A 118,358-nucleotide genomic window follows, 5' to 3' on the forward strand; every position below is an offset into this window, starting at 1 on the left:
TTTTCTCCAACATTTTCCACCGTGCACAGACGTAACAGTCCCGGATTTGTTTGCTTTTAGTTTAGCAGGTTTCGACGTCCATCTGTCGCCAGCTATTTTGACAGGCATGTTTGCTGCTGTGCAGTGGCAATGACACATAACACAGATGTGGATAATTACGACCTTGGTTTATCACCAGGTGACCCTGACCCATCCCCTCTGCCTCTCCACTGCTCTTACCGTTCATGAGCATACTGCATATTGCGACTGCGTAGCGTTAGTTTTTGAGGATGTGCACAGCCGACGCTCCAAACAATCGCAGGGGAGGCGGGGCAGCCATCATGACACGCAAATGTGTAGTTAAAAGCAAGAATATGTCCGGCCTTTGTTATTATAAAGCTCTTCTTCCTGTCTTTTTAGTTTTAGTTGTTTGCAGGGCATTGTCTTTCTTAAAAGTAGATGACCTCATTCGAATCCCAGCATAGCTTTGTACTTTAATCAATCCATAAATCAACCAAATGTTATTTATATAATGGCAACAACAACAACAAAAGGGATCTCATGATACTTTGCAAGGCTAGCCTTTAGAGCTCCAACATTAATCCACCATGAGCGAGCAAATAGCAACAGCCATACGCAGAAACTTCAGAAGAAACCTCAAGCAGAAGCAGACTCATGAGTGGACAGCCATCTGCCTGGACCAGTTGGAGCCAATCCCATCTGTCATTGGGCGAGAGGCCGGGTACGCCCTGGTATGATCGCCAGAGTACCCGGCGTAGTCCCCACACAGAGAGGCCCACTTTGTCCGTACCGGGATTCGAACCAGGAACCTTATAGCTACAAGGAGACAGTGCTATTTTAGTACAGCACTTAAAGCAATAATCTTGAAGATTTACATTTAAATAAATGTCTGTTAAGTCACTATCTGTCGCTGAATGAGGTAACACAATGGTGATTGAGCCTATGGCCCACTGATGAAAGCCTTTGCATTTGCTGTATTGCAGACTGGGTGTCCGTGGCGAGTTTTGTGGAAAGAATCACAAGCGGCGTCCAGTTAGTGACGCGTTTTCCATCAGCCAGCAGTGGTTGGTCTGCCAGAGAGGGTAGGCGGAGCTAAGCGGCTGCTTATTAAACAGTAATCTACTATGGCTGAACAAACAAAGAAAAGATCGATGACTACAGATACTTGATGCTATGTCCAAGGTTGAAACCTTTCTGTCACCCAGTGTATGCTGGGATATACTCCAACCCTGCAGAAGATAAGCAGGTGTAGAAAATTGTGGATGGATGTTTGCTGTTGTTTCTGTCGACATGGAGCATTACTCACCGGTCAACCATTGGGACTGGGACCGGCAGCTTAGAGGGGGAGAGTCTATTTCCTCAGTTTTCCTGAGCCTGCCACATTTCATTTACTGTTCTTTTTTTTTTATCAGGTCGCACACCCTCTCCTCCTCAATCAAAAAACAAAACTTGTTCTCATTTTCTTTGAACAATACAAAGTTTTAAACAAATGTTTGCAGTTCAGCAAAAAGAATCATGCAAATGCTGCAAGACTTATGTAAATGTTTCATCACAGCCGGACCAGACAACAAAGCAAAAAGAGATAAGATGCATCTAAATAAAACAAGAGTGCTGATTGACTGAGGGAGGTTTAGATATGAATAAAGAAAATGGTGTTGAATTGTTTATATAATGTCCAACTGTTCCACCACGAAAAGTGGAGAAGCAGTGAGGGATATGGTGTGGAATATAGAAATAGCCGATTTGCAGCGCTGTCTTTGAATTGATCTGCATTCTTTGTTCTTTGTTTCCATTAAATCAGGCAAAAAAGGTAATTTATGAGGCTGCTGGTTGCATCCACGTCAGCTCAGCCTTCACCGTCTACAACAGAAAACTAACTCAGTCATTTTCCTCTCATCAGTTCCCCCGGGAGACTAATTACCTGAGATGATTAGTGGAAAAAAATCCGGCTGCTGCTGTCAGCTCTCTGACTGAGGAGGAGCACGGAGTTGGCAGAGGGAGTGACAGTGATGTGACAGAGGAGTCTGAAGAGGGTGGATGAGGAGTATTTAAGAGCTGATGCACCGTGATGCAGAGATCTGCAGCCGAGGCAGCCTGATTGTATTAAAATTCATAAAACTCATCAAACATTCAACTCTTACATGAACCTGCAGCTCAATCACTGAGGGACACACCCACATCAGGCCTGATTACCCCGCTCCAAATATACATTTCACAATAAGAGCCTTTTTTTTTTTGTTGAAACTGTTTTGTAGCTGTTTCTGATTGAGACCATGCGTCACACCATCAAAGAGCAGCTTCATGAGTGGTTGAGGTTCTCCCATCATAGTGTGAAGGGTTTGTAATTATCTCCAGAGGAAAGATAAGGCTGTTAAATGCAGCAGCATCTGGAGGCCGTCAGGCAAGTGGCTGAAAGGTCACACTGAAGGTGATGCACCTACTTGAATTTACACGTGAGGTCAGAGGCTTTCTCACCAGTTTAAGAGTGAGTCATATCGTGCATTTTTCAGATGGTATATTGTATAGCTGGCAATTACAGCCAAGCGCCAACCTCCAGGGCTGGGAAACAAAGCCAATGTGGAGGTGCCAAAAACTGCAGTTCCTCAGGTTTCCACTTGAGGCTGGCTCCAAAGATGAGTCAGTCCCCATTAGACCCCATGTTAAACTGCTGTTAAACTGACAAAATGTTTTTTTCTTTTCTCTATTCATGACAAAAGTATGGTGGTGATTTTTTATAAAACTAACCCATTTAAATTTGATCAAGTTCTGGATAACTTGAGGGATGGTTGCTTTGAGTGACAAGTAGGTAGTGCTGGCAGTCAGCTAGGTGTCACCTCAGCTAATTTGAGACACTGGACTTGACAATCACAGCTGTGCTTGAGTTGTTTGTGACATTTCTTGATTTTTCATGCAAATTAATTCAATTTCATGCAGTTTATTGTAATAATAGACCATTTTTTGGTACATGGCTTGTTAGCTTTTAGCTTTTAATTCATTTTGAGCAGATAGGACAACCTGGAAGTCAGGAGTGTTGCTGGCTTTTCAACGCAGTGAAGACGGACCGTGTTGAAGAGAAGACCAGTTCTTTTAAGTTTACGGTTATTTGTCGTACGTGTCGTTCACCAGGCGCTCTCTCTATGGAGGTGTTGGCTAGTTAGCAGCAATTCCGCTACACTTCACAATCTCTCTTAGCATCTTCTATCTTAAAAATAAACCACTCCGTTCAGCTACCACCACACATAGAAACTTATTAACACAATGGTTTACTAGCTAATGAATTAGCCACGAGCACAGACTGTATAGCTTTGCCAACTCCTCCCTCTTCTCCAGCACCACCGCCCTCTCCAAATAAAACCAACATGGCGGCAGCTAAGATGCCGAACTCAAGGCTTCAAAAAGGCCGTCTAAAAACCCAATAGATGATCACCATGGCTGCATACATTATTTATACAATTTATGATCAAAACCAGGTGGGGCAACCAAAGATTAAGGGGCTTCTTCATTTGTTTTGTGATTGCACACATGAGCTGCTGTGTGCGGAGCTGTAATACATTTACAGATCACATAAATGAATCCTGTGGCAGACAGAGGACCTTACTGTGCCTGTATAAACCATATTTATCTGCATAGAATAGCTGTGTATGTGGATGTTTGTTGTTGCTCTCACACAGGAGACTTGTTCAAAATGAAACGGGAGGAACTGTGAACTCCCTCGGAGGCAATACAGCGACTTGCCAGAGTTACATAACACAGTGATTGCTCCTTTTAAAAGACACTGGAACCTCGGTGCTTTTCTCTGCTCCTGGCTCACATTTTTCTACACTGGCAGGGAGTGGATCCATTACTTAAATAACAGCAATCATAAAGCGCTGTAACAATGGAATGAATGGGCGAATTGAATCAGAAATTGTCTCCGGTTTTAAGGAAAGAAGGACATTTGCTTTTAATCTGTAAGAGGCTTAACCCCCGACTGTGAGAGGAGCTCATGTTTATAATCCCTGAAGACACAAGTTTATCAAAGTTGTGGATTTAGTGATGAAACATCCTCCCAGCGCTGCCAGTCATCACAATCAAATAAGGCCAGTTTGCCTCTTCTTCCAGCATAAAGCACTGAGACTGAGCACTGTTGTGTGCATCCTATACAGGCCAAGAGTACATGGCTAACCCCATCCATCTTAGTTAATAAATAATTATCATTAACTTACTTAGATAGGGGGCGCAGGTTTAGCGTGATCATGTCATCCCCCACTCTCTACTCCGCATATTTCCTGTCTATCTTCAGGTATCATATCTAAAAACAGGCTTACTTATGTATGCTTTTATTTTGTAATCTTATGACCTAAACTAGCAGCCTGTTATTTCTGCCGCTGGACGTCGGCCAATAAATAAAATAGCAGGATTTAGTTTGATAAGAATGATGAGGTCACATTTATTCAAGAGGCATAATTTTAAAGCTAAGGTCGACACTTTCTGGCGTATTATGAAAGTAAGTCAGAATGGAAACATTATCATTTATTGCTTACTGCATATTTTCTGTATGAATATTCCTGCCTTTGTTAGTATATGTCCGTTAACATAAGGTCAGCGTCTCTATTTATGTTATCTCCCCTGTCAGATGGTAATCGGACTTTAGACTGCTTATATGAACTGTCTGAGTCTCCTTGTCTTCTTAACCGGGCAGTCAATGTAAATGTACCTGAAGGCTGAATTCCACTAAGGACAAACATGTTGTATTATAACTGCACTGGGGCATACTGGTAAGGGCTTGACCTAAGGGGTAGAACTTGTCCTATAGTAAGACATAAAAAACATGATGTTATAATCGATGACATACCTCAGAGGTGGACTTATTTGTCATGTTCTCGTCGGCTAAAGCTTGTCCTGTGTGTTCTATAAGAAGCCAGTGTAACCTCCTCTCTGGGAGAGAAGGGCGACGTCTGTCCTCAGGTAATCTCTCTCCATATTGTACACAGCGTATTGCTCTTCAAATCCATCAAATGGTTTGTGTGTTTATTTCACAACTTCAGTTTTGCAGAACAGTATCCTGGCGTTTCCCATGTTTCCCCATAAGACAGTTATTCATCTTTCTCTGGGTTTGTTGGAAAAGTTTGGAATAATGTATGTATGTAAGTATGTAAAACCCACAACACAGAACCTCAACACACTTTGTATTTCCTTAGACCCATTGTTTATCCTGGAATCATGTATCATGGAGGTGGTGATGTTGTACTGAATATCACCACGACTGTGATTTGGTCGTAGGCACGAGGCCGAAGATAATCACAGCTGTGACGACATTCAGTACAACATCACAACGTCGCTTTAAACAGCAGTTATACAAGCAGCAAATAGTAATAATCAACAACCAATTACTTTATGCTCCACCAACTCAACTAGATCCACAGCTTAACTGAAACTGGACATTTGTTGCCAAGCAACCCAAACATTCTCCTGCACTCTATCCACACGTTACCACAGAACAGCTGTTTGTAATCATGTACATTTATCTGTTTAATTTATCATCAACCAGTGAAATAAGAGTCTTCTGTGTGATTCAGAGGTACCAGCTTCATTAATGTAGACATACACAATGTACTTTAATGTTAATTAACAGTACTCAGAACACCTGGCTGAGGCAGAGTGATACACAGAGTGAAAAGTCCCAGTGATGTTGTCCTCTGTATCAGCACTCATGGAATGCCTCTTATCCAATCAGATGACTTGGTCGAACCAACTGTTGTATAATACAGCATTTTACAGCAGAATACATTTTTGGAGTAAAAACACAGATTGTTTTCACAAATATGTTCCTGTAATCATGGCTGATTATCCCTGAGCTGTGTGGTGACTTTTATTATGTTTTATTTTACCCCCCCCGGGGATTCCCACCCATAGTATGGTTCAGGACCCCCGTAACTAAAAACATTCAACTTAACCAAGCAGAAGAAGTGAATGCTCAGGATTTTCCTCAACAAACAATTGTATATAAACCAACACAGCCTGATTCATTGTCACCGGCTACATCACCTAAAGGAAATAAATAAACTAAAGCCCCTTTTACACTGCCAGTTCAAGGCGGGATTATTATGCGTCTTCTATGTAAAACGCAAGGAGGCGGAATGGTGTGGCGAAGTCGTTCCGCCTCTGAGCCAGCATCGGAGGTGGAAATGGAGGCGTAACTGGGGCGAAACGACGTCTGTGTAAACTGCAGAGCCGGTAGGGCGGAACAGCACTGTGTGTGTATTTGAAGCACGCGCTGTTTGTTTACACCTCAGGCCCGTTTTGCTTCTGCAACGCCAGAACACTAAGTAAAAACAACTGGGGCGGCTTAACGCCGGCGTTGCTTGGTCCAATGTAAAATGGCAAAGGCTGCATGACGGCGGAGGTTCGTTACGGCGCTGAGGCGGAACCGCGGTGTAAAAAGGGCTTAAGTTAATACTTTAAATAGTCAACATATCCCCAATACTTATTCCCTAATTGCCTTTTGCATCAGCTTTCTGCACCACTTCAGCTGTATCTTTGCCACATTGTTATGCAACCGTCACTTTGCCAAAAAAAAAGGACAAATTCAAAATTTCTACCTCACGAACTAGAAAATGAATACAGACTGAAGCCACACCGACGCCTGTCTGCTCTTAAATAAAGCAGTCAGTTTGGTGAATGTGACTTAAAAGACTTAAAGCTGCACCGACAGATGATGGTTAGACCTCCACATAATCTCCTAAAGCCTTAGTTCATTGCACGAAACAAAGGGCAATCTCTGCCTACCACAGAGCAGCGCAATGTCAAGTTCAGAGGTCACTAAAGGTCACCAGTAATTGGTCACTGATGAATGAGGCGTTTGAGACGAGTAGAGGCGCGTCTAATCAGCTTGTAATTCGTGCCTGTTTACTGAAGGAAGCAATCTAATTTTCTGACTGTGCAGTCGTGGAAAGGGATGTTGTTCCCTACTTAGGTGGCATATAAATTAGCACCTGCAATGCTGAGTCACCTGGCGAGCTGACAAAACAACGTACAATGACTCATTTAAATATTGTGGAGCTCTTTTCAAACAGTGAAGCAGCTAAAGGCAATTTGTGCTTCTAATTGAAACAGAGAGAGAGAAGTTAAATCTGTATTCAATCTGTGGTCTGTCCAGCAGATCATACATGATAAAGGAAGCGTCCACGTGGGAGGAAAGTTTGAGTTTGTGATGAGAGGGACTCACATGGCTGAGTTTGAGCGAAAAAAATAGAGAAAGCAAAATCAAAGCGACGACGAGAGAGAGAGAGAGAGAGAGGAAACTAAATCTGTCCCTTCCCCGTCACACTGGCATCTCATATGTTTTCTAAAAGCAGTGAGCTCAAAAAAATATCTTTACCTTCTGCGTTTCCTTCTGCTCACCTGTCAGGATGGTGACAACGCCGGGCTCGGAGAGAAGGAGACAGACAGACAGAGATAGAGGGAGACTAATAGAGAGAGGCGCTCTGTGCTCCATTGCTGGGCTCGCCCTCCATCATCCCTCCATCTCATTTCATTTATCAGATGTAGCCTGGCAGAATCAGCCAACCTTGGCAGTGATTATGTTCACCTTGTCAGTCATTCTCTTAGGATGTGTTGAGGGAATCACGGAGTGAGAGTCACAGCAATACTGGGACTGGGTTAATTTGCAGCTGAAATCTGCTAGTTAATATGTTTCTTATAAAGATGCTTGTCAATAATCTGCTTTATCACATTAGGTTTATGAATAAGCTTGTTTTTTGTTAGCTTCAATATAAGGTTGGGGACAACGGTGAACAAGTTAGGGCATGTCTGGTTAAGCCAGTGGTTAGCAATGAATAACTTCCAGCCAAGTCTTCCTTTTCTGTGCACTGCATCGTTTACAGTCCAGTTAGCAACTTGAGATGCAAGCGTGTGTTTAGATCAAGTGAAGCAAATTTGGCGCCTTTAGATATGTCAGCAAATTAAACGTAATTTCATGGTCGTGTCATTTCGCGCCCGTTCATCTGTTTTTGGTGACTCTCAGTTTCACTGTATATAATGTTACACAGAGGCTTCACTCTGGCTAACTACAGCGGTATGAAACTGAAAAAGAAACACATACTCAGATTAACAAAAAGTAAAAATGAAGCTTTGTCAGGTCTGTCCTCGAGGAGAAGAAAAACACTTTTAAAATACTCGTTTGTTGAACGTCAGATCGATCATTTCCGATGCAATCGAGGAAGTCGGGAAGTTGGGAAATCTGAACGCTGAACGGCGTTTGTGACACAGCGAATTTATCTCAAGTTGAATTTTTGAGCAGATTGTTAGCTGTTAGCATGCAGATGCCTGTTTATAGAGATTAATAAGAAGCTAAGCATTGTAAGTTGACCGCTGATGGGAGCCGGGATGGCAATACAGCGGATTACGTTCCAACTGCTTTTGCTCTCCACACAAACAGTTTTTCCTGCCTACGCCACAGCCTGTTGATATGTGAGTGGTCAGTATTACTCGGACTACAAGCGTAGTACAAACAGAAACCTGTACTAAAACTACACGTCCCTGCCTACAGATTCTACGCTTTTATGTAGAAATGTAGAAGAATCTGAAGAAACCTGAGCACCAATTAGAACAGCACCCAGAGTTTTCCATCGACACTACTGTCTTACTGTTAGAAATAACTTTTTAGATCATGGTTGTTTTTAACCATCGTCTGGATCGCCTGGTTATCAGAGAAACATGCCAGGCTAAAGTTAGCGGCAGCTTAACCTCTATTCGGCGTGGGACCGGATTTAAGTACAGGAAGTGTTCTGGTGCTTGTTGATGTTTGTAGTCTGAGTAGTACTGGCCAATCACTTATCAGCAGGCTTTGGTGTATGCAGGAAAAACAAGTGGAGAGCAAAAGGGGTGGAACACAATGTCGTAACTCCCATTGGCAGTCATATGAGCGTCGGAGTATCACAGATTTCTAAAAGTTTGAACAAATAGATCTCTTGTTTTAGAGAGCAGACCTCTGTGAATAATTCAGTTCCTAGTACATATCTCAGGAACGACCAACATCGAAGGGCTACTGACTGAAAAAGGACTATGAAGAAACAAGCTGAGCTAACGTCTTACGCAGGAGATCGTTTCTGCTTTATTGACTGGTTTGCCTTGTTGCCAACCTGAGACGGTTAACAGCACTGGAAGTTTCACCAGTCACTTTGTCCTGAGGAGGAACCCTTGACACCGTCTCCACACCGTTACCTCGGCCTCTGAACACTCGTTCCATCAGTCTAATATTGACGAATGATGTGTGGTGTTGGGTCTGCTGAGTTTTGTTCTTAACTCTGAAGGGAACAGTGCACTGAGGTCTGAACGGAGCCAGGATTATGAGGCCTTTGATGGTGAATTTTATGATGAGAGTTCAGGCTGGGTTGGTGACATTGAAGCGTGAGCAGGAGACGACAACATCTCAAGAAACTGAAGCAGCAGAAAAGATTTCACAGGACCGCCCACTCTCTTTGATTGACAGGTGACTGCCAGACTTGAATAACAAGGCATGATGGGAGGGATGTTTCAAACAGCAGCTACCGTAGCGTGTGGATGTGGAATGGTTTTCAAAACCTTGTATCTTACAAGTACTTTACTTCCCATTAAATATTGATCTAGCGTGCATCAAAGCTACCGCTGTAAGTGGATTTAAGATTGGGTAAGTTAGCAAAGACGACATGTGTGATAAGCATCTTAAAACATTATCACACAAGCTTATAATAATACAGCAGGAGAGAGATAATACAGGGAGAATGGGACTATTAATTAAACTTTGTCTGTACTTTCACCAATCCATCGCAGCAAAGCAATCCATCTTTTAAAGTCGTTCCAAATGATTGAGGAGCACAAGCTTTAATAATCCAACAACTGAGGAAGGGTGGGGAGATGTGACCCTATTTCTGGAGTTTAATGTGTGTGTGTGTGTGTGTTTCAGAGAGAGAGAGAGAGAGAGAGAGAGAGAGAGAGAGAGAGAGAGAGAGAGAGAGTGTGTGTGCGTGTGAGGAATGAGGAAATTAATTAGGCTTACCATGGATGGACATGGGATGGTTGGAGGGTTTGTGTGCTTCTATACCTCCATACATCTACATGTGTCCTCTGACAAGGTGACTCGACAGACAGCTGACAACATGTTAGACAGTGTTTCTCTACATTTTATCTTTCACACAAATTACAATTAAAAGCTGGGCGATTCTTGCCACAGAGGACGTCAGTGCAAAGACACAAAGACAGAAAAAGGCTTTTAAATTAATTTAGCCAATAATTTAGTTACAAATCCGCTTAAATAATAGTGCTAATCCAATTGGAATAGCAAGGACTTGAGCTAAATTTTGATATGGTCATAGTCTTAATTCACTCACATGATTAGACCTGCAGTTGTACTGCAGTGTACATTGAGTGTATATTAAGTATAGTTTGTTTGTGTGGGGCCAGAAGCTTCACATTCCACAATAAACACATTTTCCATCATGGAGCTGCTCAGTGCAGCAACAGTATTCTGAAGTTAGCTAATGAGCTTTGACTTTGCTTTGAGCTTTAAGTGTTAACTATTATTTATGGCTGACTGAGTGACTGACTGAGTGACGGTACTTTCACAGCTGTAGAGAGAGTTGCGACATCGCAATGGCGGATCATGGAGCATATTGGACCTCCACTGACGCCACTCCTCCACTGCTCGTCTGGTGTCCTCATCTATGTCCGCAGCGCGCACCTGCTTTCAAACACGTCGTCATCGGCCTCATAAGGACAGTACATGTAACACATTGCCTACAAAAGCGAACATTGACCTGATGCGGTCAGCCACATACTAGGCTTTGACATACTGTAGTCTTGTTAAAACTTTGGTGGAGTTAGGTTTTTTATTTTGTGTCAAATTACTTTTTAATTGTTAATGTTCCAGCACATACCTGGGATTGTGTAAAGTTCCTGTCGTGAGCTTAGATAGTAAATGTATTAGAGTAAAGAGTAGTGAAGATTTTAGAAATTGAAAGGAATTGTGAAACTGTCACACCTGTCATGACACAACTGTTAAACAACAACTTAAGGCCCGGCCCATACTAAAAGATCTTTAGAATGTCTCAGGTTGGCAACAAGGAAAATGTGAGAGACCTCACACATGACCACAAATAACAATAGATTTAACAAATTTAGTTTGTAGTGTGTGGAGAGCAACAATGTGACCAAAACACACCACGGCTTCTTAAAACTGGAAATCCCACAAAATCTCTCGTGGTCAAACGTGACTTTAGAGTAAATGACAGAAAACATGGCAGACGACATGCAGGAAAACTTGGTGATGATAGTTTTTAGACTAATATTTAGAGAAGGGTCCAAACGCAGACCTCTTTCCTCCGGCACCAAGTTCTGTGAGCCAATGGGGTTTGAGCTTGGGCTCACGTGACCTCCATGCTCAGCAGCTAGCTTTCCAATGCTGTTTAATATACTAAATAAACAATGTGTCATCCGCAAGTAACTTTATAACTGAAATGCAGTAGTTGTTTTGTCAGTTTCCCGATCCATGAAAATACAATCGTCGTCCCGCATGAGGTACCTGAGGAGAGAGGTCTCTGGGTGCGTGAGTAGAGAGGTCTGAGCTACTGCATTTGGACCCTTATGAATTTTTCCTGAAAATTAACAGAGATGGAGTGAACATGGCTGCTGTTGTTGTGTTTCCTTCTTCAGTCAGCTTGATTCCCAACTGGCTGTCATTTGTTCCACGTGACAATCCACAGAGTGCGTGCTGGGCTGTACTCAGGGTTCCCCCCCCACAACAGGATATTGTAAACATTGAATAGTATAATGCGTACGAAAACATTCTTCCGAGCAGATCGGGGGAAGTTAGATCATTCTTTCCATACCTCACAGCACAGGAAAATCTGGCGAGATAATCCATCAAAAGCATCAAATATCAGGACTTTACTTATCTTTGCTGTAAGGGGGGAATCAGGCCCAGAATAGGTTTGATTCTCTTGTAGTGTGTACTCCGCGTTAACCATAATAATAAGTGCATAAGAAAATGTATGTCTGTCCCATCTGGACTAAATCAATCCATAATCTTTCATCTGTTATAGTTACGGTTAAATATCCCCATGCAGTGCACAAGCAACAAACAGAAGCAATGCGTTCATGCTGGAGAAAACTATTCTCAATTGTTCCACAAGAGTTTCTATGTCTACTCTCTGTTGTAACCACGACAGTACATTGTAATTGGCAAGTATTCAAGCACTTATTTTTGAAGGAGGAAATTACCCACTTTTATCAATCAGCTTTCGACACAGGTGAGTGTTGATTCCATAATGATAGTATCACAACAGAAGGCTCCAAATGCTCTCACTGATGCTAGACAGGCTAATCAGGCACATCTATAAGTACTGAAATGCCTTGCTGGTATTTATGTGCATTACATTTAGAGATGGCATATATATGGCGCAGTATAAAGGACAAAATTAAGAAAATTGAGAGCCAGAGGGAGGCTATATTGGATTGGCTACTGGCTAGACTGGTCATTAGCTTCTGAGGCTGGCAACTATCACGCCGAAGCTAGCAGCCCACTGGACTGGCTACTGGCTATGATGGTCATTAGCTTCCGAGGCTGGCGACTATAACGCTGAAGCTAGCAGCCCACTGGATCGGCTACTGGCTAGGCTGGTCATTAGCTTCCGAGGCTGGCGACTATAACGCCGAAGCTAGCAGCCCACTTGATTGGCTACTGGCTAGGCTGGTCATTAGCTTCCGAGGCTAGCGCCTATAACGCTGAAGCTAGCAGCCCACTGGATCGGCTACTGACTATGGTCATTAGCTTCCGAGGCTAGCGACTATCACGCTCAAGCTAGCAGCCCACTGGATCAGCTACTGACTAGGCTGGTCATCAGCTTCCGAGGCTAGTGACTAGCACGGCGGAGCTAGCAACCTAACACAACCTAGCCAGTAGCCGATCCAATGGGTTGCTATGTCAGATGCATCACTTGCCGCCCTGGTCAAATGAATAGGCGACTTCTCATTCACCACCACCGGCCTCTCAGTTACCTGCGCTGGCTAATCATTGGCCAGATCAGTAGCTGGCTTCGGCAAGGATACAGCCTCCCTCGGCCTCTCAATTGTCTTAATTTTGTCCTTTTCCCTGCGTGATAAGATTATGTTAGTCATAACACCTGATATTTGCTGCATTTCTACAATTTTGGAAACTTGTTATCGCAACTCTCACAGGAGAAGAACAGAGCCTGGAAAGGCCCGATCACTTGGCCTTACATGCTGATATTCCAGATAACATCTTCCACTTCCTGGTTGAATGTTATTCACAGTGAGCCTCATGCCACAAGCACAGGAAGCAATGCTAGAGTAAGAAAACAATCACACACGAAAAAACAACTTCAGTGTTGGTCTGTAAACTGGAAAAGTAAATACTAGTTGGAAGCATAATCCTCAAACCATTGTTCCTTTAGTGGCAGTCGACCTTTCAACAAAATCACATGATCCTAATCAGCAGGAATGAGTTGTCATGGAAACAAAGATGTACTTTAAGGACTTGTCTTGCACAAAGGCTGACGTGAAGCTGAGCGAGCTCGTGTGAAATGGTCGAAGGCTGAAAAACAACTGATAATTCACCTTGAGATGGGATCGTTTTGTCAGACACATCAAACATGTTTTGTTTTGTTTTTTACAACTTTTCAGTTACTTAAAGTTTTTTACTTTTCAGGGTCAAAGAAGAAGCTGCATTTTCTTTACTGCGGACACCACGTATGACTTCTTCTTAAGTGCTTAAGTGAAAACATGAAAAATGGACGTGTGTGTGCGTGTGTGTGCGTGTGTGTGTGTGTGTGTGTGTGTGTGTGTGTGTGTGTGCGTGTGTTTGTCACTGTAAGTCTATCCAGCTAATTATCCCATTGTGCTGTTGTGTGTTGTGGGGTCACAGAAGTGTTAGCGGCTGACAGGCGGCTCTGTGAGATGATCACACCATCTCTGTGTCGGCCTGAAAGCCTGAACACACTGCACCTGCTCACACACACACACACACACACACACACACACACACACACACACACACACACACACACACACACACACACACACACACACACACACACACACACACACACACACACACGCATACATACACACACAGCGGGCAGGTTTCCAGCTCTGACAGGATTTACACAGGAGGAGAACAAACAGCGATCTCTGATCCTGTGTGAGCGGAATGTAACCATTTTTGATCCTGCAGGTTGAATATGAAAATGTTTGTGTCACACCTGGCAAAATTTTACGCTACTTGTTTTTTAGTTCAAATATATATCCAGCTCAAATGTGAAATGTTTGCTTTTCGGCATCGGAGGTAGTAACAGAGGCGTAACAGAGGCGTAACAGAGGCGAAACATTGGTGAAACGGTGTCAGTGTAATTGACGGGGAAGCAGGGCGGCATGTGTGTGTAGGTGAAGCAGGCGCTTTTTGTTAACACCTCGCGCACGTTATGCTTCTGCAGATGCCAGACCACTATGTAAAGACACACACTGGGGCGGCTTTAGGCCGGTGTGGCGTGGTCCAATGTAAAATGGCAAAGGCTGCATGACAGCGGAGCTTCATGACAGCGCTGTGGCAGAACCGCAGTGTAAAATGGTCTACTGATACTTTCTAATCGAAGCATTTATATTAGGGCTTAGCACCCTTGATGAGTAAGTAGCTTTTAATTTGCGCCCATCCGTCTACCCAGGGGCAGGTGATTCTGAAAAAGAGCCTTGGTCAGGAGCATTGGTGGCACATTGCTATCCTGAGGCAGCAGCAAGTTCATGATTCGGATACATAGCTATCCAATTCACATGTAGGTAAATATCAGTTTCTCTGTCAACCAATCCTGAATTCATATTGTGTTTTTCAACCTGTAAACAGGGTAACTTCTACACCCACGGCTCACAGCATACTCACTTCAGGAGCTCTACCCCCCAGATTAGGCTGCTGTATGTGGGAGTCTCAGCGCTAACAGGGAGTCCAATTAGCATCTGTGTGAAACTTACGTAGTTATCAACCTACCGCGACAATTAACTGCCCCCAGGCTGCACACTCAGGATTCCTCCGTCTGTCTCATATCGCCTCTCATTTTATCTCCATCTCTTTGTTCTGAGGGTGTCAGGTTTCCATTCATCGCTGTGAACAAGCAGATGAGGCTGGGACAGAGAGAGAGAGAGAGAGAGAGAGAGAGAGAGAGAGAGAGAGAGAGAGAGAGAGAGAGAGAGAGATCAGACACAGGGATGACAAAGTGCTCATTGTTCTGTATGGGGAGCTGTTAACATGTTAGCCAACCTGATGGACACAGTATCAGTTACCACGACAATGTAAAAGTATAAATGTGCAGGATTTATGGTGCAGCCTTCTGGGTGAATGTTTCATTCAGTTGAACGAAGGAGGTCATCAATCAAATCATTGTATTTGTTTTGAGGGATGCACGAGAACATGCTCCTCTGAATGAGTGGTCAACTGGGGGCTTATATTAAGGATGGAAACACAAGGATGGTTTGATACCAACAATGGAGCGACATCCTAGTCTCTCCCTCTGCTCTGTCAATGCCACCGCTGCCCTGCACAAGTACTGCCCTCATACTCTCAGCCCCTCCACCTCCCCAGCATCCACCTGCAGGCTCCGGCTAGAGGGTTTAAGACATTATCTCATCACCCCTGAAATGTCCATGTAAAATAAACCAGCAGGGAGCGATGCGGTCGGAGCAACATAGACGACAAACTATTACAAAGGTGAGTCTGACTGAGCTCGACATTGTTCTGAGTAACTTCAAGTAGACGATGATGAAAATGTATGCAGAGGTACAGTAGCTCTGATGACCTACACAGTGTCCTTAATAAAATACAATCTCTATTGCTGCTGTAACTGACCTTGCCACGAACACTGAAGTGCAGAGATGAAAGGTGAGGTGCTGAGGGGTCAACCTTGTTTGAAGGCTTTCGCAGCTCAGCTGGCTGCTGAATGCAACCTGCTTTTATCGTACCACCAAACAACGCAGCACGAGCGGGCAGCTGTATTTGCATTCTGAACAATCAGCGGGTGGAGATATCAAAGCACCGCAGACCCCTTGATCCACTTTTTATTCATCAAGAAAATCCTGCATTTACTGATAAATATGAATACTTCTGCGCATGAATATTCCCGGTTTGGCTAATGTGGAGCAGTTCAGCTGGCGTACGAGTGTGTGTTTGCATTGGGGATGAATGGGATTTCTGTGTACGCCTCTACTCATCAGAGGGAATATCTGAGAAACATGAATTATGAATCCTGTGCCGTGCACAGATAACCGTGGTAATGAAGCCGGCAGAACAACTGGATAGGCTACATATTTAAAGAGGCTACTTCCATTGTGGACATGTCATGTGGGCATTAAAGATTCAGACGTTGTGATAGCCCGACATTAGAGGGGAGAGCGGGGTGAGTGGGTTGGAGATGAGAGCATTATCTGGTCGGCATTATGGGCCCGATGCTTGCGAGTAACCAGAGCTGGAAGGCCCAGGCTGATGTAACAAGCAGCACATGTAAGCTGTACTGTGAAGTGACCATAATACTTCTGCAAACACCTCAAAATTAAATGTTAATGTTGCACATTAAGGATGCTAATTCACATGCAATATGCATTAAGCTTGAGGAAATATACAGAGGCATATATGTGGGGATTATGTACTGCTTCAAACTGCAGAGAGTCTACAAACAACCTTTAATTACATTAGGACTGAAACGCTCCCTCACTAACCACAGACTCTGGCTCAGGTAGCATTAACCCACAAAATACGGAGCCAGTTTCACTGAGACAGCTGCCAAATGTTTCCGTCTCCAAATGAGTTTCTCTGTAATTAGGCGCTCCTGCTATAATGGGGCGCATCTTTATCCACACCAACCAGTCTTTCTGCAACATTAGCCTGAGACTCTTATCCCTCCTGTGATACCAGGCTATCAGCATGAACAGTGGGAAGAACATGCTGTTTAATCCTTCATGATTCATGGTTGATCAAGACTGTTTGTTTAATCAAACTTTTAAGTGGAGTCAGATCACTGCAGACGCTGATACAGAAACACTAAACCACTGAGAGAACATGTCCACCTTCTGCCAGGCCTAATGTCCGAGAAGGCCTTGTCTGGACATTAATCTGAGGAGCACCAAGTGAAATGGACTTTATCCTGTTAGCCTCCAGTACAAAGTCTGTGAAGTCTGATTGAGCGGATTTGTGGACAGAGCAGGAAATTGTCCGGAGCATTCAAAGCAAGCGAGGGGATGTGTTGATCACATTGTTGATGGTTCACAGCTTCTTTGTAAAGTTTCATGCTTTCTTATATTGGTTTCCACTCTTCTGCTGATATTGCGGAGATGTCTTAATACCAATGACTGTATACATAGATGGACAACGCGTCTCCATCTGCTCCCATTTTACGTAATTGATGCCAAAATAGCCCCTGTGATAGGCGCTTTCATCTTGTGCTGGTGACGTCATATGGAGCCAGAGATTGCGCAGTAGAGATCGGCGAGTGAAGCGGCCGTAGCCACTTCCACTAACCCAAACACACACTTAACTTACCAAAAAAACAGCAAGGATCCCGCACTCCGGCATGTTTAACAGCAGAATAGCTTCTCTGTGTTGGTCTGGGGTTAACGTTCACAGGTATGGAAACTTCAATGACTGTAGTGATTGTTTTAGTTACGTTTCTACTCGCGGGTCGTCCTCCACTCTGCTCACCCGGAACTGACTGGCTGCAGGAGCCGAATTTGTCAACAGAGCTGTCAATCATCATTTTGACAGCATCAAATAACAAAGTAAAAATAAACTTGTCAGAAAAATGAACACTTGGACGTAAATCAGCATGATAATAACTAGCTATAATGACAGAAACCATGTTTGAGAAACATTTATCGGGCATGTATTTTGATTTTATAGTTTGACCCATGTCCCCCCTGTTAACATGGAGGAGGCGGGCTTTAAGACCTATACTGCAGCCAGTCAGCAGGGGGCGCTAGAGATGTTTTGGCTTCACTTTTAAGGAGCTGTCATGTCGTCCATCTTTTTATACAGTCTATGCTTAATGCATGTTGTATTGATATACAAGCTTAACCAGTCATTATTAAAGACTTCTCCTTATCTTGAATACGCTCCCCAGGCACAGACACCTTGCCTTAACCAAATAAAGTAATAAAGCATCTTCAAACATTTCTATTCACTAATACGTGTAATAAACTCACAATTGAACAAAAAGCTGGTGTTGACCCGAGGCGCATCAGAGGCTCAAAGGGAAACATGTCTGTTGGGGTGTAGAGTGGTACAAAGTGTCTGACACTCTGGATCATTTGACATCATTTGTTTGCTCTATTAACTTTTTGTCATTCTCGTCTTCAGCTGTGCGTTTTGTTGGCTCGCCGCTAACGACTTGTCCTCCAAACAGCAGATTAGATGTTAGCGTGGTACTTACACTGTGTGCTAAATCAAAATAAATCACAGTTTGTCTGAGGTGACCCGATGGAGCGTGGAGTTCTCTAGGACCGGGCGTTAAAAAAAATCAGCTCTCTGTGGTTACACACAATGAGTACAGGACAAACAAACAACACACACCTCCTCTAATAGCTTGGTTTGTGAAAATAAACACACTTTCAGATTGCTGGGTGACACAGACTGAAGGTCAGAGTCGTCTCAAGCAAACACAGCACGATGATGACGTCATTGCGCTCTATCGCAGCACAGAAACAAACACACAACACCTAGACTGACAAATGGTCAGGACATGAGACAGCCATTTCCATCTGATCATAAATAGAGGCACAGAAATGTGTTGGCTGACAGGCTGTGACCTGTCGCTGTAGGTTGCGCAACAACTGGCTCTCTGAAAATCACCTCTCTTCAGAGATGTGCGATTGACTGTATTTGAGAAGCTCCTTTGAAGGTACAATCGGCCTTTCCTTTCTGACATGCTTGTAGCTCGTGGTGTTTGTGACAGGAACAGGAGTAGAAAGCATGCAGCAACACCTTTGGGACTATTTTGCATCGAACATGAACCGTAAGGTAAAACAAAACTTCCCTTTGTGCTTTGACAGCGGTGCATTGAAGGCTGAAGCTGCAGTACATTTTTGGTAGAGGTCTCTGTAGCCTTACCTCAACTTGAATGAAACCAGCCGTGACATTTTGTGATAAACTCATCAGCCGATACATGATACATGAGATAAAATGGAGATTTAAATTTTTAATCAGCAAATTTGTCAAGTGAATTTCCTAGCAGAATTCAGTCTGCTAAAACGGGCTCACCATATGTGCCGGCATCTATTTTTACACTCATTGGAATGAATTCGTTTGAAATACCGTGCAGCACGAGATTACGGAAGCCCTAAGAGGACATGCATCCATACCTTTTCCCGTGATAACGAGCAACTTCTGGTGGTTTTCTTGAGATCACCCTAACGTCAGATGATCACAACAAAAGCACAAAACAAACAGGAATAGGCTCGACTTACCTCGTGAGTGTGGGCAATGGCAGCATGGCATGTCACGGTTTGTAGAAATAACAGCGACCGGCCTATTGTTTAGTTTTCTAGATCGCCAGAAAATGGACTCGTTATCACGAGAAAACCAGTGTTGCTATCTCCAGATAACGAGAAAAATAAGTCAAGATCTCGAGAACGCAGAATGGAATGACTCGTTATCATAGGAAAAATGACTCCTTCATGAAGTTGCCATGATTATAATAAACACTCATCTGAAGTGGCACTATGCGCGCTTCTTGAGGTGTGATTCTCTCTTCCCCAAACTTGTGACTTCATGGCTGCTGGATGAAAACCTCTTATTCCCAGGTTTGCTGATTCTCATGTTTTTAGACAAGTTAACAGAAAGCAGTGGTGATGAAAAAGCCTTAAAATATTCAGCTATAACATTATGACCGCTGACAGGTGACGTGAATAACATTGATTATCTAGTTGCAACAGAGAAGCGACTGTAGCTCAAACCGCTGAACAAGTTGATACTGGTTCTGATAGAAAGGTGTCAGAACACACAGAGCATCACAGCGTATGGGGCTGCTTAGCCGCCGACCGGTCAGGGAGCCTATGCTGTTACCTGTCCATCGACGAAAGCGCCTACCATGGCTGCATGAGCATCAGAACCGGACCACGGAGCGTTGAAAGAAAGTGGCCTGATGAATCACGTTGTCTCATATTTCATATGGATGGCCGGGTGCGTGTGTGTCGCTTATCTGGGGAAGACATGGCACCAGGATGCACTATGGGAAGAAGGCAGTGTGATGCTTTGGGCAATGTTCTGCTGGGAACACTTGGGTCCTCCCTTTAATGTGGATGTTACTTTGGCACGTACCACCTACCTAAACTTCACGCAGACCAAGGACACCCCTTCATGGACACAGTATTCCTGAAAGTCCCAAGATCTCAATCCAGTCGAGCATCTGTGGGATGTGCTGGACAAACAAGTCCGATCCATGGAGGCCCCACCTTGTACTTAGAGGACTTAAAGGATCAGCTTGGTGCCAGATACCTCAGCACACCTTCAGAGGTCGAGTGGAGTCCATGCCTGAATTTGTCAGGGCTGTTTTTGTGGCAAAAGTGGGACAATATTAGGCAGGTGGTCATAATGTTAATGGCTGACTGGTATGTGTAGGTTAACTAGGTGAAGGTAGGTTCTTCAAGGGTGCAAGGACAGGTGGCCAACATGCGATATGTGATATTGGGCCATTTAAACACAAGGCTTTGGAAAGTCACAAAAATCAGAATAGGATCATTTTAGGTTTCAAAGTCGGATACATTCTGTACTGTACGCATATTTTACCTTTGGTAGAACACATTGAAGCATGGAGCCTCCTCTGAGTGGAGTGATGCCTGAAAATAACAGCAGATTGCTGCTGTGTAGGCAAACTGCAATTTCTATGGATGATTCAGTGTTGGTCCTGCATTAGATGGATTTCTGTACATCTGACACACCACGACAGAATTCATGTTGTTTTAACATTGCTATTAGTGTGAAAAATCTGTCATTCATGTTCCACGCTTGATTTTATTATTCCAGCTAAATTGCAACTTTGTCTATTGCTGAGGTAAACAGGCCTTTACATCTTTACTGAAAACAACCAAAAATAGACCCCAGCCTGTTTTCTAAAGGTTACAGCGCCCATGTGACCCGATATAAACATGCTACATCTGACCAGTGACTCCAATCATGGTTTTTTTTCACTCAATTTCCTGCTCAGCATTGATGAAATTCAGCGGCTCTCTTTCAGCCGGAACATTTCAGAGGCAGATAAAACATTTCAATTTGACTGAAATAATTTGCCTGTCAGACGGTGCAGGCTGCTTGTCTGTGGCGTGGCAAGTAATTCCCCTCGTCTTAACATTAATTATGTTCTCATGTGTCCGTCAACACACGAGATTGATGGCTGAGAGGGTTAAAAAAAAAAAAAGTATTATTCATATGAAACTGTGACAGGGAATATTAAAGGATGAGAATCCATTGATATACAGGAAGGGAAATTCATGTCTGTGTATTTCTGGTAAACAATACACGCAGGGCCTAATAATCAATCTGACTTTCTCGCCCGGGGGCTGGATTTGTTTTCATCTGGTGGGGCATGAACAACATCAAAACACTGCAGATGGACAGGAGCGCTGTGCTGCGGTTAGTGTTCAATACATAATACTGAGAGTTAGAGGTTTGCTACATAGGAACAGAAAGCATTGACAAATTAGGGTGTTATATTTATTTCCACAGTCAAGGAAAACTGTTAAAGAGGGGGTATTATGCTGTTTCACACTCTAAGACATATATATAATTTTACAATGTTGGATGTCCAGACTAAATGCGGGTGAAGTTTCAAATCTGTAGGTAAAAGTATGATGGAGTAATCCCCAGGCTTCTCAACTCAGTCTGCAGGCTGCTGTGAACGCCAGCTTTCACACAGTTTTATCTACATGCGGCACTTTGTGACGTCACAAAGTGCAGCCTCAGCAGACTTCGCACAGCTGGCCAATTAAAAGAGAGTGGGCTTGTAGGGGTGGGGTTTCTTAAAGAGACAGAGCTGACTGAGGTTTTTAAACTGTAAATTATGCTACTCTACAGGTATCACAGATCCAAATATGAAGCTTGAAATGAGTATAATACCCCCCCTTTAAGGCTTCACTCACCCATACTCTGTTCCCATAAATGGAGTCCGGTGTGGACACAGATAAAGAGACAGATCATAGAAGAAAGAGTAAAATAAAAGTCTTTAACTGATCAGGAGTTTGCAACACTTAACACAGAAATGTCTCAGGAGGTCCTGCCTTGACCTTTCACTCGTGTAGCACACAGATGGACATAAGCTGTGTGAGACACATTCTCCAACACAGGAAGTAGTCTGCTTCAGTTGAGGGGTGGTGACTGAGATGAGCATGCAGGAGATTGTGATGCATTTAAATCCCTCAAACAGGGGTCTCCAACAGGTAGCCTCTTCCCACTTCAATTCAATCAAATGCACAGATGTCCCATCCCCTCCAATACAGAATAATATGATAGGCCTATCAGCTGTCAATAAAAAACGGGGATGCTCCTGGCAAGTTTGTCAATGTCTGAACCTAACCAATCACAGCAGTGTTGCAGCAACCTCCATCGACACGACAGGTCAGTTATGCTGAACGCTGGTTCAGCTTAAGTGAGGAGTTCAGTGAAGGACAAGTGTGTGTGTGCCTCATCTGTGGTGCCAACGTTTCAGTCCACAAAATAACCAACATGGGGTGCCATTAGCAATTACAGTGATGTAATGCAAGTAGCTCTCCGGTGAAAAAAGGTTGGAGACTCCTGCTCTAAAACATGTACAAGGACGTATCTACATGTATAAGGAGCTTGCCCATTAAAGTCTGTTTGAAGTCTGGCTCAACTTTGGACATTTGCATGTGTGTAAGCGCCGACTAAAGTCTATCAGAGCCTCTGCCTCTTGACAGGAAACAGACACGAGAGCGCCGTGTGCAGTTACATCACTCTACAAGACTGCTGGGCAATGATGTTCACACTGTCAGGTAAACTCCTCATTGCCATCTGGAGCTGCTGGTGTGAGGAGTCGCCTTGTGCAGCTTTAATTCACACACTAGTAGTAACATGTGACCTGAGAACGGTGTATACTAGCAGCTGTCCAGATGGTGATCCTCTGCTGCTCATCTCTAATTAAAAAGCAGCTGTAAGGTAAGAGGAGGGTTCACATGCTAACATCTGGTGAACTGGTTAAATCATTCACTGTCTTTATGTGGACGGGACAAAAGAAAGAAGTGTGAATGAATCACGACAGATTGTTATTCAGTGAGAATTAGAAGATCACAGGAGCGACTACTACGGTGAAAGGATGTGCTCTTAGCGATGAACCTACAGAGAATATCACACCAATATCTGCATTACAGGGTTATAGTGAACTTTAGCTCATTGTTTAGCTGTCTGGCCTTCACTGTCACAGCTCTCATCGCAATGTTTTCTGCCACAGCAGGGAAAAAGAACACTGTACACTGCAGAGATCTTTACAGAAGCTGGTGAACATAGTGGAGCATTTAGCTTCTGAAAAGCCACATATCACAGTGAGTGTGTAAAAACTACATGGAATTTAATACACAGCTAACATTCGACAGCTGGCCACCCAGGTACTCCGGCTTCCTCCCACAGTCCAAAGACATGCTTGTTAGGTTCACTGGTGACTCTAAAAATTGCCTGTAGGTGTGAATGTGTGTCAGCCCTGTGATGGACTGGCGATCAGTCCAGGTTGTACCCCGCCCAATGACAGCTGGGATAGATTCCAGCCCCCTATGACCCTGAACAGGATAAGCATCATGGATGGATAGATCTGCAAAAGTAAAAAATAAATTGAGAAAGTTAATCATTTATTTGGAGCAATAACTCCGTGATACAGAAAGTTATTAAGGGTTAAAGTATAAACATCATACAAGGACATTTCATTTGATCAATAGCTTGTACTTCTTATGAGATGTTGAACTTTTTCTGTATGCTTTTGCACAAAACTGTGAAAGGACAACACAGATTGAAATACACATGTCTACCTGGCACAAAGGCAGCTTGAACAAGATTTATTGCAGAACTTAAGTAGTGAATTTTGGTTTCAGTGCGAGAAAAAGAAAGAAACCACCAGAGCCTGGTTTATGTAGGCTTTATACAGAGCGGGCAGCAGTCTATAGGTCAGCCTGCTGAAATTAGGGAAGACATTTTTACTTAAGTCATTTAGATAACTACAAACTCGAGTTCACATGTCCATCTCTTTGATAGTTGTGAAGACTCAATGTGTAATACACAATGTCAAACTGACAAAAGGTCAGTTTATGGTGGACTGATATGCCCAACCTCTTGGTTAGCAATGCCAAATGTTGATGACATCCTGGTCTGATGTGGTTATCTGCCTGTGCAAGATTTCCAACTAAAGTTCACCACAATGTAATTCTTGCATCTCCATATACAAGTGTATCTGCTGCCACGGTCGCCCATGCTGAGGTGTACAGAGGTGTAGGTTGTAGTGGCTCTTTATGCTGCGTCGGCTTGTTTTCCAGGCAGAAGTGGCAGTTTTCCACTCCGCGTTCAGCGCTGGCAGATATTTTAGGCCACCACACACTTTCCTTTGCCCGTTCCCTGCATTTCGACAGGCTTTGATGTCTGACAGTTTGAACATTTCCTGTCTCACTGACAGCAGAATGATAAATCTGCTGCCTAGTATGATAATACCCTCATATGTTGACAATATTTCCCCCCACTGTGTTAGAGAGTGTGATGCTACTTTCCCGTTCAGGACGTTTATCTTTGATTAGCTTCAGGACACTTCTCGTGCCTCAGCATAGCAGACTATATTATCTTAGGTTGGTGCTGTGAAACTGGCTTCTTTGATTCGATTTACACGACAAGCAACGTCTGCCCATGTGTCATCTCTGCTGTGGCCTTTAATAGACTTTGTGACAATGCGCTAGCAATGATCCGTCCTTGGCCTCATGCAAAGTCTGCTTCTTCAAGAGGCTTTAGAGAAGTGATAAGCTGAAATCCGTGCACACCTACAAGGTGCATTGGGAACCTCTCAGCAATGACCAAACATTCCCTGTACCTGTTTTCCCTGTCTGTCTGTATCCTAAAACAATATGCCACCACTGGTTTCTAGCTTTCTCCGTGCATCTGTAAAAGGATGCCCTCCTCTTTTATAAGTGTCTGTGAGGGAAGGTCTTCTTTCATTTGCTGGTATGCTTGTTGCAGTTGCTGTGGTAGATCCCACCTGCAGGGGATCTGCTACTGTTGACAAGTCTGGTGCTTTATTACAAAGCAACTCCCGACATGCAGTGGTACATGCCAGAAACCTGAAGCTGCATCCAGAGATGCATAGATTGCTTAACCTTTCAACCTGACCATCCTCACCTCTTGTCTTTTTGGAAGCTGATATGCCTTTCAAGTTCTTGTTAGGCTTTTGGCAATTGCGGAACCCATCAGCTATTGTCTGACGACGATGTAGCCTCTCGAAGCGACGGCCAATTTGTCGGGGCTTCTAGTGTAGCCAGTGATTACTCAGATAAGCTATCAACGGTTTCTGGGCCAGGACTCCCCTTGCGCTTGTCAGACTAGCAACATGAGCCCCAAGCATTGAGTTGGAGTTGGGAGCCAATGGGCATCAAGGGCCAGATGTGCAGTGGGAATCTGTTTATAGAGATCAATAAAAAACTAAATCATAATCAGATGAAAGCCAAAGGGTTCGAGGCTTGCATTACGGCCTCTTTAACACTCTAAACAGACAGTTTTCCCGCAAAAAGCAAATGCCAGCAGAAACGCTAGTGGTCAATACTCGGACTACAAACGGAAACCAGGACGCTTCCGACGTCCCTCTCCTGCAGTTTCTATATTAACATCTGTTCATAGACAGGAGGCTCATGGACACCTCCTCCTCAGTATGTCTGTTGGTTTCATGACTGACACCATGATGTCCAAAACTCTGCAGGCCTCGCTATCAGACTCTGTAACTCCATTCAGTGCAGCTCGGTTACGACTTTAGGAAGCAGTGACGGAGGAACTCTTCTGGACTTTGACGTGGTCTTTGTCAAGAGTTCCCCGCAAGCTACTAGCTGCTCTGCTCTTTTAAGCAACCTCATCACAACCTCTTTATACCTAACAGTTTGCTGATAGCAGACCCTCTTGCTAGATACATCATAAACAAAAAAACTACTTAATTTATGGAGAGTACTAACAGGCTGTCTACGGGTCTGCTACATCTCTGTCCAGTCTTTTGTGCTGCTCTGATTTTCCTACTGACTTGGAGAAACATTTTATCTCCCAGTGTCCCTCTTCTGCACTCAAACTCTTAAGCTGGCCTTTATGCTTCTCATCGTTCTGTCTAAATGCTGTTTGTTGCCCCTGCAGGCGTATCTCCTACGCTACACGCTCTGCTCGTCTAAAGGCAGCTCACTTTCCGAGGTAAGGTCGGACATGACCTGTTGTTGCCTGGAGAGCTTTTTGTACCGGATGCTCACAACCAGTTTGTCTCTGATATGTGTTTTTTATAATATTTTAAAGGCCAGAGCCGTTACTAACCTCTGCTCTGATGAAGAGCTCTGCTTTTCCCCCTTAATCCTGCTCTCAAGGGGCCCGGAGTCTGCGGGGCATTCAAAGTTTTACAGCAAGATGAACTTCACCTCATTGCTGTCAGAGAAACTGAAGACACCAAAACTTCTTGGACTAAAAAATGATTTTATTCAGTTTTCAAACTTTATGAAACAACTTATTTTAGATCTCTGATTTGTTCTATTCATTAAAAACTAATCAACGCTATATCGGTAATAATTGTCCATCTGGGCTTTATTTAATTCCTTGACATGTGACATGATGTTGGTGCGAGTAAGAGGAAACAAAATGAACTTAATGTCACTGTTTTTAATACATTTTCATTAATTAACCTCATTTAGTCCCCTGTTGTTTGCCCCTACAGTTTTTGCCAGTGTATCTGATTAGCAGACTTGTCATATCTTAAGTATTAATGTGTCAAACCGCTCGAGTCTCGCGCTGATTAACAGATAATTGCAGCCCAATCATGCTTGACTCTGGACAGGAAGTCTGTAACATATTATTTTACAGCAGTTCTTATTTATTTAGCTGCATAACAGCTGTGTGTGTAAACATGTGACTGATGATGATTTAACAGCACCCGTAGTGTTATGCGCACTGATACGGGGGGATTTGTTCTAGTTCTACATAATTACAACTGTTAGGAGTTGCATCGTTTTGGTTATATAATTGTTTCCCTGCTAATTGGACAGCTGGGAACATCTCATTTGTTCATGGCATGCAGATATCACACTTTTTCAGACCTATCATGTGATTTACACAATTTGCTTTTAGCATTTAATTAGGAAATTGCACAATAGGCTTCGTTGCATAATGATAAGAGGGACTCGAGGGAGGAACAAAGACATGTATCTAAAATAAAAAAAATACAAATATTGGGCAAAATATAGGAATATGAAAAAAAATAATAATTAAAGATACTGAGAAACATTTAAATAAACCTGCTTTTGTTTACAGGACAGAAAGTTAAACCGTGTCCCTTCAGACGGATAGATTAAATACCTTTGGAATAAGTGTCGTGTGTGTGTTTTGCTGAACACGCTCTGAAGTATGACTGAAATGTTCCCGTGTGCCTCCTTGTGGAGTACGTCAGCACCAGAGGAGGCACCAGAGGGCTGGGTCAGAGGGAGTAGTTAGCAAACAGGAAAGAGGAGCGCACTATAAGAGGAGACTGAAGAGCGTCAAAACATTTAAACCACAGCGGAGAGAGGTGGAGAGGAGAGAGGGAGACAGAGGCGAGCTGAGAGATATGATGCATTCAGGATGAAGACTTAAATCACGGTGATATTTTTCCAACAGGACTGCAAGGCTGCCTTTTAAAAACTAAAAACACACCCTTGCGTCTGCACACTGTAAGGGGAAAAGTAAAAGTGAGGTCCGACGTCGCACTCCTCCTGCGCCCGGCGCGCCTCGGTGTCACGGCGCAGAGAATTCCTTGGATGAGCGCAAAGTGTGAGCTTCAGCACCTGAGGAGAGGACAGCTCCCCTCTGCGTGCAGCTCCTCCGGACCTCCTGTCCCGAAAAAGTCCTCTGCAGCTTTAAAGCCAACACTTCCAGTCTGACAGTCTGCCTCACAAGTCTGGAAGAAGTCTGAACAAGATCCACCGACGGAGAGATCCGCTACTGACTGTATGCTCAATATGTACCAGGGGCATTTACAGGTAAGACGGAGGCTTTTATTTTGGTAATTCATTGTCCATGAGAGCTAAATGTTTAAGCTGAGGTGGAACACATGAGGTGATGTGAACACGGCGCACTTCTACACGCAACGTAGTTCATGTCAAGGGCATTTTTTTAACAGAAGGGATGTGATGTAATCGAGCTTAGTCCAGGCAAGTAGAGATTTATGCGCTGACACCAGAAACATGCTGGTGTTTTTAAGAATGGGCAACAAATATGTTCATTTCACTAAAGCGACATTTGTTCCGATGAATCACAGCTGAAAGGACAGCGAGGCTTTCATGTGTTCAAAATTGCATACAGTCATGCGAGGAGAGAAACCACATTTAAATGCTTACAATAACATATCGTGCATTATTAAAAACATTCATTGAGAAAAAATAGAGCCTAACTGTAGCGCGCCTATCGCACGTGCAGGTGCGTGACGGATGTAAACAGGAGGTAAGCAGGGCAGCCTTGACACTGGAAACCACAAATCATTAGTTTCTTTACATGCACGTGACGTCATGCCCTCTGACGTCAGTTTCCCTACATTAAACTAAAGACACACTTTGTGCTATAACACCAGAGGAGGCTGAAACTCAACTGAGACACCAACTAATTGGGACGATGAGGCGGAAGATGATCAAAACATGGTGGAGAGAGAGAGAAGAAAAAAAAGAGCAGCTTCATTATGCCTCTTTCTCTTCCCTCAGTCTGATAACAGTAACTGCTCTCTAACGCTGCACGTTTGATGCACAATATAACGAAGCACAAGAAGCCCACAGTGCAGAAAGCAGCCCTCCCTCTGCGGTTAATGACATCCTCTGCTCTATATTACAGCCATGGATTGTTTGACAGAGATCCGTCAGCTCCCAGACAGTAGATTATGTAATAAAAGAGCAGTCCTGAGTCAGGACTCTGGAGCATTAAAGACTAAAATTTAATATTTCATGATTTATAACTCAAGCAGCAGTATTCATTGAAAATGCATGAAGAAGCGGTCGGCGCTTCTTGTCTGGATTCCCCCGGTTGTGTTTGTTCAGGGTCAATGAAAAGGCTGTGGAACGTGACATATAGAATCAAACATCGAACACGTGTTACCTTTTAATCACACTTTTCTATGTCTCATCTCATGATGTTCCAATGATCCCACACTTGTATATGTTTCCCATTGACATGCATGCGAGTCATTACACTGTGCCGTGTTTAGGTCAGGCCTGAAACGTGATACAGCAGGTTGCTCTATGTGAAGGTATCTTTTGCACTTGCATAAGTGATGCGTTTATGTTGACAACACTTTCTCCTTGAAGTCTAGTGTGTGTGGTTTTGTGTGTACGAAATCAGAGCTGTACCTACATTTGTGAGTCAGGTCTTTGGGGAAATAATGTATCACCTATTCAGGGAATGGGTGGGGTTTGTTACGTCACTGCAGCCACAGACAGACACACAACTTCCTGGTTGTGTTTGATCAACATGGAACTATTTCTTTACAAGGAAAACAGTCCATTTTTTTGCAAGAAGATAAACTTAGAACGCAGAATGTTCTCAAGCATCTTTTACTGACATAATGCATGCTTTATATTTAAGTCACAGTCTAAATTGCTTATGAGATGCTTTAACAATGCATGAACCTTTTGTATGGCCACTTTAATCTATACTTCAACATTAGTCCATGCAGATTTGGGGCATAAATGATTAAGCTGTCAGTCTCCATAGCTAAGTTCAAAATGTACACACTTCTCGACGTAACGGCACGCAGCATCAGTCGGCGGCTCATCATCACAGCTATCACATTTCCTTCCTTTAAAGCGGAAACACGTGTAAGTCCCTCTTTATGACTCGACTGTCAGTCAGGAAGATTTGTCAGCTTATGGTTTTTGGGGCTCAGGAGGCAGCAGGCTGTGAGGACAAGATAAGGACGTCCCATCTCTCCCTCGTTTTTATTGTATTTTTTATTTTGTTGACCTTCTCGTATCTCTGTGACCCGATGCATCTATTCATGTGGCCGTATAATCCATGGAGCGTATTGTATTTCCATAAACACACCAGCATGTTTGCATAATTCTCTGTGGATCTGCAGAGAATGATACAATATTGGACGAATCAAAAGTCTTGGCACGAGTTTCGCGAACGATGCCAGATGTTTTCCTGATGGTTGGCCCGGGCAGACCGGGCTCCGTTTTCTCCAATGATGCATCATAAACATGTGAATACAGGTCGGCGCCATACGTTAGTTAGATGTGTGCTGTGCGTGAAAACAAAGTGCGTGCGCTCCTTGTTTGTGGGCAGAGGATCACTGAAGTGTTGGGGGAGATGGATGCTGTTTCAGAGGTGTGGATGTCAGCTTCATTGCTCTTCCTGCGAAGGTGCAACTGGAGATGCTGCGTGGCGGGCTGACTCAGCACCGCTGCTCATCTCTATCAAACAAAAAGCCAGAAGAGACACTTTCAGTCTATGTATACTCCTGCTTTGATGTGCTCCATATAGGAAAGACCTTGAGATTCACCCATACTCCTTCTGATGGCACTTTCCCATAATATTATGACTCTATAGATTACAGTGTAATCGCTGTTATGGTTTGCCTTCATGTTTACAGTCAACGTAATTACAGGGCTGCTTGTTCTGTGTGTGTAAAATACATCCTGGTGTGATGCAAGTGATGCTCCAAGGCCTTTGGATATTTGCTCAGTTAAGCACAACATGATTACATAATTTGATTACCATATTTCAAACCCCCTCGGGGGAAACTTGGATGGATGCTACCGTTGATCAGAAGTAGATCACGTCTCTGAAGATCTCAGTCGTTCACACCATCTTTTCATTAAGCGCCTGGCTTGTTTTTTATTTGTTTGGTTTGTTGGCAGGAGAGTTATTTGTTTAAAGGTTGTCCTCCGCAATCGAGAGGAAATTAGCCCCCGATACAAGTTTAAAAAAGAATCATAAGCTGTTTTCTCCTCATTCTAACCAAAACTTTATTTAAAACGACAAAGGAACCTTCATAGTCTCGTTGCTCGACTCCCACTCCCTTCCTTGTTCAATAACACAGACAGGCCTGATTCTGACACATTAAAATGCAGTAAATCAGCATGATCAGATGTGTTTTGTGAAACATTGTAAGTCGTGATGATTTAAAAAATTCCGATCGATGCTGAAAGAAAATGTTACGTTGATTAATGAAGGGAAAACCTCTTGAAGCGCTGATGCAGAATAATCACAAACAGACACGAAGCCAAGCCGAGCGATCAACAAGCAGGTCGACAGGTCGTCACAACACCAGCAGGAGTCTCTGACAGCTTCGCCCGTTTAAACACAACACAAGCATCCATCAGTCAGTCATAGCCGCACAGTCCATCGCTCTGGGACGCTGACCTCTAAGAGGCTTTCATTCAGACCTCTCTCCCAGCCGTGGTGGTCAGCTGCAAGGCATGACAAAGGGGTCCTGACACTTTTTCTGCAGAGACTGTTTTAAAGTCTCCGTGATTTAATGAACCATGGTCTTGATTAAGAGGGATTTAATAGGCCAGACTATTTCAGGAGCCAGGATAATGAGGGAAATCAGGTGGTATCCGGCTGGAAGCAAAGCTCCACAGACAGAGCTGCTCTCATTGATGGTGAGGTAGGGAAGGAAAGCAAACGTCTACAGGAGACATAGAAGAGCCCGAGGCGGATCAGGGACTGGATTTTAGGGCCTTGTGTGAGGATACAGAGAGAAAGTTAACTGCTAAATACAGATGGAGATATACTGTACGTCCACAACAGAAACAAGCCATTGTTTGACAGTGAAACTTCCCTGACAGGTATGTTTATGAGGTTGACTGTAGAGCATGTGCACATTCTTGTCTTTAACTTGAGTTTAAATCCCAATGAAATTCCCTTTTAAATCACATGCCCATTTCAACTTTATACAATCCCATTTATGTCTCTGATCAAAAGAGTCGTGCACTTTGACCCCATACTCACAGCGTGCAGCCAGGGGGATTCTGGTATTGAGGAGGCGACAGGAAGACACAAAAGTTCCTCTTTGAGTTAAAGGCATAATAAGTAGGATTTTTCCTTGCATTTTGTCAAAACTGGGCCCCTCCTCCTGGGCTCTTCATCACCAGAGGCTCTCACGCCCACCCCCCGCAGCATCACGGTTACCTTTGCACTAGCATGCTAACTGCCGGTTACCTTTGTGCTAAGATGCTAACAGCGGGTTAGCTTGTCCTACCTGGTTTGAGGCACCTACCTGTCCAACAGAAAGAAGGGCCAGCTCTGAACCACTCCCACACTCACCTATACGCTGTGATTGGCTCAGGGAACCACAACAGCGCCCCTCCTGAAAACGTCCCGTGCAAAGCAGAACAACAAAATAGATGCAGAGGGAAGGGTCTCACAAGGGTCTGAACACACACTCACCAACACACATGTATAGAGGCCCGTAAGTGATGATTTAAATTACATTATATTTGTAAAAATCTATATTTTATTTTTCTAGGAAAATCCTACTTATTATACCTAGAAGTTAAGTTATGTGCAACTTTACTGTTGGTTCCCGCCAACTATAGCAGAAAAGGAGGATGTCATGTTGGAAGATAGATGCAGGAGAAATGCAGAACATCAGTCTTGTGTTCTTGTCCGTCTCTTTGCTTACAATGAACGTAAAAAGACACAGTGAAGTTTACTGAAGACATCAGATAAACACCCTGATGGATTTGCGCTGCGTCATTGTGCCAACCAAAGCAGCTGGCCACCAGTCCTCAGTCTCTGGTGACAGTGGGGGAGTGTAATGGTGTGGTGTTTAAGGCTCTGTGGAGGCTCCGAGCAGCTTGTGGCGCTCGTAAAGCGACTAAGAGGGATTCGAGCAAACATCAGCAGCAGTTCTCCTGTAGGCTCACTGAGGAGGCCGGGGGTGTTTTTGCCAACATAACGGGGTCATTTTGCCTTCTGTACTCGCCCCTAACACCAACCAAAACTATCATCGGAGTAATTGTCAATGAGATAATGTAAATATCAGGGACAGATGTGGGTGTGAATGATGAAAGAGGATGTGAGGGGAGTGAGAGGGAGGAGAAAACGGCATACAGTGTTGTCAACACAGTCTCACTCACAGATTATTCATGTCTCATCATCGTGCACCTGAGAAGTGTTTACGTGTCAGGAACGACTGAAGCCGTGTTTCCTGACTGATTACGTCTTCAGAGAACATTCAACAGTCTTACCTTCACAGGTTATTAATGAAATCATTGTTCAGTATATTAAAACATAACTGTCTATCAATAACCTGGCACTGGTGATTGACTGATCACTGATAGATGCCGCGTTAAAGGTGACCACAGTTCAATGAAAAGTATTTACATACTTGACAGAGCAGCTCCACTCTGACATCGATTATTATGGCTTTGAGTCAGATTATAGATTTTCTTTTACTGCGATGCATCCCTTGAAATGGCTCAGGTGATTTTTATTCATGTTTTCATGTGTAACACAACATGCAGCTGGAGCAGGAGGGAGCTGTTTTTGTACATACATGTATAAATCCGACTGAAGCATCTCGTGTGTGGCACTGTGGGAAATGGTATTAGCATTTTTGAGCCTAACAAGCCAGCTCACACCTCCGGCACCTCACCGGTGGTAATAATGTGCTAATTAGCTTAAGCATGCAGCGGAGACATGAACAGGATCTTGATGAAAACAAACACAGGAGTTCATTTTACAACATTTCCATCCAGCTGTTATCTATACCGCTTATCTTGTTCAGGGTTATTTGGGGGCTGGAGCCTATCCCAGCTGTCATTGGGCGAGAGGCGGGGTTACACCCTGGACCCATCGCCTGTCAATCACAGGGCTGACACATAGAGACACCCTTTCACGCTCACACACACAGGCATTTTAGAGTCACCAATGAACCTAACAAGCGTGTCTTTGGACTGTGGGAGGAAGCTGCACACGCATGCACGAGGAGAACATGCAAACCACTGTGCCGCCTTTCACAACATTTTAACCTCCACATTTTTGCACAATTAATGAACTCTATACGTCTTATTTTGAAATTAAACAGCCACGCCTGCAACAAGATCTCCGTAACAGGGCGTACATTTGAAAGGATGCAGCCACTCCAACCACAAAGTACTTTTCAGTGTTCAAACCCCGAATAACATTCTTCTTACATGCTTTGCGTTTAGGTTTTTTATATTCATAAATATCTGATAAGTGGACTTTTTGCAGGAACAGATCTTCCACCGCAGCTGTGTGCCGACTCGTGTTGCTTATTTTATGCTCAAATAAACTCGTGCTTTTGGGTTTTGACAGAAAGGGTTCACAGAGGATAAGTGCTGTCTACAACACGGCACAGCAGCAGATCACAAGCCTCGCACAACATCATGGGACTGAATGTCATGGGCCCGCCTCGGTGCACGCGCACGCACACACCTAATGTCAGCACAGCGCAGCAGACTCTCCAACCTGTATCTGAGGAGGGATATAATCAATGTGCAGCACCAAACTCCTCAGCGTCACCGCTCCACATCCTTCCCTCTGTGTGTAGATTTCCTCTGGGTTATCTTTCCGCTCCAAGTCTGTTAACACGGCAACCCCGCCAGACCCGCAGCCAGAGTCCCCCGAGCTACTGTACAAAGCCACATTTTTCCTCTCACAAAAGTAGGACAAGCTGCAGCATCTTTGTTCCCGGGAGCAGAGGGCTGTGCAGGAGAATAGGAGGACCATCCATCTCTCTCCGCCCAACCCATTCATAACAGTCATCCTCCAACTGGGAATTAATTTGCTCCAGAAACCAGGCGTCTCAGCGGCGGAGGGGAGAGAGCCTGTGTTCGGTCCTCCGGGGAGATGTGAGCTATCATGGATGAGAGCTGTTGGTAAACAAATGTGCACTTCACTGTGCCAGATGTGAGCTGGAGTCTGGAGTCTGAGCTCAAGTCTTTCTAGTGATGAGTTAGAACCACCTCTTTTATATATTACAGAACATGTAGTTTTTTTCAATGCTCACATATTGAATTTACATTTTATCTTTTAGCTTGTAAGTAAAATGACAAATGTGGTCAATGACATGAAAAAAGAAGATAAAAAAGAGCCCATCAAAATTTCCAAGAGCCCAGGGCAAAGTCTTCAAATATCCAATCCCTAAAGACACTGAATTTACACCGATATAAATCAAAGAAAAGCAGCAAATCTTCACATTTAATAAGAGGATTTTTCTTCATCTTTAGCCACACTACACAGTTGGTTGCCGCTAGGGCTGGCAATGTTGGTCTGTTGGTCAGCCCACCTCTTTAATCCACATGATTGGCACTCCGTCCAAATGTAGTCCCAAGTGGACGACTCACTGACATGGTGGGCTGAGTTTTTACTCAGGATGGAGGTTTTCAGAGCCCCAATTAGACGGATCAACTGGTAAAGCCATACAGTTCATCATATGTTTAAAGTATTGATTTAACTTCAGCTCCTCCCCTAAAGAACAGTAAAGGTGAAGATCATCGTCATCGTTTACCTTACGGCTGCACTAAAAGGTTTTTAACATCTTAACAGATGTTGAAAATGTGACAGACTCCACACATGTCAACAAACAATGATCGATTTAAGAGTTTTGTCCCTGTAGTGTGTGGAGAGCAACAATATGACAGAACAGAACAGAGTCGCTCAAATCTGGCAAATCTCGCAAAATCCCTCACGATCAAACGAGACTTCAGAGTAAACAAGCATAGCCAACTACTGGCAAACGTTTGGTGCCACTTGACAATCCGTAGAGTGCGTGCTCGGCTGTCCTCGGCTGTCCTCGGGTTCCCCCCACACAACAGGATATCAGATGGTAAACATTGAGCCTGTTTAATATTTCGATTTTAAATCGGTGCGGCCATGACGTTCTTCCGAGCAGATCGGGGGAAGTTAAATCACTCTTAACATCCCTCTCACCACAGAAACGTCTGGCAAGATCATCTTTACATCAGTGGTTCTCTCTGGTCTAACCTCAGGGCCCACCAACACCTCCTTAATGACAAATCGCAACCCAAATTTGTGAAATGTTTCAACCGCTCAAATGTAATTAAACCCATCAAAATAAAAGCGCATCCACTTTTTGCCACAGCTTTTTTTTCAAGCACACATCCATGACCTACTGAAATCAGCTCCGCGACCCATTTTTGGGTCCCGACCCACCAGTTGAGAACCACGGCTTTTGAACCATCCAATTCAGGACTTTGCTTACTTTTGTTGGAAGGGGGAATCGGGCCAAAAGTCGGCTTGATTCTCTTGTGGTGTGTTTCCTGCCTTATGCAGATACTGTACCTCTCTCTGCCTTTCGTTTGCAGCCGCTCCTCCAGTCCACGCGCTCATGCAGTGAAAGAAATCAGGTAGCAAGGTATCCAATCATTTTATTTTACCGAAGCAAAATGATTGCCATTCATTTTTCACTTGTCAGAGCATTTAATTTATTAAATAGTGTCGAGATGTAAAGAGACTTAAATTGCCTTCCCTAGCTCTAACTTCCTCTGTGTGTTACAGCATCTCTGCTTGTCAAACCAAGTTGATGAGCACCCAAAATCAGCGGGCCAATTCCGAAAACAACTTGTTTGTGCTGACACAGACAGTACAGTAAACTGAGGCTGGATAGCGGGGACAGATTCACACATTATAAGTGAGGTATATCCCACGGCTGCCGCTGCTACATTGGGAACACTTAAGACACTCCCCTCCTCTTCCTCGCGGCTCGTTCTCATCACTGTTTTGCTGGTAGAATCTGTTTTTCCCGCCTCCAGCGCGAGATACTCATCTTTTGATTTACCGACTCCCGACATCCTGCCTCTGGACGTCGACCTCGCAACTGACTCCCCCCCCCCGCCCCCCCCCTTTCAACCCTCCAACACAACAGCTCTCCTTCTTCGCAGCGCTTTTGTCGGATAATTGCAGGCGAACGCTCGGCAAGAAAACCAAGGTCTGCATATTATCACAGCAATTAGTGCGTTCTCACAAATACCAATTACCTCCCTCTCATGATCACCAGCCTCCCCGCACTCTCCATCACAGCCCTGTACTTACAGCTGAGCACTACCCGGCAGTTTACATCAGGGAGAAGCACGCTGTTTGCACAGAAGTCAGAGTGATGAAACGTAAACTTAGGCTGCTTTAATTTCCCTTAAATTAATTTCAAGAGCTTTTTTTTTTGCTGCATGAACCTATAATTTGTCTCCTTTGTGTGAGGAATGGGATTCTTTAATATTATTTGTGGACGCTAAATGTAGGATGAAGCGTGGGGGATAATGATACTGGAGCTGAGAAATGTGGCAGTTGTTGCAAAGAAGAAAATAAGAATGTGTTTAGTGTTTTGAGATGGATGCATTTGCAGCAGTGATCTTTCCTCACTTCCTCTCGGTGCATCTCAAATTCACTCTGCTTGTACTTCAGTGTTTGCGCGCCAGAACTTTCCGTATGAGTTTGTCTGTTGGAAGGTGGTGAGAGGGGAACTGCCTCGCGTTGCTATAAATACCTACGAGACGTGCAGCTAATGAATTCTTGGGCAGGAGTTGAAGGCTGGGCTGCAGAGCGGAGCACAGAGAGGAAGCCGGGCTGTACAGATGGGGATGTATGCTGAGTTCAAGGGTACACCAGCTGAGAGGTCTCCTCACCCGGGGCACTCCCACAGGCCTCCATCTGACTCCCACTGCATGTGCATCCAGGTTCGTGCAGGTAGAAGCTTACAGCATGTGTTGCGTTTCTAAGATGGACATAAAGTACCTGCATGCTTCTGTGTGCATCTGTATGGCGTGAGCATACGGGCATGTTCACACAAGTGTAGGTAATGAGGAAAGGCACGGCTGCGTGATTCATATTTCTGCACATGACAGAGGCTGCAGCAGCGTGCCAGAGGAGAGGTCAGAGGGCCTGCTCTCCCCCGACTCCGCTCCACACATGCAGGGAATGAACAATGCTTCTTGGCAGCCGAGTGAATGATGATACATGCGTGTTCACATGATGAGGCAAGCATCAGATCTGGCAGGGGTCATCCCCTGGGGCCACAAACCAACGCAAACACAGACTGGAAAAGATTGAAGTACGCTTCTTGCACTTTCCACATCGTGTCGGATTTGTTCACTGTAAAGTTTTCTGTGAGTGCAGAAGCTTGTTTTGCAGATGTGAAAGCAACTCAGCTGATCCTTTCGGTGTTGTATGTTGCACTAGATAGTTTAAAATACATTCTGCGAGCAGAAATACAAAGATGACCTGAAAATAATAATCACAACAAGAAAGTTTAGTAGGCAAAGTGTTCATTCGCTCACACAAACAGACACTTAATTTAAAAAGTAACAAATATTTTAAAAAAGAATAGAAAAATCACATATTTAGGTCATTTCAGCAAGGAAATAGAAATGTAAGGTTACATGTTGCTCCTGGGCCGACCTCTGAACCCATGCGTTATAGCCCCTGGGAGCAACGGTGAACACGTCGGGCATGTCCCGTTTAGGCAGCGGTTAGGGATGAAGACCTACAGCCAAGACTTCCTTTTCTGTGCGTTGCATTGTTTACAGTCCAATTAGCGACTTGATAGTGTGTTTAGATCAAAGTTGAAGCTAATTTCATCCCTCCAGGCTCATTACATCCCCCAGACTCTCAGTGTATATAATCACACTGTAACTCGTAAGTCACACAGAGGCTGCACTCTGGCTTACTTACTGAAATAAACCGCTTTTCTTGTGATTAAATTTACGGGTCTTAAAGTAATAATCTCGAAGATTTTTATGTAAATAAATGTCTGTTAAGTCTCTACCTATTGCTGAAAGAGGTAACACAATGGTGATTGAGTCTATGGCCCACTGATGAAAGCCTTTGCATTTGCAGTATATAGTATCATTATGGATTGGAAATCACAAGCAGCGCCCAGTTAGTTTTCCATCAGCCAGCAGTGGTTGGTCTGCTAGAGAGGGTAGGCGGAGCTAAGCGGCTGCTTTTCCGGTCTCTACAAGTGTTGCGAGTAAACAGTAATCTACTATGGCTGAACAAAACAAAGAAAAGGTTGATGACTACAGATACAACTTCAAAAATAAGTGAAAATCCAAAGAAAAAGAAACAAATTTGACGCTCAGATGAAGGCAAACAGTTTAAAAAGGAAAGCAGCAGTCAGCGAGGAAAATCAAGAGTTACAACCGTAAAAGGGAGCCGACCGTGGACATCTGGTTAAATTGGGAAGTGTGCTCCCGCAATTACCGTACATTGCCAGTAGGTGGCGCCCAAGAGAACGAAACTGAAATCTTCGAGATTGTTAGTTTAAGTTTGCCGAAATAACAACATCCCGATGAAGATTTGTAAAAAGTAAAGAGACAAAACAAAAGTGTGAACAATCCTGTGTAAGTCATTAAAGGATAGAAAGTATTTAATTTTAGAGATTAACTTGAGCTGATAAAAAAACATGTCTAAACAATTTTCTAAACAACAAGGCCAGAATCAAAAAGATTCTTGCAGTTGGCTTGACATTCTGTTACAGGGGTCCAAGATTGCAGATTATATCGCTTAAAGAATCAGGTGTGGCAAACAAGATCATTTCTGTTTTGTTTTTAAGCTGTCTAGCAATTGATATCGGAAAAGACAGGTGGTAAACTGAGTTAGGGATTCTTTTTTGGTGGAATCCAAAGGGACATATAACTGGGTGTCATCGGCGTAACAGTGAACATTATGATTACTGATGATTTGACCCAGGGGAAGCATATAAATAGAGAACAGTAAGGGGCCTAAAACTGACCCTTGAGGAACGCCTTGGAATGATTTATAACTAAAACATAGATAACTTTAAAGGCAAAGTTTATTTCTCCATTTGAATGATTCCCACCCACGTAGAGAGAGAGCTATAAGACAGGAACAAGAGAAGGAAAAAAGAAACAATGGGACTGCATTTTCCGTGGCTACATCTACCTCGAACAAGACAAACAAATGTTTCAATATGATGTGACATTTTAGTTACTTAGGAACAAGACAGAGTGTGTATGCAGCAGATACTAAAGACAGGACGACAGCGAGGAGACGTAACAGCAATCTCACTTTATGTCCCTGTTTCAAAAGTTACCTATTCCTTTCTACAACCGTCCCCTCTCGTGGCAAGATGAATGTTGTTCCATTGTGTTTTCCAATTCATTCCTCCCTCAGCGTAATCCATCACTGACGGAGGCAGTGTGAGGGGGTGTGTGTGTTTCAGTGCGGCTGTTTCTGAGAACAGAGGTCTGTGCTGTTTAGGGCTTGCTGGCGATGGGAGTGTCTAATTCAAGCAGTATAGATACCAGAGTTTGTTGCTATTTTGGGATGTTCATGCCGTCTATCTGTGTGTGTTGGATCATCACACACTCACAAGAGAAAGTGGTTGGTCTGATGCATGCCTATATCCCATATGCGACTGTTGAAATACAGACTGTCAAACCTGGTTACCTCAGTATTCCCAGATGTTTTCACAATGCACCTTTTTCCCGTAAGGGACTATTTTGTCTACAATGATCTGAGATTTTGAGAAGTGAGCAAGTTGTTTTACGATCATTGAAAACAAGGAGGACTACGTTTCCCTGAGGTGCTACTTAAAGAAAGAGGCAGTCCATCAGTGGAGTCATGCAGTTGTTGTTGTGGCGTTAAATAATAAGTGTCTCACGTTGCAGAAGTTGTTGCTGTTACACAACAGCTTCAGCGTCTAATGTGACGTATAACATATGCGGGCAACCAGATTGCTTCTTTTCTGTGCCTGTTAAATGGCAGAAAGCTGAAAAGCGGCTGTGTAAAAGGTCTAACAGAGATACCACATTAGGACAACAGGAACTTCAGCTGCTCTGCTCGGGATGTTTTTCCCATCCCAAATTAGCACAGCCATCGTCCTCTTCTGTTGGTCACAGTTCAGCTGAACCCAAGAAGAGTTAAGAGCCTCTTTCAGCTTCAGCTTGACGCGAGTGCTTCTGAGAGGTGACGAGAACTTCACTTTTGAACTTCAAAACTTTTCCCAGAAGTGGAGAGGAACCAGTTAACCAGTAAAAATGGCTTCATCCTCGCAAAGAGAGAAAGTCAAAGTACCAAGAATCTCCATTAAGAGTTTGGTGCATGCAAAGGTGTGTTGTTGTGTGTGTGTGCTCTCATTTCAGTGGCAGCATATACAGAGGGGGAGATTTACTCAGACTGTACCTCATTACACAGTCAGACTGATGCTGCGACTGAGCCTGCAGAGGCACGCTTACACTGAAAGAAGGATTCTTGTGACAAAATGAGGAGCTAAAAAAAGACACAATAATATTGCTTACATAATATGTACTTCTGCCAAGTCAGCCTGAGAAAAAGTTACTATTACTGAAACTATAACACATGAACTATTGATGGTGAGAGACAAATTCAGGTTTGCAATTTCACGTCTGCTATTCGTTAGGCCTCCTTTTAAGAAGCGCTGAAACCGACCGTTACAAAAAGCATGACAAACCCAGCAGACGACAGTTAATAACCTCTGCTGCATGTCTTTGCATGTGCACTTAATCCTCCTTTATATGCACATGCAATAATGAGAGAGGCACCTCTCAGACACGCTTACAAATCTCATGTAAAACTGCTTTTCCAGCCTGCTGAATTAATAAACTGCATCTGTTTGGGGTTAATAGAAAAAATGCCTTCCAGCCCAGAGTGTTTAATCTTGTTAACTTTCATATTTAAACACACACACGCACACACACACACACACACACAAACCTCCTCTATTTTACTGACAAGTTAATTTGTCGTTTCATTCTTCAATTCAGAGCAGGAGGATGTTCCAGCTAATGCAAAAGTTAAATAACACATTTCCATGAATGTCATACAGTTACTAAATAAACAAGGTGATTATTTATTGAACTTTTTCTACACGTCTTTGTTTTTTTGAGTTAGTTTCTAGTTTCCCAAAAAGATTTAAAGAAGATTTGGTTAGATGCCCCAATTTTTTGTTTTTTAAGATTATTTTTGTTATTATTTTTTGCCTTTATTGGATGAGACAGCAGAATAAAGACAGGAAACGTGGGGAGTAGAAAGTGGGGGATGACATGCACCAAATGATCGGTACACCAGGAGTCGAACCTGCGATCAGTGCGTCGAGGACTGTAGCCCCTGAGCATGGGGCGCCTGCTCGACCAACTGAGCTAAACCAGCGCCCCACAAGCCCGAAATTTTAATGGATAGATCACGTAAAAGATAACAAGCATAAGAGAGGCATTTTGATATATATATGCTATGCTTTCAAATAAAAAAAGGAAAGATGGAGGATTCTAATGCAGCCAATGACAGACGTCACAACCTCCACTTTCAAAGTGGCTATAGATGCTAATTAAGCAAGATGGGATCTGCACCTAGAAACCAGCTGCCTGCCGTTTCAGCTCTCATTAATGCCCTATAGAAGGAGGAAGTGACGTGATCCATCATGTAGGCCGGGGAAAAGACAGGATGAATGCATGGATCCAGTAAAGACGATGAGTCACGATCCAGTTCTATCTACGCATTATGATTTCTGGTCTGCTTAAAACTCTGCTGTGATTCATCTCGCTGCACCTTTGACAATCAAAATTGTACAGACATTGAAATACTGTGTATGGAATGGAGATTCATGTAAGTTCACTGAGAGTTGAATCCTTACTATAAAAGAGTTATGTTCCAGTTCATGAAAGATACGCGAGCTGTTGAGATAAGAGTTGTATGTGCGTGGTACTTAAAGCAGCACCAAGTGGAGTGCTGTCTCAGGCTTGGCTCTGGTGTTTCGTCTCCAGCTCAACTAGAATCCATACGGGTCGATGAAAAGGTGGCAGAAGAGGTTTGTGTGCAGTCAGGCAGTGAACACATGGTTCTGCTATAGGTTTGAAACGACTGTCCTAACACTGCAGCTCATGGAGAAAGATTTGAAAGGTTTTTGTATCTAAATTTAGAAAGAGAGAAATCTGACTGTTTCCTATCAAATCATTGTCATCTAAGCTCATGAAGAGACATTTCCAACCTTGAGCAAAGACTAAAGAGCGTAACCTTTCTACTCTCAACATTTACCTGCTCCTCTCCTTCACCTCACCAAACCTCAAGAATGCTCACACATCAATTAAAGCCTGTCCTCAGGCTATCATATCCCCCGGGGTAGTTAGACAGGCTGCCACAGAAAAGGTCATCCTCAGCTCTAACAATGAGAGAAATGAAGATAGAAGACGGAGGAGGGTTGTTGTTGGGAATGACAAGACTGATGCAAAACAACAGCAGGGCAGACTAGAAGTTTGTGTCCTATTAAAAAGTTTGGGAAATGCTTGCAAAGGATGTTTCCACCTGGTTTTGTCTAACTTTGACCTTTACAGTAGCTCAAATTAAACAAACCCTTTTCAATCAGCTTCAACTTAACTAAAGTTAAAGCAAGTTGAACCTAATTAAGCTCAGGCAGTTTGAGAAAAAAACTGCCCCCGAATAAAAATAATCCCTTTAAAGTCACTTTAAGGCTTCTTTTGTCTGACCAAGAGCTTAAAAAAGCCAAAGATATTAAGTTTACTATAAAAGAGGACAGAGAAGAACTGCAAATATTCACATTAGAGTGATTTTTACACACAAAATCAGAAGATGTGTCCTAATTCAGGGGCTGCATCTGCCGAAGGCCATATTTCAAGACAGACTGTGTCGAAGGCTGTCCGGTTTCGAAGGCTCCTTCAGATGCGGCCTCCTTTTCCCGGGCCACGAGTGATCCATCGGGTGCAACCTTCACGGCCCAACGTATCCTAAGATTAATTGCGCGCCAAGTCAAGTGAGTTTGTGGACTCTTACTGCGGCCGAGGAATACACTTTAAAATGTAAACTCAGTCGAACAGCCAGCGATACAAACACGAAAGGGGCCTTGATACTTTGAGTTACCTCTAAAATAATAAAGTTGCGTGACATTAGTTATGTTAGCTAGTTAACCAGCTAGCTACCTGTTGCTTAAGTTAAGTGTCGTTAGTTATGTTAGCTAATTAGCCAGCTAGCTACCTGTTGCTTAAGTTAAGTGTCGTTAGTTATGTTAGCTAATTAGCCAGCCAGCTACCTGTTGCTAGACGACCGGAGCAGCACTTTGTGACGCAAGGGTAAGGGCGGGAACAGCTGGTGACGCAAACAAGGAAGTCCTGCATAGACATCAGACAGTCTCATTTCAGTTTCAGGCTTTAGCGGTCTACACAGCCTTTGTAGACCGCGTCTTGGAAGGCTGCAGCCCCTGAATTGAGACACAGCTAGAGTCTACAGCCATGCTAGTGACTCTGTGACAATGTACTTTGACCTATAGGTGGCACAAGAAGAAAAATTGGGGTATTTCAAAAGTGATTTAAGTGTACCTTTTATGGAAGACAAATATCTGTAGCTAAAATTCACACTAATGCATTAAAAAGTTCAAAACAGATCTTTGGGTAAATGCATCTGTTGTATTTACTTCTCAAAATGTTTGAAAATCCGGCAAATGTATTAACTCCAGTCCGTCCTTCTAACAACATAATCCATGCTCAGATATTGCTCCCCGGCAGACAGCAGTGGATGGAAATTTTTGAATTCAATCCAGCAGCTCAGAGGTATCAAACAGACATGCATGAAATAAATTAAAAAGCACCAGCAAGTTCCAGCAAAACCAATCCTGTTAGAGCATTGATACATATCACTGTCTTTTTGTTAATGTAAATCAGCTTGTTGTGCACTACAGAGGATGTGCTCGTGCTTTGAAGAGCCAGATAATGCAGCGGATTTTCACCACGCTGCTGACAGCCTCTAATAACAGATCGAGACTGGAAGGGTAAAGTCATATACTGGACCTATCAGAGGGTTGATGGCTGCCTCTTCACAGCATGTTTATTATTACAGTCGGTTCCTCTCTGTGTTCATTTGCTGCACAAAGTTATAAAAGAGCAGCCAGAGGGACAGACGGACGGACAGACAGACAGGAGATGGAAACTCTCCAGTCTGGCAGCGCTACAAACTAAGCTGTATGACGTGATTACGTGAATCTCACAGCCCCTTGTGTAATCAGCACCGCTGCCCACATCTAATCTTGTGTGAAGAGCACACTCCCCGTATAACCTCTACACATACACACACACACGCACGCACACCAGACCATTCTACATGGCGAGACTTTGTCCTCTGATGATGAACTCGTCAGCCGGATGATTTGCGGTGGAAATCTGACATTTACATGAATAAAGCTACAACAGCAGCAGCAGCAGCAGACACTCATCAGAAACAACAGCTCGAGTCTCCTTGAGTTTCCCCACATGAGAAAATAATCAAACTACATTTCTTTCTGCATTGATGAATGCAGCTCTCCACTCTGATTGGTAGGTCACACGATGTTTCCAGTCTGTTATTATCCAGAGTGTTTGGCTCATGTTGGAGGGTCCAAAGCCAGATCAAGCAGGCCTCATGATTGTGGTTGATGAAGTAATGGCACAAACGACTCGCTGACAGAAATAAAACACTGAAAAGAGCTGCTTTGGTCTACAGTGTTAAAAATAGGAGCCTTAATTGGCGACGAAGATGGAGGCTATTGTGAAATCTGAGATCTCCCGATCGATGGTCGGGGAAAGCAGCCAGGCTCCGCTGCAAACTTGTGGATGTCGTGCCGAGGAATCCCTGCCTTGTGTCCTTGGTGAGTGTGTGTTTCCATGCAGAAAACATCCTTTGCACTGGGACATCATTCATACAACCACAGATTACCATTTGACAGGCTACTGGTTCAACCGTATAACCTCAGCCTTTTGGTGCATGTCATGCCCACTCTCTCCTCCCCACATGTCCTTGTCTATGTTCACAGTCTGATCAATAAATGCCAAAAAACATTTTAATAAAAGAACTCTTTGTATTTTACTGTACTAGCGCGTCACTTCAGCACAGTCTGGCACGGAAGGGGCATACGTTTTACTGAGACTGTATGTGCGTTCGCCAAAGGGAGCGATCATAATAGATTAGCCTAATTCCATGCGATGCTAATGGGCTGCCTTGCACTAACTCATTGTTGGATGATGAATGAAACTCGTGCTATCTTGGCTCGGTGGTGTGACTGGCTGCTGCTTAGTTTTATGAGGAGTGAGTGCCAGAGAGGAAACATCACAAGGGAACAGAGGAGAAGTCACAGAGTGTCTAAATCTGCTTTAAAAGCTGTCAAGGAAACGGCAAATGAAACCCAGTGAGCCGCTGTGCAGAGAATTAGAAATAACAGGCAATAAAGCCGCTGTCAGTGTCTCACCTTGTGCAGTTACTCTGCATGAATGGGCATGATGTCCTGGAAATGTGTTATTTTAGGGTGGGGGTGTTCAGCTTAGTGCTCCCAGTCGTATCGGAGCATCAGTTTGCCTCTGATAAAAGGCTCAGGGGGAAAATCCATCCTGGTCTGACTTTCGCCAAAGATCAGCCTCGGTGACCCTCGATCAGAGGTTGATTTAGTGTCACAAATCTCTAAAGTAAAGACCCTTTGAACATTTCATCTAAAAATTGTTACACCAAGACTGAACGGTGACACATCACCTCTACCAATTGGCTACGTATTACACGAGTGGCACCCTGCGTGTGAGTCAGTGATGTCCTGCCATCTTGAGTTCGATGGCCTCCTGCCTCCACCGAGATCAATGCTACTTTATCTTCTGATGGGTTCCTTGTGATTGTGGTGGAGCGGTAATGAGCTGCCTGTGGGCGTCGCTCTCTCTTTCCGTCTCTGTCACAACTTCTCTTTATCACACACACAGGTGCATCAATCAGTACACCTTAAAACACACACACACACACACACACACACACACACAGGATAACATCCGCTCATACTAGAAGAGAAGACGTGTGCCTGTTTAAAGCATTCTCACAATAGAGAAGCATCTATAACAGCTGGCAGCTCCCATTTAAGGCTCTCTCCCCTCTATGGGTCACACTTCAGTTTGATAGATCTGTACTATTACACTGTGATGATCACAATGCAGCCATTAGTTGGTTGGCTGCACCCTTTCTTGAAATGAGATGACTTTGCATGCCCTGCAGGTACGGTGTCATTGTGAGAAAGTTCACCAATTCATTCCCGTCATTGGTGACCTTTCATTCAAAATCGTGAAATGTTTTACTACAAACAGGATGTGAGGTCATCCATAGGAATGCACGATATTGGATTTTTTGCTGATATCCGATATGCCGATATTTTCCAACAACATCAAGTCTTCCCTGTAGTGGAATTGATATCATGCCTACTCTTATTGTAGTGGCCATAAACCGCCATACCGCAGACATCTTGCACCCTTCTTCACGCTTGACGGAAGAGGCGTTGAACGAAAGGTCACGTGCCTGATCACTCATGTTTCTGAGCACACCTGAATGCAGCATCTCCCCGAAACACGGCAGTGAGGGAGGCATGCCCGGACTTGTTTACTGCACCTACCACAGAGACATTAGTGATCACTGACAGACTCTTTTTATCGTGTGTGCGTCCGTGAATATGTCAGTTAGTTTTGCACTGATGTTTATGTTAAACGTTGTCAGCGTCGGCTTTAGCTGCGAGTGTATTTCTGGCGTGTTTGATGTTGTTAAGTTCGGTAAAATGATGAGAATGTGAACTGTTAGCTAGTTAAGAGTTGTGAAAGTTGTTTAACTTCTATTCATTGGCTCCAGTTATTGCGCCTTTTTAGTCTTTATTTTTATATTGTTGAGAACTTTGTGCAGGCAGTGCTCGCACCGAGTTCATGTCGTAGCATTACGTCAAGCTTTTTTAGGGAATCATCGAGCATTTAGGCAGAATTAAAGCGTTGTTTTATCGGCAGAAAAATGTCATTTTTCGATAACGTGCCGCTCCGACAACATGAGTATAGTGCCATCCACTATATTCAGTTGAACAGCTTGCATTGGCTGGACTCACTGAACTCGTCCAGTAAATGCTTTTAAAACATCAGCAACCAATAGTGATATCCTAAGTGGACGATGGCGGCTTAATGCTCGCTCTGGACATAAAGATTGCATGATGTTTAAGGCTCCATCTTCCTCTTGAAACCTAATTATGATAATCTTAGTAACTACTTACGTAGTCTACGCTGTCGGACAGCAGCATTGTTCCTTACTATAAATATCAGCAGATTTTAAGTCATCTCCTTATTGAAGTTAAAATAGATTTTATTCTATTCTTATTGAGCTTGTGTGTTTTAAAAAGGACAATGTGCTCGTGTCTGAGGAGAGACGCTGTGAGAAAGAAGGTAGACAGCAGCAGTATTTTAAAAAGAGAGGAAGGAGAGATTGCTGGCAGTCTGAGGTGTAACTCTGCTTTGTGACTCTGTCGTATATCTAAAAGCTTCTTTTAAATGTTTGCTTAATCACTTGGATCCGTCTACGAACTGGAAGTCCAAAAAGCTTCCTGGCTCAGTTTGACGGATAACAGTATCGTCCCAAACAGGCGCTGCTCCAGATTGTGTTCTTTGGACAAAATGCCCGAGTGGAACAAACTGTCACTACGGAGTACAATTACTTAAAATGCAAAGAAAAAATTTTGTGTTTCATCAGTTTGAGATATTCTGCAAGAACTCTACCATCTTTATAAAAGCACACATAATGGAACAAATCCTCCATGAACGTCTGATGAACTATTACCTGCTGTCATCTCCTCGAGTAGTCAGATCTTTCCCTGATATGTAAATGGCTGCATCTAAAGAGCATTCATTTCCTCTCACAGCATGAGCGAGCATCCTCAAACAATAAGCCGTTACTGGCAGCCTATCTTGTATGCGCAGCAGGACTTCAATCCATTCCAGTGAAGGAGCGGTGAACGAGAGGCAGGCCGGGTGACAGCAGGGAGGGTGGGGGTCGGCGTCAGGGCCTTCAGAGAGGCATCGTTACAATCAAGATGAGGGTGGGAAGGTGCAACATTATTTCAGGGGACCTACACTTGGCCTACACTGAAAGCATAACCTTTTATTTTTGTTCACACTTTCACACATTTATCTTAAAACTTCTGCAGCTCTAACAGAAGCATTGCATTCTGCCTGAAATAACCAGCCTAATGATGAGGATATCATTGTCCCTTTGCTTACTGCTGAGTGGCATGCAAGACAATGTGTTAAAAAGAGCATCTAGTTAGAAATTGGTAATAATCAGCAGGCCGGGAGGTTGTTATGGTGCTGATGCTTGTATTTAATGACCCATCTCCTCCTCCTCTTCCTCCTCCCAACAATCCTCCTTTCCTGCAGCTGCTGTTTTCAAAGCCTTTAATTGGCCAAAGTCACTCAAGGTAACAAGGACCTCATGGGCCTGTGTCTGGGCAACCTGATTACTGTGTGTGTGTGTGTGCCAGTTGGGTACAGGTACCAACAGTGCAGCACCAAAGTCAATGAGGATGACATGTAATGGCTCATGGTGCTAAAAATGACTTATAAAAGCAAACGCTTTGCTTTAATTAAATATCTGTTTCCGTGCCAACATTCGGGCGAAATAGCAGATGTTGGACGCAGTATGAGGATAAAATGTGGTCATTTGTGGTCATATATGTCCATCCAGGTGAAGCCTCACAAGAAAAGAATGTCAGTCAGATTTTATCTCAATGTAAACATTCAGCTTCAGCTTATTATTAAAATGCTGAGTTTAGACATGTAACTCTGAGCATCACTGTGCCTAAGCACAGCCTCATAGAGCCCCTCTGGCTGTAGACTCTTTCAGTGAACGTCTCTGACACTCTGTCAATCTCTGTCTCTTCCTCTCTCTCTCTCCATAAATAGCTCCGAGTCTATTTTAGTCTCACAGATACTTGAGACAGAACAGACAAATGAGTGGGTCTGGATTGAATTGCAGGTACCCAAATGATAAAAGCCAATTTTCTGCTTTAAGTCATCTAATTAAAAGGTCGCCCTGTGAACAGCTCTCAGCCTTAAAGTTACACAACATGCTCCCTTTTCCCCCCTGATGTCTACATTTTCGCTCTAACTCCCCGTGGCCTACTGTACTCAACATCATCATCATGTAATTGGAAGGCAGCTGGACCTGCATCCCTTATTTTAGTCAGATAATTGAATCTAAACACATCCTGATTGACTGGAAAAGTAATGCATGAAGAGGACAGAAAGCCATGTTTTGCAATCAAAGCACTCAGGGGCAGAAAGCCGCCGAGGAGCCCCGCGTATGAGTGCTCCTGACAAAGCACAATGATAAACCCATCCACATAGAGAACGACGTGCAGCCGCCTGGATCTAGGACAGTCGCAGGCTCAAAGTGAGAGACGTGTCTGCAGCGGGAGTGTAATGCCATTTTCCAGGCAGCCACTAGTAATCAGGTTACTGTACGCTGCTGCTCAATGCACAGAGGGGATCCTCCTCCTTTTACTGCCATCTCTCATCATTAGCAGCTGCAGGCCAAGCAGCAAGTAGCGACACAGCTATAGTGTAAGTAATGACTGGGGCTGGCTCGGCAAGAGGGGCTCAGCGCCGTCCTTCTCCACAGTTTTCTTAATGGGGAGGTAATGGGGAGAGGAGAAATTGGCCACTGGGGCCTGGAGTGGGCTTTTGTTCTGCCAGGATATGAGGAGTTATCAAAGGTGGAGAGAGGTGAAGTGGGAGACGAGGGAGATTTCAGCCTAGGGGGGAGTGTTGGCGGGCTGAGGCTATTACCTGCCTTTGTCCTTCAGTCATGCTCACTCCTTCCATCGCTGCCACTATTATCTCTCAAAGTCACTGTTTGATGTGTGTGTCTGATATCTGCAAGAAGTGAGGATCGGAAAAAATAAAATATTGTCTGTGTGATTTTTACCCTACACGTCAAGATGTCAAGGAATGTGTTAATTAAACACAAAGAGATGTAACACCCGGCATTTTTACCCAGTGTAAAAAAAGAAAACCGGCTTTACAGCGTTGCTTCCTTACTGCCCTGTTGGAATCGTTGTATAAAAAGAGTCTACAGTCATGCTAGGAGCTCTGTTGCTAACATTAGCATATTGGCATGTTCAATGGGATGATGCTAACGTGCTCGTCACTACCTGATTTTTTTCATCCTGCCTGATTGGTGCAGTGCATCTGCAGCTCGCGGCAGAGATGAAAAGGATGCAGGTAGCGACATGCTGTTAAACAGGTGTCATGTTTTCATTAGCTATTTAGTACCAAACACGAAGTAGCTGGTTCATGAGCAAATACCTGCAAACTAATGACATTCCCAAAGGTTTGGGCACATTTTAAGGTGAAAGGGGAAAGAGATGAGGGATCTATCTTATAGGGACAAAGAAGGTTGACGTCGACAAGCCACATAGCCATCCTGAGCGCTGCGCTGTGTGCTAGCGCTGTGTGCTGCTAGCTTAAAAAATATAGCTCACTATATGGCTAAACATATGAGCTAGATACAAGTATTGACTAGGAAATAAGGTCTTGAATAATTTATATTAAAATTGCAAAGATTCATTGAACTAAGTGAGACCCAAGAATGATCTACTTAGCGAGCATTTAAATCTAAGATACAAACTGTCGGAAAATGCAGCTGAAATTTGAATCCTTTGTTGTAGTTCAGCGATCTCTTAGCGTCACTCGGCTCTCCCTTCATTCTTTCCCTTGTAGGTTAATTATAGTTAGAGATGTGCAGCAGCAGAGAAGACAAAGTGCATTTACAGGACTATAAACTCAGGTTCTTTTCTCACTCTCCTGCCGCTGGAGGATTTACATCCTCAGGTTGAGCTCTGACAGAACCCCTGCAGGTCCAACCCAGCTCTGATGAGGGGGAACGAACGAGCCCGGGTCAGGTAATGGGAGTCAGGGTCAAGCAGCTATTTTTAAAATGGATGAGGTCAATTACAGAGACTGTGTGATGTTTTCTGATTACGAAGGCTTCCCTTTGGGTGCACCCAGCATGAGTGGGGTCCAATGTCAGGGTGAATTAGTGTGTTTGTTAGTTTCTTTTGTCCTCTGTTGTTGTTTCTGTTCATCAGGCTCTTCACGAACAAAAGTTTCTTTTGTTTGGTTTACGACTCGTTTAATCTGAGATCTACGTACAAGCTACTCGATGGTGTTTGACATGAACCAGTGTGATGTCAGTGCAGCTAGTGTCATCTATCAAACCTGACAGATAAGTCACTTTCATTTTGAATTATGGTTGAGGGAAAACAGAGTCACTGAGGTCATTACTGTAAGATTCATTCTCTTGGTATCATGGTTATCCGGAGTCGGACCATATGTAACGGTGATACATCCGATAGCTGGAGCAGAAATGTGAACCTCAATGTGGCACGAGGAAAATTGTTGGACCTTAAAAAACACCTCCATTCCTGAAATCACGCTCTGAGATATCATGAGATACTTTCTTAAAGAAACACGTAGTTGGAAAATAAAAGCTCCAAATAAAATACATACAACACACCTGCTATCTGTGACGTTCAGAGCAGGTGTGTTGGTTGGAAATAAACCGAACATCATTAGTATAAAGCGACAGAGTGCACCGAGGAGCACATCCGCACGAGGACTTGCTGAATTGCTGGTATTTCACTTGTTCGACACTTTCTCCTGCAGCTCACAGATGGCTGATGTGTTCCCGCTCGGTACCTACTGTATAAAAAAATGATTAACTGACTCACTGATATTTGTTTCGCAGCTGAAATAGAAACTCACTTCACTTTCTGCCGGGTCATCTGAGCTTCTGGGAAATAAACAATAAACGCAATAACACTGTATAAGCCTGAGCGCCCCTTAGAAAGCTTTCACTTAGTGTTTCCATTATAGAAGAGAAGAAATCAGCATTTTACTAAAAGCAATTTTTGCAACTTTGATCCTCCTTCTGGGGGTGCTTTTGCAATGATCCAGGGGGAAACGTATTCCACTGTATACTTTAGGTGCTTACCTGTGCCCTATAAGAAGGAGCACAGCTTTAGTAATTATCCAGCATGCTGGGACTATAGATCTTAAGCCTTGGCTTTGTTGCTAAGTCATGTCGCCCAGGCCTCTGTGTTAGCATAGTAGCATATTCAGGTAGCCTGATCACAAGTCTTTTAGGATTATTTCAGGTAGCAGTCTGCCATCATCAGACTGTAAATTAAAAATAACAACTCAATTTATAATAATTCAAATTCATGTATTGGTTTTTTTCTAATTCAAATTACCATATGGTTGTTGAATGACCTCAATTTCCACGCTACCTGCAGGTCACGGGTCCAAACTGCCAAACAGGAAGTGAAGTGAGTGCATCTAATAGTAGAGGAACCTCAAAGAGAGTGGTCTGTTATAGTAACTTTAACAACCTATATTGTATAATATGTCTATGTTAAGGCAATGAGTAAAGAATTGGGATTTGTTTGTATTGTTTTACAAGGAAATGTTATTTTAAAGACCAGCTCCAGTCATGTTTCAAAGACACATAAAATGCTCTGCATGAAATAATAAATTGTGTCTATGTTTTTTCTGCAAAATATGTCTAATTACCTTGTAAAAATCCACCCAAGACATCTTCTCCTACTCCCTTATTAAAAGTCCCCACCCACCATATTCAAACCGCCCCCTCCGCCGTGAAAACAAAACACGTCTGCCATCATTTAGCTGAAACTTAGCTAGCTTGAAATGTAGTAATTAGCAGTAGTAACGTTAATGTTAATGTTAGAATTTGCAAAAATGACGATGATGGTTACAGCTGGTTCGCGCATCACGGAAGTGGTTGCCATAGGTAACACATAATGATATGCATAGCGTCACCCCGTCCATTAACGGGATTGGCTCCTTATGTTTGTGACGTCTCAAACCTGCCTATCTGAAAACGTGTTGTTCAGCCTGTCCTTGGTACACTGCAATTTAAAAGCAGACAGGCCCAGCCGTGGAGATGACTGCTGATGTTGTCCCTGATATCTTGAAGCACATGAGAAACACCACATGGAGATGTTTACAAGGTTAAACACTTGATTTTCACTGGAGGGGGGCTTTAATGTCTTTAGTAGTTATGAAGTAACTTTGATTAAAAAAGGCCTCCTGTTCAAAAAGCGAGGGGTAAAAAAAATAAGCTCTTCAGGGCAGTTCATCGTTTGAAGTGAAAGTTGCTTCAGTTTGGGTGAAGACATGATGGAAGTCAACCCCTGTAGTCATGGACCTTTCATGGGTTTCCTTTTCATGAACCAAGTACTTTTATTCTGTTCTTTTGAAAAATGTATCTTATTACATTTTTTTTCTTTGGATAGTTTTTTTCCAAACCTCACAAAAAGCATCCTGGTTTAACTTCCAAATTGAAAATGACTCCAACCTCTGTGTGTTCGACCTCCGTCAGCCAATCCTGTTCAATATTGTATGTACTATATATTATATACCATATTACCCTTGCCTTCCATATTTTACTTTTAATTCATGTTGATTGGCAGCATGCCTTACTGCTGGCTATTAAGATTTGATTTTCCTCTCCCAGACAATTTTTTGTTTTTACCTTAACCAGAGTCATATATTGACTTAAAACGCCAGGGAACTGAACTCACATATATTACAGAATGTACGGTAAATATTTCAGAGGGTCCTCGTGTTGTAAACAGGCACTACGTGCTGCAGAGGGTGTTCTTCAACAATAACAATTTTACAATTACTCTATTAACTTATAATGGTGTTTTAACCCTGATCCCCCCCGCTCATTTCTGACCTCTCGTGTTCTCTACAGATGAGTCCGTGTAGGTGTCTTTGGCCTTGACTGTAACCACGAACACATTGATGGCTTCATGCACACTGCATGAGGCTGCAGCAGTGTGCTGCCAGAGGAAGGTCACAATGTAAAACATACGAGTGACGGGTCCAGATGGCAGAGGACGAATACGCTTTTGTTCTGTAGAGAACATGTACAGCTACAGTAGTCGTCTAATGTTGTAAAGCTGATGACTCATGTTAGCAATTAGCATTCCTCAAGGACTGATCTGAGGCTAATTAAAAGGGCCAACACCGCAGGAAATGTGATCTTTGGATGCTGAAACTGGTTTGAATTCTTTTAGTTGGATAGCCTGCGTCTTGTCTGGCATCTGGTCGAACAAAGTATTCGGTCCACATTCTCAGGATTACAGCTCGTGTTGACGTGCTGCCGTTCTCTCAGGTCTAAATTAATTAACTTGTCACTCAAAAAGAGCAGCAGTCCATATCTGGAAGTCGCCTCTGGTGTGTAATTGTTATTCTTTAATGTGAAGGTGATAAAGCGACACCTATATTGCACATTTAAGAGTCCTATAGCTTGAATGATTAATAGGAGTCAGTAGGCTCACAAGGTCTATTAGCTTCTGTGTTCACCACACAGTCATGGTCGCTCACATGAAAGCCTGTCCCGCGTCCTTGTATCTGACAAGACCATAAAGAACCATCATCGGGTCCTCCAAAAACAGCATGATCAGTGCTGAGAGGTGCCGATGAACTCCACTTCAGAGCTTAACAATTCCGTCTCACTCCTGCGTCTGCAGACACCACGAGTAATTTAAAGAGTCCAATCAATCTTCTCCTTCTAAGAAGAGTGGAAGTCAAAACAAAGCCTGAGATATCAGATAGTGGAGTCGTCTCTGGAGGATACGTGCAGCTTTAGGGAGGGAAAAAAGGATAGAAGAGTATGTTGAGAACAATAAAGGCAGCTTTTTGTGTCTGAGAGGGAAGAATGTGATAATATGCGCTTGTGAATTTGAATAGTATGACACTTATGCAAGTGTTGCAATTAGGAGGATTAAAGGGAACAAAAATGCAATTAATGCACAGCGAAGAAGCCGTATAGATGCCAGAAATGTAGCTTCAGCCTGAGATGTTATTATCGTAGAATACTATAAATATGGATGATAACATTAGCTTACTAGTCGCTCATAAAAAGAGGCTTCATAAGTGTCAGAATGCACATTTACAGACAGTTTAATTAGCCATTATCTTCTCCATACTTGCCCTACATGTACGGCACCTGCGTATGTGCTCTATATTAGCAGCCAGAGTAACACGATATGAAAAATGTTAATATATGCAGTTATAATGAGAAATGGGAATGCATTATCCACTACTCAGAATGCTCAACCAAGCACACGAGAAACGTCAGCAAAATCCTTGTTTTCTTGCCAAATCGGATTCTAGTTAATGAAACGCTCATGTGCCAAAAAACATCCCGTATGAGCGCTCCAACCGGGAGCCGTCTGTAATGAACACCACGGGCCACTTTCTGCAGACACTCCCTGACTCGTCTCCGTCCTCAGTTCACGAGTGTGGACACAGTGTCCAGAGGTCATACATATTAATGACTCAAACATACATCCTCTGGTGTAGGATGCCCGTTGCCTTAAGTTGAAACTGACATGCTTTTTACATGCTCTGTGATCCAGGATTAATGTTTTATGAGCAGCAGCCTGTGCTTCATGTTCATGTCTGAACCTGAGCCGACAGCGCCCGCAGGGACTACACACACGTATCGCTCACATCCAAGTTAGCAGGGTTAGTGAGAGTATCATGTTGTGGTACGTCAGCCAGTTGTGTTTTTAAATGATGAAACTGTAACAGGGGTGCGCCCAGGAGAGGGGATTGTCTTGCAGTGTCCCCCTGACCCCTTGACCTCTGACCTATAATAATACAGAAACGTGACTGTGCCATTAAAACAACTTACATCTATGGCTGGGCTATAGATAACAGATATTTTGACAAAACAATTGTATGTTCTGGAGGTTTGACTATGTCACATGATCTTCATATTTAAACAAAGTCTACTCATTTGTCCCTGAACTGTAAATGCTCCAACTTAAAGACCATAAAGATCATGTGACACCACAGAAAGCTCCAGAACAACTCATTGAACCTTGAGAGGAGAAGTCTCTATTTGTCAATGTCTTTCCAACGACAAATATAAGACGCAAGTGAAATTCAACTAAATTGAATGAATGAACAAAAAAATGTTTGGAAGTCCACACCTCAAAGCACAGTGAAATAATTCCCTATAATTAGTCGACCACATGAAGTTTATTTTATTAGGAGATGCTGAGTCGGTCGTCGCTCAATGGGAAGGTTGGGGGTTCGATCCCTGACTGCTACAGTCACATGTCGAAGTGTCCTTGCAAGACACTGGGCCCCAAATTGCTCCCAAAGGCGTAGCCATCGGGTATGAATGTGCATCGATCCTTTGAGATCGAGATCGGTACTTAGGCCTCTGTGAATGTGACATGTAGTGTAAAAGCACTTTGAGTGGTCTGAAGACTAGAAAAGTGCAGTCCATTTATTATTTACATTTTATACAATATTATCAGTCCTACTGATCGGTACAGTCAAGACATAAGCACAACATCGTCCACCAGTGGAATCAAATTATGTTTTTAATATAAGATTTCAACCATATCTATCAATAATCCTGAGAGTTTATTAAATGTTCACTGTAGTGTTAAAAAGACTTTCTGAATGTTAAGTTAACCTAAATTAGTCTCTGTCACGGTCTGAGTTATTCTCTATACAGAGTTTATAAAGCAAACATGGACACATGTGGCTCACACACTTGTAATCATGGATAAAAATGCTTAATGCCTCATATTATTGTTGGGCTATAATTGGAGGGTGATTCAGAATTGAAAGTGATTGATGGAGAGATAATTGTAGACAAAAAGTGTTGTCATTTTACGTGTTATTCTCACGCAGGATTAATGGACGTGGAAGTGATGCTTGTCTCTCTTTTGTCATTTTTAGTTCAGCACCCGTTTGTTCAATCAGACGGTTTTCAGGGTCAGAAAAGGGCTGGAAGCATTCATTCCCATCACGGTGCGTTGTTGGCAGACTTGACAGAATTGTATTTGAACCTAAAAAAGGAAACACATTTTGATGTCAATTTTGATTGCCTGAGATTTATTGTTCATTCGTGCAAATCATTTGTGAACACACAAAAAGACGTTAAAGTCAGACCTTTAAGGTGAAAAAGTGAATTAACAACAGGACAGAGAAGTGTTACATCTTTCTCGGGTCTAAGAGAAGATTTTAACTACACTGAGGATCCAATAAAAATCTTTCATGTCTCATGCAGTTCTGAATCAGTCAATTATATTTGTCTGTTCTGTCCTCAGGTGTTTTGTTATAATCCCCATCTCTAATGGATGAAGCTAAAAAAAACATTACACATTGACAAGAAGGCAGACCACTTTATTTTTTAACAATGGGTTTTATAATCCCTCATTTCCCTTTTTTTAAATGGACACACTGAGGATTGTTAAATGCTAACTGAGGACTTAATACTGTCTAATAAAAGCATGATTAGTTAGGAGGTTTGGCAGATGTGCGGCTGTGTGTGTGCGTGTGCGAGTGTGTGTGTGTGTGCACTAGATTTAAAATGAACTGTAGAGCATACTGAGCTGCTCGACAGTATGAAATGCCAGACTCACAGCTGCTTTAGAAAGGTCACAATGGCTCTTGGCTGTTGTACAAGTGACACAGAGCTACTATTCAGAACAGCTGACAGTTTGTTCCTTAATTTTATTTTATTTTTCTCTTGTGGCCCGAGTGGGGAATGAATTAAATCGTGCGAGACATTGTTGGGCATTTAGACAGTGTTATGAATTCAACAAAGGAAGTCTTTAACCTGCTTATGCTCGTGTGCTACTACCCTTAATTATCTGTTGTATGACATATTTCCCTGAAGTAACTGTGGTGAATTAAAGATCCATGTAATCTAATTAATTTGATCATAAGAAACACGTTAAAACTTTTTTTCAAATTGTAACCGTGCTGCTCTCAGAACTGCAACACAAAGCCTGGAGTTATAAGGGGCTAATGTAGGAACATTTGTAATAGGATGCAACACCTCAACACACATGCATTTATTTGTCTTGTTTACTTGAAGATCTTCAGACATGCTAATTTGGGTAAAATAGAAATGCTAACATGTCTGTACATGCCAGCCTTGTGATAGGATAAAAACCCATCTTTGGTGTACCTGCTCCTCTCCTAATGCATGCTGGGATAGGCTCCCGTATCCCACAAGCATGAACATGATAGGCAGATAGTCAAAGATTATGAGCGACATTGTCTCGATTTAAATACATTTCTGGAATTTGTGTGCTTGCAAGCTTTCCTCTTTTTATCCGTGCTGATGTCGAAATAGTCTTGCACGTTTGTATGATGTTAATATTTATAACAGTCCACCTTACATAAAGTCAGTTACCAGATTTGTCTGCAGTCAGCGTTGTGCTAGCCGTGCTTCGTGCCTACCAATCACTGTATTTGCACGTAATCTACAGCGACCGCTCGCTCAGTGAGGTGACTCTTAATGGTGTGAACTCGGAGGTAAGTTTGTGGGTGTTTGTGCCATAACAGCCTGGCACACACTCTGCAGCCTGATGCCTTTGCGCTGATTTCTATTTAAGCTGTATTTGCTCAGCTGTCCAAGAGAGCGGCAGCCTGTAAACCCTCAGGGACACTTTTTCGCCATCTATCCTCATTAAAAGGCATTACAGTCCTCCGCCTTTCCAAGAGTGTCACTTCATTTCTGTGCTGCGCCCTCTCCGTAATGAAATATATTCTGTTGTGCTGAGATTAGGTTTACAGAGATTCAGTGGAAGTTTTTCCCCCACACACAAATCTGTGGATCTTTTTTGTTGATTAAGTGTATTACAAAATAAAAGATCAACATTGTTTAGTTTCTCTTTCCAGCATGTGCGTGATACCAGCTTGTATATCGTTTGGTTTCATAGTTGATCCTATGATGCCTATTAGGCTCAGTGTCCTGACATTCACAGCAGAGGACGGTTTACTTGTATCTCTACATAATCCTTAGTGTTTTTTTAAGCTGCTGCACTTGATACCTGGAAGTTTTAGGCCTATAAGCTTTTCACTCAAGGACAAGTCAGGTGTCAGTCACAGAAAAAACACTCAAAAACTAAGAGACCCCAACAAATATAACTTGCATAGAAGGTTAAACACTCCTTAATGTAAATGCTAAATGTACTGGCAAGAGAGACAGATGGTCAGGAGTAGATAAACTTTCTTCTTCATTAAGTTTAAGAGGCAGCAAAATGGCTAATTCTGCAACTTAATGCAGGCTAAAGTTTTAGGATGTGAAGACTCCTTTAATTCATTTAATGATGGTTAACAGGTGGATTATTCTGAGTTCACAGTACAGAGTCAACAAATGTAAACAAAGCTGATAAATCCCGGCAAACAGTCGTTAAGCTTCCTGTGAGAGTTTATTATGGGAGCTCGATCAGTGAGCTGCATACAGAGTGAGACATCATGGAGTTCAAAGGCATAAACAATAAAAGTTTCATTGTCTAGTTTCAATTTCAAAGCTACAAAAACAAACAGGGGTTCATTTTTTTATTATTATTTTCTTATCAACAGTACAAGGTCTGACTCCTCCATCTGACACCAGGATGAGCTGAACTCTAACATGTGTTTGTCCCGGGCCCCTCTTGTAGCAGCAGGCTGACATGGCCTACAGCAGTTAAACGCTTCAGGTGCAGAAATGTAGCCACAGGGCGGCTTTCAGCAAATCGCCTCAAACCTCTTTTGTTGACTGAGGGATTTAAAGCGTCACCAAAGCTTAAATCCATACAGACTCGTCTGTCACTGAACTGTGGGAGATGTTCCTGACAGGCAAACACTTTTACACAGATCACCAGCTAAGCGCTGCTGCCCGAGCGATCTGTGGGTGAAAACCTGCGCAAATAAAAGAAGCTGATTCTCTTTAAAGTGACGTCAGAGGTGAAAAAGAAGTGATGCAAGTTTTTTTCAAGTACTTTTCATGCATTTACAATGTAATCTCATGTTTAAGGAGATCAGCCGTTAATGCGATGTGAGTTTAGAGAACTATAGATTAAGTGTCAGGAGAATTTTGTGTGTTTATATTTTAGCGAAACAGAGCAAACTACGAGTTTTTAGCTAAAAACAGTGTTTAAAAAACAGCTATTCAATCTTTAATTTTTTTTTGACAATATAAGAACTTCTTGCTGAAACTTAGATGAGAAGATTAATGGATCTGTCATGCCTGCATGTTAAATAAAACAGGCCTACAGCAAGCAGTTTATTAGCTTAGCTTAGCGTGAACACAAGGGGAAACAGCTAGCTTGTTTAAGAGTGACATAAAAACCTTGTTAAAAAAGTGGGCTTCAGAGGTGCTAGTAGATTGATTTTTACCGTTTGACCAAGCTAACTGTCAGGCTAGCTAGCAGGCTAGCCGTTTCCCCCTGTTTCCAGCCTTTGTGCTAAACTCAGCTAACTGGCTGCTGTCTCCGGCTTAATATCTACCCCTCACACATAAGTGAGAACAATTTCCTCAACTCTCTTTCATCCAGAAAGCTAACAATGTCTCCAAAATGTAGAGGATTTCTCAAAGTTAAGCAGCTAATCTGAGATTTCCACTCTGTCGCTGAGTATTTCACCGTGCTTCCCTCGTTTGATTGTTTCTAGAAAACCAACTGTAACTTTTACTGCCTCTAGCAGTGTGAGAATAGTTTCCTATGATAAATTATGCGCCGTTTGATGACATTTTATGCACACACAGGAGACAATTAGAAACAGAAAACTTTGCCGCAGCTTCCAATGCCCTTAATTAGTTGTGTGGCCTGAATTGCACCTTTGTTATGCAGAAAATAAGGTAACAACAGAATCAGGAAACTGATTAGAGATGAAAAATAAATCCAGCATGCTGATTTTCAGGGTTATAATTATGATCACATTAGAATAATTTCAATTAAATAAGATAATTTTGCCCCAAGCACAAAAGAACATTCGCTTCACAAACAAACAAAAACGTGTCTGTGATCCTGAATGTGTCTTTTAGGCTTCGAGAGTTAGACCCTGTCTCTTGTTAAGACATATTTATTTGTCTGGCAGTGACTTAATGTCACATTTATCACTTTACAAACCACTCTGAAAATATGAGTGGGAGCTAAATGTGTACTCAGGAGACTAGACTTGGAATAAAGGTCAATATATTTTTACTGGAACGTAAATGTCTCTGGGCTACAGGCTGTAATTCTAAATGTAATTTGTATTAGCCATCAAAAAGAAATCACACAGCTGCAAGGACTATCCTTGAACAGGCCAATAGTTTTGACAGTGATGTATGAGCAGCTGATATTTTACAAGTAGTTTTCAGTGACACTATGTGTTCTGCCACTGTGCCCCATTCATTACAAGGAACTAGCCCCATAAAGTATATGAAGCCAATAAACAGTGGCAGAAAATGTCAGACTGATAGAAAACCTCCTCATGAGCAGCTTCAGTTGTAATAAAAACTAAAGACCTGCCTTAACATTTAAAAGGTATTAGCCTAGTTTATCCTGAGTAATGGCACTATTGTAATGTGTCCCACTCTGCAACAATCTCTCTTCCGTGTGTGTAAAAGATAACACTCTGGGACTGTAATTTAGTGCTCGTGAAGCCATTAGAAGCCTTTTTTGTGGATACAAACCAATCCGCTTGCCTCCCAGTGAGATGTGCGGACAGCTAAGGTTGTAGTAGAGGAGATCTGGTAGCTAGCAGCAATCTTGGTTAAAAAAGGGCATAACTTCATTAATTTATCCTATTAGATATTTATGTGAAATTCTGTCAAAATGAGCCTTAATAAATGAGGCAGTGAGGTTTTAGTCTTTAGAGAGTGATACATTATTAAACCCACTCAGGCCCACATCTGAGCTGGTAATTGTACTTTTGTATTTGCATTTGCTGTAATCAACAAGCTGCTGGTATGATGCCATGCTTGTTGCCAGATCTTCGGCCTCTGTAGAGGCCTGCTCCCTGTGCAGAGGATCTACTTTATCATTGTTTATTAACGCAAGCTCCCTCAGTCCCACTTACAATGCTGCACAGCCGACTCATTATTGTGTATCAGCTCAGCAGCAGTGTGCAACAAATTTCCCTCTCAAGTGTCTGTAGAGTATGTTCTCGTCCCTGACTGATCAGTTTCATACAGCGGATAGTCACCCCAGCAAGTGTCATCTCTCTGAGGCCGAGAGTGAAATCACGCAAGCGGTGAGAGGTCAAAGGTCAGCCAGGTATCAAAAACTACACTGCATTATTTTTCTTTCCCACATTTTTACCCGTCTGAAACCAGTGCTTTATAGAGGTTGCTAAATTTACCATAGGTATTGTATTCAAGTCTCTACAGCTACATAATGCTGAAGTTTTAATTTCTCCCGTTTAACATGATAAAATGGATCAACAGAAAAAGTGGCCTGATTCTGAGCAGGAGATATTCCCTCATGAAATCCAGAAATGGGGTGACTGTGCACTCCACCTTTTACTGACTGAATGATTTATATCCCTCTCTATAGGAACAATACATCAAACCTGTGTCTGTTTCCTCAAGCTATATGCTCATATTTAAAACAGATACAAGTCAGCGGCTGTACAGTCTTAATATAAACATGCCACTACTTAACTAACATAGTTTGCTATACTTCAACATGGCTGAAAGCAGTCACTACACTTGTTATGAGACTAGAACTACAACAGTCTGGGCTATCTTACAAAACGTGAAATAGTTTATATTTTAAGCTTGTCATAGTTTTGCTTAGCTTAACAAGTTTAAAGATCTTTACAATGAAAATGTAATGTTATCTACTGAGGGCAACGATTATGTGTTAACCTTAATGGTTTGTAAAATAGCCATGATAAAGAAACAGGAGGAACAGTGTTAAAACTTTTGTAACACAATGTCCAAAGTCCATGTAAAAAAGCACAGTACAGTCGTCTCCTGACAGATCAAGCCTGTTCTTTTATAATGCATCTCTCCTGCAGCCATTTCCACCTTTTCATCTCCAAAGAGGTTCAGTAATAAACTCCATTTCCCTGTGTAGAAGCAATGGCACGTGAAATACAAAATAGATTATTTCATTGCTGTCTTGTGGACGCAACAAAAGATGGTACAATATGGCTGGTGTGCATTAAAAATTTAATTTTACTCATCATTAGACAAGGCCACCATGCCTCCATTGTTTGTGACGCATCACCCGTCAATGTACAGAAGTGATTATATGCCTGTTTGGTTTATTAACTCTGTTTGTCTATATTTAATTTAACTGGAAAGACAGGCACCAAAACTAATTGTACACAATTAATTAAGCTGACAGAAAAACCTGCGAGTCATAAAATGCACTGTTTGACTTTAAGCACTCAGCCTGATGGGATCACATGGGGTTACGTTGTGTCTTTATTATGCATCAAAACTTTCCAAACTGCATTGTATTTACTTGCAGGTGAGCTGGATCATGAGGACGGGGCCTGTGCTAAAAGATGTGAGCAATGTCTCCATTGGTCTTAATAAGATAAGAAGAGATACTTTATTGTCATTGTATGCATATTTCAAAATGTTGTTGGTGACAATCAACCAGCAGCAATAGACAAGATAAAGACACAAACAAGTAAAAATACAAACAATGCAACTTCCACTGGTAGTGTACAAGAGAGGGAGATTTCCAAACAACACTTTTAGAGTCATAAAATTACTTTCAGGTTTGTTGACATCATTTATGGATTAAGAAAAAAAACTTTTCAATCTTAAAGAGGGGGTTATTATGATGTTTAACATTTTAAGACATATATATATATAATGTTATAATGTTGGATGTCCACACTAAACGTGGGTGAAGTTTCAAATCTGTACGTAAAAGTATGCTGGAGTAATCCCCAGACTTCTCAGCTCAGTCTGCAGGCTGCTGTGAACGCCAGGTTTCACACAGTCTTTTCTTCATGATGCACGTTGTGACGTCACAGAAGGCTTCGGAGAGCTGGCCAATCAGAAGAAAGTGGGGTTGAAGGGGCAGGGTATCAAAAAGGGACAGAGCTGACTCAGTCATTTCAGGCAGAGGCTGTATGAGGGCCTGCACAGAGCCCCAGTGTGAGAGATTTTTTAACTGTACATTATGCTAAGCTACTCCACAGGTAAAACAGAGTAAAATATGAAGCTTTGCAAATAGCTTAATACCCCCCTTTTAAATAAAACCATGGCCTGTTAGACTGCAAGAGTCCAAGCACTCTTTTTACCTTATTAAAACTTTCTTCAGAACAAAGTGGGCCATCATTAGCTTCTGTCCTCGAGGATTCATCATTGCTACTTCTTGCTGACTCTGGAGAGGAACTCTGAAAACAGCCACTCAGACAGGAAGCAGAAGGCAATAGTCGGTCAATGAGAGGATGTGTTGAGTCAGGTCTCTCTCTCTCTCTCTCTTTATGCTTCTTGAAAGCAAAATTGCAGTTTCAAGTAACGATGCTTTTACCCAGAATAGATGTGGAGAAAACTCTCTGCAGAAAAAGTTAAAGCAGAAGTGAAGTCTGTTGTTTTTCTATTACACTCATAAAGCTTATCAGTCCTACCTACGAGAAAGCCTGAGTAATACACTTCCCCGCAAAATATATTAGTTTGGTGATGAACACGCCACGCTGGCGGGGAGATTGTAAATGGATTTTCAACAACATTTATGTCCTCTGCCGCCATCAGCACCTAATGATTTGATTAAACTGTTTGCGGAAAGCTGCAGTCGATCTCATCTGCTGTGCATTATTTGTTTTTTGATGTTATCTTCCAGAGCAGCCCCACAGTGAGTGAGCCTTTTGTCACATGCTGCTGTATTAGAGCGGGAAACAATTAAATGAAAATGTGTTCAAGTTGTTTCATTCAGCTTAGTCGATGTAATCAGATGGTCTTAAACAAACAATTATTCGCATGTCCCACTTTGGCATCCTTAGAAAAGCGCTCCTTATTTTAAGCACATAATTATCTTCTTGTCCGGGTTTCAAACTGCCCCGCTTGTTAAACAAATAAAGTTGTATCCAGTTTCTCGATTACTGTCCGCTGCCGCCCAACAAATCTACCGCTATAAACATTCCTAGAAAAATAAAAGCCACCTTGGCAAAAGTCGACACAAAACAACACAGCGGGGCCTGCCAAGACCGTAAGCCAATACAAACTGCCTGGTGGAAGATTTCCTCGACACTGTTGGCTCGCACAATACCTGCACATACGGCACGGCGATAGCACTCAGCTCTTTTCAAATAACATCATCTGCCATAAAGTAGAAACAACTAAAAACAAATGTTTGTGCTCGTTTAGAGCTCTTCTGAATCATCTCTGACCGTGTGAACGACGCTCCGCTACTGGCATCGTCTGAGGTGTTCATTAATAAGGAGTGAGACTAAGCGGGGGAGCAGGTGGCGTTAGGCCGGGCACATGCATTTTGTGACATGATCAGTCATCCTTCATTTTCTTTAGAGTTGGAAATATGAAGACAAGACGCAGCTAAAAGGCGTCCAATGTGCTTCACCTTCGGTCTGAACAGCTGCTGTACTGACTCGACAAAGTGAAATAAAAGCTGTTTTGTCTCTCTGGTCAGCAGCTTTAATTGCAGGGGATGATTTTCTCTTTATGTCTTTTGTGTAGTCTCCCGTGTCAGTTGTAGCACTGAGACATCTGGATGTCCCAACATGATTAATTGCAGAGAATATCCTGTATTTTATGGGTAAACTGTGAAGAGCATTGATGTCTGAGTGACAGCCTGTGGTTTCTGCAGCCCAGCATCTGCCACAAAGTCAAGGTGAAAGCGCTGATGACAGTCTGCTGTCAGAGTCAATCTGATCTTTTATGAAATCAATTTTTACTGTTACGTTGTCTTTTCAAATTTAGGGCAAGGTCCTCACAGTCTTTATGTTGTGGGAGGTTGTGGGTGGTAGATGGACATCAGGACAGTTTTCAGATTTATTGGCCAAGTATGTGGGCACATGCAAGGAGTTTGACTCTGGTTTTTCTTAACTCTCAATGAACAGAGCGAACACGCAAGTTGACATACTCCACTTAAAACATGACACGTTAGACAAAGGTAACACAACCACTTAAAACACTAAAGCTAAACAGCTGGTGTGTATGCTGGTCAGATCACTAATGTGACTAAAAACTATCACTGGAAACAGTTAATAACAGTGGTTACAGAGGTTTATTGTATCATTCCTATATTACCAGTATTTTATATTAAAATAAAACTGAGTATTATAACCAAATATGTGACAATCATGTACAACTCACAGAATATCAGTGTTGTGACCAAGTCATCTTTGCTCAAGTCCCAAGTAAATCTCAAATCATTTGGTCTAAGTCTCAAGCAAGTCTTGAGTAATTTTTTCTTGGGCAAGTCAAGTCAAGTCTAGTCACAGGTTATGTCAAGTCAAGTTGAGTCCTTAGTTAAGGCAAGTCAAGTCCCAGGTCAAGTCACTTTATTTCCACCCGAGATCCAGCACTCTTACCTGTAGTATCCGGTCTTTATAAAGAGGAAAGACAAGGTGTTAGTAGCTCGTCTAATAATGATATTATTGGCCAATTTATATAACCTGTTCAAAAAGTCTGACAATTAATTGTATCTGTATTATCTCGGTACAGACGCAGCCATGATGATGGTCTGGTCTGAGACTGTATTGAGTAGTAATGAGTTCGACCGATGAGGCTTCTCTTTGGGGAAAACATCAGGTAGCTGGGGGTTTCGATGTTGCGCGTTGCCATAGCGAAGGGTTTGACTGACAGCCAGTCCTTCAATCACGACAATCACATACCGCTCGGAGCTTTTGGAGTCAGCCAATCATGATTCCCAGTTTGCGCTGCGTACATACTTAATAGTTAGACAGAAAGTTGACAACATTGAATTTTATCAACAGCTAACATTCAAACTTATGAACACACGCAAGTCATCTGAGCCATCAGGCCTCAAGTCAAGTCTCAAGTCATTAACTTGCAAGTCCAAGTCGAGTCGAGTCATTTATTTTTTGTCAAGTCGAGTCACAAGTCATCAAAACAATGACTTGAGTCCAAGTCACCAAGTCTCAAGTCTACATCTCTGCAGAATAGTGATATTTTTGTATTAATTTGAAATAAAGTCCCAGAGCTTAAAGCTGCAAGATTAGAGCTGTAATTTTGTTTTTTTTTGGTACAAATATATTTGGCCATCATCTCATTTTCATTAGTTCATTAGAGTTTCAATTTGTGCCTGGAACGACATGTTCTGTGCCGATCGAGTGATTATTTGAAACTTTAAAGGTGTCCTGTGGGAATTTATTTGTCAATAAAATGTTTCCGTGTTTCCAAATCATTTGTTCATCTCTAAAAAGCTTCTTTTACATTCACGTTTGCTTGACAGAGGTCTTCTTCTTCCCTAACTTTGGTGACTCATTTCTACAGTAATGTTTAAAGGCGTCACTCACGTGTTTTACAAGTGAGAGCTCCTGCACCTGCAACGTAAACAAAACAGGGTCCCACTTCAATAACAAAAGGAGTTCACAGGCTGCCTTTAATAAGTAAACTTAATGTTCAAAAAAAGGACTGTGCCAACTTTTTTCTTTTATAACTTTGTTCTTCTTTGGTGTAAAGCTCGTCTGTGAGCAGTTTACTGACACGCCTCGATGCATTACTTTTTACTAAGTGAAGTTTGAACATTTAAATGCCTTTTAACACACTTTATGTAGCTTTACAACTAAAAACAGTCAGCTGCCCAAAAGACATGAACATTCATCCGTCATACCTGGTACATAATTTACTGATGAATACTTTGGTCAGTGTACTGAGCTCTGTATGATACTCTGTCATCATAAGTACTGTTTAAGTACCGCTGTGGACGACCATCATCACCTCTACATTGTGCAGTAACCCTGTTTTCATACCATAGTCTTGTGGAAATGTCTTCTAGTCGATGTTGTGTTACCGTAGACGACCCCACACAGTATTTCCATCATCACAAGGTAAAGTCTGTTCTGTAAGATGCCCCGTGACGGGGGCAAAAAGCTCTGAGTTGTCCAACTTTCCTGACGCAAGTCATTGTTGATCTCACTGTTGTAGGGGAAAGACTCTAGGGCTGCAGATAAGACTGTTGCCATGGTCCTGAAGGAGATACCAAGTAAGGCGTCATCAGAAGGGAAGCCCCTCCTCACAGTGACTACCAAGGTGGGCAGAACCATTTCAGAACCCCCCCCTCCCCGCCCTCCTCCCCGCAGCCGCCTCCAAGTGGAACGTCCTCCTGTGTTGGTCATACTGAACGCTAGCAAAGCTTTGAGTGTCCTTTAACTGACCTCCACTGTCTACTCACTCATTACTTTTTAACTGTTGTGTCTAACAGAAGCAACAAATATTTCATTTCCAGCTGCTCTATGGGGTATAAAACCCTTTACTACATTCACACAGACAGTGAATAATGATCTTATGATCCATAGAGGCGGCCTCAAACTGCTGCAATTACACACATAACTTGTTATCTTTTCAAATTAGCCTCTGACAGATTCATAGAGCTCCCATAGTTAACCTTTATTATGCACTGAGTTTGTACGGGGGGGGATTAACCACAGGGCCACACACATTTCCTCTAACCTCCCTAATCAGGTCAGAAAAACTTCCTCATGAACTTTTTTACACCTCATAAGCAGCTAATCCTCTGCACAGACAGCGTATGAATGCATTTCATAAATGCACACAGCATGGCATTGAGCTATTGATTGAGCTCTCTGTGTACAAAACACTGCAGCAAATTAGTGTTTACCCGCTGCTGAGCTTCCCTCTTCTCTTTTGCCTTTTTGAGTGTTACAGCAGGATGGAGTCGCTGCTCCAGATGCCAATATGAGTTTTTCTTGCTCTGTGCTTGATTGCTTTTTGTACAGTACGTTCGTGCGTGTGTGTGTGTGCCGCTGTGTGTGTCCTCTTGTATATCTGTCTGTTTTTAATAACCTGTAGCATGCTTCATACTTGTTTGATTTTCTAATACAATGTCTGGTTTGATAAGCTGTCATACAACCAAAATAATGCTGCCAGTCAAGTGGAAGGATTTAATTAGGGCTCAGGGTTTGTGCTGACAGACAGAAGCTGCTGAGTTCGCACCAACAGGAAACGACCTGTGTATCTCTACAATTAAGTAGTTTATAGTGTTATCAGTAAATCATGATTCGCTATAATTAAAATGACTGTATGAAAGGCAAGAAAAAGTTAGTCAAGAACGACTTAAAGCTTTTGGCATATATCTGTTTTCTGAGGCATAGACACAATCGATCGCCTTCCTTTAGCATGCCGCAGTGTCACAGGAATCAATATTACACAGACTATCGGTAGATAATTACCTGTTAGAAACATTTAACCAACTGCAAATATCAATACCTTCATCATTTAGAGGACACAATGACAGGATTGACACATACATGTAGCAAACATGCCCAGGTGACAACACAGTGTCCGTTTCAATCATCCAGTTCTCATAGCGAGTGTGAGCGAGGCTCTTTCCCAGGAGGAATCGACTGGCTCGCTGGAATTACTGTGATGAATTCCATGTCTCATAAATGAAACAATAGTTAGTTTGAAATAAAAACACAAAGACCAGCTGGTGCTGGAAAAGCTTTTACATCTAAAACAGAGAAAAGAAAAGACAGAACTTTTAGGAGCCCATTCTTCATCTGCAAAAGCCAAACAATACGAGTAACAGATGGTTGCTTAGCTTAATCAAGATGTTCTCTGCCACCCATCAGACAGATTATTCACAGTAAGACACACCGCAGTAATAATGCCTCCAAACATATCATTGTTTTAAGACCAGGCTCGACATTTATACTGAGTGCATATTTCTATGAAAAGGGTTTTCATGAAACTAACTAATCAAACTCACAGCATTATTGATCGTGTACCAACCTCCATCAGCTTACACTGCCAGTTTCATTTTATTTTTATCAAGTGTCAAAAGCTACAACAATCATTCAAATCTTACCACAAAAAGTCGACACGCAAACATGCCCAGTTATAACTATAGCTAAACAGGACCAACATATCGGCAGTGAGCTGATGCAATAGAGAAACTTTATGCACTAATGTTAAAAAATAACCATTGTTACATCTACTATTATAAGGCTAAACCTGCATTTAGCATGTATCCTGATACCGGCCTTAACCATTACACATTATGACTGATGACAATTATCTATAGTATATCTATCTATATATCTATTGTAGAATGTTTCCTCAAAGAGTTTAAAAAGCCTGACAGAGTTTAGAGTTCATTATTCATTCAACACTGCTCAAAATGGTGCATTTGTTGGGGACTATTTTCAGCAGCGGATTAATACCCATTTGGAACTTAAAGTAACAATCTCAAAGATTTTCATGTAAATAAATGTCTGTTAAGTCACTATCTCTCATCGAATGAGGTAACACAATGGTGATTGATCCTATGGCCCACTGATGAAAGCCTTTGCGTTTGCAGAACACTTCCAGTCTCTGCAAGTGTTGCGAGCAAACAGTAATCTACTATGGCTGAACAAACAAAGAAAAATCGATGACTACAGATACAACTTCAAAAATAAGTCAAAATCCAATAAAAAAGAAACAAAGTCGATGCTCAGATGAAGGCAATCTACATTAGGTAGCAGGGAACGTTCCCATAACATTGGCTAACATTAAATTCTAAATACGTTTGAAAGAAACGTTTTAATCTAATATTCAAAGAACGTTTTAAGGATGTTTATCATTTCAAATAAAGTTCTTGTTATGTTGAAACTTAAAGACAAAACGTTGAACTGCAGCATTCTGAAGATATTTTCAGGATGTTATTGAGGCCTGGGATGTCAGAACGCTTTTTAAAAAACATTTGCTCAATGTTACATAAAAACAAAGGTAGAACATGCTTACTGCAACATGTTGAGGATCTTTTCAGGATGTTAGTACGGCCTGAACGATCAGAACGTGATTTATAAATCTTTCCTGAAATGTGATTTGAACATTCTCACTGCAACGTACTCCTACTATTAAAAGGAACATACTGGGAACCAAATAAAAACTACCCGCTCAACAGAACATCGCACATTCTCAGAACGTTCTGAGAACAAAAAAATTCTAGCTGGGACTTTGGCTGAACAAACAAGGAAAAGATTGATGACTACAGATACAACTTCAAAACGCTCAGATGAAGGCAAACAGTCTAAAGAGGAATGCGAGGAAAGTCAAGAGTTACAAACATTACAACCGGAGCCAACCTTTCACGCCACTCATGCAAGACTGGATATCTGGGAAGTGTGCTCCCGCTATTACCGTTAATCGCCATAGGTGCTGCCAAAGAGAACGGAGCTAATATCTTTAAGATTACCACTTTAAGGTCCACTGACGTCGGTTCAGTCACATTTCAATTTCTGCAACATTGCTGTAGAGAGCCTGCACAGGTCTGCAGTAAGAGACGACGATATGATCACTGTTCAGACTGGCTTGTTGGATGCACAGAAGCACTCTTATACAGGAGCACACACCAAAGTGAGTAGCGGTCGCAAGCCAACATTGTTCTTCTAATAGCAGCTGGTAAATATTTTATACTTGAACAAAGTGAAGAAGCATCCTAAAAACAACAGATTAGGTCGTTTCATTCTGCTCCCTCTCGATTTTAAAGTCCACGAGTCACTGCTCAAAATGTGCTGAATATAACTTTTTAAAGGGAACATAAAAACGCCAAATTGGATTAACTGCAGAGCCGAGCTGACGGTTGTTTTCATGTGGTCAGACCCAGCTCTCCAGTGGCTGAGTGTGCAGCCTGAGAGGCATCATGTCCCGGCTCCATGTCACTTAGCAAGTGACAGAGGCTAACTGACAGGCTGTGTCCCTTACGCCTCGTGTCAAGTCAAGTCTGTTTGTAAAGCCAAATATCACACATGATGTCTCAATGGGCTTCACTGAGTCAGGGGTCTCAGCACAGCCAGAGCCCTCTGAGATGAAAAAACCACAAAGAAGCCAAGCACATTAAAACATGGCAGCAGCACGAAACAGATATCCCAAACAGATAATGTGTGCCAATTGTGAAATCACATCATCCCTACTGTCATCACTTCATCTGTAAAACTAAACAAACTTTCATTGGAAGTTAAGGATTGACGTTTTTCGATGTTTGCTGCTTGAATAATAATTATATATTAAATAATTATATCCCTTCATTATGACTGCTGTTTAACATGACATTTTACTTTCAACCTCAAGTATTTCAATGTTGTGCTCTTGAGCATCACCCACTGGTGATGATCAGTAAATGCAGAAGCACACGTCCCATACTAATCAGACGTCTGTGGTTGGCTCCCTTTGTCATGGTTCTAACTCTTGATTTTGCTTTCCTTTTTAGACTGTTTGCCTTCATCCGAGTGTCGACTTTGTTTCTTTTTCTTTGGATTTTCACTTATTTTTGAAGTTGTATCTGTCGTCATCGATTGTTCTTTGTTTGTTCAGCCATAGTAGATTACTGTTTGCTCGCAACACTTGCAGAGAGCGGAAGTGTTCTGCAAATGCAAAGGCTTTCATCAGTGGGCCATAGGCTCACTCACCTTTGTGTTGCCTCATTCGGCGGCAGATAGAGACTTAACAGACATTTATTGAAATGAAAAAGTTCGAGAATATTACTTTAAGTTCCAAATGGGTATTAATCCGCTGCTGAAAATAGTCCCCAAATAGTACAAAAAATATAAATGTACTTGTGATGCATATTTTTTTGAAAGACATGCATCTTCAGGAGGAATTAATAGGCTTAGGACCCAGTACCATAAACTTCAACAGACTACTATTGCTTTATTGGTTTTGGTCTTTTCATGGGGTTTGCTGATTAAGAGATAATACAGAATTATTTTAGCCCTATCCTTTAAAATATTTAGATACAGAACAGCAGAAAGTTACTTTTAGCTTTCATTTTTCACTATTACATCAATAATTTCGCAGCCTCAGGACAAAATCATGCAAAGTCATCATCGATGAGTCATGAATACCCAACTAAGTGAACTCTGGTATAAAGGCCCGTGGGAGAATATGCAACAGTTCATCGCCTCCCACAACAGCAGCTTCCACACCAACGTAATGAGTAAACAAGCTGCTGCATTAGACAAGATGTTATATCGGAATCAAGAAAACAACAATTCAGTGTTAAATATTACAGATGATGAAGAGAAAACTGTGATATACTTCCTGATCACACACATGTGCAGATAGATGTTGCCTGTACTCATTTTTCAGCACCACCATCCCCGACATATCCTCCACGTTTTATCTAACAGCAGTTGTAAGTCTTTCATATTCCACCTCTCCCTTAATGTGGTGTTTTCCTTCTTCTCCACCTCCTCCTGTCCTCACCTCAACCTCCCCGCCTTCAAAGCTCTGACAAGTTTAACTGCTACACGGCTCCCTTCACAGCAACATCTGAGAGATCTCCGAGTCGAGCCCAAGCGGCACAATTAGCTGAAGTTTTCCATTACATAATTTTCTTTTTTACTCCTTAAAGCACTTGTAAACAAAGTGCCAAAGTGTTTTGCAAAGTAGAGGAGAAAAAAGGTAAAACGGGGAGAGGAGCAAAGGAGGAGAAACGGCAGGGAAAGCGATATCGTCCTCGTAGCGAGAGTAATGAGCAAGCAGCTCAAGAGGGAAGCGATAATTGGCGTTTGCATGCTACCTGCTACCAAAGCGCCTGATGCATCTCCCCAGATGAATGCAGGAGATCTTCTGTCCCCATTTTCTGGATGATTAGAAGAGGAAAATGCAGAGGTCTCATCTTTTCTAAAACCATTATTTAAAATTGGCCCCCATGGCGATCACAGGAAGTGCTTTGATGAACATCAACAACGGTTGTGTGCAGCGCAGATAATGCGATGTCCTTCACTCGGAGTCAGACACAACCTTGGTCCTTAAAGTTATGAGTCAACCTTCAGGCGTATCTGCTCAGAACTGACTGTAAAAAGGTCAGGACAAAAGATTAGCACCATGCTAGCAGCTCTGCGAGGCTAACATGGAACACTTTATTAGTGCTGAAGGCTAATGTCATTATCCTACTATGTTCACAAAGTCAATTTAGCATGCTAATGTTCAATATGCATTACATTTACCATGTCACCATCTGAGCGTGTTGCTAATGTTTGTTAATTACCACTAAACACTAGGGGCGGGAATGGCAGGGTAACTCTGGTATGCGATACGTGACCCACGTTAACGATAATATGATACAGCGACTCACTGTCACAGAATTTGACACAAACTGAGATGAAACAATGAACTTGTTTTCATTTAACAACTGTTAAGACAAATTAGGACTTTGGATTTGAAAGTGGCTGGCACATCTCTTGACGTTATCCTCAATCATGTCATAAGCGCCACCGCGAGGAGTCATGAAGCAGTGACATGGCAAGTGAAAATCAGGGAGTCAGAAATCAGAATGTCTTAATTTTTGTAGGTATTTGGTTTTAATAAAATTGGATTTAGTTATATTTTGAAAATGAATGTTCAAGTCAGTATGCTTAGTACTCCAATAACCACAACTGTCAACCTCATGGTGGTCAACATTTCTTTGCAAACCATACAAAAGTTGAAAGTTGAGATTTTTCACTCACAACAAAGATGCAGAACCGACCGACTGATGGATGCACCAACTGATGTCGCCTGCAATCGGATTGTTTTCAGGCTTAACGTAGCTGTAATATTCGCAAAGATGCATCAGTCAGGTTGAAAAGCAAAGGCCTGTTTTTATAGCCCTAATGGAGTCAATTAAGGCCAAAGTTGGTTGCAGTTTATCACCTAATGTTCTTGTTTCACAACTCAACTCGTATTTTCTGAGAATATGCAAACGCTGCCAACTTTCAGCAGTAAATGTGACTCAGCAGAGCTCTCAGCCAGGACTCTGTTTACATCTGTCATCACTTTAAAAAACCTCAAGCCTGTTTTATGAATTAAATCTGTTACTTGGAGATTATGGTTCACTGCGAATGCCCAGCGTGCAGCTTCTTTGACAGCGCTGACCTTCAGTCAATCAGTCACAACATCAAAAACAGCTTCTCAGCGGGGACGGCTGCAGCCTGCAAACGAGGACAGTTTTATTGCTTAAAAAAGGAAAGCAGAGAAATCCAAGGTCGTGTATTGTGAGGGGAGTTTTTACACACACTACAGGGGGCTTATCAGAGCACCTCTGTTTAACGCAGACAGGAACTCTCGGATGTTCGCAACAGATGCTTTGTAAATCATAAAAATCATTAGTAGTCACTGACAGATGTTCGTTGTTTGCAAAGATGTGCAGTTATACATTTTATTTATATTGTTAAATACTTCTCCCTCTGCAGACACGAGGTCTCAAGTCTCCTCTGAGCTTCTATAGGGCACACAGCTGAGCTAGCATCTGTGTTGAATGGCGCTAAGAAGTCGAATAGAGCGACAGCAGTAACTAAGCAGAAGGAAAAATTATCATCATGTAAAAGGTACAACATAAACATGTATCAAAGTTAAGAAACCCTGCTAGAGCTGCACGATAAATCACAGTGTAATCAAATCGAATTGAATCACGTTAACACCACTTATATACTTTAAAACAGAGGCTCATTCTATTCAAACTGCTTGTGGACTCAACCTGACAGCATTTATACTTATAAGTAATTGATCTTAAAAGCTTACAGAAAATGAACAGCAGCATGTCAGCTGCAGGAACGGTTTGTTGTGACCTGAGTGAGTCGAGTGATTTGTGACAGATTGACGTGATGTGTCACAATCATGTCAGTTTCTATTGGTCCAAAGGTAACGTGGGTGGGAGTAATGGACACAATATGCTTGTTTCATTGGCGCAAATGGTCCTCATCTGTAGACATGCAGTTTGTAATGATACAGCACCGTTTTATAAATTTATATTAATGTATTATAATTATTTCACAGACCCCCAGAACCATTGTGTTATATTATATCAGCGCTTGTGACGCATTCTTTAAAAGGTACAGGTGAATGATGTATATAGTGAGTTAGTTAGTGATACATCTGAAAGCACATATATTCCTTAATAACCCAACAACTTCTCTTTGTTATTCATCTATAGGGCTCCAATAACTGTGTTTTTTATCACTGATATTTAATGTTTATGAGATGTCAAAAGATTGCGACAAATGCTCATTAGTTTGTCCCATAGCCAAGTGATGTTTAAAAGTTACTAATTTTGAGTGGCCCAACACCGAAATATATTCAGTATACAAATACAGTATATATAAGACACTGCAGGTGTCAGATTTTCCACAGCACCTGCAAACTAAACAATTAAAATAGGTTATAAATCATGTTTAACTCCTCTCCCTGCCAGGGCTCTGCAGTTTTAATAAGCCCTTCCGATGTTTTAGGTGGTATTTTAATCAGGAAGTGTTTCAGCTGAATGTAGGTAAAAATCTTGTAATTAAAGCAGCAGAATTAATTTGAGGTGATTCACTCCCTCCATTAAAGGTAAACTGTTATCATTCAGGTTTTACTACGTGATGAAGCTGAGATGAAATGAGGCGTCTTCCTCTTTCACAGCTTATAATACAGTCACAGTGGCTCAGCCAAAACAAGCAGAGTGTAAATTACTGCATAAATGTGACCTTTAAAAACAATTGTACCCCTGCGTGATTTGTGGCGGGGGAAATGCATGAATGCCTGGGCCGGCAGCAGCAGAGGATGAAATCAGGTTAGTTCACACAGCGAGACTTCACATGAACCGAATCCTTATTCTGACACCAGCAGCACAAACAGCACAAAACTCTAATTACCTGTGCTGGGTCAGCGTTCCCACAGCGCCGCACACATCCTTCACAATGTAATGACCCCCTCCTCTGGATATTATTTATGTTCCTTTTTTAAAATTTGTCTGTCTGCTGCAAAAGTTTGAGCTCCTTTTTTTGTCTGTGCAGCAAATAATAGAAATCTTATTCCAAACTTTTTATTAACTTAATTTATTCATTTGACACATTGTTTTTAACTGCTTAAAAAAAACTTTATTCAATCTCCTTATTTCATCCTTTTTCAGAAGACAGGCACTGAAAATGACCCACAGTATTTCATATCACAAAGATTAACATATATAAATACACAGAAATGTCATCTGCTTTTATCTAAGCAAATGTGTTAATAGTTTTTGACTCCAAAATCACAAGCCTATTTGCATTTTTGAGTGTTTTTGCTCCCGGACAAAGCACATCTCTGTGTGAGATAACTCTGTATTTATATTCCTTTAGTTTTCCAAAAACGTAGAGCACTCTGTTGGCAGTAAACTAGGAGCACAGAGTTGAAACGAATGCTACATCCATGATGGTTATGATGAGATGGTTGAGAGAGTTGTTGATCCAACTATGTGATCTTTTAAGGTCAAGATACATTTTTGGCCATTTTGCCTTCATGAGATACAACAGACAGGAAATATGGGGAGAAGAGTGTGGGGAACGACGTGCAGCAAAGGCCTGAGGGCGGGAGTCGAGCCTGCAGCCGCTGTGTTGGGATCGTTAGCCTCTGTATATGGGGCGCCTGATCTACCCTGAGTTAAACCAGTGCCCCTATTTAAGGTGGTCTTAAACTGCTATGTATTATACTGAGAGGTGTAAATATTTTTGTCCAGCCTCTTTCAATAAATGAGGAAAGGCTAAAATAAATGCTACACGTCACCAAAGCTTGTCATTTGTTCACACATAGTCAATATGTTGTATTAAAGGAGCAATTCTCCCCTGGAAAAAGCCACTGTCAGTCTAAGCTGGTGTTCTCTGTAATCGATAGAAGCAATAATCTTTGAAATTGGCGCCATAGCTGTGGAGAAAGAGCTTGTGATTTCGCCCGTTCTACATTCCTACAACACCCAGCGTGCATTGCGCCCCTCCCTCTGAAAGAAACGGCCCAGCGAGAGACGCTGAAGCGAAATACTACCGTTTATGCTGCAGGCAATGGCTCAGAGCGGTGCAGAATCAGAAATACGACGAGAATATACCGGTGGATCGTCTAAAAAATCTTCGGGTCTGCTGTCTACATTTCAAACCTGATGATTTTGAATGAAACAAGTGTAGTTTAGCAAGCTCCCTGGCCTCCGACAGATGACATGTTTTACGTAGTCTGGAGGAGGTTTTCCAGGGCCCATTGGAGAAGCGGACAGCATCCTCCAAAGGCACAGAGCCAAATTGCATTTTTTTCTACCATAATGGCATTAGCTCCACATAATAGCATGATAGGACTGAGGCTGAGGTTATACTACTATTTTTAAACACAAAGACGTGTGGTCTGTTGGACCCCAAACAAAGCCAAGCACATGTGTTAACAATGGATAATAATACAGGATAGATAAACTATACATTTGTACTTGTAGGTCCCTACAGACATGCTATACAAACTCCATTCAGCACCTTTCACATCAGTCGTGTGCCGTCCATTCTCGCTCTATAATTAATCTTTCAGCGCTGTCATTGAAATGCTGCGTGCGAGCGTGGCCTGCAGAGCAACAAAAGCAAATGTCATGTTTCCTCGCTGCCAGCATTTTATACACTCTGCTCAGGCTGACAACAGTGGTGTTGGCTAACCCTCACTGCAGGACAAAACTGGTTTTCACCTCCAAATTATAAAGCGCTGGTTGGAAAATTGTGGCCAGCTGCACCTGGAGTATCGAGGCTTCGGGGTGCTGATTATAAATTGGATGTAACCTATTCTGCAGCTGCACTGGCAAGCCTACAAATTGGTGTATCACAGGCGAGCTGATTAGCATTTTCATGATTTGGAAGGTGAGATGAGCAATAATGGTTAAGCAATTATTATTTGGGACACATCCATCGAGTTTCTCTCAGCCCTGCTCGTCTCTGGTTTTCTCATTGCCGTCTATTGGACGCAGTCAGTGAGTCATTACCTGCACCGCGTAACATCGTCATCTTTCTGCGATAATCTGATTTCGTACACATAATGTTAGAGACCCATGTTCCTCTGATGTGTACAGGTACTTAGGTCTCTAATGGGAGTTTTAACATGTGCATGACGTGTCACTGCAACAGCAGTGCATAGCGATGATAGAGGTTAGACGTTGCGTTATCTTGAACCTAATTCTTAAATAGTGGTCAAACACACCAACGTCACACATATAAATATGTTTTTACTCATTGTGCCTGATTAGACCTTTGTTCTGAAGGTGCTGTCACATCAGAGGTCACGCCAGATACATATCTATTAAAAGAAAGACAAATGTACTTAAACACACACACACACAAATTAAATCAATCGAAACAAAATCAGCTTGAAATTGTTCTCTACTGTCCAGCCAGTTTAAAAAAATGGGATGTGATTGACCTCTCATTGAGAAATTTGGAGTTAAAGGGTGGGTATTATGCTAATTTCAAGTGTCATACTTCACTCTGTGATACCTGCGGAGTAGCTTAGCATAATTTACAGTTTAAAAAAACTCATAATTTTTCTCACACCGGTGCTCTGTGCAGGCCTTCATACAGCCTCTGCCTGAAATGGCTCAGTCAGCTCTGCCCCCCACTTTCTTCTGATTGGCCGAAGCCTGGTGTGACATCACAAAGTGCAGCACGCAGAAAAAACTGTGTGAAACATGGCAGTCACAGCAGCCTGCAGACTGAGCTGAGGAGCCTGGGGATTACTCCAACATACTTTTACCTACAGATTTGAAACTTCACCCACGTTTAGTCTGGACATCCAACATTGTAACATTATGTATACGTCTTAAAATGTGAAACAGCATAATACCCCTTCTTTAAACAAGCTGCAGAGAAGGAGTGGGTGTGATTGCTTTGCTGTAGTGAGGAGCATGATGATTAAGTTACATAATTTATTTGCTATTTTCTGTCCTGCCTGGTTTTAGCCACACCACCTGGTTTTCCCCCAACACGTCAGAGTGTTGGCGAAAGGTCTCTTTGCAGAGCAGCTGTACGTACAGACAGGGTTTACTTAAGTATGTAATAATCACATTCCATTCGCCTTCCATTTTTCCCCCATTTACTTCTTTGTGTGTGCATGTAAACATAGCAATGTGTTTGCCAAATGAAGATGAAACTCCACCAACCATTGGCTAAAAATCAGCGGTGCTTTGATGTCTGTCAGAAGAGCTTCTAACACAATTTGGCTGTAGCCGCACATATGGGCAACAACAGCTCCGACTACAAAGCACTGATCCAAAACTAATGCTGCAACACAATCACATGGCAGTTGATGAACATCAGTGGAACAAAACACTGATTGAATGGTGTAGTGTGTACTGAAAGGGTCTCTGTTATATGGCAAAATATTCCATTAAGATACGGTGGAAATACTTAGCAGATCAACACATCTCATAACTTCATATCCATGTCAAGATGCTGGGAATAAATTATGTGTGTTTTCATCCTAAAACGACACACATGCAGGGCTGCGTCAGCTTAGGGACACTGGTGTCTTTTCTCTCATGTCCAAAGTTCACTTCACGTTAACACACCAGGCTCTCTGGTACAGATTATTATTATTGGAGTTTCATGCTGAGCGAGAGTCTGAGCTGTCGTGTCTGTTTGCCTTTACAGCTGGTGAGTGAGCAACAAGAGAGCCGCCCCCTCCTCAGCCCCTCCATCGACGATTTCCTCTGTGAGACAAAGTGTGATGGGCTTTCCCGCCCAGTGACTTCCAACACAGCCGGTACAGTACAAGGATTTTTTTAGTCTGTAATGCAGTGTGTTTAACTCTTTTGATGCCCTTTAACCATTAAGACAACGCTTTTCATTGTTGCAAGAAATGCACTACCAGCGAGCAGATGCCAGATGCCATCTTGGTCTCCACACGGACAGGCCTTTGATCACGGAGCTGTTACATCTTATAAACGAATATTTGCAGAACCAGATTGAACAGCCGACACGTGTCGCCTCCAAACCGCGCTGATTCAGCCGAGCAGAGTGAGGAGTGGGGCATGTTGTGGGAATCTCTCAACCTTCTGTCTTCACGGTGTCCCCCGCTGCTCCCGCTGATTAGGGTGTAGGCGGGCGGACTGTGATTGGTCATGATTCTCAAGCTAAAAATGGTCTGTCTTAAATTTAGGCTTTAATATCTTTTGTAGAGTTAGTGTGATGGACTGGCAAAGATTTCAGCACTGAATAACTCTGAACAGGAAATCAATGATCACCGGCTCAATATGCTAATCCACATGAGACCTGCATCATGTCGAGCTTTCTGTTTTATACACTTTCACATCAATCTGATTTTGAGGCGTGTGACAAATTAATGAATTTTTAAAAACTTCATTATAAACTATAAATCGTAGTTGGAGTTTAGGAATGACTCTCGTCACATAAGATGCTGCTCAAATTTTCAATTAAAGAAAGAAACGAGTCAGACGCTGTGAACAAATCTAATCAGAGGATATCCATCACTACCAATTGTAGGCTGAAGCTTAATTATTCAACAAGAGCTTCTCATCGCCTCCCCCTCGCTGCGTAAAGCCCCTCTCCTCGCTACTTGCAATCAAGAATCTGTTTTTCTTTTGTCAGCACTTTGCTCTGACAGGCTGCTTCACTGGCAAAGGAACTTGCTTAAGACACAACGGTTCTCACCGTTCAAATGAATACTTGACATGAATTAGATAAGATCAGTCTTATTTATTAGCTACAGCACACTCTTCCCCTGAGCGGCAATTATCCAATCATAGCTTAGCAACTGTAACCAGGAAAAGCTTACTGCTCTTGTACATCTAAGCATGATACTCTGAATACGAAGAGTTAAGAGGCTTACATTTTTTTTAAATTACTTTCCAAAAACAGAATAAATTGTGAGGTTTAAACTGTTTTTCTGCTCTAACAAAAGCTGCAGCGTTAGCATGCTAACACAGTAGCTAATAACATTATTATGATGGGTTAGCTTGGGAAGGCTGACAACAAACAGAAGCCTGTAATAAGTCCATCCAATCACTGATAAGAGACAGGAAAATATAGTACGATGGCTTACCTGTCCGTCTCCATACATACCCAACTAGCTGTAAGCATTGTTTCTGTGCACTCATTACTAATCAGTGTAGTCATGCAAAAGTTTAAGCTAGCAGCTAGTTGTAGAATAATGACAGAGGAAGCTAGTTTTATTTCACAACAGATGACAGCGGTGCACATTGCAAACTCTCTCTTGTGAACTCGTCCCGTACCATGAATGATGCAGAGCACGTTCATGTATTTGGGTGGCAGTGGCTGATATTCCACCCGTTGGATACTTTCAAAATGTAGCTTACTTTGCTAAGTTGCTTAGAGCAGTAAAAAAAGTTTCTTTAAACCTGCTTGTTTAGCAAAAACATCAAACATACCATCTTTATAATACAAAGAATATAAATTATGAAACTTCTGCATGACTTATAGTTAGCATCTAACAGGGGTTACTTTAGAATGATACAACATTCAAATACAGTCATACAGCTAAAAAGTTGCATAGCCTTCAAGTACATCAAGTACCAAACCATTGTAGAGATGTTGTTGGAAACAAGTCGAGCAGAGATAAAAGTGTCTACTGACTCTCAAATCAGCTCAGCTAAGCTTATTTGGCTGGCTAGCTAGAGCTAACAAAAATCGTAGTATTTTCAGCAGGCACAATCTGTTACTGGATAGAAAAGAAAAGCCTGATTACGTCTATTCCTATCAGGACTCAAAGACCAATTGTTTCAATAATGACTAAGAAGTTTCAAGTCTGACTTTTATTTTGACTCTCAAAGTTGGTTTCACTGATGGACGCTGAATCAAATATGCCATGGTCGCATCAGCCAATTGTCCACATCAGTATGAACATACAGTGAAAAAACATCCAGTGTAAGTATCCCTATCATGCAGAAATCTCACTTGTCTGTACAATTGTCTTCTCAGTTTCATCATTTCAAGTAGACTCCAGGGTGCCAAAGCATTTTTGACATCATTGCCGCTTCAAGAACAGCTTGCGTTTCTTTGTGATGCTAAAAACTCTTCAGGCAACCTTCCACACAAGCGTGTCTCCCTTGATTTGTACTTGTCATCTAAGGAGCACCAGGCATGGAAGACAAGCGTGCGCTCTAATTACGCACAGATTTCAGTCAACAATGGCTCTCGGTTGGTTGTCATGAAACAGCAGCACGCCAATTATGCAGTCGTGCGTTTTTCAGTTTTGAGTTCACATCGCACAAAAAGACAGCGAGGGTCTGTGGAAATGAGCGAGGAAACTTTGTGCGTACGCTGAGAATTTCACACGGAAATTTTACAATGAAAGAAATCCATTAGACACAAAAAAGCCTTCTGGGAAAGAATTAACAATTATTACTGACAAACATCCTCTTCTTGGTTTTAATGAAACCTGACAATCTTAAAAGCTTGATGTGAAGCAGGACGACAGCTCAGACAAAAGTTGAGCTCTTGCACAGAAGGCTCCGTCCTCTGCTGCTCCACCAACCTGAGATTGAATTACTTAATTGACCAAACTTGATCTCCTCAAGAGGCTGCCTTATCCGTATCCAACTGTGCAGCGGCCCGTAGTATATTTAGATTCTGTGAAAAGAGCGGCGGCAAAATGTTATACATGTCCAACCAGGAGGCAGAACTGTGACATCTTAAGTATCTCTGACAGCTCAGCCGCTGTGTCAGAAAACATGTGGATCACAATCAAAGCTTCATGCAGGATGTAATGAGAGAAACCTGCCGATCTGTCCGAACACAAAGGGACAGGAACGCTTCTCAAATATGATGCATGCTTGAAGAGTCACAAAAAACAGGTAAAAGGGAGAACAACCTTGACATAAAGACTAAATGAAAGCTGAACTTTTGATATTTAAGATTGATTAAATCATAACAAAAACTACAGGGCACCTTCAATAAAGGGAACAAAGAATATAGAGGAAGAGAAAGAGAGTCACACATGATGTAGTGTGACAGTAATTTACTCATTGATGAATCATAAATGTTGGGGGGCAGCATATTTGAATTCTTCGATAATATTGTGTATTGTTGTTAGACATTACCCTGTTTCTAGAAGGTTCTGAAGAATTAAAATTCTACCTTATTCTGCAGCTTATTTCAGTGGTAACCCACAATAAAAAAAAAGTACTTGCGAAAAAAATGTTAATGGGTTGCCAAACATACCTTGGCTGCTGATATGCGCCCGGGCAGCCCGCCCAACTCAAGTCTATGTGTGAAAAAAAGCACTGCAATTATGTGAAACCACTGAAGTATAAAACCCTCTCATGTCCCTCACAGTTCTGTCTTCTACACTGGACCTGCTGGATCTCAGTGAACCCGGCGACAAGAGGACCGGCAAGGACAGGAAGAGTCCGCTGTCGTCCCGGGGCAACAGCCTGAAGAAAAACGCTCACAGGAAGAAGACGGATGAGACGGAGCTGATCCAGGTGGAAGTAGAACAGACGGGACCAAGCATGAGAACCCCGGAGAGGGCGTCGATAGATTCAGGTAGAGACGGATTGTGCTCAGAGTGCTGAAACATTTCACTATCAGAGTCTCAAACAGAGATGCTGAACACCGATAGTTTTTTACCCACAACCCCCTGTATACCCCAGCAGCTCAGACTCCATCAGCCCCTGTGGAATTGACCTCACACGTGTTGGAGATAGGGCAGAGAAAGAGCAAGCCAATTTACTGTAATGATAGGGCTCATCTTAAAAGACATTAAAAAGGAAACGTCCAATTAGTTTCATATTTGCCCGTTGAAAAGGTTAAAGTCTTCAATGAGAGCTAATTATGCAGAACGAGTCAAACCACAGTGTGGTGAATAAATGATCGCAGTGAGTGGTTTTAACCCTGGAAGCACTATGTCTGTTTTCAGAGTACCATTTGTCAAATCAAAGAGACCCCAAAGCTGAACACACACCAACACTGTCCAAATTAATAGACATATATTGATCAGAGGGTAAGTGGGATGAGTGAGGGAAGGGATTGATTTGTTGAAAGGTGAGTGCGTCAAATCCACCTGTGTTGTAATCGTGTTATTCCCCTGCTGTCACCAGTCACAATTGGCTCGCCGCTGGATAAATGGGAAGAGCTCAACCCAAACCCAGAGAGGAACGGCAACAGGAAGTGGAAGTTAGAGAGAAGGCGTTCATCTAAAAACTCATCCAATGAGTTTCTTTGGTAGGTGTTGTCCTTACTCGCACTGTGGCACATTATTGGCTCCATTGCCTTACATGGGAATGTTGTGTTTTGACTGGTGCATGTGGGTCAACAGGGATACAGGGGAAGGACCAAGGTGTAGACGAGATGATGCAATTAAAAAAAGTTTAAAACTGAGGGTAAATAGGATTAAGCAAAACTTTAACACTCTGGAAGGAAACTGGGCAGAACGTACAGAGAGAAACTTATGAGGGAAGTGGGAACAGATGGGGAGATGAGTGGGGTGCAGAGTTAAGGGAAATGAGGTGATTGCAGGGTACATGGGAGTGGCAGGATGTGCAAATTAAAACAAAGAGTCTGAAGTGGAAAGACAGCTGGAGGAATGGTCAGAGATACAAACTTAAAGCTTGGCTCGTAAACCACTGTCAATAAACCAAAAGAACAATAATTTCCCAACATTGGCGATAAATACGTTGACATGCGCAGCTATTGTAGACATTTTAAAACATTGGCACGAATCACGGCTTTGCTGAATCATCCAATAGGAGCATTCCTGTCTGGCAATAGGGTCGTTTGTATTCATGTAGAAGCCCATGACCTTTGGGTAAGAAATTACAGCACAATTTAACCAAGGCGGCAGTGATTTCAAGAGGAAGTTAAGTTTCAACGAGACTCAGAGTATCAGATATGTCATTCATAAAGTTTACTGCAACGTTCCTGTCTCATGTAAAGCACCTCTCTCTCTTCTTCTTCAGGTCCATAGACTGTAAAACCCAATTAGAGCCGTCGAATAAGAACTCCCTGGAAGTAACTACCAAAGCGGAGCCCGAGTCGGCCCTGGCATCTCAAGTAAGTGCTCAGTGAGACGAGCGAAGGCTGTAATCATCATTATTGTATGCACTGTCTGAAATCAACATCTTCTTGGAGAGAAGCTTCACACACCTCAAACGCATTGTTCTGACAGATCGTTAAGCTTTTATAAGAATGACATGATATTATTGCTTTAACAGCATGCTAATGCACGATGATGTAGCCTTGATATTAGATGGTTTCCGATGATACGCCCTGCTGTGTACTTCTCTACCCATCACCTCTGTCCTAACACCTACAATTCTTCCATTTCAGCTCAACAGGCAGTATATTAGTGGAAGACATGTAAGCCTCCCTATGCATCCTTTCATATGATCGTGAAAGACTTCTACATTTGCACCAGAAAAAAAAGCATCACATCATCTCAGAAAATTTGACTCAAAACAAGGAGAAAACATTGAAGCCAAAAGGAGCCTATCGGGAAATTCAGATGCACTGTTTGCATTGAGATTGTTCCTTTGTGGTGCTATGAGGTCCAAATGTCAAGCGCTTTCCTCTTGAGTTGATGTCTCTGTGTAGGTCTGCATAAGAGGTCTTGTTTCCAGACACCATTATTAGATTAATAGCCTATAAATTATTCAGCAGCCTTACTCTGGGCCCATTAGAGCTGATCTCACCAAGCTAGCTAAACATACATCACCCTTTCAGCGCCCTGATAAATAATAGATTTTGGATTAAATGTAACTGCTCAAATAAGAGGGAAGTTATTGGCAAATATAACACACTCACTTTGTTTTGGTAAGGAGTTACAAAGTAGCTGATAGAGATCCTACAAAGAGGTTTTAGTTTCCTATTCACAGCAGGTACCATGCGCACTCAGACAAACAGGAATGCGTGCACAGAAGGGAGATGTTTGTGAGTCACACTGGATTTACTGAACCTACACTAGAAGAAGGCCGAAAAATGTTTGCCTTCAGGGAAAAAAACACCTTCAGATTATAATTTAGTTTTAGATATCAGTTGTGTTGCGTGAGTGTTCCCTGAGCCCTGAAGTTTTCTGCTGAACTCAAGATCAATGTGTGCAGGAGATGGCACTACACCCAAAAGCAGCCCCACCACCCCAACTCCTGAACAGCGATCATCTTACTACAAATAAGCATGACAGGCCTGTCAAGTTCCAGGTTTTCTGTAGAAGTTAAATGTGCACCGAGCTAGTATTTGGAGTTTGTGAGGAAGGCAGCAGCGGCGAGATTGTGCCGTTCACTACCGACATGCCGCTCCTGTTCCAGATCTTACAGTAAAACTCGGCTACATCAGTTGTAATCAATACATGCAGCCTGACGTCTATGCCAGTCACAATTATGCAGGTTTAAAATAAAAAGGCTAATGCTATGAAATGACTTTGCTGTCATCGTGGAGGTAGTAAACAAACATACTTTCAACTGACAAGAGAAACATTCCTTTATTTACATGTTGCACTTGTGTAATAAAGACAAAAATGTATATATTTGCAGAAGTAAATGCTGTAAAGCAAGACCATGTACATTTTCATATGCACTTCCACACCTGCTTTCAGAAGACGATTGGCATGTCACTGAGGGGCTCGGCATCCCTGTCTAATAATCGGCACATGCCGCTGGCCCAAGCCAAGCTAACCAGCTTATAGTAGTCGTGTTACTTCAGAGTTCAATGAGCACACCGTCAACCAATGGCATAAGTTGATGGGGTTACAGGTTATTAAAAAAAGGTTAACAAAAAGTATTTCCCCACTGTGTAAAAGCTGGCAGTCAGTGCTTTCCAGTATAGGAACCAAAGCAGTACCCTTTGCATCAATTATGACCCTAAACCCTTTTCTCTTGTATTAATGTAATGCTCTAACTAGCTCCATAATGCCAACCTGTGTCTTGTAGCTATACTTGAATCCACCTGCATGCAACCAAAGCCTGTTCAAGCATTATAAGTCTCTACTTGGACAAACGACAGACTACAAACACGCGAGCACTTCCAATACCAACATTTTGTCCTGCTCCAACAGATGACGCAAACACATGCAAATTTCTTTTCATGGAGGTCATGACTTTCCTGAATTAAAAAATGTTAAATCTTGCCAGATTTCAGTCAGAGTGGAAAATAAATTATACAATCAGGTTTACAAGAAAGTAACAGATTGGAAAATACAGGTACATTGTGTCTTTGGGTGGATTTTCACATTGTAGGTTCTTCACACAGCCAGCACCATTGTTGTGAGATTCTCTTTACACTGCGTGCCTTTTGTTCCTGTAAATAGAAAATACGATTATCTACAGTAAAAAATGTGTGAGGCAATTTCTTCTTCCTCCATTAATACTGAGATTAAGCGACCTCAATTAATCTTGCATTAATGGCGGTGGGTTTTTTCAGGTACTGGCTGGCCCTTTCTGGGGGAAGCCACTGATCCACACATTCCTCAGCCTGTAATGGATTTGCGAGCCCGACACACACTCATTACTATTTACAGTACATCTAGTGCCATACCACATCTGAGCATGACAGGGTATCTGACAATCATTTACCCCTCTCAGCTTAATGTGCAGGTGCAACGTAAACGACAGCACACTCTCACAAAGCAAAGGCTCGTGAGCATAGGCGGTCGATTCTCATTTGCACAGCAGAGTAAGGCTTTACATGCAAGTCAAATCAGCACATTTCCAGGTTGGATTTTGCATGTGCAGGTGTACAGGAAAGGGAGGAGGTGTGTGTCGGGGGGGGGAGCTGAGAGAGGCTGGATGAGTAGCATGGCATTCAGATGAGGGGTGGGGCGAGATGCTGACAGCAGTGATTCTGCCGGCCTTCCTAAGCATGTCAGAGGCTTTGTCGAGGCAGGGATATTTAGTCGTCCCTGAGAAAGCAGAGACGGCTGACCCTGCACACTCTCCCTGCCTGTCTCTCCCTCCAGCTGTGCCTATGTGTGTGCGTGCGTGATGTGCTACGTGGGTGTATGTATATTGCATATTTGATCTGTTTAAATGTAAGTATTATTCTTTTAGCATGCATATATGTATATATTATGAAATGCCTGTATGTGTGTGTGTGTGGCAGGCTCGCCTCAGTAAGGAGCAGCGGTGGGGCAGCACCCTCCTGTCGAGACATCAGTCCCTGGAGGAGGAGTTTGAGCGAGCCAAGGCTGCTGTCGAGGTAAGCAGAGAGCTGCTTAGTACGACTCACATCTGTCAGCTGTCAGCTATAAGACATCTTCACTGCTGACTTTCCAGAAAACTCAGCGGGAAAGACCAAGTCGGTATTTCAATATTAAACAGCTGAACTTTGTCTCCTTGGTGTAATGTCCTTTGTCAGCTTTGTCGGGGGTTTTTGGAAATATCATGGGGTAGTGGTTTAAAATACTACTTAAAATAGATATCGTGGATCTGATCCCGAGGTGCTAAGATATATTTAAATTAAGAGCAATACAGTTTGAACCCTGTAAACTTCAGGCCTTGAAAACGTTTTTCACTACCACATTTCCAACCTCATTACCCGTGTGGCCTCATAATTGTTCCTGAGATTTGAATACACCTACCTGAAGCCCCGTGGAGCTGATTTCCATGTGACTCCTTCAGCCCTTTTATTGCTTTGTCAAATGATCCCATTTGTGCCTCCTGTAATGTAACTACCCCTGTGGTGCCAGTGGACAGTTTAATAGTCCGTGCTATAATTTCCACACTCGAGTTCTCGGGGTGTTTGACCCAGAAAAATATTCACGACTCTCAGCTGGCCAACAATAGGAAGGTAAATAGGTCAGTCATTATACGGCCAGACATCAGATACCGCAGGGGATGGAGAACGTACAGTAATTAGATGTGGCTTATTTCAACATAGGACTGTGTACTGACACAATGCATGTGTTGAGTTGTTGAGTTGCTCTCATGCTATCAGGGACATGATAACCAGGACACCATGGAAAACAAGATACTGTATCTACAAGCCTATGCAAAGTGCGATAGAAAGTTACGTGTGAACCTCCCACATCTCATCGAACAAGCTTTTCTTTGAACCACAAAGCATTTTCATCACTTTCCCCTCTTGAATGTCTTTGTACATTCAGCTTCTATCGGATGCACTGATGAGAAAAAGAGTTTCCATCAACACTCTGAAGAGTTTTTGCATCTTGTTTGCAGAAGGAGTGGACACAGTTTCTTCAGATGAAGATATTTTTGAAAGGTTACATCACATTGGCCCAACAACAAAAAACAAAGTGGCTAAAAAAGCAGAGTTTCTGTGCTGTGAAAGAGTTTAGATAACCAGTGAAGTTTAGCTTTTCACTGGCACTCTACCACTCAATGGACCTCTCTCTCTCAGAGCGAGCCCTGCACTATTGAGATCGCTCAGCTCTACTGAGAGCTACAGTAGACTGTTGCACACGGAGCTGTGTGTAATGGTCAATAAATAATGGAGCAGGGACAGGAAGACGTTGAGAAAGTGAGAGGAGCAGCTGCAGAGGAGCGGGGCCGCCTGCCGGGGGGATCCCGAACCAAAGTTAGCTGTGATGTCACATCTTGTGTAAGCCGTAAGCTGCGGCCTCCCAAATATAAGCGTGAGCCGTCCAGGCAGGTGATGTGATTCAGAGGTGCCTATATGGTCTGAACATGGCGCATCGATTGGGAACAGTATCTCGCAGCTTCGATCGAGCAGCCTGAGTGCTGGCCTCCACTCTAGAGGAGCTCTGATGCAAGTGGTCGGCCTTTTTTTGGCTTCAGCTGCCAATGTCAGAGCCCCCAATCAGATAATTTCCATCTAAGTAGCTGTGCATATGCATGCTCTTTCATACTTACAAAGATATGGAGGTAGAGATGGCTCAGATGGCAGAGAGAACATTAAATCAGCACAGCGCCTTTCTGCCAATTCATTCAATTAGACGAAGCAGCCAAATGTAAGAACATTAGGACCCATAGAGGGAGAAGAAATGGGCTCCTAAATATAATCCATTTTACAAAGCTGGCACTGATGAGAAACTGTAGGTTTTATTCCTTTACACATTAAAATCTTTGAAACAGGAGGATAAAATGGCAGGTGGCCAAGAGAAAGAACCCAGCTCTGAATTCATTTACAAAGAGACTGATAAGAGATATTTGAGTAGCTAAGTGTCTTTCCATGTCATATGAGGATACTGTCAATTACTCTGAACTGATGACAGTGTAATACTTTTATTAAATAGAGAACCTCTGGAACAGCTGCAAGGTAAATTGTGACTACAGGGAACGGCGATTTGGCGGCGGGGCATTAGAAAGCTCTCCCACGGTGGCGATAAAGGCGAGATGAAGGTGACTGCGTGGCCTCTTCTTTGATTAAAAAAGCAGCTCGACAGGTTCAATTTTATCCTGCAGAGCGTCGAGCTGAGGCAGCTCTGGTTTACAGAGCGATTGCACAGAAGTGAGGGACCACGGCCTGTGATCAAAAGGTCAGTGGTTTTAATCCACAAATCTTCTGGGAAAATGTGGACTGAGAGAATAAATGAGGAATGGTTGTTCTTCCCTCAGTAACTTCGATTAGTGTCCCCAAACAGACCACTGAACTCCAAACTCTTCCAATTGAGCTGTGGAGTTTCCAACAAGAGAATAACGGGGGTATCCTGCAAGTGTGAATTCAAAAGTGACTGTATATTACCAAAGCAGGGTTGGGTCAGAGGTGCAAACAGTCTGTCATCTGTGACTATGGTATCAGCTTATTTTAAAGGGACTTTGTATCAAAATTGTAAAGTTTTGGTTCTGTCTGTTTAGGATGTGGAAAAGGGTGTTGTTTAGACAAAAAAAAACTGCACCAAAAGAGAGTCTCAGGGTGCTTCCTCTTGTCTGAAGCAGTGCAGGGGTTGGTAACCTTGATGCATTTTCTAGTTGGTTTGGTTTCTTTTCACGCAGATGAATAATGCAGGTGAATCAGAATGCATCACTAAGCCATGTGCAAACTGAAGCACCTGAAGAAGGTCTGCCCCAATATCAAGAAGGTAGAATACTGAGTTGCTTCTCTGAGTCAGACAGGTTCATGCCCAGGCCAGCAATTGTTGATTTCATTCATCCACAGCCCAGTATGGAAAGCACACCTTGATACTTCTAACGCCTTGCAGTTGGGTCAGATTGACTTCGGCTCACACTCCCACCACAAACTGCTTCAGTATGTGGCAGGACAAAAAAGACCCTAAGTGTGATAGCTTTGTTAAGATGAAGGGTGGAAATGTACCTGAGCCAAATCCATCCTGACCCGACTGCTGGTTTGGCAAACCCCATACATCGCTTCCAAGTGGGCGTGTTTGTAATGTGAAAGAAAAACAGACCAACCAATCATTTTTAAGGACAGCAGATATGTGATTTTTGAATTAATTCTCCAACTACACAACTATTAAATTCAACATCTTCCAGTATGCTCTCAAAAAAGCCATCTCTTAAGTGCTCTGTATTCAGTTTGTGACATGTATTTAATTCATCTGAAGAGTGAAAGGAGTCCAAACAGACTGGTGCTGTGCTGAAGTGCGTCCTTCTGTGGAAATGTTGGCAGCTCCTTAATAAAAAGGAGTGAAAAACAGCAACCAAACTCTGTGATGTTACAGTTCAGCACAAACTGCTGTCGGTCACCAAGAAGTGTCCAAATGAATGAGCTTTATTTTAGCCAGCTTGGCTTGAAAGCAAGAGCTCTTTCACCAGTGTGAAAAGAACCTGACTCAACTGATGGGCAGCACTGCGTTCTTTCTCTCCTTGACCAAATCAAAGAGGTGTAAAAGCATCCTTAGTTTGGCCCACAGTAACCACGCAACCAAACACATCAGCACAGGATTCATATGTCATACATTTACAGTTGACTGGTAGCTGCTTATGAGTGCAAGTACTGCCCTGGCTACAGCAGCTGTGTTATCACAGTCATACATATAGTGGGTAATCGCATCGTCGGCCAAAATGCACTCGTAGCACTTTGTCCATGGAAATGTGTCCTATTCATCTCTGAGCGACATTATCGGGACTCCGGCTTCCTATTTTTGTCTCGCTGACCAAGGACTTGGCCGGTGCAGCCGAGCAGTGTGTGGCTCATTAACATCAAAAGGCCAAGCCTGCTTCAGAGAGAGAGAGAGAGAGGTTTTCTTTCAGTGGTTACTCTGTCATTGGTAAATAATGAGACTTTTTGTAAGGTTGGCCCTCTGGGCAAAGTGGATAAGTAAACCCTGTTCATGTGCTTGGTTTCCTCCAAAGGTCTCCAGTTAACAAACTGAATTTTCCATGAGAGATGCTCACGCACGCTGAGACTCAGGATCAAGTATCATTACGGATAGTGTTTCTGAATCAACAACTTAAAATCAAACAGCCACTTTAGTAAGTCAACACAAAGGAGCAGCTTTAATTTATCTTTGCTTAACAAAGCTCATTTGAACAGTAAAAACACTGAGTAAGCAGATCATGAAAACTAAAGCCCCTTTTACACTGGCAGGATTATTACACCTCTTATGTTTCCTCTTCTATGTAAAACGCACGGAGGCTGCATGGTGGGGTGAAGTCGTTCCGCCTCTGAGCTGGCATCGGAGGTAGTAACAGGCGTAACAGGCGTAACAGGGGCGAAACGACATGGGTCTGCATGGTGGAACAGCACAATGGGGCGGCTTGACGCCGGCGTTGCTTGGTCCAATGTAAAATGGCAAAGGCGGCATGATGGCGGAGCTTCGTTACGGCGCTGTGGCGGAACCACTGTGTAAAAATAGCTTAAGTCTCCTAACTTCTTTTTCTTGATATTTCCCTGTATATTATTATTTATGTGCAAAAAATGGTCTACACTTCAGGTGCCATTTGCCTGACTGATTTATTCAAATCAAGTAATGGTTGTATTCTCTAGTTAGGCAATTTTCAAACTCAAACAATTAAATAAAGCAACTCTAACTGAATATGTTTTCTATGGCAGCAAACAGGTCGTCTTAGTGCTGTTAATTATGATCATTGACTCCTCCAGTCGGGGGGGCAATTGCCTTTTTACTGAAATACAGTCTGAGGCGTTTGTTTTGCACCTCTTTTTTATGGTTTCTGAGTTTTAGCCGAGTTATCATGACTTTTAAAGTTCTACTAATTACCTTCTGGCAGTGCACATATATTTTTACAGTATGTATCACCTCTGTCCAGCCCACTAGGAAGCTCTAATTGGCTTCTTGAGTCAAAATATACCTTTTATAAAAGTGGGTGACAAAAACAGCAGAGGGAATGTGCAACCTGTAGCCTGAAGTCAGTGAAGATATGTCATGTTTTACATTGCTCAGTGTAGGTGTTGCCATTATTATTTATGCTTTCAATAATGTATTCATGAGGTAAGTAATAAATCTCCAACCCACCTCTAAACCCCGCTACGTTCCCAAACAGTGGTGACATATTTGGCGGAAGGAAGCACTCCGGTTTCAATCCATTCACGCAACATTTCATCAGAGCCGCTAGATTAGAGTCTCAGCTCTGGGTTCACCACAGTGATACACAGGATATAAATTACCCACGCTGTATCTCTGCTGTGTTCACCATAATTAAACTGCCAATGTCAGTGGAAGGAACGCCCATCACAGCCGCACAGAGAAATATCACTGAATATCTCGTGAATTAAAAACACGTCAATATCTTTTCTTCATTTCAATTCTGCGAGTAATTTGTTGTCAGTCGCGGTTCAATTAGGGGGCGGACAAGTTATTTACCAGCGCAAACAATAGGCCGACTATGAGACACAAATAATGAGATTATGGACCAGGTCACGGCGCACATACAGGCCCACAACACAATGAGAGAGAATGAAAAAGAGGAGGCTATTATGTAAATGAGCAAAATGGCTGCAGCATGAATAGGGGCCAGGAGCAGCGCCGGGCTGAGCAGGGCTGTGAGTTACATGGTTTTTATGCTGCTATAGCGAAAATTATGGACATTTCCTCAACTGTTCTACTCAAATCAAATACAGTTTTAAATTTTATAATTGTGTGTTTCAATTTTATGCTACTTTATTCTCATCCTCTGTGAGAACTTACTTTTCATTTTTTGCACATTTGAGCCCCTACACACTCCGTCTTTCTGCACTTTTCCTCCCTATACTTTATGCTCACCCATCAAAAACTATACACCTATAAACCATTATTCATGACAGGTACTGCGATAGTGCGCTTCCTTACAACTTACAAGCAACATTTCAAGTCAGCCGCCTGCAATTACCTGCCGTCCCTCACAATCAAGGCCCACAGTATGGCCTCCATGTCAATCACAAGCCTCACAGATGTGGCTATGAGAAGACCTTCGACACAGACACACACCGTTACAGTAGATCTTTCTGACCCACACGCGCACACACTGTACAGTGCTGTCAGATGTGATGAGTTTCTGCAATACAATAAGTAACAAGGGGCTCTTCTGCTCTGTTTGGCATTATTCTTCCCGCCTTGCTCCGCCTCTGACAGGAAGACAAGCCAAGAATCATGGACTCAGCCAGCTGGGAAAAAAAACTTCACTGTGGCAAACTGATGAAACAAGTTTAACATCAAAAACAGGCATGACGTCAGCTGCGTCTGTGATGTAAACGCTGTACGCTGGGAGCAGACGTATAGCTCACTCAGAACTGTGTGAACGTTTTTAGAAGCTGAATCTCTTAACGTGTGTTTAGACTTCAAACTCCGACCCAAAAACTCAGCAGATCTTCCACTCTGAATAACTCCTGCAGTGTATGTACATGTCAGAGGGAAATGATGTCGTGAAACAGAAAGCACTTGGAGGTATCTCCCTCTCTGCTTATCTGTGTGTCCAGTTTGAGCTAAGAGGTCAAGAGTTTTATCCTCCTCCGAGCCCGGAGGCAGATTCTGTGGCAAATAATCAGGAATCACTTAAGACTCAATGTAATTCCTTAGTACAATAGCTTCAGCCCTGAGGTCAGGATTTACAACTGCAGGCTGCTGTAAGTTTTATTACATGATCAAAATGCAGAATATTACGAACAAAACTTGCCTGGGACTCCAGGGGCGCACTTGGATACAGGGTGGGATCAGAAGGAATACATGATATATACCTTTATTAAAAGGTTGTGGCGACCACATTAACTACTTTCATTTTCATCGATCCGTCTCCAAATGAACCACGGTCCGGTTTGATTCAGGCGAGAACAAAATCTGACATAAAGTAGGACCTAATATAGGAAGCAAACTGCATTGTGGGTTGTTAACAGGTTTTGACAGTTGCAGAAACAGCCATGCAGCTGAAGATGAGCAGAAAGGAAATATGGGCTGGCCAAACTATTGACAAATGTGTGTGAAGCAATGCAACGTTTACAGATGTGCTCATAATCCACTGCTTTTCATGAACGTAACACAAAGTTATAAAAATTAAAGCTAGTATCGCAATTGCAACATGCTGACTGTGCGATTTTCCCTCCAAAGTTTTCTATCCAAAAGATGAACAGGAGTGTGCTCTCTCTCTCTCTCTCTCGTTTGTTTGTTTGCTTCAGGGAGATTCCCACGTGGAAATTCTGACCAATCAGAAAGCAGTTTCCTCACGCATCAAAACTTTTGGTCCCCTGGTAAAAGCTGTTGTGTAACACAAACCAAACTGCAAAATGCAACAATTTGGTCTTTGATTGGGATCAAACAAACAGACTTTGGGTGTGAAAGCACCCTGAGAGAACCCTGTACATTTCCACGGTTAAAGCTCCCTATAGTTGGAAATGTTGAAGATCCTGTGGTCATCGGGTTTTATTTATCAGCACAATGATCCTTAAACTTACCATCTGAAGTTCAATTCCACTGAAGCGCTCTATAAATGAAGAATGAAAGAGTTGCCTGCTTAATCTACATTTTGCGACAAACAATCCCGCTGATTCACGACTACACCGGGATTTTTAACCACACTATAAAACCTCAGTGGGATTCATCCTCTGGGGACCATTCAAATATAACTGTATTTCCCTCTGGACCAAAGGAGTGAAATGAGTGAGCATTGCCATCCTTAAAGCCACTCAACTGGTATGACTAATAACTTCCCCTGCAAAGTTATTGAGTCCAGTGCTCCATGTTAATATCTTCTGTCTCACCATACGACCGCTTCAATCTGTGCTGAAAGTTTGCAGTAATCGGATGTAACGAGAGGATGTTCAAACAGGAAGCACGGTGTGTGGTCGTGTTTCATAGATCGGGGTTTCGACGCAGCTTTTTGAACACGCTGAAGCCTTTGAACTCGTCTTGGCTCCAGCAGATAAACAGGGTGTTGCACGACTCAAAGTGAGAGGAGATAGAAGGCTCATAATCCTCTCTGTATCACTACAATTCATGACGGTTCTAATTTTAGCGCGGCTCCTTAGATGGAGAAAACATGACGGAAGAGTGTTGACATTTTTAAAAAACTACAGCTCGAACTACAAAACTAGCAACACAGAAGGAGGAATTAATACTTATGTTTATTGATATGAATATAATATTTGAATAATAAGTGACTAATACTCCTGGTTGAGGAAATGTAGAAAAGAAACACTTCTCCTGAGCCATCACACAAACTCAAGAGGAAAACTGTTCGTCTGACACATGATTACATTTCCTCGAGTTGCTCTCCACGTCGCCTTTTGACTGCATCTTTTCTAAACTACTCATCTGGATTGATCTCGTTTCAGGCCCTCATGTTAAATTGAGCTAAACTGATTAGTCGATCAAATAACACAGACACACAACCCACACATTAATCCAATCAAACGCTGGGTTTGAGGCAAAGCACCGATGAACAATCTCTTCAATGTTCTTTAGTTATGAAACGCATCAAACTCATCATCCAAACAACATTACTGTGATGAGAACATTTAGCTTCACGGCGAAGGCTTCTGAGACAGTCGACACTCCTGATTGCTGAAGTGCACAACCATTTCTGACAGGAGTCTAATGCAGCAGTTAGAAACGGGCACTGTTTTCATTTTAGGAAGTCACGTCTTGTCTTGACCTTTTGACTTCTCTTCACTGACCTACTAATAAACTCTACAGACACTGATGTCCCTCTACGTTGATGATCACGGTGTCTTAGTGGCATAATGTAAATACCTTTTAGTCTTTGCAGACATGCAGATCTATGGAACCAGTTTAAGTCATTTGTCATTCACTTGAAGGATATTATTGATATTGCCCTTTACTTTTTACATTGCTGCAAAAAAAGACTTTCATTTCCTGTTGCATAAAACATTATTAGCTATGATGGTGGATTGTTTGATAGTTGGTGCATGCAAGGAACAACCAAAGAGCAGATGACTTAGGCGTAGCAACATGTTAGAAAATCATTTCAATTTAATGACATTTCTGACCACTTAAAATGCTAATCTCGAAGATCTCAGTTTCGATCTCTTTGGCAGCACATATGGCGATAAACGTTAAGTGTGGGAGCACAGCTATCCAGACAGTGTCGCATGCGTGCATCCACAGTTGGCTACAGTTGTAACTCTTGATTTTCCTCACAGACGGTCGCGTCACATGTCGAAGTGTCCTTGGGCAAGACACTGAACCCCAAATTGCTCCCGGTGGCATAGCCAATGGGTGTGAATGTGATAACTGATTGACAGTTGGGCACTTTACGTAGCATCAGTGTGTGAATGGGTGAATGTGATATGTAGTGTAAAAGCAGCTTTGAGTGCTCGCAAAGACAAGAAAGCTATAAGTACAGTCAATTTACCATTTTACTGCAAAGGCTTTCATCAGTGGGCCATAGGCTCAATCACCATTGACTTACCTCATTCGGTGATAGAGAGTGACTCAACAGACATTTATTTAAATACAAATCTTCCAGATCATCACTTTAATGTCAAGTTTATGCACATGCAAGATTAAAAAGTTAGTATACGAGTATTTTGTGCACTCTCTTACTGAATACATGTTTGTTTTCCAGCCGTATAAGACAAGATTATTGATGTAAACTAAAGCAATACTTTAGAATGAGTTAAAAGACTCTTAAAAGACGCGTCTATTGTTTGAAAGTGGAAGCATGTTCTATTCTTGTGCATTGATTTTTGTGTTTTGCATATGAATGCAGATACTTCCTTTAGGCTCTGCTTTGACTTGCAAATGCAATGAGTCAGAGCTGTGGAGTCCATACACTACAGCCAGCCAGCCGGACAGACGTGACATTTCACGTAGAGGGATGATGGGAAATTACCAGAGCTGTTGCTCTTCTGTGCACTAATCACTCATTCCCTCCTCTCATCCTCCCCACCTTTCTCGTCCTCCTCCGTCTATCCTCTCCCCTCCCTCCCTCTGTGTCTCCTCTCTCTCTCCGACTCCTCCAGTCAGACACTGAGTTCTGGGATAAGATGCAGGCAGAGTGGGAAGAGCTTGCTCGGCGGAACTGGCTGACGGAGAACGAGCAGGCGCAGATTCCCTCCAGTGTCTCTCCACATGAGAAGGTCAATATCATTAAAATGTTGGAGTCAGCATGTGCAGAAATGTGTCTTTATGACACTGATGAGGAGATGTACAGTACTGACAGCCTCCATAGACGTTATAATGCATGTATGTTTATAATATACTGTTGAATTAGCCATGTGAAAAAATTTGACTTTTGACTTTGAAATTGTGTGTAACAAATTTATCTTACAGATAAAAAGCTCTCTATGTTTTGTATCAATCCAATCAACATTTATTCAATAACTTTGTGTGGAACATTTTGGGGAAGACACTTATTTGATTTCTAGAGACTATTTCTGTACATTACAGTTGGTAGGAAGCTTGAGGGAGGCAGTGATTAGCTTAGCTTAGCTTAGCTTAGCTTAGCTTAGCTTAGCTTACTGACTGGAGGAGAGCAACAGCTAGACAGGCTTTCTCAGAAGTTCAAATGTATGCATACAAACATTTCTAAAGCTTACCAAGTTGGTAATACAAATTTAATTGTCACTGTGAGGTTGCCAGTTAACCAGCGGATTCTCATAGAGGTAACTGTAAACCACATGAACCTGTAAATCTACACATTTCATTTCTAAAAACTAATGTATGGAATAAACACGTGCGAAAGTGTCTTAATTAGCGAGCTTTAGACGTGCTGGTAAAGGTTTTTAATTTGATGGGGAGAAACGGTTTGCATTCTCAGCTGGCTGTTCCTATGCTGACAGAATTAATCACCTCCAGGTTCTAGTTTCATTCTTAAAGGGATAGTTCACTTGTTTTGAAGTGGGGTTTTATGAGCTATTTTTCAATAGTAATGTCTACGTACAGTAGGTAACAGTCAGCACGGCCCCTGCTAAGCTAAGCTAAGCACGGCTGCAGACAGGGTCAGGTGTACTACGTACTTTAGCCACTTAAAAGAGTCCTTCAGTTTAAGTGTACGCTGTATTTTAGTTTTTTTTGTCTCTGCTTCATGTTGGGGTCAAACAGCCCTTTCCCCCAGAACTGTCTTACTCTGCACAACGGCCCTGTGCTCCTACACATGCAGCGCACGGTATTACAACAGCTGTTCGGGTGAGCGGTTTGTAGAAGAGACAACATGTAAAAGTAAATACAATATTATAGAAACGATGAAATGACTTCACAGTGGAGAAGTCATTTTGTCGCAGTGTACACTTAAACTGAAATGTTTGTTTATATGTAGGACTCTTAAATGGTACGTGTTACTTGTGACCCGTCTGCAGCCGTGCTTAGCTTAGCTTCTGTGTAGGAACTGCATCCGGCTTTTCCGAACAGGGACCGTGCTGACTGTAATCTACTGTACGTAGTACACTTACTATTGATAAGTATTTCATACAACCCCACTTCAAAAAACTGTCCCTTTAAGGTGAGTGGATGAGAATGGTGGACGTCACTTCAACACTGCTTTTCAAAGGAGAAAAAACTAAGGAATTTTCCAAAGTGTAAATGATTTCTATAAAATCTGTTTCTGGCTGTAAACACTTCTCTTTTCATGGATAGTAAAAATGTCAAACCTATGATTTGGAAACAGAAGCAGCTGTGGCTTTCATTGATTGAAGCATTAGAGAGCCTTCAGGATTACACACATGAGTGCATGCTGTCATTATTACACTAAAATGTGCTGAGCTGCAACTTGGAAATTCAAAGTGTTGGTCCACAAAACACTGTCGCAAATTCTACTTATATTTACCTGTATGTATATATCAGATTTACGTTAAAATACGGAAGCCATACTTTTACATATAAATAAACATGGAGTCTGTGGCATTCATTTGCCGGCAAATAAGGTGAGCGCTTATGTCAAACAGCAATAATTGGTTTGCCTGAGCTGAAGGAGGGAGCAACAGAAGCATATGAATAGGGTACAGGAGCGTTTGGCAGAAAATAATCAGATCAGTCAAAAAGAAAGATTGATAACAAGAGCAAACACAGATAAGGATTGGCTTTCCCGGTTAGAGAGCGCTCGAGGTCAATGCCAGGAAACGTCATAGGCAAGAGACGAGTTTTCCCCACATTAATACTACAAACACAATTTGGCGTATATTCTACCCTCTGTAATGTAAAGGAATGTTCATGGGTTTCAGAGGCCAGAGTGTATGCTGAGCAGAATAATCAGCTGACCTCCTTACATAAGGATATCATTTGAATCAGACTTGTGGGCTCTGATTGATCCCAGCGCTGAGCCAGTTCTTAAAGAAAAAGCTCTTTCAAAGTCATCGTGCTCAGAAGCGGTCAACAACACACCAGGGTAATCACAGTCTGAAAATGCAAAGTTTAACATTTAAAGAGAACAGACAAACCCCGGGGAGCCCGGCAAAGGTTTGATGTGAAGCAGAAAAGATCAATTCCTGCTGCCGGAGCTTTGCTTAAATACACACGCGCACAGGACAGACAGTTGCCCTGGTTTGCATTTGAATATGGAGGAGAGAAACTGACATTGCCACTGTCCCTACTTTTTTTGTTGTTTTCTTTCGCTGACAGGGTTACTACTTCCACACAGATAATCCCTATAAGGACTTGCCTAACGCGTTTGACGAGGGGCAAAAGAAGTCTCGGGAGGGAGACCTGCCAAACGCTGTGCTTATGCTGGAAGCGGCCGTCCTGCAGGACCCTCATGATTCAGAGGTGATTTGCTTTAGTCCACACATGCACACAAGTTAAAACACACACATTGTATTGTTCCTTATCAACCAGGTAAGTTTCCATTTGCATGTACAGCTGGGGTTGTATTTTAAAAAGGGATGGGGTATATATATTTTGTCAACCTGGCTAAAGCTGTCAGGTTCTTCAGCCCAAGCTTCAGGCTACATCCGACCCCAGTGAATCAAAATGCCTCACTGACCACAGACAGGGAGAAGCTGATTTAGCAGGCAGCACCCACAGGCTGGACGCTGATTGCCTGTAGAGGGCAAAGGATTTTTTTCCCTTGTTAAAAGAGTTGTTTACTGTAGCGAAAATACTCAACTTGCTCATATTTTGATAAGAATTTCCATTTGCCCGGTGAGCCGAATAATAGCTCATTCGGCAGGTTTCTTCTCCTTTTTGTATTCTCGCCCGATTCAAAAGAAGGGACCTCTTTGCAGGCTGAAAGAGCAAAGCCTTCATACAAAGTACTTTCCGAGTCCCCTGGAATATACAGAAATGTGCCAGTTATTCCGAGGAGAGGATTATCCTGCGGTGTATGGAACTAATACGATTCCAAAAATTCCTCCTGCGGCGCTTAGTGGCTTATTGCCCCACTCTGAAGACCTCAGAGCCATTCAGAAATAATGTCGACCCTCTTTCAAAGAGTGGAACAAAAAGCATCTGCAGAGATCAGCTTAAGAACAGGTTATTTAGTGTTCAAATACAAAAGATTCATCTCTTAATCTCAAAATTATTATATTAGGCTAGTTTAATGTCATTGTCAGCCCTCTTGTGCTGATCAAAGGTCATTTACAGTCGCATAGAGTGTCTTTTGTCCGACATACAGCAGATAATTTTAGTTAAAAATTACCTAAATGATTAGGTATGATTAGGTAGATGTCAATATCGGTGGACTAATCATCGAATCGTTCAGCCCTTAATTACGGAAGCCCTTAGCGGACATGTATCCAAACATTTTATGTACCCCATTTTCCCGTGATAACGAGTTATTTCTGGTCGTTTTCTCGAGATCTCCACTTATTTTTCTCGTTATCTCGGGAAAACAAAGCTGGTTTTCCCATTATAACAGATTCATTTGGCCCATTATCTCGAGATAACAAAGCTTGTTTTCTCATGATAACGGGATAATTTTCCGGCGATCTAGAAAACCAAACAACAGGCTGGTCACTGTGATATTACAGACCAGGACATGCCATGCTGATATTGCCCTCACTGATGAGGGAAGTGAAACCTGTTTCTATGTTCGTTTTGTGCTTTTACAACTCTGGGGATACGAGTTATGATCATCTGACGTTATGGTGATGCTGCGTCGGTATCTTGTGATAACGAGATAAATAAGTCGAGATCTCAAGAAAATAACCAGAAATAACCGGAAATAACCAATGACTGTATATATAGATGGACAATGCGTCTCCATCTGCTCCCATTGTACGAAATTGATGCCAAAATAGCCCCTGTGATAGGCGCTGCCTTTAGGGAGCTGTCATGTCGTCCATCTTTTTATACAGTCTAAGGAAATAACTGGTTAACACGGGAAACGGAGTAAATATAATGTATGGATGCATGTCCGCTAAGGCCTTCCGTACTTAATAAATGCAGACTCCTCACATAAATCACCAGTTCCCTTCTCTAAAGAGCAAACGTCAGCAGTCTTCTGATATCTTCATTGACTGATAGCTCTCTACCATTTGGATGATTTAACGGGAGTATCAGCGAGCATCTAAGGACACCCCTCCGAGCTAAACACTTAAAATCTCATTTTGACTCATAATTGCATTCGTCCTTAATCGACCCAATGAGGGTTTTACATCGGAAGCTGCTCTGAATGTCTGAATGCTGCTCGTGTGCAGTGATGTGTCTGAAACACCGGCATCATTCACTCTGAGCTCGATCTCACTGATTGTGTCTGACAGACTGAGCTGACTCACTGTAGCTGTGTTTCACCCCCCCTGGAGAGTACCGACTACGGAGTCCAGGTTTGCACCCTGCTGCTTCCCGTTACCTGTGTTCTGTTTCCCCGGCAGGCTTGGCAGGTGTTGGGGACCACCCAGGCTGAAAACGAGAACGAGCAGTCTGCCATCGTCTCCCTTCAGCGGTAAGGAGAAACAACTGCAGCCCATTCCCGTTAAAATCAAAACTCACTCTCGCTGCTGCTGCTCAAGGACACCATATGTCTGCACGATGAGGCTCTGTGGAAATGTCAAGTTAAAAGATGAATCTCTGCCTCTGAAATGTGCCTGAGAGAATTTGGTGAACTTTTTTGCTGTAGTTAGCAAGTGAACCCTACATTCTGATGTTAAAATATATACCCATGTAACTTTAACTGTCTCACTTTAGCAGCCATCATTTTCTGATTTTTACACTTTAAATAGAGACACCCCACATGGACGGTGATTGCACAGAGCCTCAGTATGAACAGAGTCCTCAATGGGAGGTGGCCCACTTTCATTCATAACACTGCCGAAACCAGAAATGGCACCTTTCTGCGAGTGTGAACACTGAACTCAAAACACAAGAGACAGCCATTCAGGAGGAAAAGCATCCTTCCACTTTTAGGTGCGATACAGTTGGGTTACTCGGTAAGCCCAACTTAATCCAGTGGACTTCTGCTGCAGCTTGCATTGTGTTTGTTTTAGTCATTATGTAATGGCTCCATCTGTGAGGGGAGTGTTTGTGTATGAAGTGAGATTAGATGTTTAACTGGCATTCGTCCTATTGTTGCTACACTGTCAACACTTTAGTTGGCACGCACAATGTTATCTGTGTATAATCTGCCTCTTTAAAGCACTTCGTTAAACAATGCCAAAGAATTAAACAAACCTTCAGACAAAACACTTTGTTTTGCTAGAATGTCGGTTTTAACTTAAGTTTTTTTAACTTTGCCTTCGTCTATATTGTTTTTTAGACTTAACTTTTGCAGTTTGGTAATAGAAGAGGCAGCGTGAGAGATTTGTGGTTGTTTTATGTTGGTATTAAAGGGACAGGCAGCTCAAATATGCCAAACCCGTCCTTGTTAAACATGGGTGTCTGGTTGTTCTGGAGTAGGGTAAACTATGCAGACGTTTCATTTTTACACCTTGTACACATGGGAAGCTAAACATCCTGAGCAAAGAACATCGTCCTTGTTGAGCACTTAGTATTTTGGTGGCCTCAACTAAAGTTTATATAACCCTCACCTTCTGAACATTGCAGTGGCAGACTGAAATAATTTAGTCCGACTGAGATTATGAGGCTTTACAGGAAATCTGGCTTGAAAATTATCTTGATGAAAGCTAAATCTCGTCTTGGCCTTTCCTCCGGTCTCTTAACTAATCCAAGTTGTTCATCCTGCAGTGCTGCTCTTCTCCCCTTTTCAATTACAGCGGCCAGCGTGGATCTTAGTGGCATTAGCCCCAGTGATATAAGTGGTGATATAACTTTGGTACAAAAACACTTTCCTTCTCTCGCTCTGAACAATCACAGAGGGCATTTTTCCTACATGCAAATCAGCTAACCCTGGTGCTGAGGGCAGCGTGCAGCCCCGGCCTCTGCAGCAGGGAGCAGGAAGGGTGCAGCTCCTCCATCCTGACCCAGAAATCATTAGCCTCTGCCTGATGTTCCCCTGCTTTGGCCTGTCCCAATTAATGCCTGTCAAGCCCAGCGTTCCCTTTGAAGTTGCACACCTTACACCACCTCTTCTCTCACATGCCCTGGTCCTCTCTCCATCCAGGTGTTTGGAGCTCCACCCAAACAACCTCCCAGCCCTCATGGCTCTGGCAGTGAGCCTGACCAACACCGGTATGCGCAATGACGCCTGCGAGGCCCTGCTCCGCTGGCTGCGGCACAATCCAAAGTACAAGCACCTGCTGAAGGGGAAGAGTCACCTGGTCGGATCGCCGAACTCGCAACGCAGGATGTCGCACGCTCTCAACATGGGCAGACACGAAAGGTGGAGTATTTAGACTTAATTGTGTTCAACATGCTTTACAATTAAAGGAAAAGAATGGAGGCTTTTGCTGTTTCAGGGAAAGTTTAACCTTTATGGATACATATTCATGCTCTCTCATCCAAAGCTGGTCTCAAGTTCACTGGCAAAATGACTGCATGTATCCATCTTGTCAAACTGCTGTAGGAAGATGGTCTGAGTTATCTTAAGCATGAAAAATTAAGGTTTTATAAGACAGAAAAAAAAGGTTAAGCAGCTCTTTATCAAATCATTCATGATTATACTGTATGATCTCCCCTCTAATCCATTAAATATTATCCTTTTCCTGTCTGCTGATTACTCCATCCCTCTTCTCTCTGCACTTCTGCCTCCTCCTCCTCTTAAGCCTCTTCTTTTGTTCTGACCGGCCCAGTGGAAACTAAGACATTACAAAAAAGGGAAACCCTTATCTTTACCCAAAAGCTCAGGACCAAATGACCACTGAGGCAGAAGAAGCTGTCCAACTGTCATTTTCATTCCTCACTTTAGTTCATCGGATCTCAAACCGAGGCTCTGGGCCCTCTGCGGGAGACGTAGAGCGAGGCGAGCATGAAAGAGATAAAAGTGTCGACATGAACGTTCAGGCAATAAGCTAAATAAAGCAATTCTGGTGCTCATCTTTCTCAGCAGGACCCCCCACGCAGACACTTTTACATGGCTCGGAGTGGAAACGACCTGCTGCGAGTGTTCTGAAAACCTGTGTCATCACAGTTGGACTTTGCAGGACGCGGCTAAAGCAGGCCGATCCTAAAGCAGGCCGATCTGAGCTTGTTAAAAAATCCTTCATTTAGTCAGTCACTCAAAAGAAACATGAATTTTAACTGTTTGTGTTACGAAAACACCGTCCAAAAACAATAACTAAACATTTTATTAGCTTTTATTAACTAACTAGGCTTCCAAACACAGAGGGCTTGCTCTTATTTCTTATCTCTTTACCCACCTGTCAATCTCCCTCTCTTCTTCTTACACTCCATGTTTTAAAGTTAACATGCAGCACCGGGAACATCAGAGCTATGCAATCTTAAGAGCGCTCACTCAGCAGCCTTAAGTCACACTAATCCTCGGCTCTGTGTGTGTGCGTGTGTCCACAGCTCCCTGCAACCCGAGGTCAAGGAGCTCTTTCTGGAAGCAGTTCAGCACAACTCTGACAGCATCGACCCGGATTTACAGACGGGCCTCGGGGTGCTCTACAACCTCAGCGGGGAGTTCAACAAAGCTGTGGATGCCTTTAATACGGCGCTATCAGTGCGGCCCGAGGTGGGTACACATTGCGCGCACACACACACGCGCGCGCGCGCACACACATGCAGATTAGACAGAGTGGAGCTGTAGTTACACAAACACTTGTCACAGGCAGGGACACTCTGCAGACACAAATAATCTCATCCATCGACTCAAGACTTTCCTCATCACTCCTGGAACACCAGACAGTTTGCTGACATATGGTAACACAGCAAATATATACATATATATATATATATTTATATATGGAGGATTCACGTGTCATTTATATTGTGTTATGCATAATTTAAAGTTTTCTTCAAGAACATAAGTAATTACCCAAGACAGAGTGCCATACTGAATGACATCTGCACTGGTACAATAGATCACCACCACTTAAAGGGTCTGTTCACCCAAAACCAAACAATACTGAACTCATTATATTATTATGAAGCTGATAAGCGACAGAAGCAATAATGTTTGAAATTGGCACCATTGTTGTGGAAGTTGTACAAACAGCTTGTGGTTTCACCTGTTCTACATTCCTACAACACCCAGCGTGTATTGCGCCCCTCCCTCTGAAAGGAACGGCCGAGCGAGAGACGCTGGAGTGAAATACTACCGTTTTTGCTGCAGGCAACGGCTCAGAGCGGTACAGAATCAGAAATACGATGAGAATATACCGGTGGATCGAGGGTGGGTCTGCAGTCTACATTTCATTGGCCCATTGGAGAAGCGGATAGCGTCCTCCAAAGGCACAGAGCAAAATTGCATTTTTTCTATTGTTACGGCATTAGCTCCCCATAACAGCATGATAGGACTGAGGTTGAATGAAATGCCATACTATACTAGCAGTGCGTACTGGTTTGGTCAAAATGTAGTGTGCAGTATGCAAACAAAAGCAAAATGTGCAGTATGCCAGAAATACCAAGATGCACTGATTCAGAAAAAATCTCCAGTATGCATCGGACCAGTCTACCTCGCCTACTGTATCCCACAATGCAAAGCGCTGGAACGTCACAGCGGCAGTTGAAATGACGGACAGCAGCAGCATTCCAGCAGAAGGGGGCGCTATAGCTAAAGAAGCGGAGGTTACAAAATGAATTTGCAAAGCTCCTCCATAAGACAAACTACCGCCAAACGCAGTATGTAGTATATAGTACGTAGTATATAGTATGTAGTATGTAGTATGTAGTATGGCATTTCAAACACCACTTTTGGGTCCCAACCCACCAGTTGAGAACCCCTCATATAGAGTAACCAGGATTAATTTCAGTTTGTTTCATAACCAGCAAAAAACTCCTCATGGGACCTTTAACCTCAGAAACATCATGAAGAGCTGATTTAGGTGTATCGTCCCAAAGGGAGATTTGTTTTCACTGCCAGTACAACACAGAAACAAACAGACACACACACTGCAACACATTGTACAGACTGTAAGCTCCGGTTGGTGAACACATGGGATGCACAGTTTTCCATGTAGAAACAACATCTCTGACAGCCGGTTGACTAAAGGACCGAAGATCTGCTGACACACACACACACACACGACACCAAGGCACACGCATAATCTGTCACACACCACACGTTCTCATGCCAACACATACCGCAGACATGAAGCCCTCAAGCTTGTGCACATCCTCAGAGAGATGGCGCCACAAATAACAAGGGAGAGCTCATGCAAACAGATGCAGCGAAGCACACACAACTGTCACAGCAATATGTGAAGCAAGGAGCGTCAGAATGTGGCCTCGTGAACTCTTGACTGGCACACTTACACTGTCGCTGATGATCCAGCCCCAGAGCAGAGATAGATTTAGAGCAGTCACCCACACACACATTTCATAGTCGCAGATTTCATGCAAACAAAAGAAACCGGCACACATTTACAACCACAAACTTCTCCTCCGTCTCTGCATCTCCGTCATGCAAATCAGTCTCTGTCCTCCAAAAACACTGTCCCAGGCCGGCAAGAGTATTACTCACTGTTAAATCCAGCCTCCCACATTTGACTTGGTAATATGGGCTCCCCTGCTGGAGAAAGAGCCCTGAACACAAAGGGAGATAATTATACCCCGCTGCCAGGCTTAGCCAAAGATGAAGGACCCCTATACTGTAGGGGACCATGACCTCTGTATGTGCCTGTCTACCTGCGGGTGGGAAACAACGACAAGGACACCCTGTGTGATGAAGCTCAGCTCTCCTTAAATTACCCTTGTTAGGTCGCTCGAAAAGGGGAGCTGTGTAATACATCAAACTCTTTCTTGTTATTTGTGTACCCTAAAAAGAGCATGAATAATAGCTCTATCGCTGCACCGTCATACTGTCATCGCAGATACAAGCTGAGTGATGTGTAGCAGCCCGGGTTATTTAGCTCAATTACACTTGCACTCTTAAAAACACTCAGCTACTCTAATTAAATGCACCCAGAAATATATAAATGCACGACATTAAACTGCTCTTCTTCCATCTTCACCCTCCGATATTACTCATCCATAAAACAACCCCACCTCTCGCCCTCCATCCAGGACTACTTATTGTGGAATCGCCTTGGGGCCACGCTGGCGAACGGGGACCGCAGCGAGGAGGCCGTGGAGGCGTACACGCGAGCCCTGGAGCTGCAGCCGGGGTTTATCAGGTCCCGCTACAACCTGGGAATCAGCTGTATTAACCTGGGGGCTCACAGGTGAGTGACCTGGATAAAGTCGGTATTTGGAATCAATACACCGATTTCACCACGAGCAAACACAGCTCAGCAAAGGCCCAGAGGGAAGGATTATTATAAAGCAACCGCCAATTAAATACAAGCCCAACATTACCTACTAAGTGAAATCTTTGTGTATGCCAGACAGCAGCTGCTATATTTCCATTTCCAAAAAAAGAACTCTGTGCCATTGAAGTAAATCTAGTGAAATGAGTTAAATCAAAACTCAGCAGTCCACCTGTTATGCAGCCGCGGGCTCAGTCCTTTCAATTATGCAGCAAAACATATACATTTTGTAATTAGGGTAGCAGTTAAAAACTGTTCTCATTATCAATAAACCTCCCTATTATTGCAATGACAGCTGGGATCGGCTCCAGCACAAATGCTTGAGTGATTATTGTGCAGAGAAAATTTATTTTTTGTTTCTACAGAGACTATGAAGTGAATTGACAGAAACATAGAAGGAAATATTTAGCAACAAAACACACAACATTTACACTACCACATAACCAACACACTAACACATAAAGTAACACCCAACAAAAAACAATCTCCAAATAAATGTGTTCACACTTTGACTAACACCATTCATACAACCAAAAGAATCAGCAGTATATTATCAAAAGTTAGGCAAGTAGCTTGCTGACGCCAGGAAAAAGTCAGGTCCGAGCAATAAACTAGATATCTGCAAAAGCAGCCGAGCACACAAATGCAAACCACACAGAAATACATTTAGCATGTTAGAACGATAAACAGCAAACACTTAGCTTGGTGTAGAGAAGAAGGGACCTTCAGCACTTAGCGGGGGAGCAATTCATCCTCATGAAAGAGCTGGAGCTGCTTCAAATCTGGAGACAGAAGAAATGAGAAAACAGCCTCAGTGTTGAAGGGACAGTTGAGGCTAACAACTTAGGCGACATGAACAATAGTCACTGGTGAAGCTACATGAGGCAACATTAGCAGGGGAGCTAGCTTATTATGAACTAATATGGAAGTAATGATAGCAGCCTTTAGTAGCTAACCTATTAGCTTATATTAGGAAGGAACACTCCCCTACTTACCACTTGTGTTAGCTAGCCATGCACATATTATAGTTTTTGGTGCATACAGCATTAAAAATTATGTTTAACATAACAATGATTCAACTGCCATGTGTGAGCCAGCAGCACAGGTTCAAGAGGTGTTTTTAATATTGACTAATTAGCTCCAACCAGGTGCAACAAGCTATAAAGTCTATAAAGTGGTTAGATAGATATGAATCAAAATTGTACAGTAAGTACAGTATAACTTTTGGTGATGAAGGGACTCTTTACAGGACTACAGATAAAATAAGTAATTTGCACTAGCTTTGCATGCTAAGTTAGCTTTGCATGCTAAGTTAGCTTTGCTCACCAGTGGGATAATGAAGTTTCTTAATAAGGTGTTCCCGTCACCTGTCATTGTCTACAATCCACAACTCTTTTGTTCACTGTTATTGAACTTCTGAGGAAAATGAGGGTAAAGATTACAAACCATTTTATTCAGGGAGTAGTTCTGGGAGTTTTACAGAATCCAAATAATCACAACAGTCCGTGAAGTTGGAGATTTACAGTTGTTTAGCATTAACTTACATGCTAATCAATCTAATCAATACAAAGCAAAGGAGATATAGAGAGGTTCGCCGTTGACAGCCTAAGAGGCCGCGTGGCTCAAACAATAAGTTTAAATACTTCCCAGTCAACACATATTGCTAATAGTAAGGGTGTAGTTAAAATAATTATTAAAGCTATTAAGAATATTGGTTCCTTCAATTTTCACACTAAGGCATTAAATCTACATTAACTGTACAACATTGTCTTCAGGCTACAATTAATATTACTAAGACTGCTGAAAAAAAAAAATACAAAGGAGAAACTCTTGCATCCTCCCCCTTCCCAAAGTCCCACTTGGTACAGTCCACATTGACAACACCTGAGGCATTCAACTGCACTTGTTCATGAGAGCACCATCCTCAACCAGGAAGTGGGCCTCGAAGAGAACAGTGATAAGAAGCCTTAAAGCTATGTTTGCGCTCTCTAAGAAATTGGGAGGATTTACTTCAACCCCTATCATAAAACAGCATGCAAAATACGGTGTTCAAAACATTTAATTTTAGATAAAAGCTTTGCTGCATTTTGACATGACTTTAAACACTCTGTGCAACATGCCGTTTAACATGGGAATACCTGAGCTGGATCAACCCTTGCAAGGTTTCTAAAACAACACTAACGGCCCCATTTTTTTCTGCTTCCCCAGAGAGGCGGCCAGTAACTTCCTGACTGCCTTAAGCCTTCAGAGGAAAAGCCGGAGTCGCCAGCAGAACCATCAGGTGATGTCTGGAAACATCTGGGCTGCTCTGAGGATAGCTTTATCCATGATGGACCAGCCTGAACTCTTCCAGGCTGCAAATATTGGCGACCTAGATCTTCTCATGCGAGCCTTCAACTTAGACATTTGAGGGATGGGAGGTTCTGACAGTAGCATCTCCCCCCTCACTTTCTTCTCTATTTCAGCCAAAGCCCAAAGTGCACACATCAGAAAGGATCAAATCTGATGTCAGAGACATTAGTGTGGTTTTTATGCATGTCAAAATTAACTACAGACGTCAAAGTTGTTATATTTTTGGCCCAAGTACCTTGGAGCAGTTCTGAGGACAGGTTCTTCCAAGTGCTTGAAGTGACTGCTTTGTGATGGATTTGCACTGCAATTTGTCATTTCCCTGAAGAGCACAAGGACGGGCAAAGATTGTACGAGCAATGCCTTAGAGAACACATCAATTAAAAACTGACTCATCCAGTGGAACAGAGCTAAGCCAGTGGAGACGTGCAGACAGACAGTTTCACAGAGGACCCCTCACACGCTGCTTTGCAGAGAAAAGACGAGGTCTTGAGGAAGAAAAAAAAAGGTTTCATTATCCAATTACTTTCAAAGACTCGAGACTGTCTCACCCTCCTGAAGGATGGATTTAGTGAGCAAATGATAAAGACTGCACCGTCTGACCTGGAACTCCAGACTGGGTTCCTGGTTTGTTTTCATCCTCTTTCAACAGAGAATAATGATACTGCATGAATAAGCATTTTCATAAATGGATTCTTGTTAAAAATTAACATACTTTAAGAAGTTTTCCCTTTGCACCTCAGACAAACAGATTACTTCCTCAACCCAAGTGGAATGTGCAAGCCAGGTTGTAAAGCCTTACTCAAATGCATGCGAACAACGATGTTTATTTACACTATTTTTATGGCAACTCAAAAACACTAAGCCATGTTCACACTGGTTTCTATTTCTTTAAATAACTGCCGTCTTCTGGACTTGAAAGCTTTCTGAGCCGTTCATTTTTGTTTTGTTGTTTATTCTTTATTTTTTCGGTTTTGGCTCCTGGCTTCTGTTTGTTCCCTTTATACCGACTGGAAGGAGAAATACACACAAAATCTGGGCAACATTGATCTGTAAAACCTTCATTAGTGTGGAAACTTTCAGTTTTCTCTCATGGAAAAAAGTTGTTACAGGTCTAAAAATATCTCTTCCCTCTTTATGTCCTAGGAAGGCTTTAGTAGTCTACACATCATTCTCCTGACAGTATGAATTTCCACACAGTCTAATACCATTACAGGTAAAAGATGTGTAGCTGCAAGCCAAGTGCTTAAAGGGGTTGGGTTATTTCTTAATCCAGTCATTTGTATCTTTGCCGCGCCTCCACGGGCAGAGAAGCTCACACATTTAATTAAATCACTTTGCCTCAGCCATCATGCATGATTTAAATATTTATGTAAGCTCGGGCAGGAAGCTGCACACATTTGAGAATGTTTTTGCTTCACCATCTGCAAACCTCAATTCACATAATGACAATGAAAAACATTAAGTTATCGTGCATCTACAAAAACACATATTTGAAAGCAGCCAGTTATTCCAGATCATTCTTTTTGCACCACCTCAGAAGCAAAGCCTTCTTAAAACACACTTTTCTGCAAACCGCTTGTGTTCTGTCACGAGTTTGAAAGTCACTCTGTGCAGTGAACTCCACGTTCCTCGCCGTGCAACAGAGTAAATGATAGATAATCTGCTGTTCTGTGGAGCTCAGCACCTTGCTGTTTAACAGGCGTGTCCACAGTCTGGGTGTGCTGTACAAAGTGGGTTTCTATTCTCAGATCCTATGCAAAAGGTCATGTTTTATGTTGCCATTCTAAATCGTCGGTTTGTCCCTGAATGCCTCAGCGGACCAAAAAGGAAAAGGTGATTCCGCGCCTCGAAAGAATGCTATCAGGGGAAAGCAGAGACCAGTGCAAGAGCCATTCATTCTCCAAACTGTACAGCTTTGATGTCATGGTCTGAACAAGAGGAAGAGCTTCATTAGGAAACTGGGGGACAAAAAAACAAGAGAGAAACAGAAACACACACATAGAAAGAGCATCCACCTGAAGTGTAGCCTTCGTGTTTTATAACCCTGCGGTGTAGCGATATGTCTTTGACCTCAGTTGCACCCTCAGAATTCACCGCCGTGCATCAAGCTCTGCTGTCAGATACCTGCTTTATTTCACCGGTCGCTGCATTTGCTCTCTGAGAAGCTCACCTTGGATGCACTTTGAGGAAAAATAGTAACTTCTAGTGTTGTCCTGTCAGTTACAATAATATGTTACCGACTGGTTCTAAAACTTTACAAGGAAGATGATATTTCAGGCTGAAGCAGATGATGCTTAAAACATGTTGGCAGAGCTTCTCTGTGGCCGGCCATGATGTTTAATAGATCAAGGAGGGAGAGGATCCCGGTAAGACACGGCACATATGTGCGTGCCACTTACAATCTGCATGCTGACAGTGGGCCGCACAATGGCAAAGGCAACGAGGTCAAAGCAGGGGTGCAAATGTATTCACTGTCTGAGAGATTTTATTAGGATGAAAAGAAACAATTGGCAATGTAGCTTTTTTTTCTGAGATGATTTGGGCGACATCCAGTCGTCCATCAGTGCTCTCCTGTTGAATATTTCATCGTCTTTGGAACACTATGTAATGTATTTGCAGCCATGCTAGCAGCACTGCTGTACAAATGGAAATGTTGGTCTGTTGGTCGACCACTTTGATGAAGACCAAAGTATCTCAGCAAACTTCGTGGACTGACGTGAAATTCTTTTTGTCCACATGCGCGAAACCCTCTGAGTTTGGTAATCCTCTTATTTTTGCCATGACATAAACTTTGGACTAGCTAAACATTAGCATGGTAGCATGGTCATTGTGAGCACTTGTAGCCTCACTTAGCATGGCTGTACTCTTGTTAGCATCATGTTACAGCTGCACAGCTACATCTGTTTCAGCCAAGTGTTAGTTTCAGTTGACAACTTCCTGCTCAGTCACTTATAGTATTTATTTGCTAATGCTGATAGCTAGAGGCACATTTGAGAATCATTTGAGAGTCTCAGCACGTCCAAGACCTTTCCTTCCATAAACAGAACTCAACCGCTTTAATAGTTTCCTGAAAAGATTGGTGAGATCCATGGACGTTCCTCCTCAGGCCAGTATCCCTCCATTAACACATCTTCCTCTCAGCTGTCCTTTGAGTCCACACTGATTTTAGGAATTTAAAACATGATGTCTGTTCAATTGTGATTTCCAAAATCTAGTTTTCTTATGAGGTTGTAGGCCTTTGCTTTTTTGCATTTGTAGTTGTGTTAAAAATGAGAACTTATTTTTTTAAAGAGATCTTAAATTGCTGGCTAATGATATTAACTGGTACGGTGCACATCATACTGCGGTGCATTGAGATAGGATGCCTGGTGACCGTTTTCTTTTGTAGACCCTTCCTACTATCGGACCTTCTCAGGTGAACTGACCTAGCTTAACGCATGCTTCTAAAAAAAGCAGATCAAGCTTGATCGCATGCTAGATGCTATACATTTATTTTTTTGAATGCTTTTTTCATTTGTATGCATGAAATACATGGAAGTGCTTTCTTTCTCTCCCACTAACGTATAGAAATGAAATATATCATGAAGTTTCCTTGCAATATTTCTACAATGCACTTTTAAACATCTGTAACCTTGACAAAAAGTGATGTATATATTCAGTATATATTCTACACAAGATGCTTTTTCTGGCATAGAAATAGCGAGTGTGCAAGGCTTGAGCAGAGAAATACTGGCACATTGCTACAACTGGTTAAAGTTATATTCAGTAGAAATTTTGTAATTATGACTTCTACAAATTATAAATGTATTGGTAACACTTTCAGTAACCCCAGCCTATAAAGTTAGTTAGTTTTCTAGTGTTGAAACTTGATCAGGCTCAACATTATTTCAATAAATTGTTCTGCACACACTCATAAAGCTACAGTAATCTGTTAGTAGGTTATTTAATATAATGTTATTTATTGTAAAAGCATTAAAGCTTCATTAGTTCTGGTTTCATGTCTTCAAAAAAAATCATGATAATTTTGAAAAATGAACATTTGAAAAGGTCAAATTTATATGTTCAGAAGCCATTTTACAGCCTTTCACATGATGAACTATATATGGAGACCTAAGGTGATAAAAAACAAACAAACATATGAATTATGAATAAATACAGACGTACAAATAACCTGGGGAAAATCTAAATTAATCCTTATACTTATATGGATTTCCATAATAGCAGACTGTATTACAGATTGTTTATGTTTGATTATAGCCTGTTATGATATTAGCTGACGGAACAGAAAATCACATAACTGTCTCTGACCTGTTTGTCTTGATTGACAGACAAAAACTTTGTGATAAAAGATTGAATTCATAAATAAAAAGGTCACAGGAGAAAATGCTGTTATAAAGCAGAGAACAGACTTTGAAAATGACATTTTAAAACTATCTTCTAGTTATTATTGTGAAAGAATATATATTTATTAATTTTGTTTTTCAGTTTAATCTTTATTTATTCATTTTATTTACTTGTTGTTTATATTTGGATCACTAAGTTAAAAGTAAGACAATGTAAATTGTGATTTAATACCTGCCAAAGTATGCCTGTAAGACGGAAAACCAAAAGGGACACAATTCAAAAATGTTCTAATAATACAATGTATGCAACCTGGACCTGGTTAAGCAGCAAACATGATGGGTGGCTGCATTAACTAAGTAAGGGATACTGTCAATGTTATAGCGAACGGGCACCAACGCAATGGGGTATGGTTTGGATTGATAGGATTACAGCTAGTCCTCCAGATTCTGGATTAGAGCAGCACCCCTAGCAACGGTATGTTCTTCATAGCAACGGTCTGCTGTCGAGAAAAAGCAGACCTCGGAATGCCGTAATTAACCAATCAGAGTCAAGTTTTTAAGACAGCGGTGTAATATTAAATATTTTATAACATTACATTACTGAAGCAAACAAGAGACTCTTATTCTGAGGAAACTGGCTTCAATGCATTGAAGAACTGTAGACACCTTGTATTCATCTAGGAATTACATTCTAAACACATATATATACGTTATTATTTCTTGCCTTGTGAGTGTGGTGATAACAATTTATAGATGAGTTTAGTCCGTGCATTTAATATGCTCAGGCTCTGTGAAGCGTTTATTATGTGCTGGCTGGGGTTCATGAAGGTTATCAGTACATGCTGTGTACATTCTGTCTTCACTCCTTTAATTCAACATGTGTACAAAAGCAGTTTGTCTGGTTTATTTATCGATGCATCAGACATGTATGAAGAAAAAGATATT

The 118,358-nt window shown here is 42.4% G+C and overlaps 1 protein-coding gene across 1 annotated transcript; it reads left to right on the forward strand.

Moving 5' to 3' along the window:
- The first annotated feature begins 587 nt into the window (after nucleotides 1-587).
- pex5la (peroxisomal biogenesis factor 5-like a) lies at nucleotides 588-113,186 on the forward strand. The gene is made up of 15 exons (XM_069680646.1): nucleotides 588-731; nucleotides 68,936-69,040; nucleotides 81,397-81,508; nucleotides 85,060-85,269; nucleotides 85,824-85,947; nucleotides 86,682-86,775; nucleotides 87,052-87,081; nucleotides 89,815-89,910; nucleotides 100,006-100,122; nucleotides 102,599-102,742; nucleotides 104,788-104,858; nucleotides 106,473-106,691; nucleotides 107,819-107,984; nucleotides 110,477-110,634; nucleotides 112,927-113,186. Exons 1-15 carry the CDS (start codon nucleotides 588-590, stop codon nucleotides 113,126-113,128), a joined length of 1,992 nt encoding a protein of 663 aa, XP_069536747.1. The 3' UTR covers nucleotides 113,129-113,186.
- Nucleotides 113,187-118,358: the final 5,172 nt, after the last annotated feature.

The sequence above is a fragment of the Semicossyphus pulcher genome, unplaced genomic scaffold, assembly GCF_022749685.1.
Source record: "Semicossyphus pulcher isolate SPU_LCO1_2020_fin unplaced genomic scaffold, fSemPul1.0.p SCAF_4, whole genome shotgun sequence".
Classification (NCBI taxonomy): domain Eukaryota; kingdom Metazoa; phylum Chordata; class Actinopteri; order Labriformes; family Labridae; genus Semicossyphus; species Semicossyphus pulcher.

Excerpts from the sequence above, each read along its gene's own strand:
- pex5la (XM_069680646.1), top strand. The coding sequence starts at position 588 with ATGAGCGAGCAAATAGCAACAGCCATACGCAGAAACTTCAGAAGAAAC. Across the intron at positions 69,041-81,396 it reads TCCTCACAGTGACTACCAAG|CTGGTGAGTGAGCAACAAGA; the intron begins GTGGGCAGAACC and ends TTGCCTTTACAG. Across the intron at positions 85,270-85,823 it reads GAGGGCGTCGATAGATTCAG|TCACAATTGGCTCGCCGCTG; the intron begins GTAGAGACGGAT and ends TGCTGTCACCAG.